The sequence below is a fragment of the Vigna unguiculata genome, chromosome 5, assembly GCF_037176805.1.
Source record: "Vigna unguiculata cultivar grain cowpea cultivar isolate G323 ecotype 2 chromosome 5, ASM3717680v1, whole genome shotgun sequence".
In the NCBI taxonomy this organism is placed as follows: domain Eukaryota; kingdom Viridiplantae; phylum Streptophyta; class Magnoliopsida; order Fabales; family Fabaceae; genus Vigna; species Vigna unguiculata.
Genome location: NC_140796.1, coordinates 41,244,562 through 41,388,740, shown reverse-complemented (window position 1 = coordinate 41,388,740; position 144,179 = coordinate 41,244,562). Strand labels below are relative to the sequence as shown.

General features: G+C 31.5%; 6 protein-coding genes and 1 long non-coding RNA gene across 17 annotated transcripts in view; 4 read left to right on the top strand and 3 right to left on the bottom strand.

Moving 5' to 3' along the window:
- The window catches only part of LOC114183963 (putative leucine-rich repeat receptor-like serine/threonine-protein kinase At3g14840), a 37,923-nt gene extending 37,299 nt beyond the window's left edge, over window positions 1-624 (top strand). For all 3 annotated transcript variants that reach the window (XM_028071176.2, XM_028071175.2, XM_028071174.2), the window contains 2 exons: window positions 1-46; window positions 160-624. The exon at window positions 1-46 is cut by the window's left edge and continues 105 nt beyond it. In XM_028071176.2, coding sequence (XP_027926977.1) covers window positions 1-46; window positions 160-519 — 406 coding nt within the window. In that variant the 3' untranslated portion in view covers window positions 520-624. The remainder of the gene's footprint in view (window positions 47-159) is intronic.
- An 11,220-nt stretch (window positions 625-11,844) lies between these two features.
- On the bottom strand, window positions 11,845-12,396 carry LOC146886443 (uncharacterized). Its single transcript, XM_085673447.1, has one exon. The coding sequence runs from the start codon at window positions 12,394-12,396 to the stop codon at window positions 11,845-11,847; it is 552 nt and encodes a 183-aa protein (XP_085529573.1).
- A 14,806-nt stretch (window positions 12,397-27,202) lies between these two features.
- On the top strand, window positions 27,203-36,380 carry LOC114183962 (putative leucine-rich repeat receptor-like serine/threonine-protein kinase At3g14840). The gene is made up of 24 exons (XM_028071173.2): window positions 27,203-27,533; window positions 27,678-27,852; window positions 29,829-29,900; window positions 29,990-30,061; window positions 30,337-30,408; window positions 30,519-30,590; window positions 30,704-30,775; window positions 30,884-30,955; window positions 31,066-31,137; window positions 31,231-31,302; window positions 31,400-31,471; window positions 31,684-31,755; window positions 32,165-32,227; window positions 32,443-32,505; window positions 32,584-32,619; window positions 32,738-32,778; window positions 33,041-33,417; window positions 33,660-33,855; window positions 33,953-34,099; window positions 34,365-34,483; window positions 34,588-34,798; window positions 34,909-35,146; window positions 35,472-35,622; window positions 35,826-36,380. Exons 1-24 carry the CDS (start codon window positions 27,434-27,436, stop codon window positions 36,180-36,182), a joined length of 2,994 nt encoding a protein of 997 aa, XP_027926974.1. The 5' UTR covers window positions 27,203-27,433; the 3' UTR covers window positions 36,183-36,380.
- Window positions 36,381-64,853: 28,473 nt separating this feature from the next.
- LOC114184253 (putative leucine-rich repeat receptor-like serine/threonine-protein kinase At3g14840) lies at window positions 64,854-80,776 on the top strand. 2 transcript variants are annotated; one of them, XM_028071538.2, is made up of 24 exons: window positions 64,854-64,982; window positions 65,063-65,213; window positions 72,023-72,094; window positions 72,198-72,266; window positions 72,496-72,567; window positions 72,642-72,713; window positions 72,947-73,018; window positions 73,122-73,193; window positions 73,294-73,365; window positions 73,598-73,669; window positions 73,818-73,889; window positions 74,410-74,481; window positions 75,680-75,745; window positions 76,399-76,464; window positions 76,549-76,581; window positions 76,697-76,740; window positions 77,085-77,473; window positions 77,776-77,983; window positions 78,062-78,307; window positions 78,575-78,693; window positions 78,794-79,004; window positions 79,104-79,341; window positions 79,643-79,793; window positions 80,149-80,776. In XM_028071538.2, the coding sequence occupies exons 1-24, from the start codon at window positions 64,883-64,885 to the stop codon at window positions 80,515-80,517; spliced, it is 3,108 nt and encodes a 1,035-aa protein (XP_027927339.1). In that variant the 5' UTR covers window positions 64,854-64,882; the 3' UTR covers window positions 80,518-80,776. The 2 variants fall into 2 exon arrangements, with proteins under 2 accessions (XP_027927339.1, XP_085530105.1); XM_085673979.1 differs by having other exon boundaries at window positions 77,776-77,971; window positions 80,149-80,517.
- A 2,373-nt stretch (window positions 80,777-83,149) lies between these two features.
- Window positions 83,150-90,471, bottom strand: LOC114185268 (protein TIC 20-IV, chloroplastic-like). Of its 3 annotated transcripts, none has more exons than XM_028072897.2 (4): window positions 90,364-90,471; window positions 88,903-89,003; window positions 84,232-84,302; window positions 83,150-83,938 (listed from the first exon to the last, which is right to left on the bottom strand). In XM_028072897.2, the coding sequence occupies exons 2-4, from the start codon at window positions 88,977-88,979 to the stop codon at window positions 83,280-83,282; spliced, it is 807 nt and encodes a 268-aa protein (XP_027928698.1). In that variant the 5' UTR covers window positions 88,980-89,003; window positions 90,364-90,471; the 3' UTR covers window positions 83,150-83,279. The 3 variants fall into 3 exon arrangements, with proteins under 3 accessions (XP_027928698.1, XP_027928697.1, XP_027928699.1); XM_028072896.2 differs by having other exon boundaries at window positions 90,317-90,428; XM_028072898.2 differs by lacking the exon at window positions 90,364-90,471 and adding an exon at window positions 89,862-90,300.
- A 5,310-nt stretch (window positions 90,472-95,781) lies between these two features.
- LOC114183155 (hexokinase-1-like) lies at window positions 95,782-98,578 on the bottom strand. 3 transcript variants are annotated; one of them, XM_028070066.2, is made up of 6 exons: window positions 98,319-98,578; window positions 98,057-98,156; window positions 97,458-97,921; window positions 96,779-96,929; window positions 96,519-96,701; window positions 95,782-96,179 (listed from the first exon to the last, which is right to left on the bottom strand). In XM_028070066.2, exons 3-6 carry the CDS (start codon window positions 97,646-97,648, stop codon window positions 96,120-96,122), a joined length of 585 nt encoding a protein of 194 aa, XP_027925867.1. In that variant the 5' UTR covers window positions 97,649-97,921; window positions 98,057-98,156; window positions 98,319-98,578; the 3' UTR covers window positions 95,782-96,119. The 3 variants fall into 3 exon arrangements, with proteins under 3 accessions (XP_027925867.1, XP_027925869.1, XP_027925870.1); XM_028070068.2 differs by lacking the exon at window positions 98,057-98,156 and having other exon boundaries at window positions 98,319-98,571; XM_028070069.2 differs by lacking the exon at window positions 98,057-98,156 and having other exon boundaries at window positions 97,458-97,789; window positions 98,319-98,571.
- Window positions 98,579-112,672: 14,094 nt separating this feature from the next.
- Window positions 112,673-117,241, top strand: LOC114182997 (uncharacterized). 4 transcript variants are annotated; one of them, XR_003604278.2, is made up of 6 exons: window positions 112,673-113,373; window positions 113,762-113,953; window positions 114,271-114,442; window positions 115,695-115,768; window positions 115,946-116,457; window positions 117,021-117,241. It is a non-coding gene; the product is annotated as an uncharacterized LOC114182997 (long non-coding RNA). The 4 variants fall into 4 exon arrangements; XR_014994859.1 differs by having other exon boundaries at window positions 112,673-113,168; window positions 115,946-117,241; XR_014994857.1 differs by having other exon boundaries at window positions 112,675-113,373; window positions 115,946-117,241.
- The last annotated feature ends 26,938 nt before the right edge of the window (window positions 117,242-144,179 follow it).

Below are 144,179 nucleotides of genomic sequence, written 5' to 3'. Positions count from 1 at the left end.
TACCATTCATCGACAAAAAGAAGAATCGTTCTCAATTCTTGATTGGGTAAGTACTCTCAAGTTCTTCATTGGGTAGAAAAAATATGTTTCACTAGTTGGTTCTTTTGAAGTTTGATTTATTTGGAATGAAATTCGTCTTTATACTATTTTGTTTTACAGGCACATATGTTGAAAGAGAAATGTGATCTAATGGAGCTAGTGGATAGAAGATTGGGTTCAGACTTTAACAAAGAAGAGGTATTGGTGATGATAAAAGTGGCTCTATTATGCACTCAAGTGACTACAACACTGAGGCCAACAATGTCATCAGTAGTAAGCATATTGGAAGGAAAAAGTGTTGCTGAGGAAGTGGTTACAGAAGCAAGTGAGCTATTGGATGAGAAAAAGATGGATGCAATGAGAACATTTTACAATCAGCTACATATAGAAGTGCCATGGACTGCTTCATCTACATCTGCGTCAGATCTCTATCCCACACATCTTGATTCATCTTTTTTGGACAAGAGAAATCATCTCTAAAGAAAAATTCCTACCACGTCATGACAGTCTCTAAATTTGCAACATCAACAAAACATTTTCATATTGTAATGTCTTTTCCTAATAAAACCAGTTATCATTCTACTATCTAGCTTCTGTTCATTTTAACTCAAATAATTTTAATTTGTGGCTACAACATAAATACTTTTAATAATAATATTTTTGTATGGAGCATTATTAGGAAATGTTTAAAATTTATTTTAAGAATGAGTAAGTGTTTTATAATCATGAGTTTAATTATTTTATTGTAAGGAAGCCATCATGTTGAACAATTTTTTTTTCATTTCAAAGTTGTATTTTGCATTATTTTGTACAATTTAGTTTATCGTCTTATTCAAGTAGTGTATGGAAATCATTTTCTTGTTAGTTTAGTAATTGATGACTATGCATATGAAATCAATGGTTTTTTTTTTAATTATGTTATTGAAGTTTGTGCATAGAAAACATGACTTTTTTTCCATTTATTTTTTTAACCGTTTATGTAATTAGTACTTTCTCTTAATAAATTATGAAAGTTGTATATAGAAAGTGTAACACCCCATTTAATTAATAACCCTAATTAAAGAGGCGTCACACAGAATAATATAGTAGCGCAGTCCTGGAGTATAAACACTACTCCTTACAATATACAAGGCACATTATGATGCCAAAACAAGACAAGATACAAGGTTCAACAGTAATCATAAGAGATTTTAAAAGGTAAGCCAATACATGGGCCATAGCCCTAAAGAAAGCCCAAATAGTAGAATCCAGCCTAGTTAAGCTACGCATCAGAACCTCCATCACCCTGATGACCAGGGTGTTTCTCACCTCTGCTCACATCAACAAGTTGATGATCATCACAAAAAGAGAAAACCACACACATAACAATCAAACAAGCAAAGGGGTACGCTGGAGCCAAAAAGAGATTTATCATACAATCAAATACACTTTCACAGTCAATTATACATACATTGTCCAAGCATGTTCTGACCTTCGAATAAATACACTAAGACTCGAGACACGACTCATCCAGATACATATAATTAGTTGGATTCAGCAGATGCTTGCACTTGTGGTGGATTTTCCTGCTCTCCCCCGAGCTAAGTGTTACAATATCTCAACCCACACACACAAGGTTAACCCTTAATGGGTTTCAAGCCTCCTGCTACTTTCACCACAAGAGTTAGTCCGCTATATGTGAGACTAACTGACTCCTTAGAGTGTCAGGATGCAATCTTACCTTGAATCCTTATTAAATTATATAGATGGGGCACCACCATGAACTCCTACTAATAGGGGTTATGGAATTATGCCCCGACCAACTGATGCACCACCATGAAGTCTCACCTATAGGCTCATGGAATTACGTCCTAACCACATACAAATCAGATTTCTAATAATCACATCAAGTCTTTTATCATGCCATAACCATGCCACTTTGATAACCAACCATCTCGTTCAAGTCACATGCCAAGATCATACCAAACCTATCATTCACAACCCATGAATCATATCATTCATGCATAATCATTCTTCTCATGCTTTTAACATAACAATTCAAATAAAACAAGTGCCAACCATCCAGGAACAGAGAAGCAACAAAATAGCAAAGCACCCTCGTCCAACTCCTCGCTCAAGCTGAAATGCCTCGCTCAGGAGAGAGGGTCTCTCGCTCAGGCGAGCTCTATTCGCCTAGGCAAGGGCTCAAGCAGAGGGGAATAGTGGTTTACGCGTTCTCTTGCTTAGGCGAGACCTCTTCGCCTGAGCGAGATAGACTCTCGCTCAAAACAGGAGTCTGTCGCCTGAGCGACAGCTCGTGCAACCAACATGGATGAGTTGCTGCAGATCTCGCCTAGGCAAGATACACTCACTTGGGCGAGAAAACCAGAATCCTCCACTGTTCATGCAGGGCAACAATAATATTCCATCAGGGCAAAACAAAAATTTCATTCAAAACATCACACACACCATACATACATCAGAAACACGAAATAGGCCCAAAAATGGTACATAATCGATTTAAACTAAGTAACCCTAGCTTTCCTTACTTGTAAATAAGCAAGCAAGGGACCTGGACGCTTAACCCCATGAACACAGCAGCTTCGAGAGTAGTTTTAAGAGCTGCAGATAGTGACACTGAAAGGAAATGAGGTCACTACTTTGAACCCCCACTAGGAACTACGAAAACCAACCGAAGGAGAAAAGGTATGAGTTAAGGGACGACTTACGTGGAGTGAAATGTGCTAGTGCAAACTTACGTGGACCAAACCCTAGCAGAGCAAATGGCTGGAAAAATCTAAGAAAGGGTGAGGTTGTTTTTCTGAAATGTGAAAGGAAAGGAATTGTTAGCTGGTTTTGGGGCTTTGGGGTGCCCAATGGGCCAGCCCTTAGGCCCATTAGATTTTGGGGCAGCCCTTGAGTATTGGGCTGAAAAGTAAGAGGATCTTACAAAAAGTACTACTTTTGTATTTTTTTTCTTTTTTTATGTTATTTTGTTATGGTTTTATAAAGATTGACTTTTTCAATAATTTTAAATATTTGTTTGTTTTATAATGTTAATAAAGAGTGGACTTTTTTTATTGCATCAAAGAAGAAATAATGATAGTTCAATATTCATCTACTTGGCTGTGAAAAGTAAAGTTGAAGAAGATTGAATGATGCCATTATTAAGTACATTAAATTGTCTCATGGATTAGCTCATCACATTCACACGATGTAAGGCCCACTTATTTTCCACCCTAAACGTTTAAGGGCCTAACCTATTCTATTGGACCCAAGGCCAGCCCATAGGGTGCCCAAAACCCTTTTCCAGACCTAAACCTCTCCTTCTGTCCCCATTTCGCAAGACAACCCCTTTCTCCTCACACACTCTTCTCTCTTTTCAGAGCTCTGCTAGGGTTTGGCCTCATTCTTCATCGTGCTAGTTGAACTCCATTTCTATTCCATGTAAGTTGGTCCTCTCCCCACATCTTCTCTTCTCTAGCTTTACTTTTGTGTTCCAACTAGGTTCATCGTAGTAACATGTTCTTGGTCCTGGTGTTAGTATTTATAGCTCACAAAGCTATTCCCAGAGCTGTGGTGCTCACTGTTGGGTGTTTATCGTTGTCTACTAGCCTCTGTTATGGTAAGGGAAGGGTTTCACTGTTTTAAGTTATTTTTGCATGCTTGGTCTATTTTATGTCATGGATGCTTGATTCATGTTGTGTGTTGTGTGAAAATACATTGCTTGTGCTATTGATGTGATTCAAATCTGGTTCTGCAAGAGTGAGAGCTGGTGGATTCTGTTGAACTCGCCCAGGCGAGCTGGGTGGTCGCCCAAAACAAAAGCTTTCGCTTAAGCGAGGAGCTCTCGCCTGAGTGAGAACAGAAGTAGCTCACCCCTTCTCTGTTTTGAAAGCTCGCCCAAGCAAAGGCCACTCGCATGAGCGAGAGTAGTCTCGCTTGAACGAGATGGGCTAGGTTGAGCGAGACCTCGACGTGCCCTTTGTTAGTAGTTTCACCCAAGCGTGAGCTAGTAGCTTGAGCGAGGAGTTCCTCTCGCTTGAGCGAGAGCTCTTTAGCCTGAGCGAGATTTACAGAGTTTATTGTATTTGTGTGTGTTTCACATGATTGGATGATTTGTACTTTAAACAGTTCAAGTATGATGGCATGTATGCTCTATATGATATATTGGGATTTGAATTGATGAGATTGGTATGAATGAATCATGAAACATAATGGGGCGGTTGGTTGGACATTTGTATGAGTTTGTTATGCATGATAAATCTATGGTTGGTTGATGAGACATGGTTATGGTACTAGTTAGACGTAATTCCATGAATCTCTTGGTGGTGCCTCATGTGATGGACATAATTCCATGAACCTCTTAGTACGGTTTCATGGTGGTGCCATAGTGTATATAATTAGGTAAGGATTCAAGTAAGGATTGCATCTTAAAACTCTAAAGAGTTAGTTAGTCTCACGTAGAGCGGACTAACTCAAAGGGTGAGAGTAGCAAGAGGCCCTAGTCTTTGGTAGAATAATGACCTTAGATGTTTGAAGGCTAACCTTGTGTGTGGTAGGGTAAAACCCATTGACAATGGCTCTATAGAGTAGTAGAGGCCACCACAAGTGCAAGCATCTAGTGAAGCCGACCGATTATATGTATCAGAATAATTGAGTCTTAGAGTCTTGCTTTTTTGCTATCACATGATTGTTTGTCTATCTTGTTGCATGTTTATGATTTGTTTTAAGTATATGTATGCCATAACATGTTAAAATGATTTGTACTCTAGCTTACCCTTTATGTTTGCTTGTGTGTTTTGGGTTTGGTTTTTCCTTTTTGCAATGATCATCAATTTATTGATGTGAGCAGATGTGAAAATCCCTAGTGGTCACCAAGGTGATGAAAACTCTGCAGTGTAGTCAGGCTATGGTTGGATCTCATTCTTTCAAGTACCCTCTGTAGGCACTGTTGCCTATGTATTTTGGTCAATTGTCAAACTATTATATTCTGTTTGTTAATGGCATCATGGTGTGCCTTAGTTTTCTTTTTGGTATATTTGGATGACTGTAAAATCCTTATACTTTAAGTCTTGTGCCCTTTTGATATTATAAATTATGAGATGTTTTATTTAATTAGATTTATCTATTAAATAGGACGTTACACACGACATGTCATATGTCATGTTAGTAATTTTTTATGTTATTTTATTGAAGTTATAAAATAATGAATGTTTTAAATACATTTTTTTATTATCTATTAATATTTATAAACTCTTGATTGTGTAAAAGAATTCTAATAAGCTAACCAAACAAATATTATAAAATATAATATTTTATTATTTATATCAATAATATCTTGATTATGATGTTCACTAAAAGAATATGAATATATTTTTTTACTTATTTTGAAGTGATTAATTTATTTTGTTATGGATATGATTATAAGTCGATCTTCTTGACTCTTTACCTTCCATGTGAGGGTCGAAGTTAAATATGGTCATATAGGTAGATTAGTAATTTTTATTTTCAACTAATCGTAATTGAATTTTATAAGTTTTTTAAATGTTTGATAGCTTGTATACTTGGTGAACAAATGTCATTAGTTGTAAATTAATAAGTGATGATCTGTTGACACCAGATAAAATAAAATCTCACTAGACAAAGTAGTTTTGATGATAACAAAATAAATATAATCAAATGCTACATGATACAATGTTTAAATATACTGACAACAGAAGGAATTATGAGTTTTTGACAAGGAAGTGTTTTACTGTATATGATTGCAGCTAAAGTCTAGTGATTTTTATCAAACGAAATAGAATTTAACTGACGAAGCAATACGATTTTGGAAGTCATGTTAAAACCATTATTCAAGGTAATAAAACACTATGGTAACCAGATGAATCCAAGTGTTTATCAAATCATTTATTATAAAATTGCTCAATATTTTATTTAGTCTAATGTGTGTTCGTACTGTTTGAGCATGCTCTTGAATTGATTAGACCATGTCACAATACATTGTGATTACATTAATCTTAAAGAAAGGTAGAAGCAAAGTGCATCATTGTCACGACTACGAAAAATAACATAAATATTTACAAACAAGAGAAACAAAGTGAATCATTGTCAATTCTACTGAGTGAAAAATTAGAAATTGGATTGTGTGCTTGTAATATTCTTCACATTGTAAGTTTACATGTGAGTTTAAATTGTCCTTTACTTCTTTGAGAGTGTTTTCTCATTTTACTTGAGGGTTCATAATCTCTTTGGAATATCAAGAAGGATTCCTCAAGATGTTAAACTTGGGTCTAGAGAGACTATACTCGTGTAAATCGGAGAGTTTGATACTTGTGGTGTTTGCAGACATTGTAGTTGTTGTAATCATTTAAATTGATTAGTCGGACTTCTTAAGTAGTGTGTTTGAAAGAAAATTGGACGTAGCCAAAGAATTTGGGATGAACCAATATAAAAATTCTTCTTAATGCTTGATATGTTTAATGTTATTTATTTCAAATTACTAAATGCTAAAAGAGAGTAGGCTCTATTCAACCCCCTCCTTTCTAAAGCTATTTACACTAACACAATGGACGATGACATTAGGACAAGGTAGTCGACAAGCTTGAAACTTCCCACAATCACAACACTAATAATTTCATTTAACTATGTAATACTTTGATTGTCGACCAATTTGATAGGTGGTTGTCTCTTTTATAGTACAAAAAATCCATTAAAAATTATGACCAATCTAATGCTTCAAGAAAGAACACTATTAGTGTTCAACTTAACAAGCAAGAATGAAGAATGATTAAATCACACACGAGTCAATAAATTATCATCTTCACCTAGCATGCAAAAATGTTATTTAAGTAAAAAAAAACCTCATCCTCTACACATTAGCCAAGAGCGGTTATTGGTTAACAATACTCAATTATTAGCCATGAGTGAATGTTGTTCAAAGAATACTCATGTTTAAGCCAAAAGTGACTTGTCAAAGAATACTTGCCTAAACTAGAAGTGATTTGTAGAAAGAATACTTGAACGGGGTCAATCAAGAGTGGTTAAGAGTTAAAAGAATCATGTGTTAAGCCTAGAGTGACTTGTTGAAAGAATACTTGTTTGAGCTAGAAATGGCTTGGGAAAGAATACTTGATTTAGGAGTGGCTTGTATAAAGAATACTCAAAGGGTTACCCAATTAGGTTGTTGAAAGAATACTTTTTTATTTAATCTAGGAGTGACTTCGGATTATATAATGTTTAGATTTCTCACATTGTTGAACTAAGATATGCACATTATCAATTGCATTATTTGCTTTAATAACATTTATGATAATATAATAAATTCCATATATTTATGTCATTGCAATAATTATTTTCAAGTTTATGATGACTTTTCCAATATGTCTAGGATTGTATAAGTATTTGAAAAAAGAGAAATTCCATTAAAGCTTATTAAAACGTTACATACGAATATATCTGTAGGTAAATTACATGTAATTATGTATAGATTTGCTTGTACATAATTACATATATGGATAATTACATATGAATTTACCTATAGATTTCTAAAATTTATAGGTAATTGACTTCTATCTATCAATTTTGTGCATTACCTACAACTTGTAGGTAATAAAACTTTTTCTTGTATTATTTGTCATCAATAAGATTATGTGGCCATTACATTTGTTTTCTTGTCTCTAACTACTTGATCAACTAGTGTCATCCCTCTTGAATTTCATTCAATTTACTAGTAAACTCAATTTTGGAGAGGAAATGAACAAGTTGACTGAGAAGTTACTCAAAGTTTTTGTTTAAATCATTTAAATTTATTTTTTAGAAGGACAAAGTTTATTGGTTTTAATACTTTTATATTACAACTTTATTTGAATTGTACTTTAAAATTATTACTTTTATATAGTTTTATATTTCAAAAGACTGGTTTACAAATAATTTTATTTAAGATTTTAAAAGAAACAATTCATAAGTTTAAAAAATATTCAAATATATTCACATGAATACCAAGTGTTGTTACGAGGTCAAATTATACTTTGCAAAGTCTCCTAAAAAGCTTCAGAGGGTTCACGAACTCAGTCTCAAACAATACTCGTCCTACAACATCACATACAAGGGGTAGGTACCTGCAAAAGACACTTTGAAGACAAAGTCAGTTCAAGATATCAGAGAATAAATGTCAATGAATACGTAATCAATGTACTTCGTAAATTGTGCCTTTTATACTATGGTTCATAGGCCTTACCTAATTGGGCTTTGCCTGAAATGACCTAATTACTTGATAATCATATTAAGATGATTAACCTTGGATTTAGCTATTATGAGTGATATTATGCTGAACCAGTCTATTGGTGTAGTTCGAGTACATGTAGTCCTAGAAGGATGACATGTACTCAATCAGGTCGCACACCTTATAGGGTATCTTGGTCATGTACGAGATACCAGCCCTCTAGTCTTAACATGTCTAATGTTGAAGACATTGAGAAAGCGATCACACATAGTCGGATAATGGTCACACATAGTCAGCCAGTGGTCACACATACTCGAACATTGACTTCTCAGTCATTAGAGCTTTCGCAAAGAACACTTATATCTTTGGTCGTATGGTCCTATAAGTATAGTAGTCCTCTAGCCTCGAGGAGCTAAAGTGACAAAGAGGTTTGAGATATTTGGGTATGTGTAGAGCCTTGATTGATGGGACGTGAGCAGGTTATTGTTAGAGGTTTGTTAGAATCGAGGTGGCCTTTAGGGGTTGAAGAGTATGATGATTGGATTTTTTGTTGAAGGCACATAATTGTTGGTATGGGATGGGTTGGGAAGGTGAAATGTTACGGTCCATTCTATAAGTAGTGTTTTATTTTGTCACATTCTTTACATAGTTCTTTGAGTTTTCTTCTATTGTTGATCTTTCTTTCTCTTTCTTTCTTTCTCTCTCTCTTTCTACAAACTTCGTATCAGAAACACAAAGGGTCCAATACTTTAAGGTATGTCGTTTAGTGTTTCCAATGTGAGTGCTACTAGAGGGCGGGTAATAGCTGGTCTTTGTGGTTATCGAACGATTCTTTATCTAGATCGCTGAGGGTGACCATGGATGTTACCAAAGAGTGTAGGGAGGATCCTCCCAAAGTACATGCTGAGAATTCCCTTCATAGGAGGACTTAGTATGATCGGGTTCATGAGAAGGTTCAACTAGCAACCTCCAAGTTCAGGTGGTCATGGCTGCTGACATCTTGGCTTAACAGTATTTATGTTTTTGACTAGGAGTGAGTCCCAATATAATGTCTCTTAAGAGAGTTAGCAGCATAGATAGGGCATGTCATGGTCGCAAAGGGGATGATGATGATTTTTTCTATGTATATATGGCATTTTTTGTTCAATTGCATGTTCGACTTCCATTCAACTATTTCACCATGGATGTTCGTTTTCTATTGAACGTTGCTCCTACTTAGCTTCGTCTAAACAGTTAAGGTGGTTTACAAGCTTTCTGACTTGTTTGAAAAGCTTTGTATTTGTCTCCCGCCCTTGAAATATTTCTTTATTTTTACATTACTCATCCAAAAGATCTAGTTAAGTGGTTGTCTTTGATAGGGAGGTCGAACTTGTGCCTTTAATATGAGTACCATCAATCCTTCAAGAGGCTTAAGGACGGGTTCTTCAAGGTAGTTATGACCTCAGCTGGAAGGTCGCATTTTTTTTGTGATGTTTGTAAACTAAAATTTTCATTTTATTGGACAAAAAATTTGCATAGGTACAAAGAAATCTCTAAGAGTTTGCTATCTATAAAGAGTAGACAGATAGTGGTAATGTTGGAACATCTTCCCAAGAATATCCCAACACAGAAGATAGTGCATTGCTATCTTTCTCCTAAGCTGGCTAATGATATACACAATGAGTTTATCTTTTTCTATGATTTATGTAATTTGGCTAATTTGAAAATTTTATATTTTTGTAGGTTACATGGCTCAACATTTTTCCAAGGTGAGTGCAGATGAGGATGAATTCGTCAAACCGAGTAGGAAAATGGCCGAAGTTGCCCAGAAGGAGGTGTAGTACAATGTTCCCAACCTAACTCTAGATGTGGTGGATACTCATCAGTTTGAGAATGTTGTCAAGAGGGTTTCCCATTCTAAACAAGGGGAAATGTAGGGCTAGAAAGAAAATTAGATTTTTGGCTAAGGGTGGAATATCGGGTTCCTATTCTATGCCTCAGAGCTTGGTGACCTCAATTTGTATAAGAAAAAGCATAGACCTCAACCGAACTGAGCAAGAGTTAGAACTTATTGATGCGATGGTGCCAAGTATTGCCATGCAAGCTTTACCTGAATTCCAAGCACGGTCCATGGTAATGAGCCAACGGGTAGCTAATTTGCTACAAAAGAAGCTGGCTAACAAGGGCAAGAAGAAGGTTGTGGAGGAGCTTGCCATTTTGAAGAAGAAAGTGGATGCTGACCAAGCCGAATAGGTCGCCGAGAAGAAATTTCTTTAGGAGGAGGTTAAGAAATTCAAAGGTTAGAAGGTGCTTTGATTGGATTCCGAAAAGAAGCTGAAGGAGGGGAAAAGAGAGAAGGAGAAAATTGAGGAAGCCGCTAATTCAAAGTTGATGGCTCTAGGGGAGGTCGAAGCCGAGATCGCCACTCTTCGACAATATGTTATATCTAAAAATATTAAATGGTTTCCAAAAGGCGCTAAGGCAAACTACATTTCTATACAAAGAGGTGTCGATTACTAATGCTCGTTTTAGTGTGAATCTGGATATATATGATGGTCGCATGCTTGATGTTAAGGAGATAGTGGCCACTAAGGATGCTAAGTGTGTGACAAAGAATGTTGAAGATGAACATGCTAATGAAGGGACAATTAGGATCAATCCTTTCGTAACTACCAGTTAGACTATTGATGAGGAAATGGAAAATGCTGAGGATGTTGCAAAATAGTAGTGTTAGCTAACGTTTATATTTTAGTTTGTAGTACAACCCTTTTTGTATCTCAATCAAATATATTAAGGCCCTTTCGTATGGATATGTTAACCTTAATGGAAGGTTACTCTTTTGACGTTAAGACTTGTGTTTTTCATCTTGTTGTTTTTCTTGTTTGCTTGCTTAAGTAACCGGCTCGACTAGTACCACTTAGATTAGTGGCAGGGAACTATATCGTGGGTTCGACCAGTACCACTTAGATTAATGGCTAGGAACTATATTGTAGGTTTGATCAGTATCATTTATAGATTAGTGGCTGGTAACTATACCGTGGGCTCGACAAGTACAACTTAAATTAGTGGTTGGGAACTACGTCATTGGTTCGACCAATACGACTTAGATTAGTAGTTTGGAATTGCATCATGAGTTCGACCAGTACCACTAAGATTAGTGACTAGAAATTATATCGTTGGTTCGACTAGTACTACTTAGATTAGTGGCTGGAAACTTAATGTGAAATGAGAGTAAAAAGTAATAGAATTTATGGTAACCCTTTCTTTATTGAAGATTTTGGTGCCTCGTTGAAACCTTTCTGGCCGGCCAAAACCCTCCTTAGTGAAAGAGACCAGATAAGGAAATAGTACACCAAGTTTACAATGTTACAAGTCGCTGAATTGAAAGAAACATTTAACTAAAATGAAACTTAAAGTGAGATACATTCCAAGTTTTGGGGATGGGTTCGCCAGACTATGTTTACCTTGTGAAATGATATTGGGTGTAACTTGGAGTTGTATTTCCTATATGCCCTTTGCATAGTTGTCTTCTCCTGTATGCGAGCTTTTTCTCTTCTTTCAACTAACAGGTTTAGATTAGTATTGAGGCAGTATTCGTTAAGCTCTTCACTGTAGTGCGCTCGTCATAAGGTCGTCTCTCTGATTTCCACTGGTATCATGGCATTAGTGCCATATACTAGGTTGAAAGGATTTCTTTCATAGAGGATTCGGGAGCGCATCTGTATGCCCACAGAACTTTTAATAGTTATTTTCCATTTACCCTTAGTTTTGTCTAATCTTTTCTCCAGTTCAACTAAAATGACCTTGTTGACAATCTCTGCTTGCCCATTGGACCAAGGGTGCTCGATTGAGCCTGTCTTACGCTTGATTCTAAGACCTTTGTAGAAGTCAACCAGACCCTTATCAATGCATTGCCTCCCATTGTCAATAATAATGGTATTGGGGATTCTATACTGACAAGCAATGTTCTTCCATAAGAATCGTTGTATTGGCTGAGCTATGATAGTGGCTAGGGTCTTATGACCTAACCTTTTCCTGGTGCAAAAGGTCTTATGATATCCATCCCCCATTTTAAGCAAACATGTGATGCGCCTGCTCTTGATTATTATGGATGATATACCTTGCTTTTGACATGGGACACAACTCCTTGTGTACTCAGCGCAATCCTCTTCCATTATCGTCCAAAACTATCTATCTAGAAGTATCCAAGCCGCAATAGTCTTTGCACTAGAATGATATCTATTGATTCTTCAATTTATCTCTTATATAACGTAGGCGACCTGAATGGAGGTGATACATCTTAACAAGGACTGACTATAGCCCCTTTGAAATGTTCTCCATTTAGCAATGTATAGCATGCTGCCTTTCGTACCCATCCTTTCTCATGTCTTTCTGGTATGTTATTTTTAATGTAATGAATGAACAGCTCCTTCCAGGTGCCTTCTATTATGACCTTCATGCAACTATCTGGTTTATCAGTGGAAGGTGACACTAACACCTGCTACAGCAATGACTTATATCTTCCTTTTGGCTTTGGTGTTTGCCAGCTTGGATAAGATATCGGCCCGTACATCACCACTTCTCAGGACATGATCAAGTTTAACTTCTAAAAAGCTATCTATCATATAACGAACTATATGATAGTATTGCAACAACAAAGTGTCCTTCACTTGATATTCTCCTGTTAAGTGGCTTACAATTAATCTGGATAAGGTGAGGCCAACTATGATGACCTCGTACTCAGTGTGATTATTTAATGCTTTAAAACTAAAGTCGAGGGACTTCTCTATGACTACGTCATTCGGTCCTTCCAAGATTATAGCGGCCCCTACACCCTTTGGATTCAAGAACCAATCAACGTACAAGGTCCACCACTTTTTTTCTACACAATGGTTTCCTTGCATATCAATGGCAAAATTAGCCAAGCATTGCGCTTTTATCGGCCCTCGTGGTTTGTACTAGATACTGAATTTTGATAGTTCGACGAAACAGGAAGACGTTCGGCCTTCCAGGTTTGGCTTTTGCAGGATTTAACTATGGGATAGTCTAATTTGTTATAATTGAATGCTTTGAAAGTAAGGTTTGAATCGTTTTGTTGTAGTCACGGATGATAATGCAACTTTTTCAACCATTTGGTACCTGGTTTCTACATCTTATAACGTCCAATACCGACCTGTGAAATAGAGCGTCTGACTTCTTCAACAATTTGATCATGGGCTTGGTTTTGTTTGCTTGCCTTGGAAAAAATCGTGATATTGTCATTAGTCTCCCAATTAGCCATTGTACCTCTTTCACATTCTTATGACTTCTCATCTCAATTACTACTTGACAGTTTTTCAGTTTAGCCTCAATACCCCTATGTGTTAACATGAATCTACAAAATTTGTAGCCATCTACCCCAAATACATTTTTCTAGGTTTGACTGCATATCATACGATCTCAAAGCTAAAAGACATTGCACCAGTCTTGAAAATGTTGGGCTAGGGTCGGGACTTAACAACCATATCATCAACATATACTTCTACGTTATTTCCAATTAAGTGGATAAATGCCATGTCCATTGATTCTGGTATGTTACTTTTGCATTTTTTAGGCCAAAAGGCATGATCTCAAAGAATTAGTTGGAATCTTCCCCAATGAAAGTGGTTTTCACCTTGTCATCCTCAACCATGGGGATTTGATTGTATCCTGAATACTGACTGCACAATCTACTAATCGGTCAATGTTTGGTAGCTGGTATGTGTCCTTGCACTAGTGCAGAAATTGATTTTTACCTTGCCTTATATGCCTCGGTTGTCCAGGAACCGAAGCATATAATGGCGCGGTGGCATTTTTGCAATTTCAGACAACTTTTATGCCTCGGTTCAGCTTAACCCGAAGCAAAAGAGATGTATATGCTTCGGTTCGCCAAAAACCGGTGCCAAAGGAGGCTCATATGCTTCGGTTACACAGACCCGAAGCCAAAAACCCACTAGTCGTTACCTCTTTGGCCTCGGGTGGGTCTGAATCGGTGCCAAATAGGGCTATATGCCTCAGTTCAATTAATAACCGAGGCCATATGGTTTAATTAGGGCACCAAATTCGCGAGCCCCCTTTCTCTTCTTCTTCCCCGCGCCCCTCTCTGCAACAGTACCCTTTCTCTTCTCCCTCTGGCATGGTTGTTCCAGGCGCAGTGGTGATGGTTGGATGCGCTGCTGCCTGTGCTTCTTCTTCTGTGATGTGGCTGTGCGACGGAGATGGTGGAGCTGCGGTGGCTAGTGCAGGTTCCATGGCTCGTTGACGCTGCTGTTGCAGGTTGTGTGTCGCGGCGCAATGAAGCTTTGCGTGAGCGTTAATGGTGCATATCAGTGTTGGAGCGTTGCGAAGAATGCATCTTGCTCTCGTTGCTGCAATGGAGGCGTTGGTCGCAGTTTCAGATCTGCCAGATATGCGGAGCGTTGATGATGGTTCGAATCTGGCTCGCGTGCAGGCAGTGGATCTGTGTTGATGGTGAACGTTGCAGGTGCTGCCTTGGTGGTTGCAGGTCCAGACAATGCTGTTGCTATTGCGGAACGCTAGCTGTTGTTGCGGTGCCGGAACTCGCGGTCACGGTGGAAGAAGATGGTGGTGGCTGCTGCTTTTCGCTGGCGAGGTTACAGAACACTATGGCTCCGGTTCATTTAGAACCGAGGCATAAAAGGAATTTTATGGCTTCGGGTAACGACCGAGGCCAAAAGGGGTGTCTTTAGGCCTCGTCCCAATATGCCTCGGTTCCAGACCCGAGGCAAAATGAGAAAAACAACCGGGGCAAAAAGCCCTTACTGCACTAGTGTTGGGACATGCCTTGTCGAGGTCCGTGCAATCTACGTACATGCGCCATTTTCCACTCGCATTTTTAACCAACACGACATTGGCGAGCAATGTTATGTTCCTTGCTTCCTTCACAAATCTGACCTATAGCAATTTGCCAGCCTCAACCTGGCCGTTTGTCTTCTTTCTTCTCATAACTTCCTCTTTTTTTGAAAGGCCAGCTTGGCTCATTTGAAAACAAATAGATGATGTGATGCTATCCTTGGCTCGATTTTTGGAATATCGGTTGTCGTCCATGCAAATAGGTCAGCGTCAATGGTTAAGGTTTGTCCAATGACCTTTTCTCTTTCTTTGTCAACAATGGACCCAATCTTCAAGTTTCGTCTTTCTTCTGGTAAAGGAAAGGTCATAGTTTCTCCAACAACTTCCATACGTGCATCATTGTTTACCCATGGGTCAAGATCCTTTCCACCTATGACTGTGCCACTTACTCGAACCTTTTCAATATTGTTGGCTTTTAGGGGAGGGAAAGGCAACTTCAGGCTGAGTATATATCATTCCTTTATTGCCTTTTGGTCTTCATGCATTGTGATTATGTCCCTTGAGACTCGCGGGACCTTCATGACAAGGTGAGAAGTGAACACTACGGCCCCCAACAAATTTAACAATGGCCCAGCAAAACATTATAAGACGTGTGTGCATCAATTACTAGATACCGGATGAGGAGTGGTCTTTATTATACTTTCTTCTCCAAAAGTGGTGTGAAGGTCGATATACACCCTAGTCGATACTCTCTCTTAAGAGAAGCCTTATACTGGTTCACGTAAGGGATCATAGCATCTTCTAGTAGCTGGAGCTTTTTGTACGTTTTTTTATTCGAGTATATCTATTGGACTACCTTGGTCGACCAATACCATTTTCACTATGAAATTCTCCATCTCTCCTGTAATGACCATGGGGTCATCCGGATCTGGGTTGACTCATTAGAAGTTGGAGTTAGTAAAGGTAATTGGGGGAATTCTCTTTCTATTTCCTCGTGACATCATGTGTATTGACTACACGACTCTTAAGTGCTTCTTCCTTGTCGAGGATGAGGAGCCTCCTCTAGTGAATCTTCCAGATATGGTACTAATCACCCCTCGACGGTATGTTATCTTGGCGATCTTGTTGCATGTCATCTTGTCGTGGTGGTCTCTCTCTTCTTTAGTATTTGTCCTCGTCCCTCCTTTTGTATTTCTTATTATCATATTTGAGGTACCCATGTTTTGGTGCTCCTTCATCTTCTCGCTTAACAAATCGTCAGAGGTGCCCAACCCTAATTAGTTTTTCTACTTTGTCTTTGAAGGTCTTGCATTAGTCAGTCGTGTGGTCATTATTATGATGATATTTGCAATACTTGATCATATCAACATTAGGAGGGCTTTGGAAATTTCGTGGTAGTAGGATGAGGCCGGCTTGCAAAGCCTAATCTAATGCGTGATTTGGGAGCATTGAGGGGTGCATAGTTCATATATTGCACATGTTCACGTTCTCGTGGTCGAACATTACTTCTAGGAATAGGTGCTTTGTTGAATTCTTTCTTTTCTAACGAGGCAATATCAGTTTTGACATTAGCCTTGTACTTCCTTATGTCCTCTACTCACATGAACTTGGCAGCCTATTGTCTCAGCTCATTCATATTGGGGGCGGGGGTCATGTATAGTTCATCATTAAATGACCCTACCATATAATGAAATATGATTTAAGGTTCCAATTCTTCACCTTGAGGGCAGCTTTGCCAAATTTGTCAATAAAGGCTTGCTTTTACCTTATGTTGAGGAGGGAGAGGGAAGTAACATCATGTTGACGGTCTATCTCAAAATGATTCGTGAATGACAAGGTCAATGTATCAAAAGAAATCAATGGAAAGTGGTGGCAGGTTGATGCCTTACACAGAACGATCAGTTGAGTAAAGGCTGATTTGGTTAGTGTATACGACCACATATTCATCCAAACCAGAGATATCGTCATAACAGACTATAAAAGCCTTCAATTGCTTAAGGAGGGTGTTTCAGTGGTGTTATCAGTGAAGGGATGTTTGTGACTGCTCCTTGACGCTGAGGAATTGTTGGTCACACCCTTGCTCCTTGGGGTTGGGTTGCACTCGCTTTCTTACTATGTTTCATTAGTGGGCATTCCTCTAAACAGGGTTCTCGGCCCTACATGCACAGTATCATCAACTCCCTTTCCCTTGGCGTGCTTTTCAGTCTCGATTCTCCTTTACAACCTTACGTTTTCTTCTCTTAAGGCCTTCATCTCTTAAGCATTTGTTTTCTATAGTCAGCGAACTTTTGCTACATATTTGTATGTGCTTCCAGTATAGTGGCCAGATCGGTAGAGGGTATGATTCCTTTTGCTTCTACTATGCTACTTCTAGTATGCACCATGCATATTTCTTGCCTTTAAATCTTCAAATCTTTGAAGTTTCCTCTTTACAAAATATATGTCAGCCTCACGGTGGATGCCAATTGTTCTTATGAGGTCAAAGTATGCTCTATAAAGTCTCTTAAAAAGCTTTAGAGGGTTCACGAACTCGATCTCATGGGGTACTCATCTCCAATATCACAGACAGGGCGGAGGTTGTTACATGTTGGCAAGTGTATCACATCGCACAAGTAATACAGTGTACAAGTCCTGATATCGTATCCTCCATGGTCTAATATGGTTTAAATTAAGTGGTTAGTTACTGATAAATGATGACAATAACAAATCATTTTAGGTTCATCTAAAAAAATAAAAATAAATTTAGAAGTAAATTGTAAAGACTAAAAGGAATTGGCATAATGAAAATAAAGAACTTGATTGAGAAAAATTTCAGATAAAAGCTTCATTGGGATTGGGTTTCATGATCCAATTCAAAGCAAAAACACCAAACAATATTCTTCTAACTCCTACTCTAGCATTCACACCTTACGTAACAAGCCTTAATGTCCTAGTAGAAAATGTAAACTTTAATAAGAACCTTAATGTCTTAGACCTTTCCTTATTAAGAGTTTGCATTAATGATCAAAATTCTGATGTTATTAATGACCACTGATGTACTCTATGTCTAGTGTAAGACCCATGGAATTTAATTAAATAAATAAATAATTAATTAATAAATGCGGATAGTAGGAGCCTTTATGGCATTTAATTCTGACTTGTATGATGTGGAAAAGTACTTGCTCAAGTGGTTGAGAGTACCTAATTATGTGAGAGGACTTGGGTTCAAGTCCTATATATGCCAATTGTGTGGTTTTTGATTTGTTATTATTTTTGATAATATGCTTGATCATGTGAGTGATAATATAATCATAAAATTATATTAGTCATCATGAAACATGAATTGGTTAAATGGTTGTGCATTGATTTGACATTGGTATGGTATGAGTTCGAACCTTAGAGAGACCAAATTAAGATTTCTTTTTGCCAATTTCATATTTGGCATGAATGTGAAAAGTTAGAGAAAACCCTAGTTGAATGGGCAAACAAGGGAGGCTGAAAAACAGTCCATAATGAACCATGCATTGAGAGAGTCAAAGGAAGATCATTGGTGATCAAGGGGGAACTCACAACAATTCCAAATAAGCTAAGGAAACCAGGTTATGGGAGTTTTATGTGCTTATTTTGAGGTTTAAGCATGAATTGTATGATTAATTTATTGTAATTATGCATGAACCCTTCTGCATTGATCAATTTCGTAGTTTCTAGAATTTTCCAGAAACTGCTTGGCGGGCTATGCATTGCCGTCAGGCGACGCTTGTGATTTCACGTGTTTTCTGGCTTTCTTTGAGGAACCGCCTGGCGGTGAAACCCTGTACCGCAAGGCGACGCAAGCCTGCACCTAGTTCTTTCTAGGTTTTGTTGAACTGCCTGGCGGTGACGAACACCCGCCAGGCGACCCAAGCCTTTTTGTTTCGATTTTGATGTTCCGTGTGATCTGGGTTGATTCTGATCGAAGGGAAAACTAAGTTTATTTGTTAAAGGATGTTTTAATGTCAAATGGCATTTGATTACACGTCATGGAGAGCGTAATTTAATGGAACAGTGGAGGGATGCTCTTAGGGTTGGAAAAATTGGGATTGTTGTCCTAAGGAAAATTGGTAGGTTAATTGTACTGGAAAATGTCAATAGTGTAAGTGGATTGTGAATCCTTATGATGTTAAGTGATTTCGAGCGAGAATCAGATGAAAACCACAAAGACGTGAGGTTGGGAGTTGTTGGGGCTTCGAGGGTGCTAGAAAATTCTGGGAAATTCCCAGAATGCTATGCACCGCCTGGTGGTACGTACTGGCTAGAAGGTGCATAGGAGGTGTTGGGGTATTTGGAAACTAAAGTAATACTAAGTTAGTATTAGGAAACATGATTGAACAGAGACCTAGGGTGATTGATGTATGGGTTAAACTAGGGAGAATTGGAATGGGTTAGTGATGCTGAAAGAATTAACTATAATGAGATTGTGGCTAAGGTATAGATTATCCCAGTAGTGGTATAGGTTCCTATAAGCATAATTAGCCAAGTTGAGGGTTGACTTAAAGTATTTTAGACTAATTGATAATTAGATGAACATAGAGCATGTTTAATATTAAAGGAGGGAAAATATTGTGGTGCTGTTTTGGAGGAATTACTTAGAGTTCTATTATTAAATGATAAGTGTAAATGCTTTGGGTTAAGGCAGCAATGAGAAATGGTAGTAAGTTCAGGTGGGATTGTGTCTTTGGCCTAAAGTGGAGTACATGGTTGTTCTTTAGTTAATTTGGAAGGGTGTGAATGATGCAGAGAGTGAATTTGGCATTGAGTTAATTGTGATAGTAAGGTATAAGAAAAGCAAGTTCGGAAATCTAGATTGAAACTAGTAGGATCGGTAACCATGTAATGGACCATGGAAGAATCAAGGAGGATTGAAGTCAAGTATGAAAGGTCTAAACTAGTACAACTCGAGATACTAGTATAGTGCTTGGCGATAGGGGTTGGACTGCCAGGAGATAGTGAGCATAATAGTGGGTTCCTGGAACACGTGCACATGGCGGCGAGGGAGGTCCCGCTAGGCGGTGTTTGCAAGTGTTGGTGGTTCTGAGGCGCTACGTGCTAGGCAGTACGTGTCCCTCGCCAGGCAGTTTGGAAGTGGCAGTGTCTGGTGCTACATGACCTGTGCCAGGCGATTTTTGCTCAGCAGCACCGGGTTGCTGGCATTGTGTGTGTAATCTATAAGGCTTCTATGACATCTTAAAGGTCGGCTTGTTGGTGTTCATTGAGTTGTGGCTTGGAACGTATCCCTTGAGTTGAGCTCGAGATAGGGGTTAAGCATGTGGCATTCCTTAAGTTGTGGCTCGGAATGCATCCCTCAAGTTGAGCTCAGGATGGTGGATGAAGACGAAGAACTCTTGAGTTGAGCTTGGGTTGGCGAGTGTTGTCAGTGTGAGTGTATTGGTTGTGGTCAATACGGATAGGTCCAGATAGATTGCCCTCCTTAGTAGTTAGTTGACGAGTTTGGTAGTCTTGGGACGTTGCGAACTATGTTCATATTTGGGAACTTCACCTGGCGTTACGGTGTGTGATCCGTAGCATGGTTTCCCGCACATGCTCTATCGGTTGTGGTCCATAGGTATGGCAGCAAGATACCTTGAGGTACTCCCTAGAAGACGTAGATCATGGTTAACATGGTTGTGGCCATGTGTTATGAAATCAAAGATGAAACTCCCTTGGTGTGATTATGTTGTATATATAATTATATTGTATATATGTTATTTCTATTAGCTCACCCTATATGCTTGTGTTTGGCGATAATCGTGTACGCGGTACACAGGAGCAGATGATGTTGCAAGTGGATCCGGTGAGGCTTAGCATCGGAGCGGGGGGAAACTCATGGAAAAACAAGTTTATGGAGTTTTTATCATTTATGGTTTTGAATAAAGTTGTAAAACTGTTATGAGACTGCTTTGGTATTTTATTGAATTTTGAGACATTTGAATTTAGAGCTATCTTTATTATGTAATAAATAGTTTTAAATTTCCCGTGTTTTTGGGAATGATGCTTTAATAAATGAAGCTGGCGTAATATTTCTTTACTTATTATTTAAAATTCGTAATATCATGAGGGATGTTACATCTAGATGCACAATCAATTAGTTGTCTATTCTAGGTTCTAATATCGTGTCCAATGATTAGATACCCACAAATATGCAATCAATATTTATCATGCAATTAAAGCAAGAATAAAACACAAGAGTGATGAAAAAGAATTATATTGATTTGTGGAATTCATAGAGAATTAAGAATACATTACACTCAACCTCCGTTAATGAGGGAGTTAACTACTCCTAGACATACTGAATACAAGACTGATGTTGAAATTAAATGCCTCCAACCTTCAAAATTCCCTTCTAACTTCAAGTGTAGAGATATCAAGCTTCTTTCTCTCCAAGTGTATGTTTTTTACCTACGTCAAACTCTCAATTTATAGACTTTCGTAATTAGACTGGGCTTAAAATTTAGATTTGATTTGGTACTTGAATAAATTATAAGAGATAATTCTTTATATATATCTTTTAATCTTTTATATTTGATATTGTTGATAATCTTTGACTAGTCAATATTCCACTCATTTTATTGATAATCTTTCCAAATCTCTGAGATTTCCCTGTATTTGCATAATATAATCCACACATTTATCGTTTCCACTTTTATTTAATAAAACATGAAATATTTAATAAAATCCAAAAATAAAATAAAAATAAGATATAAAAATAAATAAAATAAAAACATGATAACATCAATTATCAGAGGTGTCTACAAAAGACACTTTGATGCTAAAGTCAATCCAAGATTCAAAGAATAAATGTTAATAAATATATAATCAATATACTTCGTAAAATGTGTCTTTTATACTATGATTCATGGGTCTTACCTAGTTAGACTTTGGTTTAGATGATCTAATTACTTGATAATCAGATTAAAATGATTAACCTTAGATTTAACTATTCTACTGAACCGGTCCATTGGTATAGTTCGAGTACATATCATCTAAAAAGTCAACATGTATTCCGCCCGACGTTCACACCAAGCAAGTAAATGAAAAAAATATTTTTTATATGAAATAAGTAATTGTCCACATTCATTCCTATAACATACTCGAATGAATGAAATAAAGTAATTGCTCGCCTTAATGTTTTACATGAACTTGTTTATCCAAGAATTAACACTTAAAATTTAAATTACTATTATGAAATAAAGTGGATAACAAAGAGAATAATAGATAATAGAGAAGAGAAGGAAACAATAGAGAATAAAGAATGAGAGAATAGGGAGCAACTCATCTGTGTATTATTATTGATCGCAAGAGTCATATTTATATATACAACGTGTAATCCATAAAGGAAACAAATCAACTTAGTTAATATAAATATTTACATAAAGAGTAATGAATCATATGAGTATCAATCATATGAGTAAATATATCAAATCAATGGACAAACCCTTTGGGATAAAAAAAAAACTAGTGAAGAAAAAAGAGTACAATATTCTGTATCCTTTAATACAATATAGTTCATCACATATTCTATTTTTCCCCCTCATGTAAACTTACATCATTAAGGTGACAGAGTCCGAACTTCTAAATCATTTGCTCACAAGTTTTTCTTGGAAAAAACTTCATAAATAGACATGCCATATTTTCACGTGAATGAATTTTTGGATATCTATATCATCCTTTCAATTGAACAATGCACTATTGTCTTCATATATGGTTGTTGATTCCATCTTTGTCGGGGATAGTCACAAGTTTCTTGCACATGTTGAATTATAGACCTTAACCAAACATATTCACAACTTTCCTCATAATTATGTATGATTAGACGATGTTGCTACTATGGTTTGTTTCATATACCTTCATGAAATCATTGTGCTACCTCATGTGAACAAACATCTTGTTTATGATCAACCATTGTGACATTGTGAGAATATGTAAAATAACATGCATATACATAACCCATTGGTCTAAATCTGAATCATTTGGATGGAATAAGCTCATATTCGTAGTATCCTTAAAGTAACGAAGTATATGTTTTACTCCAAACCATTTTCTTCTTGTAGTTGAAGAACTATATCTTGCATAACAAATTTACAGCAAATGCAATATTAGATCGAGTATAATTAGCAAGATACATTAGTGTTTCTATGACACTAAGATATGGTGCTTCTAGACCAAGAAGATCTTCATCATCTTCTTGAGGTCTAAAAAGAGTCTTTATCAACATCTAACGACCTCACAACTATTGGAGTGCATAATGGACATGACTTGTCCATTTAGAACATTTTAAGCACCTTAATTATATAAGTCTCTTAACGTATAAAAACATCTTTATTTAAATACTCAATTTCTAATTTCAAATAAGACTTTGCCCTTCAAAGATCATTCATCTCAAATTATTTCTTTGAGTAATCAACTGCCTTTGTGAGCTCATTAAGAGTTCCAATGATGTTTATGTCATCTACATAAACAATAATTATGGCAAATTAATTTTTGGATCTTTTCATATAAATACAAGAACAAATAGGATCATTTCTATAGCCTTCTTATAATAAGTACTCTATAAGACAATTATGCCACAAACGTCCTGATTGCTTTAATCAATAAAAGAGCATGTTCAATTTTATTGAATAACCCTCTTTAGAATTTGTCTTGTTGGGCAAATAAAATCCTCCAGGGATTTTCATATAAATATGATTCTCAAAAGAACCGTACAAATAAGTTGTAATATCATCCATTAGATGTAAATGCAAACCTTGTTGTACAACTAGGATAATCGAATATTGCAATATTTTTTGCATCCAATACTAGTGGATATGTTTTTTTCACAAATCAATACAAGGTTTTGTGAACAACCTTGAGCAACCAATTGTGCTTTGTATCTAACAATTTCATCATTCTTAATTTGATTTTTGCGCAAAAATCCATACGTACCCAACGAGTTTCATAACTTCAGGTGTGCGAACTATATGTCCAAAAACCTTTCGTTTAGCAAACAAATATAATTATGCTTATTTGCATATTTTCATTTTGGCCAATCTTTTCTTTGTTGACAATCTTCAATGATCATTGCTTATTGATCTTTATTGTCATTCATAGCATTCATCGCTATGTTATAAGTAAAAGTTTTGTCAATGTTAACTTCATTTTGGTTCCATATTATATGATTCATGATATAATTTATTGAGATCTCATCATTTTCAACAATTTCAGGTATCTGAGGTTCTTTTGGAACCGAACCATTAATTAAGTCAAATGAATCTTTTGAGATTTCAACCTTTTCAATTAGGTCATTTTTCATTTTAGCTCCCTTTCTCATTCAAGAGTTTTTTTATCTTTGGAACCAATAGGCCTACCACGCTTCAAACATGTCTTTGGAATTAACAAGCCTACCATGCTTCATGCATTTTAATTGTACTAATATATGTGTAGTACAAATCATCCAACTGATCATGTAAAACAAGGCATTCATTTTGATTCGTAAACTTCTGGTTTACCATGACATGCATTTCAACTGTACTAATATACGTGTAGTACAAACCATAAAAGAATGTTGATAATTTCTCTAATATACATTTTTTTTCAACTCAATCGTAGAGATATAAAAATATTTCATATCTTTTTCATTGTTTGTCTCAATATAATATTCATTTAGACAAATATCCATGAAACTTAATAAGTTTCTATTCAACTTCTTGGTAGAAGTATAATAGCTCTTCTAAAGCCTTCAAATATATTTGTAGTACCATAAATAATATTAACATTGATGTCTCGCACTATCAAACAAGAGAAAAATTTATTACTCTTGAGAATTGTATAAGTTGTTGCATTATCAATAAGACAAAACCTTTGGTACTGGTGTCAACATTCGTTCTTCATATAAACGTAAATATCAGTATGAATTTTTTTTTAACACTCTCATAACCAATGAGGTGATCAATGCTTCCATTTGATTTAGCAAAGAAAATAATAGTATCAAGATGAGTAACATCCATATGACCATAATTAGAATCACCATCTTCATAACCAAAATGTGTTTCTATGTTCTTCTCATTATTTGTAAGATGCTACAACTCAAATGGCCTTTACCACCGTAATGATAATATATACTTTCATCTTTTTTTGTCAATATTTTCACATTTTCCTTTTCCCTTTTTCACATTATTGTGCCACTTCTGGTGACAAAATGTGTCTTTGAAATTTCATTTATAACCATGTCCATAATCAATATTACGATCACGATCATGAAAATATAAATCAAATGTTGTTGCATTCACTATTGGGAATGGAGTAGAACCAATTGGATAGGTTTCATGAGTTTCTATCAAAAGCCCATTACTTTGTTCAGCCATACAAAGGCATGAAATAAATTCATAATATTAATTGCTACATTCACTTCTGGGAATGAAGCAGTTTAAGCGGATCTCATGATTTTTCATCAAAAGCTTTATTCCTTTGTCCAGCCAGCCATACATAGGCATGAAATAAATTCATAATATTTGTGAAATCTCTTTTCACAATGTTTTTGTTGCATGAGCAAATTAGTTGTTTAGATGTTTTATTTTTTTATTTAATGGTATCCCAATATCCATTGCATCTAAATGTATTTCAACATTTAAAATCCAATATAAGGAATTTTTCCTTGTAATATCAAGGGTCACAAATCCAAAATTTGTAATGTTTCGCGTGTTTAGAACTAGTAATAAAATAATAATATTAATAATAATCATCATCAAAATAATAATAATAATAATCACTGTCATAATAAAAATAAAAATAATAAGACAGTGATGAAAATTGATGAAGTCAAACAATTCTTATCACAAGAAGAAGAATATAAGGTAAAATTATAAATTGAGAAATGATTAGAAAGAGTCTAGATTGAGACACGCAAAACATTATAGTTAGAGAGACAAATCTTCCACTAATCCTCAATTGGTTGAAGCATGGTGATAACGTGTTATGAAATAAAGTGGATAATAGAGAGAATAATAGATAATAGAGAAGAGAAGGAAATAGTAGAGAATAGAGAATAGAGAATGAGAGAATCGGGAGCAACTCATTTGTGTATTATTATCTATCGGAATAGTCATATTTATATATATACATGTAATCCATAAAGGAAACAAATCAACTTAGTCAATACAAATATTTACATAAAGAGTAATGAATCATATGAGTATCAATCATATCATATAAGTAAATGTATCAAATCAATCAACAATCATTAATTTATAACAATTACATTCTTGAAATATAAATTATTTTTATTGGTATATAGAAGTGAGTTAATGAAACATGAATAACAAGATTTAAACATTGCAATGACGCTGTAATAGGTTTATTCCTCATAACTTCTGTATTTGATATGATTGAGGAATTTATTAGTAACAACTAGTGAAAGAAGTTTCATGTGCCATATCCGATAAGAAAATAAGGACATTGAAACTACTTTAAGAAAGAAAAAAAAAAGGAGGAGAAAAATAAGAGGGACCCATACATTGTAGGTTAGCAGCCAAAGAAAAATCAAAACTAGGGAAAACCAAAACCAATGAACTTGCCAAAGCTCAATTATGCATCGCACATTGTAACTCGTTCCAACTCTTTAAACCAGAAAGATTTTATATCACTACTTGTTTTAGCTTTCAATGAAAATACTTATATCGCATTCATTCAAACTGTCAGAAACAGATCAATCAATTTACATTAAGAATTTTAAAATTACAGAAGGAATTATTCGTGATAGATTGACTAATATATATATATATATATATATATAAGTAAAATTATAATGAAAATATTAAACTTATGGATAAAACAACTTGTGTCACCTCTTGATAGCATACATTAATTCACAACCGTGTTTTCTGCATAAACTGACAAATCCGATGCCCTCTTTTTCATTTAGAATTTGGAAAATTGTACGAAAGGTTGACAAAGCCAACTGTTTCATGCTGTCAACAACTACTCTGAGATTTGTCTATAAAAGAACAGTGTTCAGTGGTCTTCGATTCTTGTATATTTTTCAGTAATGTTTATCTCCTCTTATAATAATATCTGAAACTAAAATCATTGCTATTTGATAACATTATATTCATTAAATTACACAAATGAACCACCACTGAGGAGTTGACTTTGTCTTTATCAGCACAGACACAGTTTAGTCACTATTTTTAATATACAACACCCTTAATATTTTTAACAACGTGTGAGATTGTCTCATTCAATTTCTCACCAAACCAGTTCAAGTCTTGGTCTGCGTTCCTGTTTCTCGATATCTTTCTCCTCCACTGTTATCACGTTATTATATACACTCCTCATATATGTTCCTGAATCCCTTCTCAAAAACTCTAAGGCATCAAATCAGAAAGAGTAACCATGAGGGTGAGTTACCCTCGTTTCTTCTTATTCCTTCTGCTACTTGCTGTGTTCTGCTTTGCCTCCTTAGCTTCTGGAGCCACTCTTCCCCAAGATGAAGGTATGTGTTTAGTAAGAACCACTCCTCATAGTGAATCTTTTAGTTTATCTGTGTGAAGTTCATAGTAATGGACATGGTTTCATATAAGAAATTGGTATCAGATGAGAAATGATAAATGGGTTAATTATGATTTTGTTATGACAGTGGAAGCTCTGAAAGATATAGGTAAGACACTTGGGAAGAAGAACTGGGATTTCAACGTTGATCCATGCAGTGGAGAACGAAATTGGACATCTGCAGTACAAGTAAAAGGGAGTGAAAATGAATTAAGATGCAATTGCTCTTATAACAATGACACCGTTTGTCATGTCACCAACATGTAAATTTCTTACTCATATTCTCTGTGTTCTTCTTAGTATTCAAGGTTATGATAGGGTAATTATGATCAAGAAGTTTGGTTAAGCATGTGTTGTTCATCACATTACTTTCTAGAACCAGAAAAAGATCTTTTAACACTTACTTTTTCTCACTTACAACTTTGTTTGATAATAAAATGTTACATTAAGATATTTAATTAAATTATTTGATCAAAATTAATAAAAACAATGGTAAATTAGTTTTATAAGATAAAATGGATCTCAACCTACCACAACCCTTAAAAAGATAAGGAAAATTATCATTTGACAAACAAAATTTTCACAAAGTTAACAAAGTTTCTAAAAACAGAATTAAAGTTGATTAATTTTTTATTTTTTAATTAAAATAAAATAATAAATAATATTTTTTTACTTAAATAAGAAAGTTTGTCAAAACTTTTGTCAAAAATACTTTGTTAACATATCATAACTCAAAAGATAAAGACACCCTACCTTCATTCAATGCTTCAATCATTCACTGATTTCCAGAAAAGTTAAAGAAGTTGTTTTCATTTTAATATTTTTTCTCTTCCTTATCTTTTCCCATCTTTCCTATCCTTATCATTGTTTTTAATATTTAGACAAAAAATGTTCATTAACTTTTAGACTTTAAATTTGAAGATAACATAGCTTTTTTAATTACATATTTTATTTAATTAATGTGGTGAAAAAAAATTAATCATAAAAATAGATACTGTAATTACACATAATAAGATAATTGAAAGCTATAATAAATGATTCACTTAAAATTATATTAAAAAAAATATGTATATATATATATATATATATATATATAATTACATCTTCTGAATGTTATTATTATAATTAAATTTTTTCTTTTTATATCAACAAAATTAAAGATATAATTAGAGAGGAAAATTATAGAATCTTGTAATTTAAAAAAGAACAAAATTTATTATAAAAATAGGGTATGTAGATAAAAATTGTGATTTTTAGATTGGGATAGATAATCAATCATGTTTTTGACAGATATAATACTTATGTGGAAAAGGTTTGTGCAAAAAGATTAACTAAAAATATCAGAAGAAAAATCTAGGATGAAAAAAAAAATTAACTCAGTTAAATGCTGTAGTTTGAAGTGATCTCTAAACTAGCCAAAAGATCAAAGACTGTAACACCGTGTGCTATAAATGTAGTGTAAACAAAATAAAGGTCCACATTTATGGGTTCAGTCAACTTTGAGGTGCTCAATTATTCTGCAGTATATAATGTCCTGCTTCATGACAAAAAGTAAATGACTCATTGATTTTTCACCTTTGACTTTTTTAAACCCACCACCTTCATTCTGCAACATGTTGTTTGTATTTTTTGCAACTTGTCTGTCACATGTGAGGGTGCTACCAAGTTGTATTTCTCTATTATCATAGCTTTTGAAACACTGAAAGCTAAGTCTTAACGTTTCTTAGTTTCCTTTTTTATCATAAAGATCATATTATTCAATGTGCACGAGCAAACAGTTATATTTGAAACTTAACATACAAGATCTTTTTGGTGAAGAAGTTTGACTAAAATGTTTAGCTTCTATCAGGATTTAAAATCTGATTTTATGAATAATCTCAGTTGAAGTTCAGTTAATCCAATTATAGAAATTTCTATTAAAACAGCAGATTTAATCTTAAACACAATTAAAAAAATTAAGATTAGATGTTTGAATTGTGATTGAAAATGTAATCATTATTGCTATCTAAGCAGTTCTGACTAGGGTTTTGAGATAAACTTCACTGTTATTTTAGTTTATGCACTGTACTATTAATATTTATAAATATATATTTAATTATATTTTAGATTTATGTTTAAAAATTTAAATTTTGAAGTGTTACAAAGAAATATTTGATTTAAAAAATGGAATGAATTAAAGATAGAATAATGGAGATAAGATTAAGAAGATTAACCATTTCGTTGATAAATAAATGTGTAGAATTTTGAAAGCACAAAATCTCCCAGGAACTCTCCCCAAAGATCTGTTCAGATTGCCTTTCCTACTAGAATTGTAAGTAATTCTTAACTTTACTCAAATTAAATTTGTTTTTTACCAACATCTATGAATTGTTTTGCATGATAACACATTCTTTGTTGCAGTGACATTAGTCGCAATTACGTGAACGGTACAATTCCCAAAGAATGGGGCACCACCAAACTTCTCAACAACATGTATGATTTTCCTGTCATCTTTTAGAGTTTAAAATCATCAATGTATATAATACATGACCCTCACATGATGGTAATATATTGTATATAACATCAACATAAATCTAACACCGAGACTTTTTAAATGCTGATAACCAGACAGAAATATCAATAGCAGTTAGTGAATTATACCTATGTTTTGTTCCATATTAGGTTACATCTTTTGTGAAACTAGGTATTTGTTATCTATACATTGCAACAAGAATCTATAATGGCAACATGTTTCTTGATCATAACAGTTCCCTCCTTGGAAATCGATTAACGGGTTCAATACCAAAAGAGATAGCAAACATATCCACTCTTCAAAGTTTGTGAGTTCCTCTTATCAAAGAAAAAATTTTCATTTCATACACATGAAATTATTATTAAATAAATTTAAAAATTCATATAATGGAACTGAACTTTATCTTGAGATGTGCAGGGTCTTGGAGGCCAATCAACTATCTGGAGAACTTCCTCCTGAGCTTGGAAATCTACCCCAAATTCAAAGACTGTGAGCACTTCAATTTATTTGTCATTTACAAAGGTCAATGTTAGAAATCTAGTTTGATTTCCATGGCTTAAATTCATAATTTGTTCTTGTTTGTTCTTATCAATTATTTGCAGGTTACTTTCCTCTAACAATTTTACTGGAGAGTTACCTGAAACATTGGCCAAGCTCACTACATTGCAGGATATGTAAGCTTAAATCTTTATTGTACTATTCAATGATGATGACTAATTTAAAAAATTGTTTTTGAACTTAATGTAACCCTTTCTCATTTTTTGATCCCTTTCATTATGCAGTCGAATTGGGGACAATCAGTTTTCTGGGAAGATACCTGATTTTATTCAAAGTTGGACAAGTCTCCAAAAACTGTATGAACACTCCTTCATTTCTATTTTATTAGTATGCTTTAATTATGTTTATTGATTGAATCAGTTTGTTTTATTTTCTGAAGTTATTAATGATTACTTTGCTTTGACAGAGTGATTCAAGGGAGTGGTTTCGATGGGCCTATTCCTTCTGCAATCTCACTTCTGAAAAACTTAACTGACTTGTATGCATGAATTTATTTATAGTGAGCAAAGTTTCAAAATCAGTGATAGTTTTAACTGTGTTTACTTAACTCTTTTTCTGATGTGAAATGCAGGAGAATTAGTGATCTGAATGGATCTGAACAATCATCTTTTCCACAACTTAATAACATGACGTTAAAATATTTGTGAGTTTAAATCTTTAACTCCTTCATGGAATAAAATTCGAAAAAAGTCAAGCAAGAGATTCTAATAACATAATGCTATCCATTTGTTGTTTCCCAGGATTTTGAGGAATTGCAACATCAATGGAACACTACCAACATATCTCGCGACAATGACAACCTTGAAAAACTTGTAAGCACATGTTTTTCCACTTTGTTTGCTTGCAATTACTGTTTACATCTGATATTGTTTAGTTTGTTTTGCAACTTGTATATCCTTTTTATTTCAGAATTACACTCCTTTGATCGTATGTTTCCCTCTAACCTATTAAGTTGCAGAAATCTTTTCTGTGACCATTTTCTTCTACTGCTTTCAAACTCATTCTTATTGTGTTTCCTTTTCAGAGACCTCAGCTTTAACAAATTGACTGGACCAATTCCGAGCGACTATGAAGCCCTGAGAAAAGTTGATTACATGTAATACCTCAGCTTTAACTCATTTTGTTTTATCATGTTAATATTTTTTACTAAGTAAATATTATTAGTATTATCGTTACCTTACAAACACCAAAAAATAATAAAATTGTTTATTTCAAGATATGATTTTGCTATTGAGAGGTGATGGTTTATTTGAATCATTCAACTTGATGATCAACTCAACACCAATCATGAGTTAAGTTATTCAATACAAAAAAGAATAAATCTCTTAAATTTAATTGGACGACATTGAAGTAAATTTTAAGTTTAATTCAGAGTATACTTTACAGAGAACAAGAACACAGGTAAATGGGTGTAATTAAGGATGCCTAGCTTATTTTACTTAATGTTGGATCATCAACAAATATTAGGTTGTGTATATTAATCCCTTCATATTTTTGTAACGTAGATATTTAACTGGAAATCTTCTCAATGGACAAGTACCTGCATGGACAGAGAAAGCTGACAATGTGTAAGTTCTCTTTCAAATGCTACATATAATAGTTCAGCTATTCGTAGTAAATTAATCTTTTTGGAACTCTTATTGCCTTGTACTTTGATTGTGCATCTTGTTTATTGGATTAATGGTTTTAATATTCTTAGGTTTCTTTAGAAGATTCCACATATTTCTTTTGGTTGGTATAATAATATCAAAAGTCTGATTCAAAATTTATAACATGTATGCAGAGATATTTCATACAACAACTTCACGACAAGCCAAGGGAATCCTACATGTCAAAATGGAAATGTGTAAGAATCTTGTAGTTATGTGCATTTTTGTTTGCAAATTTAAGAATCTAACTCATAGTCTTCTGTTATATGTCACAGGAACTTGTTTTCTAGCTCCAAAACGCACAATGACTCGTAAGTTTACCATTTTTGTTATAAGTAAATAGTTTTTGCATGTTATTTTTATAGGAATCTTACATTGACCGTGATGAGATTAAGCTAATGCATTTCACCCATTCAATCATTTTCTCAGAGGAACAGTTGCTTGCCTGGGAAACAATGTCTGTCAAAAAAGTAAGTTTCTTCAAAGAAACCTTTTACAAAAATTTTGAATCCTTTTATGAAGTAAAGGAAACCAAAACTACCATGCTTATGTACAAATTATTGTTTTGGAACTCGAAAAGTTAGCAATGTGAAACCACTTAACATTTTATGATACTACAAACAACAGATTTAGGTTTTCTTTGGAGCCATTTGCAAGTATTGTTATTAGAAACTGTTTGAATACCTTCTTTTCTTAATTTCATCATTGCTGACCTTGTCATGTTTGTTCTAGACTCATACTCCCTTCATATAAACTGTGGTGGAAAGATGATAACAGAAGGCAAAAGCACATATGATGATGATTTAGATAATGGAGGGCCAGCTAGATTTCACCGAAGTGGATCAAAAAGTTGGGCATTTATCACTACTGGTAACTTTATGGATAATGATGCTGGCGACTACTCTATCTGGCAAAATAAGTCAGCTATTTCAGTGGACAACGCTGATCTCTACATGGATGCACGAGTTTCTCCCACGTCTCTAACTTACTATGGATTTTGCTTGGGAAATGGAAACTACACAGTCAATCTACATTTTGCAGAAATCATGTTTATCAATGATTCAACATTTAACAGTTTAGGAAGACGAGTATTTGACATCTATATTCAGGTATAGATATGTATATGGCTAACACTTCTTTTACCTTTTTCATAAAGATCTTTCCTGTTCTAGATTTTATGTTCTGCATTAATATCTTAATAAGTGTATATTTTCCACTTTATAGTCTCTATGGAAACTTCATTAATCAAACCAATTACTACTTGCTACAATATTTTAACCAGTAAGAAGATTGAAATATTTAATGCTTTGTGTTCATCATGAACCATTAAGATTTGAATTAAATGTTGCAGGAAGAGCTGGTGCAGAAGGACTTCAATATTGTAGAAGAAGCAGGAGGGATTGGCAAAGCAATCATAAAACACTTCACTGCAGTTGTGAGTGGTAATACTTTGGAGATACGTTTGTATTGGGCTGGAAAAGGAACAACTAGTCTCCCATTTAGATCAGTATATGGTCCTCTTATATCAGCTATATCAGTTGAACCTAGTGAGTTGTTATTTGCTATATATGTTTATTATTATCATAAAATGTGGTCTTGATATTATCATCTAATCTAGATGTCTCTTGTATAATAATCAAACAGACTTTACACCACCCTCAGAAAATGGAAGTAGCATATCTGCAGGAGCTGTGGCTGGAATTGTGGTTGCAGTAGCAATAGTTATCATTCTTGTACTTGGTATTCTTTGGTGGAAAGGATGTCTAGGAAAGAAAAGTTCTTTAGAAAAAGGTAAGCAAAGAAACTCCTTTTATTGTCATGATTATCAGTCAAACATTTTTCTAAAGCACAGATTTATAGATGTGAAAAAACTGAAATTTTTCCATGTTCTGTAAGTTTGAGTATGTGCCTTGATTAGTGTATCTTATTATTGGACCATTAAGACTAGTGGCTTTCTTGCTAAGTACAAAGTAGCAGGCTTGCACTGAACAGAGTGTAAACATGAAAATTTGTCATTATAAAAGGTCTCTGATGTTTCTTCTACCTCAATTAACAGAGATAAGGAGTTTAGACCTGCGAACTGGTTTGTTTAGTTTAAGAGATATCAAAGCAGCAACAAACAACTTTGATGTTGCAAATAAGATTGGAGAAGGAGGATTTGGTCCTGTGTACAAGGTATTTTGCATTATATAAAATATTGTGTATATTATATAATTTAACATTTATTTTGGAATGTTTTTTTACATTGCAATAACTCTATCATTCATGGTAAAATGCAGGGATGTCTATCAGATGGAACACTTGTAGCAGTGAAGCAACTTTCTTCTAAATCAAAGCAAGGAAATCGTGAGTTTATAACAGAGATAGGCATGATTTCTGCTTTGCAACATCCTTGTCTTGTTAAACTTTATGGATGCTGTGTGGAGGGTGATCAACTACTATTGGTATATGAATATATGGAAAACAATAGCCTTGCTCGTGCTTTATTTGGTAATTCTTCCTACACAGTAAACTTTGGTTGTTGTTTTAGTGATATAGTTTAACTTATGCCTATGACAACATTGTACTGTGGTCTGATTTCTATCATTTTACCAATGAAGGACCTGAAGAACACCAAATAAGATTGGATTGGACAACAAGATACAAGATTTGTATTGGTATTGCTAGAGGTTTGGCTTACCTCCATGAAGAATCAAGATTGAAGGTTGTCCATAGAGACATCAAAACCACTAATGTGTTGCTTGATAAAGATCTCAACCCAAAGATATCAGACTTTGGTTTGGCCAAACTTGATGAGGAAGAAAATACTCATATTAGCACCCGAATAGCTGGAACATAGTAAGTTCCTAAATCTTTTGTGTAGGTTCTTATAGGGTATATTTTATATGCATAGGATTGGAGTCTAAAGAAACAAAACTACAGGGGTTGGAGATGATTTAATCAAATTCAAATTTTCAAATATGAGATGGAAAAATGATGTATGAACAAGCTGATTATATGAAAAGTTTAGTCTCAAATACAATCTAACATAACATGATCCATGTAACTAGCTAGTTCACCTGGTAGGAATAGAATTAGGTTGTTTTTGTTGTAGTAAAAGCAATTCATGAAGATTATGCAGGTTTCTCAAGTTTACGTATCTGACATCTTTTTTATTGTGCAGTGGATATATGGCTCCAGAATATGCCATGCATGGTTATTTGACTGATAAAGCAGACGTCTATAGTTTTGGAATTGTTGTGTTGGAAATCATAAATGGAAGGAGCAACACCATTCACCGTCCAAAAGAACAATCATTCTCCATTCTTGAATGGGTAAGTATTCTCAAGTTGTGTTCATTTCAACTGTCTTTGACAATATTAACCAGCTGCTATAGTAAGATTTAACTTAGAATAACATTGTTGAGTTTAGTGTAGCATGCTTCAATCTAACAATGATCAAATATAAAAAAAGTGAGGTATTAACCATACCCTTCTTTTGACTCACTTTGGAATCAAACTAATATTGTATTTTGCAGGCAAATCTGTTGAAAGAGAAAGGTGATCTAATGGACCTAGTTGATAGAAGATTGGGAACAAACTTCAACAAAGAGGAGGTGTTAGTGTTGATAAGGGTGGCTCTCTTATGCACCAATGTTACTACACAGCTTAGGCCAAGCATGTCTTCAGTGGTAAGCATGCTAGAAGGAAGAACTGTTGTTGAGGAAGTGTTTTCAGAGGCAAATGATGTGGAAGAGAAGAAGATGGAGAAAATGAGGCAATACTACCAAGAATTGAGTATCTCAACGGATGAGCCATGGACTTCATCATCCACTTCTGCAGCAGATCTTTATCCTGTAAATGTGGATTCTTCTTACTTGCAGAAGAGAGGTTAGAGACCTTCAACCAAATTTGTATAAATAATTTTGTTGTAATATAAACATTTTATTTCTCTCTTGATTTCCATTGGGGTTAAGTCTTCCCTCTTGATTGTAACATGTTTTCATTTGTAAGTGTAAGTTCTTTGATGGCATTGAAGTGTTTGGAGCCATTTATAGATAGAGTTATACAATAATGCGTTTTCCTTCTCAAAATCATATCAACCCGATTTCACCAATAATAATCTCATTATATTGAACAATAATTTTTCATTTGTCTTGTATTTTAAATTCTATAGACGTTGTTGTTACTTTGATACAAACAACCAATTTAAGAAAAATAGTGGTCGTACTGTACCTCCATGATTTCATCAAGCATTCGTATTCATTTTTTGAAAATTCTAATTTTACCTTTTAGGGGTTTTATTTTGAGTTCGACATTATACACTAGTTATAGAATACATAATCCAAAATATCAAATTGTGTAATTCAGAATTTTTTTTCTTTTGTATTTATATAATTCAAAATACAAAATGAAAATATATACTATAGATTACACCAATTCAGAATACAAAATAAATAAAAAAACATATTTCAAATTGCATAATATATAATACATTTTTAGGAGAGAGAAGGTGAAGAGTGGAGGAAAGGGGTGTAGTGAGAGAAGAGTGGTGCGTCATTGGAGGAAAAAAAGGAGGTACCTATGGATGAAGAAGAAAAGAAGAGATGGGTGTATCGGTGGAGGAGAAAAAAGATGGAGGGAAAAAGATAAGAACAAATGGGTATTTTAACAACTTTAAGATGCGCAAGTTGAAATTTATGGAAGCGCAGGAAGAAGCTGCCATAAGAGTGAAGAATCTACCGATGCCTTTACTTCAATACTTCTAAATCTTGCAATTATGATCATTAAGTCTTTATCTACCAAAGTAAGTGTTCCTGCAGAAGACAAACAAGATATGTCAAACACAAGTATTATTATCTTATCCTGATCCGCCATCTCCTCAGTAGACTTCTTCCCGGTTGATACATGTTTTTAGACCCGAGAGGGGTTATCTGCATAAGGGACTCCGAAGCTCAAGTCAGTGAAATCTCTAAGAAAGTCAAATATGAGGATTAGGAAAGTAATGAATGCGTACCTTTAATTCGTGTGGTCCATGCATATTTATAAATTATTAATTATGTCTGGCCACATCATGGGCTGAGCCCTTGTTTGGGCTGTAGGTGGGCCTGGGCCTTAGCCCAGGCCCTTAGTTTGATTATTGTGGGTTTCATGAATCTTAAAAGTGCTTTGATTTCGTTAAGTTTTTCAGAGTAGCCGGTCTAGACCGGCTACTCTTTTAGCGGCTTAGGCCGCTATTATTCTTCTGTAGGCTTAGGCTGGTTACTCTTTTAGTGGCTTAGGCCGGTTAGGCTTAGGTCGACTTAGGCTGGTTACTTTATTTGTTCCGCGTATATATGGTGATCGTTTATTATTATTATTTGGTTGGACCGGCTAGGTGCGGTACACCAGTCCCCTAGCCTTTGTCGATATATATATGGCGGTGAAAGATGATATGTGTTGACGTGTTCAACTATTCTATGAAAACATTATCCAAATAAACATTATTTTCTGATACATTTCCATAAGATTAAAAAAAAGACAAAAAAGAAATTACATAAAATCATTATCGGATGTTGACATCTGCAATATATCTCAATATATCTGATGTCAACATCGCATCACATAAAATTAATAAAAAAAAAGTTTTTCGAATGTCAATATCCACAACATGAAACAGCATACCGGATATCGACATCCATAATAAGAAAAACTTATACAAAAAAGAATTTCTGATGTCGACATCCGCAACTTCATACTGAATGTCGACATCCGTAATAAAAAAATAAAATAAATAAAAATTCTAGATATCAATATCCATAACCCAAAACTATAAATCAAATGTCGACATGTATAATATTACAAAGTTCAGAAATATTATTTGACATCCGACTTGAATTATATATTTTTTTTAAGAATATTGTTATTTAATTAAACAGTGATGATATTATTTTGTTTTACATTTTTTATACGCTACTTATATATTTCTTTGTTATTATTAAAAATTTTGTTTTCTTAACTCAGTTTTTAATTTATTTATAATTTTTTTTATTTGGTCACTAAAGTGGTTACGGATGTTCACTTTCGTAATTTTATTTTCTTAATAAATATTTATTTATTTTTAGATGGTGTATTTTTTGTTTCATTTTTTCTTTTAATTTCTTCTCTTTCTTTTTTAGTTTTTCCAATAATTATTTTATTATTTATTTATTTATTTATTCTAATTATTTGATAAATATATTAATAAGAATTTAAAAAATTAACTAAAAAAATATTAGATTTTTGTTAAAACAAATTTCTGAGAAAGAAGAGAGGTGGGGAGGGAGAAGAGAAAATTAATTGCGGATTTGAGAAAGTGAAAAAGAGGAGAGGCAGGTAGAGATGGCAAATAAATCTGTTCCCGCGGGTATTGTCCAAACCCGTCCCCGTTTTGACGAAAAATCCCCGCATTGACTGGATATGGGTATGGGTATGGGGAATCCCCGACTTTCTTAGTTGGGTATGGGGATGGGTATGGGGATGTACATATCCCCGCCATAATATCTGTCCCCGTCATATCTCCATTCTCGTTTAAATTATTAAAATATTCACAATTAATGAAGTAACCATATATATATATATATATATATATATATATATATATATATTCTATTTTTTATTTCTTTTAATTATTTGGTTTGTGATGAAACTCATTTGCATCTCTAATATATTTTTTATCTTATGATAACCTTTATGCAATTATATTAAAATGATGTATGTTAATTAAAAAAAATGATGTCTCACATTTGAATATTTCTATTATTTTTTAATATTTTTATTTATTATATATTTTTCTTTCACATGAGAATGTTTATACCCTCAATTTAAGGTAATATAACAAAAATTATTTACTTATTATTATTATTAATTTTTGTTTAATCTGAAGAACTCTTTTGTTTCATTAAAATAATAATTCGTTATTTTTCAACTATTGAGTATATATATTGATATTTGAAAAGTTTTCTTAGTTCTCTAAGATATTTTTCATCTTATCATACTTTAATTATACATTTGATTTCCTTTGTGCGATTTCTTTCAATAGTCTCTCAAATTATTTTTAAAACACACATTTGTTAGTTTTTTAATATTTTTATTTATTGTTTATTTTCATCATGTAAAAAAATATTTTGATATATTCTATCTAATTATTTTTTATTTTATAATTCATTATTAATCATACTGTAATTTTTTCACTTTAAATTATGTTTGAAGTGGTTAAAGTTATATATATATATATATATATATATATATATATATATATATATATATATATATATAATGATATTTAGGAATAGTATATAATAATTCACTACAAGAAAAACATGAAATAGTGATTGATTTAGTCATTAACCCATATCAGTAACTATTTTTCGTCATTGGTGGTAGTAATTGATTTATTGTCTGAATCAGTGATTAAATTAGTGACTGATTCAATGATCGAATCGGTACTTGATTTAGTGACCAATTTAATTACTAATTTATTTGTAATTTAATGACAAATTTTTTGGTCACTAATGATATTTCTATTTAATTTTAACCACTTCAAACATAATTTAATAATTAGTTCTCTAAGGTATTTTTCATCTTATCATACCTTAATTATACATTTGATTTCCTTTGTGCAATTTCTTTCAATAGTCTCTCAAATTATTTCTAAAACACACATTTGTTAGTTTTTTAATATTTTTATTTATTGTTTATTTTCATCATGTAAAATAATATTTCGATATATTCTATCTAATTATTTGTTATTTTATAACTCATTATTAATCATACTGTAATTTTTTTCACTTTAATTGTATAAATAAATTTTATTTACTACAATATAAAAATTTAATGTAATTGCTATGAATATTTATTTGTCACTATCCAACATATATTGAAGTTCAAAAGATACAAAATCTATGTCAAAATTTTATTATTATGTTTATTATTTGTTCTTTGTGTCATTTTGATCAAGTGATGTATTATAACTTTTATTAGTCTATAAAAAAGAGATTCATTAGAATTTAAAAGATTGAAGTAAACAAACATTTAAAATATATTTTAATTTGAATATTTGTTTTCCTTTTATATTTTTTTGAAATATTTTTTAATTTTATTAACTGAGTTTCATCAATGTTGTAGTTCGCAAATTTAATAAATGTTTTGGTTCTCATGAAATTTTATTTGGTATTCTAATCTAAAATGTAGACAATTATAATTTATTTCAAAGTATTTGATATGGAAGAAATAATCATCCTCCTAATATTGAATATTTGATAATATTATGTTTTCTTTACCGTAATTTTTTTTTCTTTTATAAAAATTAATATTGAAATAGTTAGAACACGGGTACGGGTATGGGTACGAGATTATACCCGTTACCCGTTAGGGATGGGGATGGGACAAAAGTTTGATACCCGTTGGGTTTGGGTATGGGGATGGGGATGAATTTTTTATGCGGGGATGGGTATGGGATAGCGAAACCCGTCCCTGCCCCGCCCCGTTGCCATCCCTAGAGGCAGGGAGGGAGAACAGGAACCAATTGCGGAGGTGGGAAAATGGGAAAATGGGAAAGAAGAGAAGAGAAGAGAAATGTTACGGATGTGAGGAGGCAATTAGGGTAAGAATTGGGAGTGTGACTGTGCAATAAATAAGAGTGAGAAATAGGAGAGAGAAATTTACTTATATTTTAACAGATTTAATAGAGGGTAATTTGGAAATTTTGAAATTTGTTGGAGGTACTGAAGAAAGTATTGGAGGTGTAGGGAGAAGTCCCCTCTACCAAATAGCAATGTACCATTTGTTCCACACCCTTCCTGCACTCCTTTTTTTTTCTACACCCTTTAAATTTTGGAATCCCACATTTGCCCATATGAAAAAGTGATTAAAATAAAGAGAAAAATAAATGGTATTCTTGTCCTTGCTTTTAGCAGTGCGTTCGTCCCTCCCCTCTTGACCTCACTTACTGCATTTTAGCTTCTTCATTACTCTTTGATGTTTTGTGTGCCGAAGGAAAACATAAAGAAAAATTGAAGACTTGGTGCGAGTTTGAGGTATTGCTTTCGGTCTCGGTTTTGTGGTTGTCATTCTTAGATCTAACAAAACAAACAAACAATCTAAAAGGAATACATGTTTTATTAGGATGTGAAATGGGTGGTAAGTATAAAAAATACAAACATGATTTGCAACCAAGTATAATTAGGACAAGGAAATGTAATTGTTCGTTTAAGTTGCAAGCCGAAACAATTGGGAAAGGAGAGGGTTAGCAATTGAAGGTAATATGTGATATGCGCAATCATGAGTTGTTGAATACTTTAGTTGATCACCCATATGCTAAAAGATTGAAGTTGCATGAGCATTTTGTACTTGTTGACAAAGTATGTGTCTAATGAAGCCTCCAAACATCTTGCTTACCCTCAAGGAAAACAATAATGTCACCACAATAAAACAATTGTATAATGCAATGTATGCTTATAAAAGATCTTTGAGAGGATGCAGAGCTAAAATCTAACAACTAATGATGTTGTTGGAGCATGGCAAATATGTTCACCAGAGTAGATGCATAGAGTCTTCAAATCATTGGTACAAAAATGACTTTTCACAATAAGATATTATTACATCACTTTTTATGGAAACAATGTAAAATATGACGAGGTGGTATTTTCATTATTATGAAATGATATTTTACATCAGTTATGTAGTGAAACGATGTAATGCATGATTAAATTTGTATTTTGAGTTTTTTTTAATCCCAAACATTATTACATCAAGTTGAATTTAGGACTGATTTAATAAGTATTTAAAATATATTTTAATTTTTATTTCTTTCAAATTAGGTTAACCTTTTTTCCCTATTGAATGGCTTTTCATTTGTATTACTCTTTGCAATCTTCATTTTTTGTTTGTCTATCTCTTTGTAGCTACTAGTTTTCACATCTGATCTAGTGTTGCTACCATGACCCATGTGTAGGGAAGAAGTTGAAAAAGAAGCTTCGGTTGTTGATCGTCGCTCTCGTGGTGACTTTCCACACTATAAGTATCTAAATGGAACAAAACCATAAATTTATCATTTATGGATGGTTAAGTTAAATTTTAATATTCTTCATTTTAATATATTTTTGTTTTCTTAATCATGTATAACATTGATGTAGATGATTCTAGTTCACAATTATGGGAATTGTGATCTTGTGACCCTTAAGAATTTTATGCTAACTTTGTTTGAAATTATAGGAATGTTTGGGAGATAAAGCAAAAGATAATTGTTGATATGGGCGTTGATAGAGCTTAAAGATTCACACAGATCAAGCCAACTTTGGAAAGCTGACTTCTTTGTATTTTTATATGTGGTAAACGGTATAAACCTTTTTGTTAGAACAACTTAAAATTTTATCCCTATTAAATTATGTATATAAATCTATACACCATCTACAAATGTGTTTATTCTCAAGTTTCTTTTAATTTAGAAACACTACTACTAGATTAACTTTATCAAGTAAGAAAGTAGGATTATGAATTTTATACCAATTGTTTGACTTTGTCTTTTGTTTTGACACAAAATAGTTGAAGTCTGGGATGTATAATTACGATCACGTGAGCGATTTTTTTAAAAACCACAATATATTACATTGGTTATTTCTTATAACCCATGTAATATGCACTTTGAACTTTTTTAGATTTTTAACTAAATACAAAATCGGTTGTGATAACCGATGTAATATTATACAACTTATTATATTGGCAAACTCTACATCAATTTTATAACCGATGTAATATGTCTTGTATAATCAATGTAAAAATTCCTTTTCGTAGTAGTGGATGTTGTAAGCGACCTATTTTGGCTATGCAATTAAGTTCTTCAATGCACTTAACATTGTTTTATTGATGGACAATGTAACACCCCAATTTTTACCCCATAAATATAAGACTAAAACTTTGCCCCAAACATCTCCTAACATTGACCACTCTCCATCTTCCTCCGCATCTTCCTCCGCATCTATTCCCGTATAAAAATGATCATCAGAGGTGGAAACCACCAATAGAATGTGTGAGCTAACGGAAAAAATAACAATAGTTTTCACCACATTATGAGTTTGAAAATACTTTTCAATAGAAATCATAAACTAAAAAAGAAAAATAAAACATCATACAAATACACATAAAACCTATTGTCTCATATAATAATACAACCACTAGCATCTCAGCCTTAGGAAACTAAGTTTTAACTCTAACACACAACTTACCAATGGTGTCACTTCTCATTATTCCCCTTGAGCCTCGACGAAGTACACAAGTGTCAATTTCCATTACTCCCCTCGAGAACCCCAACGAAGTACACAGATGTCACTTTCCATTACTTCCTTTGAGAACCTCGGCTTCACCTCCGATACAACTATGCAAAGTTACCCTTCACCACCTTTCACTGAGTTACCACACATAAACTTGCGAACACAATAAAACAAGAAACAAGGACACAAGAATGTAAGGTCTCACTACCTCTTACTTTTCACTTCTTCCTTCTTCCCCATAAAAACTCAACCTTTAAAGCTTTCTCCCTTCTTCTTTGACTTGTCCTCATTTCTATTAAAACTCTTCTCTTAAACTTTATCTTCTCATATATTTATAAGCCTAATATAGTTAAGGAAAATACAAGATTTTATTCACATTATTATTATCTAAAAATAATATATCACAATTATATCTGAATATCTCATAATATCTAACAATATCGCAATATATCTTTTAGTTTGTAACAATACAATAATATCAAAGAATATTAACTAATATCAAACAATATCTAATAACATATTTTAAATAAAATAAATCTATTAAATTATAACTATTTTATCTTTTACTTAAAATATTTAACCATATTTTTATATTTTCTAATTATTAAAATTTATTGCAACACATAGACAACACCTACAAGACCAACAAATCTAGTTTGTTGTTGCTTCATAATGTAGGTGTGACATCAACGAGGTTGAATTTCAGTGCAACATCAATGTTGCTATTAAGTGAAAGAGAGAAAAACTTCATCTAAGCTCTTGAAAGACTATAAGGGTTATTTTTTATATATGATGCATTGCCAAAAGTGATTGTTAATGATAGAGACCTGGTTTTGCACTGTATTTCTTGAAGCTTGTCATCTTCTTTGTCGATTCCACATAAATAAAAATGTCAAATCAAAAGTGCAAGATGTTAATGGGGTCTGGTGAGGCATGGGATGTTGTGGTGGATGTATGGGGCACTATAATGGATTATGCAGACTATAAGTCATTTGATTATTGTGTTTCTCACTTTCAAGAATTTTGTAGTTCATGGCCTTTATTCTTTGAGTATTTCAATAATATGTGGATCTTCCCTAGAAGGAAAAGCATGTGAAGTGTTGGATTGATCAAGTTATGCATTTATGCAACACAACGCTAAATCGGTATGTTTAATTTCTTTCATCACCAGTGCAATAAAGGCTTTCTGCCTCGGTTATTTTTCACATTTTGCCTCGGGTCTGGAACCGAAGCATATTGGGGCGAGGCCAAAAGGTACACATTTTGGTCTCGGTTGTTTTGAAACCGGTGCCATATACACCGTTTTCTGCCTCGGGTCAGTTACGACCGAGGCCATAAGTGATAAATATTTTACCCACCACAGGATTTCTATCGCACAGCTTCTGCACCAGAATCATCAATGTCACCTAACCGCGACGGCACCAGTGCCAGAAGATTGCGTGTGTGTCCCTTAAAGAATGAAAGTGACAGAAAGAAAAAATGCAGAGTTGGAAGGTGAAAATGGTGTGGTTATGGTGGAGTCCCCTGTAGCCAAATTCGCTATCCATGAAGTAGTAGCTACTGCTGCCTGTTCCACTGATGATCCTGGCCCCGATTCCATCAAAGACTTCAAACTGCAAAATCCCAAATTTCATTTTTCATAACTCGCTTTTTAAACTTTTTTTCGATTGTGAGAGGAGTGTGAAATAGTAGTAGTACCTTGGAGAAGAATAGGCACGCTGCCAGTGAATCAAACGCGCCGCTGCAGCAAAACTCCGGTTTCCCGAACGTTGAGAGGGTTCAAGATGCTGACGCAGGATTGCAGAAGGTTGTGGCGGTGGAGGAGGAGGTGGAGTACTCGGAGGCGATGGCGACGGTGCTGCGGAGGTCGCGGAGGAGGAGGGAGAGGTCGAGGGCGAAGGCGATGCGGTCGTCGTTGTTGCTGGAGATGCGGTTGACGCCGTTGTCGGTGACGAAAGAAAGCGAGAGAGAGAGAGAGACCGCGCGAGAGAGAGCGACAGAGAGAGGAACCCTATGGAGGCGCTGGCGCGGGGAGGAAGAAGGGTTCAGGAATTTCAAACCCTAAATAAACCCTATGGCTTCGGTTGTTAGAGGAACCGAAGCCATTAATCCCCTTTTGGCACCGGATCTCCTTGGACCGAGGCCTATACCCTGATTTCCAACCACTTTTTGGCTTCGGGTCCTACTGGACCGTGGCCTATACCCCTCTTTGGCACCGGTTTTGAGCGAACCGGGGCCTATACCCCTCTTTGGCTCCAGGTATTTAGAGAACCGAGGCCTAAAACTTGGCTCTAATTGCAAAAATGCCACCGCGCCATTATATGCTTCGGTTCCTGGCCAACCGAGGCATATAAGGCGAGGTAAAATGGGAATTCTGCACTAGTGCATGGGTGGTAGTGATATATTTGTAATGGTTGGTATTGTTATGAGTCTTTTGTAGTTTTTTTTTTTTGTGTACAGGGTTGAGTTTGTCCATTGGAATCTAAAGCAAGTACCGCAAAATAGTATGGGGAACTTGTGCTCATGTTGGGATGCAGTATGCAAGGTTATTATACTACAACATAATGAGATAAAAACATCATGTGAGCAAATTCTACATGTCATGAGTCACACTTTTAAGTTGAATATCTATAAAAGACCGGTGGGAAATATGTCTAAATATGTCATGCTTCAAATTGTAGAAGAGTTTGATCTTGTTAAACATGTGGAATTTGACTGTGAATGTTGTGATTGCATGAGTTTGATCATGTTAAACATGTGGAATTTGATAGTGGATGTTGTGACTGCGTGTTAAGGCATACACAAGGTTTACCATGTGGGATTTCAGAATTTAGGATGAAGAAAGAAAAAATGGGTACAAGAAGAAATAACATTATATTTTTTTTATGTGAACTTTTATAGGATTGGTTAAAAGACCAAATTGCTCCATATGTTATTGTTGTCGTACGTAATATCTAAAATTTTGTACAAATGCAAATTTAATTTATATTATTTATAAATTACATAAATATTTTATTGATTTAAATATATATATATATATATATATATTATTAAAAATAATAATAATATTAATATTAATAAAAAAGTATGGGATAAATCTACACTTGAGAAGGGCGTATCCCTCTCTTGTAACAATCAGAAAAGAATCTTTGGAGATAAATCTATAACAAAGTAATAGAATAAAACAAACAACCAAATAAAATCTAACTAAGGTAATCATTTTCTTGAGCTCTATAAATGGTGGCGTGAACGAATGTAAAATCAGGAAAAGGATATAGGCAAAAAAACCGAAAAGAACCACTAAAGCGAGTGCACAATAAACAGGGAAGAAAAACAAAATTTTGCAGAGTAAACAAAGCTATGCTAAGGTAAGGTTTTTTTTTCTTTTTTTCTGAAGTACAGTACACCCTAAACAAAATCACATAAAGAAAAAAATTGTGATTAAAGAAAATGTACATTGGGTATTCTAGTGAACTTTTTTTGGAACAGTTTTAAGTGGGAATAAAAAAGAATTGCATAGAAACACGAAAAAGAAGTTGCAAAACTAAGGTTTAAAGAGAATTAAATTTTGTAAGTTACCTAATAAAAGACGGATATTTTCATAATTAAAAAAAAGTATTGAAATGGATATTAGAAAAACATGAAATAAATATACACATATTTATTTTCATTTCAATATTTAATTTAAAAATAAAATATTATTCATATTCATATTCATATTTAATCAATATAAATTTTAGTCTAAATTAAAATGAATTAATATCATACTCTTAAAGACATTTTCATTTATCATTCCTGATTTCAAACATTTCATATAAAATTACGTATAAAGACAAAGATAGATATCAAAAACTATATTTGATAACTGTATAAATAAGTTACAGTATTCTTTTCAAGCATAGATATAACTTAGGAAAAAAACACTCATCTATTAGTTCACTTACTTATCAGTAATTCACTTCTTCCTCTCTTAAAATTTAATAATTTTTCTATTAGTACTTAATAGATTAATCAAACCGATTTTTTCATTATTAAATATTTCATAAAAGCTTTCTGAAAAATTTTCAGAAATATATATTTTTGAAATTTATCTTAGAAGTTTAAAAAAAAAATTATTGTAAACAAATATTATTTGTATAGATGGATTAATTATCCAAATACCATACATTAAAATATTATTAATGGATGAATTAAATTGACTTTTTGTTAACTGACTCTAACTATATTTGATTTTAAAGGATGGATGACTTCAAATTTTTGACTAATTTAAAGATAAAATATGACATTTATTTACATTAAAAATATTTAATTAATCTCTTAACAATTTATAAATGTAAATATTACTTTTTGATATTACATTAATAAAAGTAGTTATTTAAGAAAAACCAAATAATTAGTTATCTTATAAGGTTATCCTTACCCAATAGACAAGAGCAATACTCGAATATGATGTAAAATTGTATTTCTTAATAGTGAATTTTAAAGAAATATATGGAAAGCGATATTTAGAAGTAGACTTGATTAAAGTAATTTGAATATATTAACTTGTTAAAATTGATTTTAGTATGTGGTTGTGTTCTCTTCTTAACACATGATTAAAATCCTAAGGGTTGAGCTTTATGTGGCCAAGCTTTGTCTGATCGAGTTTTATGTGACCAAGTTATGCGTGAACGAGTTTTGTGTGTCTAAGCTCTGTGTGACCGAGTTCTATGACCAAGTTGTTAAAAAGTTGGATAATATATATATCTTATTTAATCGTACAAAGAGATAAGAAGGTAATTAATGCTTGAAGAATAATATATATATATATATATATATATATATATATATATATATATATATATATATTGTTGTAGGAGGGTTGAGGTAGTGAAATATTTCTACAAAAGAGTGGTAAGAGAAGAAGAAAGAGAGACAAAAAGAAAATAAAGAGAAAGAGGAAGTAATTTATCTACTATCAGTGAGCTACGTGAATGAAACATTTATCATTTTATTTTGTTATTTTATTTATTTACAGGTTAAATATATTTTTGGTCTTTTAGTTTTTAATAAATTTTGTAATTAGTCTATTTTGAAATTTTAGATTAATTTAGTCCTTTATTCTTCGAAATACGTGAATTTAATCCTTTTAATCAAATTTTGTTAAGTTTATTTGGCATTTCAAGCGCGTTTCATAGTAGTATTTGACTTAACATTAAAGAGCAAAAATGTGTCAAATAGTATAAACAACTCAAATATAATCCTGAAATGTGTACGAAAATATTATAAACCCCAAACTTAATTTCAAAAATTAACAATTTTGTCATCATATATAAAGGCATCAAGTGTATCATATTATACAAACTAAACTTAGTGAAGATTAAAAATCAAATAACTTGTCACACATAAGTTTTGGAACTAAATTTCAAGTTCAAAACAAAACCAAAGTCTAATGTTTTGTATAGAATTTAAAGTTCATTTAAAATATTTATATAAATATTTAATAAAAACGTTAGTTTTTGTAAGAATATCACCATAAGATTTATAAAAAAGTAAATTGAGTGTCAATTTAAGGATGGACACTATTACTTCATTTTTACAAAAAATTGAACTAAATTGAAACTAAAAACAAATATAGGAACAAAATTGAGTCATTTTAACACATGGCACTATTGTGAAGTGACACGTGTAAAAAATTAAAAAATTAAAAAATTAAAAAAAAATAGAAATTGACATGTGTTGTTAACTTTAACACCGGTCAAACTAACGGTAATGACTAAATTGAATTATTTTTAAGAAAAAGAAGACCAAATTGAGACAACAAAAAACTTAAAGACCAAACTGATATTACTTGACAAATAGAGGGACCAAAAAAGTAATTTAACAAAAAAAAAGTTATGCACTATATGTTTTTTCATAACCATTTCTTAGATGTGACTTGATTATCATATTTTTTTAGTAATTACATATCTCAATTTTTAATTAGATTTTGATAAATTATTTTTTAGTCATGATTTTTTTAAAATAGGTATATTGTTGAAAAATAAAATAATAGATTCATTTTTTTAAATGATAAAAGAGAAGATACCCTTAAAGATGAAAATAATACAAATTTACTTTTTTACCTATTTTCAAGCATGATTCTAATAATTCAATTATTGAATTAGATAACATTTTTTAAGATTAAGAGAATTATAAGCGGGAAATTTCATATTAATTCATTTGAATTATAGGCAAAAGGTTTTACATTAATTATTTGGAACTTATTATAAGAAAACATTTTCAAATATGATAATATCCAAGGAAAGAGATGAAATTAGAAAAACTTATTTAAAATGAGAGTCATATCAAATAAAATTTCAAAATTATGATATTTTAAGGAAAAACATACAAGGATTTTAATACTAAATTATATATACTTTTGTTATATTAGTAATAATAATTAAATATATAAAATTTAAGTATATTATTTTGATCCTTCAAACTTTTCGATCAAGATTTGTCACTACTATTGGTCATGGTGAAACTCATTTATTTCTACTAGTTACTACAAAACTATTCAAATATTTATAAAATATGATAAAATGGAATATGTGAATTTTAAAGAGTGTTGTATATTTTGATATATTATAATTTTATATGATATTTTGCATACTTCCTTGTCTTATTATTTGTGTATGAAAAACAGAATTTAAAAATCTCACATTAAATATGGACATATCAAGTGTTTCAAGCCCCTTGACAACATTACCCTCATTTCTCCTAGAACAACCTGACAAACTAATGTTGTTAATAATTATTTAACATTTAAAGTGAGAGGTTTCTCAACACATACATTTGTGATCGTCCCAAATGCCTGACTCATTTTGGAGGGACCAATAGTGATCTCTTTTTACATGCCACCAACTATCCATATAAATTCTTATCTTCAGCAACTATATAAATATTAGTAAAAGTATGATTAGATAAAGAAGAAATAGTAAATAAATAATATTTTTTATCCTCTCCAAGTATTAGAAAGATCTAAGATGTAAAAATATAGTATGTAAAAATGTGATGTAAAAATTGTAATATATACAAATATGTATAAATACATCTTTAAGATTATATTTTTGTTTCATTAAATTTTATGTATAACATGATTATCTCTTAAATAAAAATTAAAAATCAGGTATTTGAAAAGGAACGTCACAGCTTAGGAATTTATTGAAAAGAAATTAGGTAAATTTTTAATTTTTTTATAAAATCTGTAATTAAATGTTAATAAATTGTAAAACATAAAATTAAATATAATGAAAAGTAAAAAAAAATATTAAGATATATTTTTCTCTCATTCTTTTAAGTTAAGTATTTTCTTTCTTATTATTATTATGTGTTCTCTTTTGTTTCCAAAAAAAATAAAACTTAAAAATAAATTCACTACTTTTACTATTATTCTCACTTTTTTCATTTTATTTTCTAGGAAAAAAAATATATGTCTCCTATCCCACTTAATATAAAGTATTAGTTTCATAATATAGTATTTTTTTTATCTCATGAACCTTTTTTAAAATAATTCTTTTTACGAACATAAAATAAAAGTTGACTATTATGTACTTTTATATAACTACTTTTTAGTGGTAGCTTAATTATCATATATTGTCTTTTTAGTAATTATGTCTCCCCTTTCTAAGATTCAAAAGATTAGAGGTGAGAAAATTCATATAATTTTTTGGAACTTGATTTATAAATACATCCTCAAAATATAGAATATTCAATTAGTAGAAAAGTTTATTTAAAATGGGTCAATATCAAATACAGTTTCAAAACTTTTTTTAAAAAGAGATTTTAGTAATGAAGATTATAAAAACAAGGTTGCAAAATAAAATGCAAGATAAATTTTACATTCAAAAAATGGCTAAAAATTTTAGTTCCAATTCAATTATTGATGAGTTAAAAAATTTGAAGAAACGGACAGTAATATTTTAGATATATTTATTATTTATTTTATAGTTATAGTTATATTATATTATTTTTTTTCTCTTATTTTTTTTATTAATAACCGGTGACAGTCCATCTTACATTTTTAAGAGTGGAAGACATTTGAGTTAATGTTGTTCAAGAAAGTCAAAATGATGATTCTCATTGAATTTTAAGATAATCAAGAGGTTATGTAAATGTGTATTTTTAAGAGCTAAGAGGAGAAGAATATGATTCTATTAAGAGAATGAAATGAAAAAAATAAGAACATGGGCATAAGGTAACAAAAGGAATAAACATAAGAACACAAAGGCTTGAAGTGATAAAAACAAAAGATGGAAAGAAAGGGAGAGGAAGAAGGAGGAAATGTGACATGTCACTTAAGGGATGGTCCAATCCTGTCATTTAAACCTTGGTTCAAGATGAGACTAGGAAGCGCAAGAACACTCAAAGAGTATTCTCCTCGTTCACACGATGGCTAAATCAAATTGACTATAATATTCCAAAATGTTCAATCATTTACAAATGGTGGAGATATCTCCTTATATAGGCTTTGGAAGAACTCTTAGCAAATACACAAAGATGAAATCTAAAAGCTAGAGTCACATGAAAATTAGGGCTACCTAGGTTGACCTAGGCAACACCTTGCTCCTCAAGGGTGATGCCACACTCATTGACCCTCTAGAAGGTTAACCAAGCCTCCTTCCACTCCTTTACGTGCCCTTCTATAGGTTAGGTCAAGCCCAAGTGCTCCTTTTATCCACAAAAGTATGTATTTTTCAAACAAAGGATGTAAAAGGTACTCCTTATATTAAGGCATGTGTAGCATCCAAAAAATTTACAATGCAATACCTTTGATACACAATGTATTAGAATTATATTATATATATATATATATATATATATATATAGATAAAATAATAATAATAATTAATGAATTATTTAAAAAGTAGTTATTATTATTAAAAATAATAATAATAATAGTAATAATTTTATTTAAAAATAAAATAACAAAATAATAACAAAAATATGTTAGTTAAAATTATAAATGAATGTTCAACTATTATTATTATTATTATTATTATTATAGAATTTAGGTAAGTCATTATTTTGTTAATATTATTTGATACTACATTACCAATTTTATCTAATGGATCTCAAGGCCCATAAACCTTGTAAATATATCTAGTATTCCTTAGGAAAAATACAGTCTCATGCTCATCCTATCTTACTCTAATGATCGTATATTTGAGCGTCACAGAATCTTTTATAGGTGAATCTTTTTATGTGTTTCAACCCTCAAAAGTATCTCATCAAGGTTTATCAAAGCCATCAAGATTTTGTCACCTTTCCAAAAACTTACCTCTAGTCTCCGGTATATATATACATATATATATATATACATATACATATATATATATATATATGTATATATATACTATATATATATACTATATATATATATATATATGTATATGTATATATATATATATATATATTATATACTATGAAAAAAATAACAGGATAATGAATGACCTTATCTCCACGTACAAAGGAGATAAGGTGTAATTAATGCCTTTGTACTTGGTTTTGGAAACACAATACTATAAAAGGGAAGGAGAAGTTACCATTAGTATCGAGAGAGTGAAATTTTTTTATGGATAGAAGAAGAAGTAGCAATAGAAGAGAAAAAAAGAAAGAGTAAAATATATGATGTAAAATATAGGAAAAAGAAAGTATTGTAAAATATACGAGGTTTTAATGTTATAATATATAGACATATATATAATTAAGTTCTTAAAACTACATCTATGTTTTATGAAAATTTAACTATGATATAATAATAATGTTTAAATTAATCAAGTTTAAAGGACGTGACATTATGTCTTTCACCCACTACAAGATTTAATAGCTACAGTAACATTTGCTTAGTTACATCTATAGAAAATGTTACTACATGTATACTATAGTTATATTTTCTTAAAAATGTTACTATAAAATATATTACGAGGAATAATGTAACATATTTTTAAGATGTCACTGTAGATCCTTACACAATTTTTAGTAACATTTCTTTATCATAATTATTACAAATGTTACTAAATATCAATCTTATTAATTATAATAACGTTTTTCATATAAATATTATTATAAATTATATTAACTTATATTTTAAATTAAAATTATTATAAATTATTAATTTATATTAATAATTATATAATGATATTTTTCAATAAATATTATTATTAATAAAAATAATTTATTATATTAATTTTTAATAAATGTTATTAAACATTAAAAAATAAAACTTTTAAAAATCATATTATTAATATTATTTATAATACAATATAAAAATTATATTAAAAAATGTTACTTACAAAATAATTTCGTATGTAAGTCATTATAATACAATTTTTTCATTAAAATATAATTGCTTTCATTTAATAGTTTAACACTCAAACTAAATTGGGGTTTAACTTGGTCTTGTTCGTCTTCATATTGTTCGACTGACCAGAAACGCTCACGTCCCAACGTCATCAATCCTTTATCTCTGAAGTTCGTTCCAACGGCAGCAATCCTTCATCACTGAAGTTCGTCTCAACGATAATAATGTGGCTGGGGTTCGTCGGCAACAAATCGTTCATCTAAGGTTCGTGCAGTTCACTAAGGCGTCCTTCGTCTGAGGTTCGTGCAGTTCTTCCTTCATCTGAGGTTCATCTCTATCTTGATCAACGTCGGCTGAGGTTTGTCTAACTCACCCTCTTTGTCTCGACCCCTCTCTACTGTGACAAATGTCAAGCTAGTGAATTTGAATGAAAATTGTGCGATTTTGTGAACGAGGTAAGTGATTGATTTAGGGTTTTACTTTTTCGATAGTTTAGGTTCCAATCTTAATATAAATACAACTGAGTTTGAGTTTAGCTCTAGTTGAAGGAGTACGAGTGGCCATTGTTGAAGGCCAACATGTACATCGAACGACAACCACACTATTGTTGCACATGAACTGTTTGATGAGATGTTGAATAGGGACCTGCTCCACGTGGAAACGTATTACGAACTCCCAAGTGGTTGTCTCAAACCAGGAGAGAATGGTAACTTCTCGCTTCTATTTTATGAACTTGATACTTTGAAAATAGAAGCTTCTAATTATGCTTATTATTTACTTATTTTAGGGTTATTTTGTTTACAAAAATTGAGGGCTTGAAAAGAAAGTTGACTAGCGAGCTTGGTGCTAATTCACCAACTCTTGTGCTTGACTAACAAGTATTATTACTTACCTTTTATGTACACCAGAGATTCATGTTAAAGTTTCCATTCTTTGACAATCCCCGTGTTGTTACTCATTTGCATTTATTCTTTGAAAAATGTTGATGTCAAACTTTGAAACCATAATATATCCATAATTCCCTCCTCAAATGACAAAACCCAACGTAATTATATTTTTTAATCCATATATTACCAATCCAAAGGTTCCTTTCATGATTCTTGCTATGTTTATGTAGGAAGGGGAATTGAGCAACATTCTTTTACAAATGATGGAGAGAATCTAAATGGAGAATTATGAATATAATGGTATATAATATTTTTTATGGGTTCTTAATATTCTAATAAATATATTTCATAAATGATAAAGTCCTTGTTTATCAGTTGTTGTCATTTAATATAATTACATATAGTGTTGGTTCAGTCTTTATTATATTTCTTGGTTCTATGTAATATCTCTTTCCGATGTTAAATTTTATGCATGTTTTAGATTAATGCTAACAAATTCATATGTGAATAAACAATTGATAGTTGTTTGGGCAAGGGTGAGAATGACACATCTCTAAATAATCAAATGTTTGGGCAAGGGATTGGGACAATATACACTACCTGATCTAGTCCCGTGAGAGATTTTATCCTTTCATCCTCAACAAACTCAACAAGTATACTACCTGATCTCATTTTTGTGTCACATTCTATTTATTTTTTCTTTTATATTAAAGTTTTAATTCTAAACATTGTATGTCTTAAATTTTTATGCAGTTTGGTTATGGAGCATCACACTTAGTGCCAATCTTGTTTGCTATAAGGGTCACAATTTCCCTGTCCAAATTTAATATGATGTTATGCAAAAATGGAGGTCATGACATGCTTATGCTAGGGCAAGTAAGTGGATTCAAGATCATGGTGGTGTAACACATAAACCTTCATGGGGGAAAACTTGACTTTCGATAGTCTTATTTTTTACATAAATATAAATACACAAACTAACAAAGCTAGAATGTATGTACTAATACAAATGGGTCTTATTACTTTTGAAGATACTTGGTGTATTTGATTGGTGTGCAAGTAACCCAATGCCCCTAGAGTTTTGGATCCTTCCTTCCTTTCTTCCTATGTATCCAGATAGAGTTAATTTTATTTTCTCACTCTTTAGTACATATTTTTGTTGAATTATTAACTTTCATTCTTAATTATTTCACCTAAAGAGGTTTCTTGGTCCAATTACACCACTCATTTTACAATTGAGAGAATAACAATTTACTCAGCCCTATGAAAAAGTACATGCCTATGTCTTGACTAAGAATTTGTAATTTTGTATTCTATGAATCTCAGGAAGATGTAATATGGGATAGTTTATATATATGTGATGTATTTGGTGGTAAAGTCTAAGACAGAGGATTCTGTGAAATCTCCCATTCCCTTAACAATCAAAAGGAGTATCTGCTAACATGGTTTTATGGTATTGATTGTTGGATGATCCTCATACTGTTGTCACTAAATAGCGTTATTCATGTCACTTCATGTGCTGGACGCCTACTAAATATCATTTTCTTGATTTCTTTGTTACATTGATATCATAAGCCTATTTTGAATTTTATTTTCGGCCAAGAACTTCCTGTGTTAAGACTCTTGTGTCAACCTCATGGATTCCCTTCAAACCCATGTAGCACTTTTGACGCCATTACCATCTAGGTTGTGTCATCTTCAATATTGCATAATATAGTTGATTTTTCTACTGTGTTATTAAAATAAAATAGTTGATTTTGTGGCTTTCTTTTTGGATGACAACATTACAATAAAGAAGCATGCAATGTAAATGTTGGTGTGCAATATTTTAATATTAATTATGTGTTTTTTGGTTACATTTGTTGAAATGTTACAAAATAGTTATAGTAACAGTTTTATAATGTTGCCTTTATAAAAAAAAATATCACTAAAATTGTTTAGTAACAAATTGAAAATGTCTCTATTTAAAAAAAAATATTACTAAAGATATGTAATAACATTTTTATAATGTTACTTTTCTATAAAAAAAATGTTACTAAAAAGATTTAGTAACATTTTTAAAATGTTACATTTTCATTAATTAAAATGTTACATTTTTCATAAATTTTGGGGTAGATGTCTACCCCCAAAAGGGTATCTCCATCAAACCATGGAGGTTCCAAAAGCAAACCTACAAACACAAACAAAACATGAGTCTAAACATCAAAGAAATATTAAGTAAAGAAAAGGAAATGAATAAGGATGAGGTCTCCCTCCTAGTCATGCTTCTAGTAATTCTCCTAGGAAGAACTTCTTCATCCTTATGAAGAGTCATGGACTCATTAGCAACTATGATAATATATATATATATATATATATATATATATATATATATATATATATATATATATATATTGAATGAATTATTTTGGCTTTCCTAGAAATATCAGTAAAATTTGCCACTAATGTAACCTTACTTTTATTATCAGAAGAACTAATCTACATAGGTTTAAGTACTTTACGCAATGTTCGTTTCATGCAATTGCACTATTTAAGTGAATTTGCGAGCACAAATTTCATGCATAGAGCTTGTTCCTTTCTTGCGATATGCAATGAAATAAGAGCGCAAATTTGGGGGATAGAGGGTTTAATCCATCCACCCAAAACTGAGGTAATTTGCGTATATTTCGTATAACATTACGAAATTGCCCCTCATTCGTGGATGCTTTGGAGTTGGACATTCCCACCGTGGTGTGTAAATCATTCGAAGGTGAGTGCTGGTTTTACTTCTAAAATTTGGGAAACAGTAGTGGAGTGTGTGTGAATTGAATGCACTGGTGGAAAGAAAGTAGCGTGGGCTTTTGAGTGCAGCGAAATGACACTGTGATGGGTCGTCGGGGACGAAGATGAAGGAAGTGCTAGGGTGTGGTGGGGGAGGAAGATGAAGGAGGTGGTGGGCTGTGGTGGCGGACGAAGATGAAGGAGGTGGTGAGGTGTGGTAGGGGACGAAGCTCGTACATGTGGCGGAAGAATGGTGGTGCATTCGCGGAAGAATGGTGGTGCATTCAAGGGTATATGCACGGGTTACATAACCAGTACGGTGCATTGTGTGTGTGGCATCAGTTACCTAATCGGTGTGCAAAGAGGAGAGTGACACCGATTATGTAACCGGTGTCGTGTGTGTGTTATTTTTTTTTTAACTTTTTTTGTAAAACTTTGTTTAAAATTTAATTATATAAATTTTTATAAAAATTTAATTGTATAAATTTTTTTACATTCATAAGAATTTAAATTTTTTTATTTTAAAATTTCATATAATTTTAATATTTTTTTAATTCGTATTAATTATTTGTAATTATTTTTATAACATCAAATTACAAAATCATTCTATTTTTCCATCAAGGGTACTTTGGTAAATTTCTATTTCTATTTATTTTTACAATTTATTTTATCTATCACATCAATCAAATCTTTCACTAACTCTCATAAAACTTATCTCCAAATCCACTCACTTTACTCTCTAAATCCACTAAAAAAAACACACAAATTCATCTATTCGAATCCACACAAATCCATCTTCATACTCTTCCTCAAATCCATTACCCCAAAGGAACACACCCTTAGAGTTGTGATGACTACATTTGTTAGGATCAATTATTCCATTTGAGGTATTGCTTGCTTTGAAACTTGAAGTTTCATCATGATTTTGTTCTTAAAGAGATATTTAGAAATTTAAATAAGGAAGATGTATTTAACTTACGCTTGATTTGAAACTCCTAAACGATGTGAGACTCTTGTGCATCCCAAAACAAGTCTCCAGTCAAGATCTACGAGGTTTATCTTTGAAACCACTTTTTCAATTCTCTTAGAAAACAAATGTTTCTCTTTGTAAATTTATTTTCATTCTACACAAACTAGGTAAATGTTCTGACTTCAAATCCATTAAAATAATATTATTAGGATAATTATCGCATCAAAGGATTCTTGGTGTTCATTTATAACTCCGTCACAGTTCTCTAAAAATCATCTTAGACTATTAAAGAAAAAAATGTGTATTTAATTTATTTTTAGTCTCGATATGAAACTATTGAATAAAAAAATAATAATATATCATCCAAAATAATTAACAGTAAATTTAGTTACTCTACTTTAGTTGTTGTTGTTTTTTTTCTCTTGGTTTCTAATATATATGAAGTAACAAACAAAAAATACTTCTTAAGATTGTAACTTTTCTTTTTCTTTTATTTTATTTGCATTTGTTTCCTTTCCTTACATTCTAAAAACAAAAAAAGAAATGAATATTATAACACAATTAAAAGTTTCACACACGTCCCTCTCTTTATTGTCTTGACTAAGTCGCCGGGACCCTATATAAAATAATTTAATGCTCGAAATTATAATATTCTCAATTTTAATTAGAATTATAAGATGAAAAATATCATCAGTGCTTTTTATTATTAAAGAGAAATTCTGTTGCTTGGTTACACTCTTCTGGACTCTCGTTAATTTTCATGGGAATCCAGCGTTCCATTTGACAAACAGTAATAGCCTTTACAAATTCGTAGTTGAGTTATGACTTTCAATTTTTAAGGAGGAGAAACCTAAGAGAGAAAAAAACAAATAATATAAGGCTGTTTTTCGCTATTTTCAACCCTTTCTGTTTTTTTTTTTTTGTTTTGGAAAATTTCCTTGTCCAAAATCAAAGGGGAAAAATGGATATTTCACATTATTGCATTTTAAATCTGTTGACCAATTTCCATGTCTTTTATAAGTGATTGGCCTTAGTTTCTTCTTGGTTTAATTAATCGTAATGTACCCGGTTTGGTACTAGTGTGTCAAATTGGTACCCGCTTTTAAAAAAGTGTCAATTGCATCCCAACTTTTGAAAATTGCTTCAATTAGGTCCCTTTCAGACAGAGTTGACTAACGTCGTTAGTCAACGTGCCACGTGTCAATCTGTGGTTTTTTTGATTTTTTTTAAAAAAAAAATTAATTTTTTTTTTAAAAATTAAAAATGCCACGTGTCAAGTCCCTGTGTGTGACACGTGGCATTGTCAGTGCCACGTGACATTGTAATGCCACGTGTCAATGTCACTATTAGATGTCATTGTGTTGATTTCGATTTAGTCCCCACATATGTCTTTTTGTTTCAATTTAGTACCTAAGTATGTGTATCTGATTCAATTTTGTCCCAATTTTTTTTTAATAATTAAAATATTTTTGTAATCCATTTTTTGTAAGATTAAAAATAATTAAGTCTAAATATTTTTACAAAATTAAGTACTAATATTTATAATGTTTCTCTCAATTTCAGACCAAATTTATTATTTGTATGAATGTTATGATATTTTTTTATTATTAAAAATGACTTAATAAAATGACTTTTACCACTAAATTTTAATATAAATATCAAATACTTAATTTTTTTAAAACTTTTATACTTAATTACTTTTAATTTTATTAAAAAATATTTTAATTATTAAAAATTATTAGGTCAAAATTGAATCAAATACATATAAGTAGGTACTAAATTGAAACGAAAAAACATAAATGGAAACTAAATCGAAATCATCACAATGACATCTGATAGTGACACGTGGCATTTTAAATGTTTTAAAAAAAATTAAAAAAAATTAAAAAATTAAAAAAAAATTAATTTTTTTTTTAAAAAATAAAAAAACCACAGATTGACACGTGGCACGTTAACTAACGGCGTTAGTCAACTCTGTCTGAAAGGGATCTAATTGAAGTAATTTTCAAAAATTGATATGCAATTGACACTTTTTTAAAAGTAGATACCAATTTAACACACTAGTACAAAACTGGGTACCTTAAGATTAATTAAACCTTTCTTCTTCTTTTGAAAAACGCAAAAAGTAAAAGGAATCTCTTTTGGATAAAACAAATAATGAAGGGGTCCACAAAGAATAACTGGTCTTGACATTTTTAAAGCCAGGCTGCGTAATTGTTTATCGTGATAAACGTAGGGGTCGCATGTGGGTCCAGTCCGTTTAGGTTTTTATTGTATTCATGTAAATTGTGAGTTGGATTGACGCTTCCTGTTCTAAAAATATGAGCTTTACAATTTGGTCTGTTCCGCATAAACTTTAACGTACGGGTTGGTCCATTTTGTTTTTAATTTTTTATGATAAAATTTTTTTATGTTTAATAAATTGAAAATTTTTAATAAATTTTAAAAATTAAGCAAAAATTTCAAAGAGTTGAATGATAGATGGATAATCCAATATTTTTATCATATTTATATTCGTATCTTGACATGTACAATAAATTCTTCAAATTTTAGCACATTCATGAATATATAACATTTATTTTTTTCACTCGTACAAAAAATTAAAATGTTTATGCACAAGTCAAAGTAACCAACATACAAATGCAAGTCTTTTTTTTTTTTTTATGCAGCCATAGGTCCACCTATCATGCCCCGCCTCTAGCCAGTACAGATTATGCGGATCCAATTTTTGCTGGCCAGATGACTCAATATCTTAGCTTACTCCACGTTTTATTAGTGGATTTGTAGATTAACCCGTCAAGCCAAACTCATATTATTACTCCTTGCTACACAATGAGTAGACTCAAATAATTGAACAAAATACGGCTGAATTTTTATTTTAGTGTTAATAATATGAGGATTATTATTTGTTTAAAATATTACATTAATCTTTAATTTTACATAGAAATATCATTTAATTTAATTGTTATTGTTAACTAAAAGTTAATATGTTTCACAATAATTTGAAATTGACAAACTAAAGTAAATTATTTATAGAATTAGATATTAGCAGTATTAACAATGCACTCATATTTAATCAAATTCATTATGATTAATTAGGTTGACAAATTAGTCGGGGTACTGGTGAAACTGCCCTTCATTTTTCTCATTTTAAACTCTCTTTTAAACAATTAGTTGCATAGTAGTGTGAGTGAACAAGGCATAAGGCCTGTGTCATGTCTTCATTATCTCAAGTTACTTTGCAAAATGTCATTAGCGTTAATCATTTCGAGATACTGTTGTTAAATTTTGAATTTCGTTATAATTTCTTGGAGTTGAAAAGTAAGTATATTTAAATTATTTTTGACAAGTGTAAAATTATTAGACTTATCAAAACAACTATCATGTTATAGAATTTGGTTGACAATTTTAAAAATAATTTATTTATATGTGAGATATATCGAACAAAACAGAAGAAGGAAAAAAGAAAACATATTTATTGATCGAAGAAAAGAGATTAAACAACAACATCACACCAAGCATTTTTTCAGCACTCCCAAATTAAAAAGAAAAAAATTATCAAATGGCCTTTTAACTTTGATTGGTAGATAAGTAAAAAAATTAATTACCTTCTCTATTTAATACTTTACCATCTCTTGCACCCTATGATGCACCGATACTTCAATTTGGGTCATGTATCTGTATCCGACACGTATCATGTCCGATACTTTAGGATACTTTAACGATACTTATCAATGAAATCTCTAATTTATAAAGTAGTAGTACATTACAATAAAATCTTTGAACAGTGACCAATTTTAGTAACAAAAATAATTAGTTACTATGTAGTGACCAAATTGACAACTAAAATAGTTTCAAAAAATTATAATTGGTCTCTAAATTGATAACTAAAATAGTTTCAATGATGAATTGGTTTTTAAATTGATCACTAACATTAACTACAAAGTTTTGACTACCAAAACAATTGGTCTCTAATTAGAAAATTTGGATTTACACATTAACAATCATATATTTATTACGTTTGTAAGAATTATTGTATATTTTTTATTATTCATATATCACGTATCTATCACGTATCGTATTCTATTATTTAAAAAATAAACTTACGACGTATCAATTATGTGTCGTATCCGATATCGTATTTATGCATCATAACTTGCACCCCTCACGCTTTTAACTTGGCCGCTATATAAAGGGTCCAAACTGATATAGGCCCAAATCATGAAGCACAAAAAGATATTTCAAACAAAACATAAATTACTTAATATTAAAATATTTTAAATTTAATTTATATCTATATAAAAATAATTTTCTCTTTTGTCTATATATTTTATAATTTTAATTTTATCCTTCATACTATATTGTTAACTAATTTTTAATAGTAACCGTTAATATTTTTTTTAAATCGTCATGAACTTTATTTTTTGTTCTCTTTTTTGTTTTTTCATATTTATAAGTCCTATGCTAAAATTCAAGTAATGATTATTATTTCTAATCTTTTTTTTTTTTAAATTTAAAAAATGCAGGCACAAGGTGCTATCACACCTGTGATTCTGCTGGTCTAAATAATAAGAATTTGGAATTCTTTATATTTCAAAATTTATGTGTTTTTTTTTTTTTTTGTTTTTTTTGTTTTTTAAGATTGAGTTTGGTTGGGAGATTTAAGAGACATCTTTGAATTACTACTTTTCACCTAGGGTTTCTTTTATAGATGCTAATAAAATTTATTTTTTATTTAAATCATTAGAATATTTTTATTGTTATAGATTATTATTATTTCTTGCTCAATATTTTAATTAAGATATTTTTTGTCAACATTAAATAATTTTTAATGGATGTGAACTAAAAATTTTCTATTCATAACTATCATAATTACTTTTTATCAATGTCTACAATAATTGTTTTGTTAGATCTCAACACACATTTTCTTTTTTTTTTTTTTCAATAGTTTGATAGAATTCTTTTTTTCAGATGTTGACTGAAAATTTTCAGCCATGATTTTTGCCCATGTGGATTAGAAAACTTTTCGACTCACATCAATTAAAAAGTCTACAAAAACAAACCAATTATCAATGTCATAAAATTTGTCTATATTAATTTTAGTTTAACTAATTGTAAGACGACATCAATAAAGAAAAATCTTCGTCAATATAAATTAGAAATAACTGTTCAATATTTAAATATATATATATATATATATTTTTTTTTTTTCATTTGGTTTTATTTGAACTTCTTTGTTCAGAAATTCAAATTTAATAAATTTGAAGTGACTTATCAAAAACAATATTTACATATAAACCCATTCAAAATGAGATGAATTTAACTTTAATTTATGTGAATTTCTTAAAATTGTAAAATTTATATCTAAAAAATACCTTAATTTGTTAATTTTATTGGTATCATATCATTATAATTTTTTTAGTGTTACTTATTAAAAAAAACAAATTACTTAATAAATAAATATTTAAACTGAGATATGACACAAAATTTCATAATCATCAATTATTTAAGATAGAGATGGATATATGTTTGTACTTCGGAAACAATATTAATGAATAGAGAATAAACCCCTGTAATTCCTAATCAAATCAAAATCAAATCCATTTTGACTATAAAAGAAAATTATCAAGCACACATCGAAAGCTTGTAAGACAAAATATTTAAAATTAAATATACTGGAATCTGGATTTTTTTGCTGGTTTTTATGTATTGTTTCGTTATTATACCTTCTAAATACACTTATGAATAATTTTGATGTTTTAAAATATATTAAATTTTTTTTAAAGTATCAACAATGATCAACATGGAATAACAAAAAAAAATCTGGTAAGAAAATCTGAACCTGCACAAATTGATTTCACACACAAATATAAATTAGAAGAATCTTACACACATTATCAAACATAAATGGTTTGTATAAAAACAATAATACTATGATTTTTATTTTTTAACTTTCATTCTTTCTTTTTTGACGTGAGTTAATTAGGTCATTTTTATAAAAAAAAATTAATAATACATACTAAACCCCGTTGGAAAATAAAGATGGAGTTCATATTATTTTTCCTTGTATAAATGTATTTCTATAATCATATATATCATCAAATTTGATAACTTATTGTGCCTCCTTATTTATTTTGTACTCTGATTTAAGTGTGTGAAATTGAAGAATATAGAAGGATCAAACGTTGAACAAAATGAAAGACTTAGCTGGAAATAACAATGGGAAGGTTGACTGAGTCTGTGTTTGGTGATCTTAATTGAGACGTTGCAGAGACTTGAAAGTCTTCCCTGAACCCTTCTTCACGCCTTCCTCCTTTAATGTCCAATTCCTCATCATTCTTCTCTTCACTTTGAACTTTCCATTACAATGCCAACCATCACTTCCTCACACTTCTTCCTCATCCTTTCGCTCCTTCCATTTTGCTTCACATGGCTTGCTTTTGGAGACACACTGTCAGAGAATGAAGGTACCAAAAATGCATGCAAATGTATCTCTTCTTGTGGTCACATTGGTTATAGAACTTCAATTTATGTGTTTATGTTATAGTGTGGGTGCTGAAAGATATAGCTAAAACACTTGGAAAGAAGGATTGGGACTTCAATGTAAATCCATGCCACTGGAACAACCAGACAGAAAGTAATATGATTCTTTGCAATTGCAAAATAACCAATCGCAGCTCCTGCCATATTCAGAAAATGTATGTCCCATTCTCTTCCCTGTCTTTAATTTTCAGAGTTTTTCGATCTTAAGTTAGTTTGCATTTATCATATCTTCAAAAAATTTATGCTGCCCAGTCTTTTCCTTATTGATATCCATTTAAAAAATATTGGTCGAATTTTTAAATTTACAGAGATATACGTAGATATTGACAAATATTTAAAAAAAATATATTTTATAAATTGTTAAAATAAAATTAAAAAATATAAAATAAAATATATATTTTATTTTACTTTTAATTAAATATAATTTAATTAAATATGAATTAAATTTTAATTTTAATTTTTTATGGATAATAAATATCTATAAATATAAATAATGTAATATTCACTCACATCTCACTGATTTATAAATAAATATTAAAATATATTTTACTCGCGAGTATCATTTATCTACGAGTACCATTTATCTTGGCTTTTATTTGTGAATCTTCGAGTAGATAAGTATTTTTGTCATCTAATCACACACCATGGAAGAGAGTTTTTATGCTTTTAAAGAAATTAAAATTTTTCGTTTCAAAGACATTTTAGTAGATTAACATACGAATGTGTCTATTAATTATTTGGAACTGATGTGGAATTTTTTAGAATGTTCACTCCTGTTTTAGATTGTTTTCAATGAAGGATATATGCAAAGGTTTTATTTTATATATTTAAGATATTATTTTTGTAAGTGTTTCTTATCAGCTTCTTATAAAATTCATTCATGTGAGACATTGTATAAAACTCTTAGTTTAAAAAAAAAAATTCAATGAAAATAACTTGTATATTAAGACCACCAAAAATTATTAAATATGACAATGTGATAACATTTAAGAAATATGATATCAAATATATTTTTTATTTACATGTTGTGTTTAATGATATTAAATTAAAAATTATTTTTTTATTACAAGAAAAATGTCTTATTAATTAACAACTAATTTTAGTAACAAAAAGATGTTAGTTGACCAATTTATAAAATAAAAAAAATTATTGATTACTAAAATTGTCACTATTATGAATAAAAAGTTATAATTGATCATTAAATTGACCACTAATTAGAGACTAATTTAAGAATCAATCCTTTTGGTAATAAAAATCTCGATAGATCATGTTTAACCAATTTACTTTGGTAGTTAAAACTTTGATTGCTAAATTTTAGAAACTAATGTAGAGATCAATTATAATTTTTTATTGATCATAGTGATTATGTTAGTAACCAATACTTTTTTATTTTGTAAATTGGTATCTAAATTGGTCACGATAGTGATCAACAACTTTTGATCTTTAAAATTATTTGTTAATGAGACATTTTTTTTTGTAGTAATTATAATGTTTTATTATTTTATATTACTTTATAATCATTTGTTTGTGATAATTATAATAATATTAAGTTATAATAAATAATATTTTAATTGTGAATTTTATAAGATGTTTGTTAGACACAAGTCGACCTTGATAAAATGGTGTGCAAGTCTTGCATTGTTTTCTAAATAAAAAATATAAACTCAAGACATATACATTTACATTCTATAATGTACCAAAATGAATTATTTTAATATTTTTTAAACTCAAATTGTGCTTATCCTAGTCAATATGAAGTTAGTTAACAATATTTTATCTTGTGTACGAGTATAAGTTTTCTATTTCACCATTTATAAGTATTTCGTGGGACAAATATAGACAAACACCAAAATATGAAACGATATAAATATGTTGTATTATAAAATTTAATGAGGAAGAGATTAAGGACTTGTATGGTAATATTCTTATACCAACTTTTGTCCAATTCTTCTTGCTTTTGAAATCGCGCGCTTGAGCATGCTTGCACCCATGTGAGTGAGGAGGTATCGTAGAGAAAATGCATTATAGGTTTAACCACAACAATGTGATTGTGTCTATAAAGGTGTGAAAGGCACACTCATATACACAAAAAGTAGCTTCAAAGATTTGATCAAGGGTTATGAAGTGTCTCTATATGTGTAGGAGACACACGATTTTTTTTATTTGAGAGTCCATCAAAATTGTAAAAATTGGTCGATTGATTTTTTTTTTTTGTAAAATAGGGTCAAGTCATCATGAGTATGGACGATATTTCAGTTGAAATCGTCTTGTATCATTTCGTTTTTTTTTTTAAAACAAAGTCGTTAGAAGTCAAGTCAGTTTCAGCATATGGAAAAAGTAAAATTGTTAAGACTCATGACGACTTCACCTCAGTTGTTTTTAATATAATTTATTTAAAAAAGTAAAGTCGTCATGAGTCCTGACGACTTTACTTTTTCCATACACTGACTTGACTCCTAACAACTTTGCTTTTTTAACAAAAAAAAAAAGAAACCGACACGATAGAAGACGAGTTTGCTTGTAATGTCGTCCACACCTGTGACGACTTGATTCTATTTTACAAAAAAAAAAATCAATCGACCCATTTTTACAATTTTGACTCCAAAAAATTCTAAAATAAAAAAAAAATTGTACAACAAATTTAACTAAAAGGTTGTGGTTATGTCCATATATGTGTGAAAGACACACTCATAAAAAATTATACAAGAGAATTTAATTGTAAGGTTGAGATTGTGTTTATATGGGTGCTAAACAGGCTCACAATAAAAAATTGCACAAAAGATTCAACAACAAAGATGTGACTAGAAGTTTGACCACATTTGTGTCTATTGACCATAAATTTACATCCTTATGAGTGTGAGAGATGTGCTTTTATAAAAACAAAAATCATACTAGAGGTTCGACCATATACTTGTGGTTGTATTCATAAAGCTTTGAGAAGTCACTCACTGTAACACCCCATTTAATTAATCAACATAATTAAAGGAAGCGTCACACTAAAATAATATAGCACAACAGTCCAAGAGTTTAAGCTTAACTCCTTACAATTATCCAAGACACATCACGATGCCAAAACTAAACCAGATACAAAGTTCATCGGTAATCAAAATAGAAAATTAAAAGATAGACTAGTACATGGGCCATAACCCCAAAAAGAAAGCCCAAAGCAGTAAAATCCAGCCTAGATGGCTAAGCAGCGGAACCATCACCTCCCTGTTGACCACGGGCGTTCCTCGCATCTGCTCACATCAACAAGTTGATGATCATCGCAAAAGAGAGAATCACACATATAAATCATACAACAAACAAACAGAAGGGTAAACTAACGCCAAAAGTGGTTTTATCATGCAATCAGATATACTTTCTCAATCAAACATACATACATCATCCAAGCATGTTATGACCTTCAAATCAATACACTAAGACTCGACTCGACTCATCCGGATACGTATAATTTAGTCGGATTCAGCGGATGCTTGCACTTGTGGTAGATATCTCTGCTCACCCTTGAGCTAAGTGTTACAAGTGTTACAATGTTTTAATCCCTCACACACAAGGTTAGCCCTTAATGAGTTTCAGGCCTCATGCTACTCTCACCACAAGAGTCAGTCTGCTCAAAGTGAGACTAACTGACTCCTTAGAGCGTCAGGATGCAACCTTACCTTGAATCCTTACCAAATTATATAGATGGGGCACCACCATGAACTCCCACTAACAGGGGTCATGGAATTACGTCCCGACCACTGAAGCACGACTCTGAGATCTCACCTAGAGATCTCAAGGAATTACGTACTTACCACATACCAGTCATATTCAAACAACCAAGTAATATATTTATCATGCATATACATCTTACGTCGACCTTTATAACCAACCTCTTTTATATTCCAGGTCAAACCCATACCAACTCCTCATACTCCATCCATAAAGATAGAATTTTAACTCATCTCATTACCATGCCACTTTCATAACCAACCATTTCATGTTCATTACATGCCAAGAATTATTCAAGTTCGTCATTCACAACTCATACACCCTCCCACTCATGAATATTTATTCCCCTCATGTCATTATATAATAATCCAATCAAATACAAGCCAAACACCCAAGAACAGGGAAAACACCAAACCAGAACGCACTCTCGCCCAGCTCTTTGCTCAGGCTGAAGGGTCTCGCTCAAGCAAGAGGGTCTCTCGCTCAGGCGAGCTCCCTTCACCTAGGCGAGAGCTCGACTCGCAGAAATAATGACCTTTGCACATTCTCGCTTAGGCAAGACTCCTCTCTCTTGAGCGAGACGCTCGCTCGCTCAAAACTGAGCCGGTTGCCTGAGCGACCACTCGCGTGAAAAGGTCTGTGTGAGTCTCTACTCATCTCGCCTAGGCGAGGCAAGCTCGCTTGGGCGAGATTATCAGATCTCGCCACTATTTCCCTGCAACAGTCACACATACCAATCCAAACCAACATACTAACATTCCATGCATTCACAACATCACACCAGCCATAGACTCATAAAACAACAACAGAACAATAGGAAAAATCAAAATACATGAGTAAGCCCTACCTTCCCTTACCTAGAATAAGCTAGTATAAGACCTCGACACCAACCACAGACACAACAGCTCTAGGAATAGGCTTAGAAGGCTGGAAAAACACAAAAATATACTAAGGGAAAAGTGGTATGAGTTGGAGAATAACTTACGCGGGCACGAATAAGCTTGAGCGGACTTGACGGAGGTTGGGGATCAAACCCTAGTAGAGGGTTGCGGCTGCTCTAGAGGGGATAGGAGAATTGTTTCTGCAAAGTGAGTGGAATGAAAGCGTTATGACAGATTAGGGTCTTTAGCTTCTTATGGGTCAACCTTAGGCCCAACTGAGTTGGGGTAGCCCTTTGAATTTAGGGTATAATAATAATAAGAAATTTAATGGGCCTTACACTCACAAAAACCGCGCTAGGAATTGGACCAAAGGAATGATCTTTTTGAATGAGTTATTGGAAATGATGGAACTTTTGAATTGGGTTTTTCATAGGAATGAACTCTAGGTAAGAGTGATATTTGAATATCAAATAATCGTTCACTTATGAATAAGATGAATAAGGGAGGTAAAATGAGCTAACTTAATTCTTTTTATTTGAAACAATCACATTATCATTTTAAATAAAATTTGGATCAAATTAATATTTTTCAAAATATTGGGACTATATGAAAAAATGTCAAAATACAGGGATAAAAAAAATCCTACCTAGTTTATATATATATATATATATATATATATATATATATATATATATATATATATATATATATATATATATATATAAAATTAAATCTAAATAATTAATTAAGAATTAAAAGAAGTATTATATATGTTTTTGTATTAAATCATTTAATTTAATTAATATTTAAAATTTATGTTGTACGTATTATTTATTTAGGTTACAATATTATATCATTTAAATAATAAATTAAAAAATTAGTATTAATCCAAATTTGTCACCTTATTCAATATCTACCAGTGAAAACAAATGCGTTATTTGCATGTGTGTCCACTCTACTTTTGTTCTAACAAAAAATTGTTTAATTATAAAATAGTTTATATAAGTTTTTATTATTAAATATTTTTTTACTATAAATAATTGTTTGAATTTAAAAAAAATATTTATTAAAAAATAAAATAGTAAAATAATTATTTTAATTTATAAAATAATTTAATTTAAATTAACGGTTGAAATGATAAAAGTAAAAATATAATTATTTTAACTTAAATAATGGTTACTTTAAAAAAAATTTAAAAAAATGTTCAAAACGAATCATCTATCAATATATAGGTATAAATACTTAAATTAGTAAGAAATAAAAAATAATAATATTATGGAATACAACAATATGAATATGAAACATATATACAACAATATGAATATGAAACATATTATGGGTTAAATATGTTTTTGGTCTTTTAACTTTAAGTAAATTTTGGAATTAGTTTATTTCAAAATTTTAGACCAATTTAGTCTTTCATCTTTCGAAATACGTGAATTTAGTACTTTTAATCAAATTTTATTAGGTTTATTTGATGTTTTGTACACATTTCAAAATTGTATCTTGTTTGACACATTTTTGCTTTAATGTTAAGTCAAATACTATTATAAAACGTGTTTGAAATGTCAAATAAACTTAACAAAATTTGATTAAAATGATTAAATCCACGTATTTCGAAAGATAACTAAATTGATCCAAAATTTTAAAATTAACTAATTTCAAAATTTACTGAAAGTAAATAGACAAAAAAAATATTTAACCCTAAATTTTATTATCTAAATGGCAACATAAAGATTAATAAGATAATAAAAATTATTTAAAAAATCATAACTTTTTGAAAATACGGTTTAGACGTGAAAATGACATACATGAGTACCTTTTTATTCTCTTTTTCGACAATAATTATTAATTCAGTTTCAAAAAGCATGAATAATAGTTATTTCTCGGTGTTTGGTTCAAATAGAACAGGAATTTCTTAAATAATTTTTCAGATACGTTAGACATCATGAAAATTTTATTAAAAAAAAGAAAAAATCATAAAAACAACATCAAATTCACAATAAAAAAATTTATCATTTAAAATCAAAGAAAAAGAAAACGAACAGAAAAACATGAGAACTACATCAAATTCACCATAAAAATAGGTAAAAGATAATGTTTCAGATTTTATGAATGGAAAAAATAATATTGGTGTAGAGATTCCATCAAAACTATTTGATAAAATTCTTTAACATATATTAATCATATTAAAACTGAGAAGGAGAAAAAGAAATATTTGCATGCACAAATTATTATTTGGGGATTTCTTTTGTTCCATCGCCTGTAGTTAGATATATTTAAATACTCTGTTTTTCATCAAATTCATGTGTATAATATGTATGTATATGCACACTTCTAACTATTTTTCATTTTTTTTTTTGTGACAGAGCTCTGAAATCACAGAGTCTTCAAGGTGTTCTCCCCCCACAACTGAACAAATTACCTTATCTCCAAGAAATGTATTTAATACTCTGAAGAATAGTGTGAAGTAGTGTGCATGCTAATGTTTCACTGTGAATCTGATTCGTTGCTTTCTTTTATTTTTACCTCACTTTGGTACAGTGAACTCAGTAGTAACTACATTAGTGGTTCAATCCCTAGAGAATGGGGCTCCTCCAACCTTCAAAAAATGTGTGCTTCTCTTCCCACTTATGAATTATTTCATTATGTCTTCAGCATATGATTGTTACATGAGGGTATTGTTTTATATGGTGTTGTGTAGCTTGTGTGTGAGAAAGACTATATAATTTAGCAATACACCCTTTAACATTTTTATCTCGAACATTATTGAAATTCATGAGTTTCATTCCTGAGTTACTATGTTTCATGTTACATGAATCTACTTTGTGTTTTTCTGTAGTTCACTTCTTGGAAACAGACTAACTGGTCCAATCCCAAAAGAGCTGGGAAACCTCACCAATCTTACACGCTTGTGAGTTTTTACTTTCCTCATTGATTGAGTTTCTGTGTATAACATTTCAATGTAACATAATTTCAAATGCACAGGATCCTTGACTTCAATCAATTATCTGGAAATCTTCCTTTAGAACTCGGAAATCTTGTCCTCATTCAAGAACTGTAAGCCCTACATTTTTAGTTCACACTGCTGTTTCATTTCATTCAATTTTGCTGTTTAGTCATCGAAAAGACTATGTGACTATGTCAGGAGGACAATGAAAGTGGATTTTTTCCTCTAATGTTGACATATTTGTGTTTGACATAAAAAGTGTTTCACCTGAGTTTTGTGTATAATAGCTGTTAAGTTTATGATAATGAAACATATCAATGCTGGTGATTTATTGTTACTACAGGCGTCTAAGTTCCAATAACTTCACTGGTCCATTGCCAGCAAATCTTTCGGTACTTACTGCAATGACGGATTTGTATGGTTCTTCTTTAAATTTTTGTGTAGTTACTTTGAATAGTGTTATAAATTTTGGTTTGGAACTGACAGTAACTTCGCATGATTGTTCTCACATGTGGCAGCCGAATTAGTGACAACCAGTTATCTGGCAACATACCTGATTGGCTTCGAAATTGGACAAGTCTTAGCAAACTGTACAAAACATTTTCTTTTTCTCTTTTTTTGTTATTGAAGTTTGATTTCATTTCAACTGTTGATCCTTAAATATAATAAAAATGTATTCTAATTTTGAAGATATATGCAAGGCTCTGGTTTGAAAGGACCAATTTTTTCTCCTGGAATTTCACTCCCACACTTAAACGACTTGTAAGCATGAACTTCTGCTATCAAGTTAGACTATTTATTTAACTTTTGTAAGTTTTATAGTCTCTATTTAAGAAAATTTTTGGGTGAAGTTTTTACATATGCATAAAATTTTCTTTTTTGGCCTCTACTACTAACACCAGACAACATTTTCTAATGGTGGAAAATCCGTACACAAGTTTACTAAATTTCTCTCTAACCGTTGTTTTTTCATCCTTTAAATATGATAATGCAGGAGGATTAGTGACTTGAATGGACCTGATTCAACTTTTCCACCACTTGAAAATATGAAAAATCTGAGTATTTTGTGAGTGAATTACTATAATTGTTTTATTCTAATTTTTTTTCTTGAAGTCAGAGCCTCACTGTAGGTACTGATTTGATAACGACTAAATCTAAAGAATGAGATATCGAAACTTTTTGTTGCAGAATTCATATATTTGCTTGTTTGACAGGATATTAAGGAGTTGCAATATCAATGACACATTTCCTCAGTATTTTGCAGACCTGCCGAAATTGAAAATGTTGTGAGTTCCAATTCACTTTATTCCCAAAGATATGTTGATTTTTATCATTTTCTAAGATCCTTACAATTTGAAAAGTCTAAACCAACTAATAAGAATCTTGGGTTTGTTTAGAGTTAACTTCTTCACAAATAATTTCTGAAGAGAAAAATAAAAAATGAAATTAGTTTTTTTTACTCTAAAATTAATTAATTTGAGTAAAAATCAGATTTTTAAAAAGTTGATAATTTTTTTCAAATTAGTTTGTGCATAAACTAATTCTAAGTGGAGGACTGATATTATTTAAATTCTTATTTTTCTCTCAAATCAGTGCATTTGGATTCTCCAAACAGATCCAACAAATGTTTTTGTTTCAGGTCTTCTGCATGTTGAACAGTGTCAAATTGCATGGCTCTGCATTTTATTCTCTCTGATGGATATAACATAGCATGCTTCTTGTGGTCCTCACATGTAGAAAATACATATTTTGATGTTTATTCTCAGCACTTTTTTTGACATACTCTGGATAAAATTTCTCTTTCAGAGACCTAAGCTATAACAAATTAAATGGACAAGTGCCAGGAAGCCTTCAACAATTCAGTGCAGCAGCCAACATGTAAGAATTTTTACATTTCCTATTAATTTTAGTCCAAAACAGGAATAGATATATTCTTTTGGTTGCTGAATAAAGTAAGATGATATTTAGATATTGTACTTTTGCTGCATACTTTGCAGAAGCTACTTTCAATTTATAGATAATCAAATGATCATTTGGTTTCAGTATTATACCCTCATTTTTCCTCTTTATCATATCTTCATATGTCTATTTGTATAACAAATTTAGGTTGCCTTTTAGTATTAGTTGTTCATTAACTAGTGAGTGCTTGAAGGGAAAGCTCAACTCAGACACATGTAAAATTGATATCTTGGAAGTGTAGGTAAACCAAGGAAAGTCTCTGATAAAATGGGGCATTTCTATGAATCATTTGGGAACCCTTTGGAAGATGGATAAGACTATGTAGCAGGTTCTTATCATACTGTATTTTATTAGATGAGGATCCTTTATAAAGTTCGCATTGCAATTTAGAAAATAAATTGCAAAAACTAGTAATGAGAAAATTATCTGTGAATACATGTATGTTGTTAACAGAAGATTAGTAAACGAGGATCCGATCTATTTTCTGTTGATCACTCTATTTTCTAATCCTTCCTCATTTTAAAGATTCAAATTTGATGTTTAACTTTTTTCAAACACAACATTCTTTAGTTGAATCACCCTTTTTAGACAGGAATCTTAATAAAAATGAGCTTGTAAAAGATTTATGCGGTAGTAGTGGCTTAATGTAAAAGAATTGGACTAATCCCTAAGCAATAATTGAGAAAACGAAAAGGTGACAAAAACAAATATGGTTCATAAATACAAGTTACTTTTTTTTATCATGTGAAATGAGCATACACATCGAAGTTTTTAAGCTTCTTAAAAGTTCTGATCTATTCATATGATAGTGTCTCTCCAAGCACAAAATAAGTTTTAGGTTATACATGGTTTCAAATGTGAATTAATGTCATAAATCTTTAGAGTGAACATCTCTAACTAAATTAAAATGAGTGCAATTGTGCTAGAATAAGTTATGTTAGGGGGAGGAATAATTCAAATTCATATTCTACTTAGGAAAGAAAAAGAATGCATGGTCGGGAATCATTACAGTACAGATGACTAGCTTATTTATCTTTTGATCAGCAACTGATGTGCTCCCAGCTTTGGTTCTTGTATCTTATTTTACTCTAAGTATTGATAAAATATTTTTCTTTAGATATTTAACAGGAAACTTCTTCACTGGATCGGTGCCTGAGTGGACAATGGACAATAACAGAAGTTTGTGAGTTCTAATTTGAACATTACACATATTTTTACATTCACTTACCTTCTTTTTCTCAAAGCCAAGTGACAAGACTTCATATATTTTTACTTGGAACTTTAAATTTACTTTTTACATTTTGTATCTCGTACAGACATTTAATCTGTGTATATTATTCTGCATTTAGAAAGACGTAGTAGAGTATCCTGCTATATTCAATAAATAATATTTTAGATGTCCATGTAATCATGAAAATCAACAAGGATAATCAAATAAGTTATGCTCAGGAATTTAGTTTCAGAATCACCTCTTCTACCATCTGAGTTTCCAAGACCTCCACAATGTTTATCTCCTATTATGGATTTGTTTAACCGATATTTCAAAACATCATTGTTATCGTAGCTTATCATTTCTCGTTTCATCATCAAATGTTAGTGTAATGTTTCATTTAGCATTATTTCCAAAAAATAATTAATATTTCTATATAGTTAGCAAAAATAAACTTATGATTTACTCTTGTAAATCATTTTATGACTTTTTTGGTCTAGCATTCAAGTTGAAAATTTCCTTCGGAAAGCAAAGCAAGAAGTATTTGATATCAAAAATAATTTTATTGACCTAATGAGATTGTTTCATCTTCTATGCTTCTGAATTACCCTGTTCAAATTGTGCAGAGATCTTTCATATAACAACTTCAGTTTTGGAAACCAAGAGCCTAAAACATGCTACCAGCAAAATGTGTATGAAAATTTATATTGATGTTCTCTTTTATTTTCTGTGCTCTTTTGTTTTCTGAGTGTTAACCATCTCTTTCTATGTCATAGGAACTTGTTTGCAAGCTTTTCAAGGAATAATTTGTGAGTTTTATATCTCATGTGCTAACTTTTATAACATGTAGATATAGGCTCTTTGACTTTTTATTTCTCTTGTGTAATTTATGTTGTGATTTTTATCCACTTTGTGCCCCCTCAGAGGACCAGTGTCTTGTAACAGCAGCAGTAGAACCTGTACTGAAAGTAAGTTAACAAAATGTGTAACTTCCGTAAACTAAATTGTCTTACTCAAATTGTAATTCTCTTTTGCCAACGTCTGGAACAACATAAGTTATCTTTCTTGTATGGATTCCTTATATTCTATTTGATTCCTTACCTTCTTCACCATCAACAACAGAAAAGAAAAGGGCACCCTGGGGCTATAAAGTTAATGTAATGTTCATGTCCAGGGAAAGCAGAAAAAGAAAAGATAAAAGTAGTGTGATGAAATATTATAATTTGAATGAATTTCCTTCCTTATCACTTTCATTTTGTGCTTGACTATTTTGTAATGGTTTTGATGATTGACCCTCTTTTTCTTGTTCCAGAAGTTAAATCTCTACATATAAATTGTGGTGGAAACCAGACTACTATTGGAGGTATAACATATGATGAAGATATATATCCTGCTGGACCAGCAGTATATAGACAAAGTGGAAACAATTGGGCATTGAGCAACACAGGTCTCTTCATGGACAATAATAATACTCATCAAGGACAGCTTCTACCCTATACCACAAAAAATGAAACTAGGCTTTACATGACTAATGCTGAATTATATAAGAATGCACGTGTTTCTCCTATGTCATTGACTTATTATGGATTTTGTTTAGCAAATGGAGTTTACACAGTAAAGCTTCACTTTGCTGAGATAATGTTCACTGATAATAGCACATTCAGGGACTTAGGGAGGCGTGTATTTGATGTATACATTCAGGTACTGCATTTTAACCAAATAGTCACTAGTTTGGTTAGGATCATCATTTAAAAGTTTAGAGAAGTTATATGAGAACATTTACAAAATTAGTTTATGCATAAATTAATTTTAGCTTATGGAGAAACTCATTTCATTCTTTCTTCTTATTTTTCTCTCCTAAAAATCTTTATATATGTTTAACCAAACAGAAGAGCATTAGTGCAATCAGTTCATTGACTTCATAAGCAGAATCAGTTGCCACAATAATTTTGAATAGAATTCATTAACAAAACTCATTTAGGCTTGTATTTGAAACGTTATAGGGAACGCGAGTGTTGAAAGATTTTAACATTGCAAATGAAGCAGAAGGAGTTGGAAAGGAACTCATAAAAGAATTTCTTGCTCGTGTGAGTGATAATGACCTGGAGATCCGCTTCTACTGGGGAGGCAAAGGGACAACCTCTATTCCATATAAATCAGTACATGGTCCTCTTATATCTGCCATTTCTGTCACGTATGGTGGGTTTTCACGTAAGTGTTATTTTTTATATGGTCACCTTTATGGTATTATCTGATTCATATGGCTCTATGTATCTAATAACCAAACAGATTCCACAGGTGGATCCAAAACAAAAGAAGACTCAGAAGGTGGCATGTCTGCAGGAGTTATTGCTGTAATTGCAGTTGCATTGGTGATTGTTGTCATCTTGGTTACAGTTTGCGTACTTTGTTGGAGTGGTTTCATTAGTGGTTGTTGTCATCCTGATTCTTGTTGGCATTCTTTGCTGGAGGGGTTAAGGACAAACTCAAGCTTCGTACGTCATTTTGGTGGAAATGAACATTTATTGATGCAAGGTAATCACAAAGTAACTACATTTGCTATCATGATTTCCATTCTTCAAATATTTACTTGAACCATTTGAGAATCATCAAGCACCACATTGATTTTTTATTCGAGATTTAACCATTCATTCTAGTTGCTTATCTTGCTAATTCTAAATAATAAAAATAAAGAACAATGAATGGACAATCTAATCAAAACAATGATATCCACATGTTTCCTCATTTTCTTAGTCTTTTCTTCCAAAAGCTTAATATGTATTTTTTTTCTTTTACTGGCAGATCTCAGGGACATAGAACTGCAAACTGGTGTATTTACCTTGCATGAAATCAAAGTTGCAACAAAGAACTTTGATATTTGCAATAAGATTGGAGAAGGAGGCTTCGGTCCTGTTTATAAGGTATTCCAATTATATAATTTTGTGTAATTTTATTTTTATTTATGGATATTAATGACCAAATCTGTGTTGAAATTCCACAAAAATGTATACCATGATTCAGGGCATTCTGCCAAACGGAAAACCAATAGCAGTTAAGCAACTTTCTTCTAAATCAGACCAAGGAACCCGAGAGTTTATAAATGAGATTGGCATGATCTCTGCTCTGCAACATCCTAATCTTGTTAAACTTTATGGTTGTTGTGCTGAGGGTGATCAATTGTTGTTAGTGTATGAATATATGGAAAACAATAGCCTAGCACGTGCTTTATTTGGTAAGTCTTTGCTCTGATATGCTCTTGTTTGGTTCTTTCAATCTTAAAAAGTATTCACGTCTAAATGATTTGCTGTCTGATTTTTGTCACTCTCAAAAGACTCAGAAGATAGCCATTTAAAATTGAATTGGGCAACAAGAAAAAAAATTTGTATTGGCATTGCTAGAGGTTTAGCTTTCCTGCATGAAGAATCAACACTGAAAGTTGTTCATAGAGACTTAAAGACCTCTAATGTGTTGCTTGATGAAGACCTAAACCCGAAGATATCTGATTTTGGTTTGGCTAGACTTCGTGTGGGGGAAAATACACACATAAGCACCAGAATTGCAGGGACTTGGTGAGTTAGTATATTATATTTTTTTTAGAAAAATGGGATATTAACTGTTAGTATAAAGTGGTTTTACACTGCCATTCAATCATAAATCACCATGACAAGTTTGTTGACTTTGATGATCATTACATTAGAACTTAGTATGATTTCTAATCGGTTAACAGTATAAAAAAATTTACACTGATAGTGTAAGTTCATTAGGCTCAAACTTTTTATCTAGATATTTTTTCAAAGGTGATTGTAGACTTAAAATCCTTATGAAAGCCAATCTAGAAAGGTTGCTTGAATTCGTATTTCAATTGTGCAGGGGATACATGGCTCCTGAGTATGCAATGCATGGTTATCTAACTGAAAAAGCAGATATTTTTAGTTTTGGAGTTGTTATCTCGGAAATTGTAAGTGGAAAGAGAAACACTATTCGGCAGTCAAAAGGGGAAGCTTTCTATCTTCTGGATTGGGTAACTTCTTTTGTCAACATTCTCCATTGTTGATATCTTTCTGAATATTCATAAAAAAATATACCTTTCTGTGGTGTGTTAATCTATGATTCAATTTTCGTGTTGTGCAACTCTAGCAGAAAAATATTGCATGCATTTCACCTTTCTATGATTTTACTAAAATGTTACTAATTCAAGTCATTCAAATGACACTATTATAATCTTTTGTGAAATTCTAGATGCAATCAAAGTGGCCAAATCCTGTGATTCAGAATCTTCACACTTAAAACAGTGTTACATACTTGCTACTCAGCATAGGTTGTGTTTCAACAATATAACACTCTCAAATCAAAACGTTTTTTCTGTTTTTCTTCAGGCACGTTTGTTGAATGAGAGAGGTAACATAATAGAGCTAGTTGATCCAAAGTTAAATTTAGATTTCAATGAAGATGAGGTAAGGTTGATTGTCAAAGTGGCTCTCCATTGCACCCATGTTAATTCAAGCTACAGACCCTGTATGTCTTCAGTGCTAAGCATGCTTGAAGGCAGAACAATGGTCCCAGAGTTTGATTCACAGTGTAGTGAAGTGATGGATGCGATGAAGCTGGAGGTAATGAGAGAGTTTTACAGTCAAATGGATGAAAATAAGACAAGTGACACAAGAAGTTTGAGCTTAAAAGGTGTTCCATGGACTGATTCTTCTTCAACATCTACAGACCTTAATTTGACTCAGCTTGATGCTTAAAACAAACTGAGAGAGTATGTGAATTGCATCCATTTGCTTGATTTGCTGAGATGGTTGGTCATATCATAGTTCAAAAACAAATGATTTAAGACATGGTAAAACCAACATTACTAGTCAGAACACACTAGATTGAGTGCAGGATTAAAGAAAAAGTAGACACAATCTTGGTTAACAAAACCCCATGCAATTCCGAAGTGATGTATGACTTGATGTATTATAGATATTGTGCTGTGTTTCATGATAAGTTTAACTATATTCATTTGTTTTTTTGTAGTTAAACAAAATTTACTTTTTGATTCTTATATTTATAGATTATCTTTTCTAACTTTTACATATATGTTCTTTTTAAGCTCATTTAGTATCTACAAATTTATGTGATAGAAAAATAGTATCTATAAATATTGAAATAAGCAAGATGATATTATGTAGAGAGTAGAATTAATAAACTTTAGTATCTTGTAATAGTTTCGTTTTTTAACGTTATCTTAGTCTAGCTTTTACAATTTAAGTGCTTTCACCTTTTTATTATTTGTAAATTTTCTTCTTCTTTTTTTCTTTTTTACATAAAAAGATTTAAAAGCTTAATTAGTGATTTAGTCTTCTAATTTGTTATTTTGATTCATTTTGGACCTTTTACCATTTTTGGATTTAATTTAGTCCTCCAATGTTTCTAAAAAGTTCAATTTGGTTCCTTTATTATTTTTTATTCAATTCAGTCCTCATTTTTTTTAAATGATCCAATTTTTTTCTTTTCAATTTGAGATCAAATTAGTAATTAAACTTAATTACAACTTATATATACATATTAAAATGGTTTTTTATATCATTCCACCTAGGAATATCAAAAAAATTCGTATTCGTGAATATTTGCGGATAAAACCCGCAACAAGTAAGAAATGAATATTATAAATGGATATCCGCGGATAACGGGTACGAGTATTTTTTTATACCCGCATATTAACGTGGCGGGTATCATAGTATCTGTACCCGTAAATATTCGTACCTGCTATATTTTAATTTAAATTAAAAAAAAATAAAAAAACATCACTAAAACATTAACACATTAAAATTAAATGGGTTATTTTTTATCAATTGGTTTTAAAAAATCTTCAATTTCTTTTTAAATTGTTATTCAACACTATTTAAATGAATTATTTGCATTTTGTTTGAAATTTATAAATATTATGGATTGTATTTTTGTTTGAATTTATGATTAAAATATATTATTAGATATTAAATTTTTCTTTTGTAAATACCCGCGGGTACCCGTGGATATTAAAAAAAATTTGTGAGTATCCACGTAACGATACGCGCACATATATAGGTACGGATACGAGACAGATATTTATCTAATGGGTAGGATATGCCCTACCTGCCTCATTGACATCTCTAATTCTATCTAAATACTCAAATTATTTAATTTTTTACGGTCATCCTAAATATTCAAATATTTTACATTTAAGTGGAGTGATTTGATGTATATATTTTAAAAACTTATTTTAACATGCATTACAAATTGTAATTAAACTTAATTATTAATTTAATCTCAAATGGAAGATGACAAAATTTGATTGTTAACAAAAAAAAAAGGAAGTAAATTGAATAAAAAATAATAAGCAAATCAAATTAAACCTTTAAAAAAATTGGAGGACTAAATTAAACTCAATATTATAAAGAGATCAAAATGAACCGAAACAACAAATTAAAGAACTAAAAGCCTAATTTTTAATTACAAATCTTATTCAAACAGGGTTTTATTTATCCTATTATTAACATTATATATCTAAAAATATTTTAATTTTAATTAGCATACAAATCAATATAATAAAAATATACATTTACTAGTGTGAATGTTAGTTCATTTTGTTTTAAACCTGGCTAAAAATTCTTCTTTAATGTATTATCAAATTCAATTCAATAGTAAGATACATAAGAAAAAAAATCACAACTATTTCACAATGTTTTATTAAATTAAATTTAATAAATATAAAAGTATGATACAAACATAATCCTATTTTCTATTCTATAATTTCTACGAAACATTAATAATACAATAAGATGACTTCACAGTTGTTAACTAATTCTTCAACTTGTATTTTTTTTTTCTTATCTTCAGCTTACTTTTCAACATGGTTAAAAAAAATTCTTGCTTTGCACCTACTTATAATATTTTCATACATCAACATTGGGCAAAACATTTTACATTCAATTTTAGTAAAAATAAAAACACTTTTAACACGTAATTTTAATTCATGATCCTCTAAAAATTCTGCCAAACATTAATAATATAATAAGATGACTTCAGAGTTTTTAACTAATTCTTCAAGTTGTACTTTTTTATTTTCATTTTCAGCTTACTTTTCAACATGATATATAAAAAACAAATCTTGCTTTTCAACTATCAACTACTTATATGATATTTTCACACATTAACATTGTGCAAAACATTTTACATTCAATTTTTGAAAAAAAAAAAACAGTTTTAACAAGTAATTTTAACTCAAAGGAACCTAGAACCCTAGTAAAATCTAGAAGCAAGAGCCAATAACCCAACTATCAGACATATACCAACCTTTCAAGTTTAATCTAGGACAGGAAAGACGAAAGGAAAAGAAGACAAGCAGCAAGAATCTTAAACAAAAAAAGATTATCATTTACTTCTACTCAAGGCAACAATAAAAATCAACTACAAGAAATATAGAGAACCGTTGATTAAACTGCAAAACCACCTTGAAATTACATTTACTCTTGATCACAACCTCCTAAAAAGGCCGTTGTAATCCTCCTAAACCAAATAGAGAATGAATGAAAGCTGATTCACTAACCAAAGGGATGCTCACAAATGTTCCCAGAAGCGCACACCTTATGCACTTTATCATTATAAAAATAAATGCCAATGCAATACCAGCCCAGTAATATGACCCCAATGTGCCCCCTGGGAAGTGTATAAGTGGCATGAAGTTGCTTGCAATGTACACTATCTGTAGAGCAAGTTCCAGCAGCATTCCCGTCATTACATGGAATCTGAAGATAAGAGGCAAGTCCCTGTTTTTCACCACTCCTACAATAGCCAGATAGCAGTATAACATGGGAAACCAGATTGGTAATCGGTTGACACCTCCTGGGATATAGAAGATCAAACTCTGAAAGAATGGAAATTTTTGAATGATAGGTTCTAGATAAAACCCAGTTGCAGACATCTGCAATGCTATTAGGTAGGGAATACAGGATAAAGCTCTCCACCACCATTCTGGCTTCTCAGCATTTTCTGGGATTCGGAAACCAGACGAATGATATATATATGCTTGTCCACAGAACTTAGAATTGCCTCTTTGAGACATAGGAGGTTTGAGTGAGAGGCTAGCTTCTTTATCAGAAGATAGAGGAGATGAAACAGTAATGAGTTGGATAGCTGAATTACCTGATACAAACAATTTAGGGATTAAACAACTAGAAAGAATCTGTGAGCACTGGTACCAAATAATACATACCAATTGAGAAAAGTACAGCACTAATAAGCATTAAGCAAAAGGTTGTGAAGAGATTAGCTAAATCAACATACAAGTCTCAAATATCCCATCATTTCATTATTCTTATAGCAAATATTTTGCGATCTATTGTTTTATGAAAATCAAATTAATGAACTTTTTAAGTATAAAAATTAGATAGAAAATTAAAAAAAAAAAAAAATTGGGAAACAAGATGCTAACTTACGAAGAGCATTGCCTGCAAAGGCTGTCATGGTTTGATTATTTGTCCTGTTGATTATAATCGAATCTTTATTCCTGGTTTAAAACCAATAACAAAGAAAAGGTGAGTTTCAAATGCAAATAGATAAGCAAGTGGAAACATCATATAACATTAACAACCCATCAGTTGAGGCATGAGACAAACAAGTATACATTGACAAAAGTCACTCCAACATGAACATTTACTACACAAAAACTTGATTTTCAAATTCCCCGTTATTATAAGGTCTTTATTTATAGAAGCTCTCAAAACCATGCTACTCACTATGTATTTTAGGAAGTTTATTATTTTATCGTTGTTGTAATTTTATTATTTATTAAAGGTGTGTCTTGCTGTTAAAATTAAGATTGTGGATAACAATCCCATAATTACAGTGATTTGAGTCCTTAGAATAGGCTCTATATATTTCCTAAAATACACAGCGGGCTAATGTATGATGAATATCACCCTAAGAGGCTTCAGCATGGCCATTGACCAGGCCCATTTTTCTTTCTATGTTCTTAAATAATAAATAAATGTATAATAGGAGTGGTGGTGTATTTGGTAATGTTCATTGGGGCTTGTATTCTGGCCCATGCTTTCTAATGTGGTCCACGAAGCTGCATCCACTAGGAGTGGTGGTGTATTACATTTACTCTTGTTTCGAGTTTTCTGCTGCATTTTCTTCGATTCACACCGAAGAAGATTGGAGGTTGAATGAGGATTTTCCACCGTTCAAAGCACTATTCCGATGAGTATACGCGAAGTGCTTGTCATCAATGTATTAATAGGAATGCAGCCTTCGTTACTGCACCCTCTTGAACATATTGCAACCTTTGTTGCTGCGTTACTTTATTCATATTGCTGACTATATTGCTGCATAATTCACCTATATGGCTGAGATCATGAATTCTAGAATGGAAAATAGAGACAGATTCCAAACAGCTAGAGAATTGCAGAATGTTCAGCCCACATGTACGAGCTCTCTAACATATTCTAGCAAGTTTCCATTTTCTTTGGGTCATAATGCTTCAGATACTCCTTTTTATCACTATTAAATACTAGATTCTCGAGCCACTGACCATATCACCCACTACCCAAATACTTTTTCACATATTTTTCATGCCCTAACAACAAGAAATTTTCCTCAGCAAATGGGAGTCTAATAACAAAAGGACAAGGAGAGGTCCAAATAAGCCAATCCTGAACCTCAAAAAGTGTCCTTCATGTCCCTTAATTGCCCACTATTGTGACTGTTGTACAAACACTCATAAGATCTTGTTAGATATATTAGATATCTTATCTTCTATTTTTAGTTTCTTGTTATTATTATGTATTGTATATCGAGCTTAGCCCATGTTTCCTTTACTATAAATACATTACCCTACGTCACCGCCGCAGGAGCTGCCACCGCCATCACTGTCATTGGAGCACCAATTTTGGCCAGTGACCACACTGTTCTGATCGTCTCGACTAGGCGACCTAACACCGTTGGTTTCGCCATTTTCGAAGGTCTAACGATTCACACACGCTGTTCAAACGTCATAGCCGTCGTCCGATTCTGCAGCACGTGGCAGCACGTGCACCATCATCTCCGGCACCGATCAACACCGCTGCACTCACCTCAGCCTCCTCTTTCCATATATGGGCTTAGTGTTTCCATTGGAGCATTTTCAATTTTTAGGGTTTCTCTCTCTCCTCCATGGCGTCATCTGCTACTGCTTCTTTCGCTTTTGTCGCTTCTACTTCCAATATGTTTGACACTTGCCCATTGATAAGTTAGATGGCAAGAATTATACAACGAGGGAGTCTGACGTTAAACTTTGGCTTGAGAATCAAGGGTATCTTGATCATCTTACTCTCAAAGTGACTGATGTTGCTCCTGATCATGTCAACCTTCCAATGATACACTTGTTTTTGCCAATGATTCTTCTGTTTTGGCATCTCAATGTGATGATCGCAACCGCTCACGCAAGCCAGAAAAATGGCGTCACAAGTGTGAGCATTGTGGTCAGCTCGACCACAACATTGATCGGTGTTACGCCTTAAATGGCTGCCTTCCTCGATCTATTGTTGTTGCTTAGACTGATCCTCCATCACAATCATCTACTACGGATCCTCCTTTATCTGTTTCCGCCACTGACAAATCTACTATCATCAATGAATTTCTTAAATGGAGTGAGGATCGTAAGTTGTCTAGTTCCACGACTTTTGTTGCCCACACAGGTACATCTTTTGCTGGTCTGACTAGATCTTCATCTATTGGTCCTTGGGTGTTAGACTCAGGCGCCTTACTAGTAACAAATCTTTATTTTCCTCTTTTTCCTCTCCAAATAATTTACCTTTTGTTATAATGGCTAATAGGTCTACTGTAGCTCATGGTGTTGGGATTGCCAATTTTTTTCCTTTTCTATCCATTGATAATGTTGTTTATGTCCCTGGATCTCCTTTTAACTTTTTATCCATTAGTCGTCTAATTCGTTCTCTTGATTGTGTTATTTCCTTTACCCAATCATCTATTTGTTTACAGAACCAGAGTTCGAGATAGGTGATTGGCACCGGATATGAGTCCCATGGTCTTTATCATCTTCGTCGTTCTTCCCATGTTGGCGTAGTTATGGAGTCTCCACATCTTCATGCTGAGTTAGATCATCCTAGTCTTGCCAAATTGCAGTAGCTTGTCCCTGCCTTGTCCAAGTTGTCCAAGTTGGTGTGTGAGTTGTGTCAATTAGGATCAAAGAGTCCCATGGAAGTCCTATCCATACATAGATTCAACAAATAAACTCCAACCTAGAATATTTGGGTGTGTATCCTTTGTGTATGTTCATAGTAATGGAATGAGAAAATTGAATGAGTCTTTTTGTGTTAACACACCTCAACAGAATGAGATTGCTGAAAGGAAAAATGGGCACTACTAGAACAAACTAGAGCTCTACTTTTTAATATCATGTTCCTAAGAAATTTTGGGGAAATCCTTCTTGCTACCACTTATCTCATTAATAGATTGCCCTCTAAAATCTTAGGACCAAAGAGTCCCATGGAAGTCCTATCCATACATAGATTCTACATATAAACTCCAACCTAGAATATTTGGGTGTGTATCCTTTGTGCATGTTCATAGTAATGGAAGTTGAAAATTGAATCCTAGGGCTATCAAATGAGTTTTTCTAGGATACTCAACCACACAACAGGGAATTAATGCTATTACCTACCACCCAGAATATTGTGTCAAGAGATTTCACCTTCAATTAACAAGAGAGATACTTCACACAACCTCATCTTAAAGGGGGAGAATGTTAAGAGAGAAAGATGTGCCTCAAGTTTCCAAATATAACATTTGAACCTGCACCTAAACCTCCAGAATTATAGAAATTATAGTATTTGGGGATGACAAAAGGGAGCAGCAAATGTTAAGTCAATGCTTTGTCACAGAATTTGAGATTAAGACATTCAGAGGATTTAAATATGAAATTGAGGTGGCTCATTCCAAAAAAGGAATCTTCATATCTCAACAAAAGCATGTTTTTTACTTACAGAAAAACGGGAAACAACCTACATATGAGCTAATACTCCAATTAACCCAAACATAAATTTGACAAGTGCAGAGGATATTGCAGTGGACAAAGAAATGTACCAAAACCATGTTTGTAACTTATTTACTTATTGCTTTTGTTGTGGGTCCTGTAAGCCAATTTATAAACCAACCACAGAAGGCTTTGCTCCTAGAATTGTTCAGTATTTGAAATAAACTCCTAGAAAAGGGATTTAACGAAACAATAGTGTAAGTGAATGTACACTATGCGGGATCTGTTGTGGATAGGATATCAACTGTTGGATATTGCACCTTCCTTGGTGGAAACCTAGTGACTTTAAGGATCAAAACATAAAATATAGTAGTGAGGTCAAGTGCTAAAGCAGAATTTCGAGCAATGGCCAAAGGGACACGTGAACTTCTATGGTTAACAATTATAGTGGAATACCAGAAGATAAAGTGGGACACGAACCTATGAGGTTATATTGTGACAATAAACATATTGAGATGTATAGACATTTTATCAAGGAAAAGCTACACTATGATATGATTAGCACCCCATATATGTCCACTCAATATCAATTTGCAAACATACTCACCAAAGGGCTGAATTGCATTAACTTGAAAGATTAATAAGCATGATTTCCAGACTTAATTTTATGAAATTTAAATCAACCCTTGTTAGAAGACCTATTTCCAATAACCCTTAATATTTTTGACAATGAAAAGAAGGTTACATAAAAAACTGATGGGGATTGGTCAATCGCCAAATTCAATTCAATTGCTTGTCTATTACATGAAAACCACTAGTGTTACATCACTCAGCATACAAGGATACTATATTCCGTTAAAGTATCAAACTAATGACATATAGGTCTTCTTAAACCACAGAATTACAAACATGGGTTTCCTCATCATACAAATTATAAAACATGTGCAAAACATGACGAGGAAAGGCTCCACTTACTTGAAATCATTGTGGAGAGAAAATGATTTATAAGTTAAGAGCAATAACAACCATAAATTAATAATGATGATGAATGCAAATATAAATATATAATGACAGCATATGCCTCAGATGAGTAAAAATCATGTAGTGAATTGTAATTGGTGAGATACAATACCTTCCTAAACCAAGAGATGTAGCAGAGGGAGGAATACGGGGAAGAGAAGAGTGGGTTAATGCCAATTGAGGTGCCATCTTCTCTCTTCTTTGTCACAGGGACTATCAAATGAAGAGAACAAAGTCATAGACATACACCAATGCTTGCAGCATGACATGATAAAAACACCAAAAGATTAACAGCTATATCTTTCAGTTTAATATGTGTGAATTATACTTTAGACACCAAATACATTTCAGGAAAATATCCCAAGTTGAATCTGACACTTATAATGAATCAAAGTATTTTTACACAGCTTAGATCATGAACTGTATGACCCCAAAATGCAGAAAAACAGAATTTAAACCAAATAAATACAAAAAACACAGAAAAGAAACACCTCTCTAATAAAAAACTTAGAAAAAGAAAAGCAAAATATAATCACCACCCCAAGATTCAGAAAAGGGGCAGAGAAAGAGGTCACAGCAAATTAAACCACGCCCCTGTAAACATCAGAATGCTAGAATACCAGCTGATTAACTATGTAAATTTTATAGACAAAGACGGCTTGGCTGCAAGGGTTTTATGGCAATCAACACCACATAGAGAGAATCACTAATGTAGGACATGCACTTCAGTGAAAATAACCAGATCCGTCGGCAATGGTTTTTCACAGCTGCAAGCAAAACTAAACACCAGAAAATTTTTCTTTGCAGGTGCTGCATGCTAAACTAAACCCCTGAAAATTTTCAAGCCCTACCCGCATACTTTAAGAGACAATAAAAAACAGAGACTGTTAAAATCTATCATATGTTTCCATTCCAGATATTAAATTTGAAGAGAAATCATAGCATGCACATGATAATTAATATGGTTTCTTTTCAGCTAACATCCACGCAAAAATTTAGACTGAGCATCGCAATCATCACTTACCACCACAGCACAAAACTAGCCATCAAATTGAAAAATTAAAAACGTACTAATATAAGAAATTGCAGAACCAGAGGTAGCAATTGACATCAACTTTTATCGTCACCCCATTCAAAATCCTCGTCAAGGAGAAAACTTTATGCACGCAAAGTTATGCACTTCACATTTAATAACTTTTCTGAACCTTACCTAGCGGAATAAGGCTTACCAATAACAATAAAAGAAAAAAAATTGTGATTGGGAACAGTACACAATCACAAATATCAATACACCAGAATCAAACACTAACTAGAGAAATTTAAAAAACCCTAACAACATAACGGAAAATTTTCCGATACTTAGTCGAAAATTCTTATATTAGCAAAAGGATAAACATTCTCTGATCAATAACAGAAAAAATGACTCAACGAATGAAAAGGAGTCATCTCCACAAAATGAACTTAAGTAAAAATGAATAAAACACCAAAAACAAATTCTGAAAACCGCAAATAGAAGAGAAAATTACCAACGAGGAAAGGGAGAGAGAGAGGGGGAGGAAGAGAGAGAGAGCACCTTATTGTATTTACTTTTGCTTTAGACTTCTAGTTATTGCGTTATTACCTATGTGCCTCATCTTCGATCTTTTATTTGGAGTTACACTTTCATATATTTTCAGCATTAATTAATTTTTAAACTGATTATTAAAAAAAAATTAAGAATCATATTATGATATTCTCTTTATACAAACATCTATCACTAAAATATAAAATCTCTTCATTAAAAATTGCAACTTTTGATATACTTTATTTCTTTTTAAATAAAATTCTCCATTCGAATATAATTTCAAACAAATCCATGATACAAGATAGTTTTGTTCGTCATCTATAATCAATAAGAAGTTTTAAGTCTGATTGAAAAATCTTTATATTTAGAAATCATTTATTTTAATTATTATGTATACTGCTGCTTTAATTCTTAAAAAACAAATTTTAATTTCTCTTACTCTTTATACTAAAAAAAATCGTTCTAATGGAGATTTATTTTTCCATTGCTAGGATTAAAACCTCTGTCAATGTTAGAGTTTCTCCAGGTAAATTATTACTTGCTTGGCAATGTGTTTTGGAAGTTTTTTCCAAGACGCTTGTATTGTACAAATTATAGCTTCAAACAATAAAAGCATGAATAAAGACTAAAAATATGATGTTTAACTTTTAAGAATTAAAATATAAAATGTATCACATAATATCTGAAAAACATTAAGTTAGTATATATAAATAGTTCATAATTATTTAAAGATATTATAAAATTGTTATATATATATATATATTCCTTAAAATCTATTTACTTCCTTTATTTTTACTATTTATAATTTCACGTGCTCCTTGCACCAAATCACAGTCATAATAAAATTACTAAGGATATTATTCAAATATTCCTATTTAAATCTTTGACAGTTTTTTTTTTGTCATTTCACAATTTTATTTTTCGTTAATATCCTTATTGTAAAAAATTCAGATTTGATTTTGCTATCATTTAAGCTTTCTTTAGTTAATTTACCATCTTACCCCTCCTTTTACTCTTCAAATAATTCAACATTTTTTTACTTTTTGGTCTTTCTCTTTACAAATTAATAAGCATAATTGAGATGACGTGACAGACTTTTCAAATTTCAATTCCAAATTACAAAAACATTTTTGAAGCTTCTTCAGCTAAAACATGTTTCATTTCTCTGTAATCTTTTTTGTCTTAATTTGTAAGGTTAGGTTTTTTTCTTCTTCTTTATCCAAAGCATTATTCTTCTTCATCATCAAAGGTTCTTCCTTTACATCTTTTTCATCAAAGGTTAGGTTTTCTTGATTTGGTTTTCATATCTTCTAATGGAAAGAAGTATTTTTTCTTTTGTATGTGTGTAATAATAACATCCAAATTAATTCTTCTTCTACTTTGTTTAGAGATATACTCGGTCTTGTTGTTCTTAGTTTTTGGTTTAGTGTATGTATTTTTAGATTTTATGTATTTTTAATTTTTGGATTGAGTTTCTTCCTCTTTGTTATAACATATACCTATCCTTACCAATCCTTAGTTTTTGTTTGGGTTGAGTTTCTTTTGTGTCTGTGCAGGTAAGCATCAAGGGTTATATTTGTTATTTTTTTTTTTGGATTTGTAATGTCACGGTTGGTTCAATTTGTATAGTTTTACTTATTTAATCATCATGTATTTTATGTTTTTGTTCTGAACTTAGGGGTTTGTTATATTTCGTTCAAAAAAGCTTTGGTTTGTGCTTGGTATGGATTTTGTGGATGAAAGTTTGAAACTTGTATGCAAGTTTTAACCAAGTTGACAGAGTGTCAGATTGTAATTGGAGTTTGTCACGATCCTGCACAGAAAAAAAATTACTTTTTACATTTTCCATGTTTATTTTGTTCTTATTTTGTTTATTTCTGTTATTTTTTTTTGTTTATCTTGAAAGCTTTGATGGCTTTTCGATTATGGTTTCTGGATTAGTTGTGATTTATGGTTGAAATGCTAAATAAATGTTAGTTTTTTGTATTTTGGTTTGTTACATTCGAGGTAGGGCTTCTCTATTTTTTGTTTTGTGGTCTTTTGGTATATATTTCATAGTTTAGGGTTTGTTAATGTTAACTTTAAAGGGTTTAGAGATGAAGAATTGAAATTAATAGGTTAGATGTTCCTTAACATCATTTCTTTAACCTTTCAATTATTTATGCTTAGTGGTTGTATGTTTGATGAAAGTTTTTTTTATTGGTTCTTACGGTATGAGTTGAATATTGAAAACCAAAAACAAGTTAGATAATTTTTTATTATGTTTGCTACTGTGTCATTATTTGTTGGGATTTGCTGGAATTTTGTTTTAAGTTGTGGCAAGAACCATGCATCATTAAACTATTTTTGATTGAGAAATTGTTTTCCTTGTTTACGAATCATTTGGTTTTAGTTTTTCATTAAAAAATATGTCTATTTATTTTTTTCTAATTATCAACTATATGTGTTTTATTATAACTTTTTATTCTTACACTATTTTGCATTTGGATGATTCTAGACTTTTTAAAATAGGTTTATTTTATTTTAAATATATGTTAATGAAATAAATCAAATAGTTACATTGTTGTTATTGTTACCTTTATTATGACTTTTTTGGTGACATTATATTAATTAAATTCATATCATTCAAAGACATAATAATATTCCTATTATTAAGGGATATAACAAGGTTGTTATTATTTAGGGGTATAATCATATTCATATTATTCAAGAATATAATTAGACTCCAATGACTTGGGGATATTGATAATCTACTAAATATAAAATAATAGAGTTTGTATTCCATACCAAGCCTTAAAGATGGTTAACATTTTGTATTTGGAAAACTATTATTACGAGTTGGATATTGTAATATGTTTACAGGTTGTTTAAGTTTTTTTTTTTTTGTTTAAATTGTTTTTTCTAACTACCTTTGACCACATTTTTCATTTTATTTTAGTTTGTTGTTCTCTTATTATATTCATAATATTTAGGTAATTTGTTATGTTTCTTCATTCTTTATGTTTACCATTTAACTTTTTTTTTTCTATGTGCCTCTAAGTAGCTAGGGAGCCTACAAGATAGGGTAAGATGTTTGCATTTCTGAAACTAATATTACATATTGGATGTTCTTATGCGTTTATGATTTTTTTAAGTTTTTCATTTAAATTTGTTTTTTCTAATTACCTTTGAGTCATAAATTGTGTTTGAGAGTTAATTGCATTTTTAAATTACTTTTGTTGTAGTCACTTATCTTTTTATTATATTTTGTTATAAAATAAAGCTGATAATAAAGGAGAGAATAAAATATAATAGAAGGAAGAATAAACAATGAGAGAATAGGGAGCAACTCTTCTATGTATTATTAATGATAGGAGAATGTGCCTCGTTAAAACCTTACTAGGAACAACCCTTTGAGATAAAAAAACCTAGTGAAGGAAAAAGAGTACAACATTTTTTATTCTTTAATACAATATTGTTCATCACATATTCTATTTCTCCCTCTCATGTAAATTTACATAATTAAGGTGACAGAGTCCAAACTTGTGAATCATTTGCTTAAAAGTTCTTCTTGGCAAAACCTTTATAAATAGACCTGCCATATTTTCACATGAATGAATTTTTGGATATCTATATTATCCTTTCAATTGAACAATATACTATGTCTTCATATATGGTTGTTGATTTCCATCTTTGTCGGGGATAACCACAAGTTTCTTGCACATGATGAATTATAGACCTTAACCAAACATATTCACAACTTTCCTCAATATTCTATATGATTAGACGATGTTGCTACTATGGTTTGTTTCATATACATCATGAAACCATTGCGCTACCACATGTGAACAAACATCTTGTTTGTGATCAACCATTGAGACATTGTGAGAATATGTAAAATAACATGCATATACATAACCCATTAGGTCTGATTTTGAATCATTTGGATGGAATAAGCTCATATTCATAGTACCCTTAAGGTAACGAAATATATGTTTTACTCCAAACCATTTTCTTCTTGTAGTTGAAGAACTATATATTGCTTAACAAATTTATAGCAAATGCAATATCATATTGAGTATAATTAGCAAGATACATTAGTGTTTCTATGACACTAAGATATGGTGTTTCTGGACCAAGAAGATCTTCATCATTTTCTTGAGGTCTAAGAAGAGCATTTATCAACATCTAACGACCTCAAAACTATTAGAGTGCATAAAGAATGTGACTTGTCCATTTAGAACATTTTACGCACCTTAATTATATAAGCCTCTTGATGTATAAAAACATCTTTGTTTAAATACTCAATTTGTAATCTCAAAAAAAAATGTCTTTTCAAGATCCTTCATCTCAAATCCTTTTTTTAAGCAATCAATTGCCTTTGTAAGCTCATTAGGAGTTCTAACGATGTTTATGTCATTTTCATAAACAATAATTATGGAAAATTCATTTTTGGATCTTTATATAAATACAAGAACACATATGATCATTTCTATATTCTTCTTTTAATAAGTACTCAATAAGACGGTTTATGTCACACACATCCTGATTGCTTTAATCAATAAAAGGGCTTGTTCAATTTTATTGAATAACCCTCTTTAGAATTTGCCTTGTTGGGCAAATAAAATCCTTAAGAGATTTTTCATATAAATATGATTCTCAAGAGAACCTTACAAATAAGTTGTAACATCATCCATTAGATGTAAATGCAAACTTTGTTGTACAACTAGGGTAATCAAATATTGCAATGTTGTTGCATCCAATACTAGAGAATATGTCTTTTCACAAATCAATATAAGGTTTTGTGAAAAACCTTGAGCAACCACACTACAAAAAAAATATTATTTAATGGAGGTTATTTTTTCAATCTGTGGGGGTTTTCACCCTCTGCAAATTAATTTGTGGAGGTTTTCTAAACCTCCAAAATTAGAGTCGTCACAAACTATTTGCGGAGGTTTTGGACGACCCCTGGTATCCGAGTTATATTGTAGAGGTTGTTTTGTAGAGGGTTTTAACCTCTTCTATTTCCAAGTTATATTGTGGAGGTTGTTGTTTTAACCTCTTCTATTGGTGACTATTTTTTTGTGGAGATTTGAAACCTCCTTTATTTACAATTACACACATGCATTTATAATTTATTAATTTAATAAAATTATTTTTATAATAAAAAATAAATAAAATATATAAATTTGAAAAGTACACAAAAATGAACTAAAATTAATTTTATTGATGATTTGATAAAGTGTTAACAATTACAATATAAATATTAAAAAAGAAAATACTTCATGAAAAAAATATACACAAAAATCATATATATATATATATATATATATATATATATATATATATATATATATATATATATATATATATATATTTTTTTAAATTCCTTTTAAAAACATATAGTGTTTAACTAAGTGGTAAAGCATTTGCTTACTCCTTAAGGTCTTGAGATCAAACCCAATTGGCCATTTTTTATTTAGCACCATAATTAAATATTCACATTATGAAAAAAAAAATAACAGTTAACTCTCATGATCCCATAAATCCCACGTACATTCAAAAATGACTAAAGAAAGGCCAATAAAGTCAAATGAACCAAATTAGTAACCTGGCTTGCGTCGCAGTAAACTTTGGTAACCGTGATTCAACATTTTCAATGCCTAATCAATAGTCTATCTCAGCCAATAAAAATCAAGACTGAAATTTCTGCATGACTTGTGAATATTGCTTTGTCACTAATATATGTCAAAGTAAACTTGTACCAGATAATAGCTAAATAAGATTTAGTAAACTTCCATTTTCTCGAAGGCTTTGGTTAATTCACCCACCACATCTTCTCCAACCTACAAACATCACAAACAGAATCAATACAATAGTAACTGTCAGAAGCCTGCTCAATTAAAGAGTAGCAGAGAGGTGCAGAGAAAACTCGAAGGGATTCTTCATTGGAAAAGAGTTTGTATGATAAATTTGGAAACCATCAAAGGTCAGCATAATAATTCCAAAGTTAAAACACTATAACGCAAAAGCAATAGTGTATATGCTGACAGAGAAGAATACTCATGAATGTATCTGGATTATGCACCACAGTCATGCTCAGAACAAATGAGATACAATAAGAAAGAATAGCAATAAAAGGAAGATAGAATTGAATATAACAAAATCAAGGTAACGAGAATTACCGCATCCTCAATATTGAAACCCTTGGTCCACTTTATTAGAGTCCCAGATGAAATTGATGTTTGTCTCACTGGAAAAGAGAAGGTAAAACCCAGTTCCCTTTGTTTACCAGGGGCAGGGTGAAACTCTTCAGGCTCAGAACTAACAAACTTTGCAAGTTTATCAGCGATGAAATCAAACAGTTCCTGCAATCCCATGATAATTAATATATTAGAGAGAGTGGTTAGGCTCATTACTCTGACAGAATTTTTAACAGACTTACATGTGAGGAACTAGTCATCAAATGAGGAGGAATGGAAACTTCTTCAGACTCTAGGTTCACAACACCTTTCTCTTTCCCACCTAATTGCACACGAAGTGTTCTGAAGTTTGTGCCACCAAGGTCTAACGCATAAAAGAGTCCTTTCTCATCTCTGTAAACAATGCAACAGAGTAAAGAATGAATCAGAAAAGGAAGAAACCTTCAAGAGTTACAAATTCATATGACAAAATTCTTTTTCATCCATCAAAAAACACAGAAAAGCTCAGTCATTCAAACCCCCTCTTTTACCATATTTCCTTTAGAATGCCTAGAACACACACCACAAAAAGAAAAATGGAACCAATTTCTCCCATAATGTCACAGAATTACCTTATTTTCTTCTCCTATATAATGTTTAGGGAGAATTTCATCTTATCAGAGCAACAAAAGCACTCCAATTTAGCATGTCTGAGAGATAATTTTACCTTAATTTATGTCACCTCATTATTTTCTTCTCATACATACAAGAGCTAAATCAGAAGAAGTTTATCCAAACAATATGAAAAACCAAACAAGAACACACTAAGCCATCACCACCATGAACAACAACAGCAAAAAAACAGCCATGAAAACAGAGTGTAATCAAAGCAGAAAAAGTCAAATCCTGAGAAAAGGGGTTGTGGGATTGAAGAGAACAAACCCAGAAGGGAGATTATCGACGAAGGTAATCAACATCTTGAGCTTGCTGCCACCTTCAGAAGCAAGACCCGCGTGCATCTCAACGTCCATGGCATCAGCCACCTGTCTCAGCTTCGCAATTGGGGTCCCACACTGCTTCTCAAACTCCTTCACCATGGCCACCGCGAGACCCCACTTTCCGGAGCTCCTCATTCGGCGGCGCACCACCAACTCATGAAGGTGCAACTCACCGGAAAAATGACACAGTGGGCCATCAAGTGCGTGGTTAGAGGCGTGCCAGCAAGGACGCTACATTTGTCTGTTGCTCTGATCATAGTCTTCCAACAAAGTCTCCTTCAAACCAATTATGAATTGAAAGGATTGGACGGCCAAAAAGATAAGAAATCACAACATCATTAGGCCCCACCAGCCACCCCCACTCACCCTCAATTTCTGATTTTCTTTTATCATCCATCTTTACACTCACTGCATATAAATAATCCCCACACAACACATCATCATCACCACACAAGTTGGAGTAAAAGAGTGTGAGAGATAGAGTGAGCAAAAAAATGGAGGGAAAGGAGCAAGATGTTTCACTGGGAGCGAACAAATTCTCACCCATTGTTTCGAAACCATAACACCTCCAGAGTTTTCCCTTCCCTCCTCTTACTCCCACTCGCACTTGAGAGCTTCGTTTCAGAAAAGTCATACCGTGAAACTAATTACAAAAATCAATGTGGAAGCGGGAGAATGAGAATAGAATAAACCTTAACCCTAGAAATCTGCATCACACAAACGAGGCCGAAGAGGGACACTAAAACGTTCTCCCTATCATCGATTCCAACAGAAACGAAAATAGTGTGCAAGGCATTAAACTCACCAGGTGCATCTGAACTGTGGAGATCTTCGCATCATACATATTCGAGGAACAAGAAGAAAAAAATGAAAATATGAGGGGATTGAAGCGTGTCCTACGGTATAGTTGCGGAAGAATTAGGGTGAGAAATGACGGTGGTGAGGCCAAATTCAATAGTGGAGAGTTCTGATGCATTGGCCGTGGAGTATCGAAAATTAGGGTTCAGAACAAGGGAAGAGGAATGAATGAAAAAAATTGAAGGAAATAAAAAAGTATTTTAGAGATTTTGAAATAAGTCTAAAATGTTTTCAGAATAAACCTTTAAAACTTAATGAAAGTTAGAAAAACCTCCCTTAATTAAATTTATTCGTGGAGGTCCAACAAACCTCTGCTAAATAACCTCCTCTATTAACTGATTTTTTTGTAGTGCCAATGGTATTTTGTATTTAACAATTTCACCATTCTTTATTTGATTTTTGTGCAAAAATCCATATGTACCCGATGGGTTTCACACCTTTAGGTGTGCGAACCATAGGTCCAAAAACCTTTTGTTTAACAAGCAAAACTAATTATGCTTATTTGCATATTTTCATTTTGGCCAATCATGTCTTTGTCGACAATCTTCAATGATCATTGTTTATTGATCACCATTGTCATTCATATCATTCGTCGCTATATTATATGTAAAAGTTTCATCAATGTTGACTTAATTTTGGTTCCATATTATATGATTCATGACATAATTTATTGAGATCTCATCATTTTCAACAATTTCAGGTACTTGAGGTTCTTCTGGAACCGAATCATTAATTATGTCAAAAGATTCTTTTGGGATTTCAACCTTTTTGGCTAGGTCATCTTGCATTTTAGCTTCCTTTCTCATTCAAGAGTTTTTATCGTTGGAACCAATAGGCCTACCACGCTTCAAACGTGTCTTTAGAACTAACAAACCTACTATGTTTCAGGTGTGTTATGAATTAATATCAAATATACTCGAAGCATTAACAATTGGTATATATATGATTTGATTACCCTTTCTATCAATAAGAATATTTGGTAATTGATTAACTAATTTTGTAAATGAATTATCCTTTGAACTTCTAGTTCACATTCTTTTGTATGAGGATCAAGATTAGATAATGATAATTCATTCCAACCAATATTCTTTTCCAATTGTTTTCTTTCTCCCCCTAATGTTGGAAAAACTTATTCATCAAAGTGATAGTAAAAAAGTCAAATTGTAAATAAGTCTCTTGTTGGTATATCCAACATATATTCTCAATCGTCTCTAAGGACTCGCCAAGTCCTTTTTTATGGAGAAATTGAAACATATACACCACACTAAAAAATTCTTACATGAGAATATTAGGTCAATGACCAAAAACCAACTGCATAATAGAGTATTTGTGATAACTTATTGGCTTGATACAAATCAATAATGCAACATGCAAAATTGCATATCTCTAAGTATCCATTGGAAGATTAGCTCTCGTAAGTAATGGTCTTGCAACCAATTTTAGACGTTTTAGTATGACTTATCAAGTCTATTTTGAGTATCAACATGTGCTATTGGATCCTCAACTTCAATTCCAATTGATATACAATATTCATGAAAAACATGAGATGTAATTTCACAAGTATTATCAAAACAGTTTTCTAAATCGGATGATTTAGGAAGTGAGCTCTTAATTGTACTAATAACTTTGCAATTACTTGATTGCGAGTTGATAATAAACAAATATGTGATCATCTAGTTGATGCATCAATTAAAACCATGAAATATATAAATGTTCCACATAGTAGGTGTATTGGACCACAAATATCACCATGTATTCGTTCTAAAAATGAGATTGACTCATTTTTAATTTTTCTGGTGATGGTCTAATTATCAACTTTTGTGAACATATAGTACATGAGAACTCATTGGTCTGAAGAAGTTTCTTGACTCTTAAGTGGGTGTTAGCATGAGTTTTTCAACCTTTTTTTCGCATCATAATAGATCCAAGATGACCCAAATGATCATACCAAACAAGGAATTCATTTTGATTCGTAAACTTCTGGTTTACCATGACATGCATTTTAATTGTACTAATATATGCGTAGTACAAATCATCCAACTGATCATGTCAAACAAGACATTCATTTTGATTCGTAAACTTCTGGTTTACCATGACATGCATTTCAATTGTACTAATATACGTGTAGTACAAACCATAAGATAATGTTGATAATTTCTCCAATATACATTTTTTTTTCAACTCAATCGTAGAGATATAAAAATATTTCATATCTTTTTCATTGTTTGTCTCAATATAATATCCATTTAAACAAATATCCTTGAAACTTAATAAGTTTCTATTCAACTTCTTAGTAGAAGTATAATAGCTCTTCCAGAGCCTTCAAATATATTTGTAGTACTATAAATAATACTAACATTGATGTCTCGCATTACCAAACAAGAGAAAATTTTATTACTCTTGAGAATTGTATAAGTTATTACACTATTAATAAGACACATATCCTTTGGTACTGGTGCAAACCTTCATTTTTCATATAAACGTAAATATCAATATGAGATTTTTTTAACACTCTCATAACTAATGAGGTGATCAATGCTTCCATTTGCTTTAACAAAGAAAATAATAATATCAAGATGAGTAGCATCCATATGACCATAATCAGAATCACCATCTTCATAAGCAAAATGTGTTTCTATGTTATTCTCATTATTTGTAAGATGCTTTGGTGTACAATAAGTACAACTCAAATGGCCTTTACCACTGTAATGATAATATATACTTTCATCTTTTTGTCAATATTTTCACATTTTCCTTTTCCCTTTTTCACATTATTGTGCCACTTCTGGTGACAAAATGTGTCTTTGAAATTTATTTTATAACCATGTCCATAATCAATATCACGATCACGATCATGAAAATATATATCAAATGTTGTTGCATTCACTTTTGGGAATGGAGCAGAACCAATTGGACAGGTTCATGATTTTCTATCAAAAGCTCATTGCTTTGTTTAGCCATACAAAGGCATGAAATAAATTCATAATATTTATTGTTGCATTCACTTCATAGGAATGGAGCAAATTAGGCGAATCTCATGATTTTTCATCAAAAGTTTTATTGCTTTGTCTATCCAGCCATATATAGGCATGAAATAAATTCATAATATTTGTGAAATCTCTTTTCACAATATTTTTGTTGCATGACCAAATTAGTTTCTTAGATGTTTTATTTCTTTCTTTAATGGTATCCTAAGATCCATTGCATCTAAATGTATTTCAACATTTAAAATCCAATATAAGGAATTCTTCCTTGTAATATCAAGATGACAAATTCAAAATTTGTAAGTTTTGACATGTTTAAAATTAGTAATAATACTAGTAATAATCATCATAAACAAATAATAATAATCACTGTCATAATAAATAAAAATAATAAGACGGATATGAGAATTGATAAAGTCAAACAATTCTTATCAGAAGAAAAAGGATTAGAAGAAGCCTGGATTGAGACACGTAGAACATTATCGTTAGAGAGAAAAAACTTTCACTAGTCTTCAGAGTCCTCAATTGGGTGGAGCATCGTGTTGATAACGTGCTATAAATAAAGCTAATAATAAAGGAGAGAAGAAAATATAATAGAAGGAAGAATAAACAATGAGAGAATAGGGAGCAACTCTTCTGTATATTATTATTGATAGGAATGGTCCTATTTATAGATACAACATGTAATCCATAAAGGAAACAAATCAACTTAGTTAATACAAATATTTATATAAAAAGTAATGAATCATATGAGTAAATGTATCAAATCAATGGACAATCATTAATTCATAACATATTTATAGTTTTTGGGTATATTGTTATGTTTCTTGATTATTATTATCATTATTTTTTAACTTTTGTTTTCTCTAGGGACCTTTGAGCAATAACAAGACGTGGAATTTGTGTTCCATTGTAAGGTAAGATATGTGTATCTCACCAACAAATATAGGGTAAGATGTTTGCATTTCGAAAATCAATATTACATATTGGATATTCTTATGTGTTTATGATTTTTTTTTTTAAGTTTTTCGTTTAAATTTGTTTTTTCTAATTGCCTTTGAGTCATAAATTGTATTTGAGAGTTAATTGCATTTTTAAATTACTTTTGTTGTAGTCATTTATATTTTTGTTATATTTGTAGTTGTTGGGTATATTGTTATGTTTCTTGATTATTTTTTTTTTTTAACTTTTGTTTTCTCTAAGGATCTTTGAGCAATAACAAGACGTGGGAATTGTGTTCCATTGTAAGGTAAGATATTTGTATTTCACCCACAAATATTATGAGTTGAAAATGGCAATACTATGTATTTTTGTGTGTGTATGAAATGATTATCAATTCTTTAAGATTTTAGTTGAGATTTGTACGCATTTTTGTTTATTTGTCTTAAATGTTTCTAGATTTTTTTAGGTGCCTCTAAGCATTAATGAAGATAACATTTGTCTTCAATATTTTTTGTTTATTTGTCTTAAATGTTTCTAGATTCTTTAAAATTTTATGTTTAACTTTTTTATTATTAGGTATGTCTAAGCACAAGGGATAAAGCTTGTATTTAATTTCAAGTTTTAGAGATCGATAACCTTCATGATATAATAATTTTTTTGTATGTTGACATGATTATGGGTTGAATATTATAATATGTCCTTTAATTGTTTTGCTTAATTTATTTTTTCTAACTATCTATGAGAAGTTAATTGTGTTTTTAAATACTTTGATTGTGTTGATGAGACTCTTACAATCACAAGTTTAGAAAAAATGTAGTGATTGTTTGACTTAAGCTAGGATAAAATATGCAACAAGTAATCCGAGATCTATGTTATTATCCATTGTATGGTATGACATACTTGATTTTTGCAATGGGGTTATATGATTATCATGTCATTTAGTTAGTAATGCTTATAGAAACATGTTTCACCATATTTAGCTTATGAGATTCTTCTTCCCTGTTGAGGATGCACGAGACCCATCATTCATGCTTATTATTTAATGCATGTATATTGCACTTGTCTTTGAAATGATATTATGTATATGTATACTACTACATTACTTACATGTATTCCCTTTTTATCCCTTATTTTAATAGTAACAATCCTAACTGTTTACCTTTTGATGACAAAAATATGGTAGTTTTCTATCAGAAAATGTATATTCATATGTTGCTACAAAAGTCTAACAAACACCTCACTGAGTTCTTATGCTAAACTTTTGACGGCTGATAATATGACTATGCCTTTTCTATTCCACATAGGACAACAAAACAAACTTTTTCCTCCATTGGTATAACTTTAGCTATTTATATATAATTGTGCAAATACCTTCCCGTTTTAAGGCACCAAATGATAAAATAGATTTAGGTTTACGTACATAACTATCATGTTTGTTTACTTTATTATTAATTTCTCTAATTCATCTTCCCTTTGTTATTTATTTTTATTGTCTTTTTCTATTTATTAATAATACGAAATTTATTAAAATTGTGCTTATTTTATTGTTAGACCAAAATTCATGAATTTTGCAGAGGACAAATATGTTAATAATAAGTTGTTGAAGGATGTTGTAGCTAATTTTGCAGGGATTTATCTCACACATATTAATAATATTAGTAATACATGTCATGCCTCCTAAGTAGGATGACAAAATAAAGTAAGTTGTGTTCTTATGATATGTGTTTGTTGTAAGACTCGGGAAAATTAAATAAATAAAGAAATATTTATTTAATTTAAACGCAATTAAAGGAATCTTTATAGTAATTAATGCGAAGAATTCTGATACGGAGTAGTACTAGCTCAAGTGGTTGAAAATACTTGAATGTATTGAGAGGAATTGGGTTCGAGTCCTATGTATGCCATTAGTGAGTCCTATGTATGAACATGAATTGCTTGAATGCTTGTGTAATTGTTTGGTAATTGTGTGTTTGAACCTTGACTTAGGCAAAATAGGTTTCTTTTTGCCTAACTCCTTTTTAGCATGAATGAAAAGAGTCAGAAACCCTAGCCGCCTTGAGGAGCAGATGGAAGGGCTGGGAAACGTAATGGTAATAGCTCTTGAATGACAATTAAACTCATTTTAATTAATTTTAAGAGAGCATGAGGGAGTTTTTTCGGGAGAGGATCAAAGTGAAGGTAATTCCTTTGCTGAAGAAATAATCCTCAAAGCACATTGGAGCAGGGAATCTAGGTAAGGGGAGCTAACTAGTCTAATCTTTTAAAATGGCCAATTTTTAAGTTTTGTGGGATTTAATTACGAAATAAAGGATATATTTATATTATGCTTCAGAATTTTCTATTGTAATGGTGATTTCGTATGATGATTTTTTATTAGATATTAAGCCTGTGATTGATGAATTTTAGTAATGCGAAATTTATTATAACATGAATGTGTTGTTCGAAATTAGGTTTTGCTCATGGCTTGGGACATTAGAGGGACCCACGACATGCTTTGATTTCTTTTCTTTTTGTTTCATAATGCAAACAAGCAATCCACTTTAACTTGTTTTAATATTATTTGATGCACATATTTCCTTTTTTATGGGACTTTTGTACATTGTAGAGTGGTGCAGTGCACTCCTTAAGTGCTTACGTTTTGCGTTTGTGATACGTTTTGCATGGCTTATTGTGTTTGTCCTAGTTTGGGATATGCTTGATATTGTGATGAGCGGGTAGGTTCATGACTGATGATGAACACATGATAATATGAGCAGGGAGGTTCATATTATGATGCTCTCGTGTAAGGATACGAGCGAGGAGGTTCGTATGTTCCGTGGTCAAACTTGAGGGTTGTTGCAAGCGAAGAGGTTCGTAGCTGTTGGATCACGTGTGTTCGACTATGGGCGGGGAGGTCCGTAGAGTTGGACTACGAGCGGGGAGGTTCGTAGAGTTGGACCACGGGCGGGTAGGTTCGTGGAAGCATTGTAATCCCTAAGACCAGCTTGAGTATGTACCTTGTATAGTGCAGTGTGCTTTTCTTAATTTTTGTTTTGATATTATGATGTGAGACTTGGACTAAGAGATACTAATTATGTCATAAGCGGGTAGGTTCATGGCTGGTGGTGAACACATGATGATATGAGCGGGGAGGTTCATATCTTGATGCTCTCGTGTGTGGATACGAGCGGGGAGGTTCGTATGTTCCATGCTCACACTTGAGAGCTGTTGCGAGCGAGGAGGTTCGTAGCTGGTAGATCATGTGTGTTGGACTACGAGCGGGAAGGTCCGTAGAGTTGGACTACGAGCGAGGAGGTTCGTAGAGGTAGGACCATCAGCGGGCAGGTTCGTGGAAGCATCATATATCCTGAGTCCATGGTCAATTATTTGTGTGACTTGCAAGTTTAAAAACCTTGGGGTAATAAGGTCTTGGTAAAGAATTATCTAGAATAAAATAGTTGGGTGTATCTTGATTTTATTAATTTATATGTTAACTATTTATGAGCTCACCATTTCTGTGTGTGGCGATGATCATGTGACTTTTCACATGGGAGCATATGACGTTCCAGGTGATGTTGGTGAGGCATAGACCCGGAAAGGGTGTAACACCCTAGATGGATATTACTTGATAAAATAAATTTTTTATTGAAATTCAAGATAGTAAATAAGATTCCTAAACGCGGGAAAATTTAAAACTTTATCATTGTAGTTATATTACGATGTGACATCATTATTATAAGCTCATAGTCGAGAAAAGCTTCATAAAGTTTATTACAATGTCTGAAATTAAAATATAAAGTAAATCATCCCCTAGTCTTCCCCGCTCAATCCCTATGCATCAGCACGCTCACCTGGATTCATATATGCTCCCACGTGACAAGTCACGTGATCATCGCCAAAAACAAACATAAAGGGTGAGTTGAGAAAGAAAAATAATAGAATCAATGAAATAATAAGAATTAACCCTCACCCAATCTATCTTATCCAATTTTAGTTTATTAACTCTATTATAACATCATACCCCAATCTCATAACCTTTATGAGAAAGATCCATTCACAACCTTGGTCCTTAGGGATTATCATGCTTCCACGAACCTACCCATTTGTGGTCCAGCTCTACAGACCTCTCCGTCAGTAGACCAACTTTACGAACCTGCCTGCTTATAGTCCAACATGCGTGAACACCTATTATGAACCTCCCCGCTTATAGCAGCCTCAAGTGTGAGCACGAAATATACGAACCTCCTCACTCGTATCCCCACACAAGAGTACAACAGATACAAAACTCCCCGCCCGTATCAATCACGCATCTCAAATCTCCGTTACGAACCTTCCTGCTCGTAACTAATCCAGCATATCCCTGATCAAGCCATCAAACCCATCCATGAAAATCCATTTGCAATGGACCTCTGCCTCTACACTATCACTTGCCGCGGTATAAGCGCCGCCAAGCACCAGACACTTCCAAACCCAGCGATTTATGACTATCACATACATCTTATTTTAATTTAAAGTATATTCACTTATCCAATTACGTGAATCTCACTTCTTATCAAAAGGTAGCACTCCTAACTACCAATTATATTATTTTACTTTTCTCATATATACATAAATTCAATATGTAAATTATTCCATTATCAAAACATCACAAGAAAATAAAAACCTAAATACCCAACTACATGTGACAAATACTTAATAAAACATGCCTTTGTAAATTTTCTTATGCTACCACATAAAAAATTTACTAAACACTAATCCTAAACATCAAAACCACAATTTCATATTAATCCCCTTAATTGTATATTTATGAGTAGAGATGTCAATGTGAGCCGGAACCCGTGAGCCAACCCGGCTCACCACGGGTTCGAGCCGGGTCGGGTTGGAAATTTTTTTTTTTGTGATAATGGGTCAAAATGGGTTGAGCTCACTTAACCCACGGGTTATGCGGGTTCGAGTCGGGTTATGGTGAGCTGACCCACCAACCCACCTATATTTAAAAAAACCTAATTTAATAAAATTAATTATTTAAAATTAATATTTTTCACAATCTGAACAAAATTTAGACAATCCCTAATTCATTTCATTTTCACGCAGGCGCAATTCCCTTTCTCTATTCCTTTCCCTTTCCCTGTCGCGATGGTGCCATAGGTGGTGGTTGTCGGTGGTTCTTTGGCGGCGGTGGTCGACGTTGGGTGGCGGCCGTTCGGTGGTGGTCGAGCTGAGGAAAAATGCAATCCCCAACCAACCTAGTCCTCTTCTCATTTTCAATTTCAACCCACACAGCGCAGTTCCCTTCCCTCTCAGTCGTGTCCGTCGCGGTGGTGCCCACAGGTGGTGGTCGTCGGTCGTTCTTTGGCGGCGGTGGTCGACGTTGGTTGCGGTCGTTCGGTGGTGGTCGTGTCGAGAGAAAACGCAATCCCTAGCCTAATCCTCTTCTCATTTTCATTTTCGACCAACTCGCATTTCCCTTCCCTCTCACTCGTGTTCGTGGCGGTGGTGCCCAGAGGTGGTGGTCGTCGGTCGTTCTTTGGCGACGGTGGTCGACGTTGGTACCGACCGTTCGGTGGTGGTCGAGCCGACGCTTCTTTTGCTCGTGCTGCTCCTGTGCCTAGCCACTTTCAGGTTTCTTTATTTCCCTTTCTCTGTTTTCTTCTATCCTGATAATATGTTCTGCTCCTGTGCAACATTAGTGACCACTGTAAATGTGTTCAAGTTTTTAAATTGTAGAAAGATCTAAATTGGCCACTGTAATATTCATTCTAAACTTGTATTTATATGTGTAATTATGTATGATTCTGTTTCTACTAAGGGAGTTTTGCAGACTATTAGTCTCATATCTATGATTCTGTTTCTGTGATATTGGTATGATGCTGTGAGAGTGATGCATATTTATGGCAGAAGCTTTTACTAATATTTGTTTGTGGTGCATATCATCCATCTCATAAATCACCAATTTTTTTATATGCATTATTCAGCAATAGATAATAAAAAAAGAGAAGAAAAAATATTACAAATATGATTTTTTTTTAAAAAAAAATCTTTTTTTTTTTAATTTTTATACGGGTTAGTGAGCCAACCCACTTAACCCACCAACCCGTGGTGGGTTGAGCCGGGTTGGAAAATTTCTGACTCACCAGAAAGTGAGCCGGGTTGAGCTCAGCAATTTCCAACCCGACTCGTGGTGAGCCAACCCGTGTGAGCCGGGTTGGCTCACTTTGACATGTCTATTTATGAGACAAAAATATAACGTTAAATATGTGTTAATATAAAGATAACCCAACTATAATTATAAAATTAACAAATCAACTTTTAAAACCATCCCAAAAAAACTACAAAAAAGGGAGTGGTTGCACTCTAAATCACGTAATGTGATTTGTCCCAAAACAAAGAAGACTACTTCTAAAAGGGAGTGGGACCCGTAGCTAAATAAACAATTCTCCAATAAGGAGTGGGACCCATGGTTTAAGAAACCATACCATGCACCTACGTAAGATTCACACACCAAACCACCAAAAGCTTAAAGTAAGTAAAAAGAATTGCTAGGTGGGCCCATGGTTATGCCATCACTTAAATAGCCTAAGAAATGTAACAATTAAAAGTCAAAGGCCAATTCTTCACCACCAACCATTGCAGTAACGTGAAAGAGGAAAGAAAAAGCAAAGTTTTCTCTCTTGGACCCATATGGAATATTTTATGAATTTTCTAATAGAAGGAGAAAAAAAAACCACACGGCCCCACCCTAAAACAACATCCATCAATTCCTTTTTCTTCTTTTGGAGAATTCAACATTTTGAATGAAAGTCCAAATCAAAAAAACCCCTGCACCATACCACAACAAATTCATCTAAACGTAAACCACCCCTCATTCTCTTGAAATTTTACATGTTTTTACACTAGTAACGAGAACGAGAAAATGAGTCCCAAAAGGACTACACAAAGCAACAAAAAATCACGTATAACACGATATTGTCATCATCACACAAGGCATATAAAAGGTATGGCATTCAATGATAATGGCAGTTCACAGATCAAATAAACCAACAACAAAACGTAACCACACTTATCTAGTTTTATATTTTAAACAACCAAAATCAAGAGTAACAAAAATAAATAACTAGATTCAACTCCCCTTACCTGGTTTCCTTGCTCTTAGTGCACTCTCAATGATCCTTTCTCGTCCCCTACGCTTCAACACTTGTTCCCACTCTAACACTCTTTTCCAGCACTCTCTTTCTCTCCTTAATTTGAAATTTTGTTTCTCTCTCTCTTGCTACCACACTCACGCACCTTTGTGTTCCACTCAATCTCTCCTTTTCCCAAAATTCTCTAGTTCAAATTAATAAAAAATCATTAAACGAAATTAATTAACACTATAAGCATCAATGGCCATTTAAATAGTGTTTTTACTGCCTTGAACTGATCCCAAGTTGCCATTCTGGTTTCCCCAGAGAATCTCTAGAGTTTCTATATTTTCCTTTTATATATAAAAAATACCAAAATGTTAAAAAGAGCAACTCTCACCAACCAAGGTTGGAACTCACATCCCAACACTCATTATACATAAGTATAACCATCAAGCTATCATATAATTCACATTTAATTCACACATACATACCATGTTAAGTCTTACTTTCGCATTCAAAATATATTTGTAAAAGAAAACATAATTAAATAGACATACCACAACACACACATGACTCAAACCCAAGCCCTCTCCATATAACTAAGTACTCTCAACTACTTGAGCTAGCACTATTCCTTGTCTAAGCATTATCAAGGAACTCCTTTAGGGTATTTCCAACTCACCATTACTTATACTTTATTGATTATTATTTATATGAATTTCCTGTGTCTTACAGAGGGGCTAGCATGGGAAAGCTTTTTATGGAAGTTTACTATCATTTTAATTTCAGATTTTTTGTAAATCGCATTTTTTACTAGAATATGAACTAGATTATGGATTATTGGAACACTATGGTTTAGTTGGATGAGTTTAATAAATGTTTTTAATTTCTCGTGTTTTGGGAAAGACATTTAAATAAATGTGACTTTATGATTTCTTTTATTTTATATTATTTAAAATTAGTAATATTCGACCGGGATGTTACACTTGTGGTGATATAAGCTTTTGGTAATTTATCAAATTGCATTAAAGCTTTGCAATACGTCCTGCACCTGACATTGCATTATATCATGCACCTAGCAATATTGCATACTTGTAAGTATTCTTATACATGTTTCAAAGAATACATGATTCCTACGAATTAACATGTGGCTGGAGGAAGAAGTAGAGGAGTTTCTTTGAAACCTTTAAAATTATAAAATGTAAGACGCTTGAAAGATTTTATCATATGTAAGACGCTTGAACCAAGACCATTCAAACACTTCATATGATGGTGAAATAGTAGCTATAAACTTAGTTTGTTAATAATTTTTCATAAAACTCACTTAGATTCTTTAGAAGAAAAAAGTATTAACTCATCAAATTTTGGAATGACCCATGCACCACTTTCCAAAACATATCTGAGTGAAACAAAAACATTGAAATCCCTTTCTAACTTATGAGTCTAGAGAGCATCACTAATCTTAAACTAGAAAACTTGGTTTCTACATTTCATGTACATATGTTACAATTTGTGTGAACAAATATGCAGCAATTTCCTAATCTTTGAAGTCTAACACATTATTTTTTCCTTGATGAAAATTGTAATTTTTATGCTAACACCTTATCAACAAGTTAAACCAATCTTTATTCTTTTGTTCACTCATATCATAGTGTGTTGTTTAGCATTTACCAAAGAAATTGTAGTTATGGGTCCTCATATCTTTTGCTTCGATTTTACAGGTAACAAAAATGATGGTAAATGCTTTTACATTGTTTTTGCATTTTCGGATGCAATAGCCAAGAACTTCGAAACTAGTTGGAAGTTTAAGGTGTTTTCCTAATTTTATCTTTATTTCTGAACTCTAAGCTTTGTAAATTTCTATTTAATAGCCAAAATGAGTTATAATTTTCATATATACATTAGTATAGTGAAGGATGGTGGTATCTATAGTCTGCATTCACTTATTGTTCCAGCGAAAAATGCAGTTGTAATGTGCTTTGGACTTTAGGATGTCTTAAGAAGATATGAGTCTATCTAATACTTTGTGTGTGTTCTTGATATTAGAGAAGGAACTGAATCAAGTTCAAGAGATATTTAGGCAAGCATCAAATGACAATTAGGGTATTTCATGACTAGATCAACCAGAAGTATGAAAGCAAGAACTGTTGCAGGAAGATCTTCCTTTTCTCTATGTAATCTTGATTAACTGACAGTCTATACATGTTTTTAATGTTGTATATTTTTATTGACACGTTATATTTTTCCAAAAGAATGAATGATGACTTTATAAAAAAAATAATGATCAAGATTAAAATTTATTTAATGGGTTGCATTACCACTTATAGAAGTTATGTGTATTATTTTAGTTTTGTACAATTTATTTTTATTTAATTTTTTAAAAAATAATGTAATTAATTATTTAATTTTTATATTATCAAATTATTTATTTAAATATTATATATATATATATATATAATTATATATAATTATAACACTTAAATATAATTATTTAAATAAATTATTCATTTAAATATAATAATAAGTATACTAATTTCTTTAAAACAAATTTAGACAAAAGAGTATAAGAGATTTAAATATAATATTAATTATAAACAATTACGATATTTGAAGAATTCAATATAAAAATATTATAAAATTAATAAAATCAATTTATAATATATATATATATATATATATATATATATATATATATATATATATAACAGTAACATTAATGTAATCAAATTTTATTATTTATATTAATAGTAATAATATCATAATAAACATTTATAAATAATTATATATATTTAAACACTTTCATTATTAATCTATTATTATTATTATTATTATTATTATTATTAATATTGTTATGTAGAGATCATAGTTCATTGTCTACATTATTATATTATTTAGTTTTATTATTATTATTTTTAATATTACTATTATTATTGTTATTCCGCTATTATTATTATTATTGGTATTATTTTGAATTATTATTATTATTTATAATAGTAATATTATTATTATTATTACTATTTTTATTTTTATTATTTTATTGTTGTTATTTTTGTTATTTTTACTACAAGAAATGTTAATTTTAACGAGAGTTTATTACTAGAGCTTACGTTAACCTCCAATAATAACTACACGTAGTAGAGGTTTATAAAACCTCTTGTAAATGTCTAGGGTTATTTTAGAAACCCTATTAATGGTCAGAATTTTTATTGTACCTCTGGTAAGTGTTGAAAACCATACAGTAAAATTCATTTCCTTTCTTCTTTTGCACAATCCCTCCTTACTCGTTTTCAAATAGACTAGATTTCTGAACACACTCAACACAAAATGCCCTCCCTTTGTTATTTTCGTTCCCCTCTCACCACAATATCTTTTCATTTAGGTCTTCTGCTCAACACATCATTCATCAGTCTTGCGTTGGTGCGTATCGATCATTGCCTCTTTGATTTTGCAGCAGAGAGAGTGTGAGAATGCAGGAGGTAGTGCGCATATGTTGTCCTCCAATGGATCTGTTTCACTCAGAGTCGATGTAATTGGTTCAACTCATCATCCCAATCGAAAGAGTTGCTTAGTTTGGCTTGAGAAAAGGAAAAAAGAAGAAGGAAAGTAGGGTTTTGGCGGAGGATAAGTAGAAGTTTGGGAATACCAATTGCTCCATGAGGCATCAGGTCACATGGTGACGATTGAGCTCAAGAGTGGCGAACTCTACCATGGAAGCATGATCAAGTGCGAGGACAACTGGAACTAGAGAGCCTCACCTACATCGCCAAGGTTCCATTTCCCATCTTCCTCAAATCGCCAATTCCTCACCCTTTCTAACCTATTTCTTTTGTAAATGGATCTAATAAGGACAAACTCCAGTTTTCTCTGCATTTCGATTTGCAATCTCATGTATAAGGGAAGAAAAAGGAACGATAATAGGTTGAATTAGCATCACTTATTGGCTTCGCTGAACCTATGGAAGTTATAATAGTAGGTATGTCATCTGATATATGTTGCTTTTCTCAATAGAATTTGATTTTCTTTTTAAAGAATTAAAGAACTTGAAAGCAAGAACTAGAGTAATGTGGTATTATAACAATGATGAGCCATGGCATGCTTCAAATTTGGTGTGAAGTAAGATATGCACTACATAGTAGTCACAGTTTCGATTAGTTTTTTAGCATATTCTTGAGGTAAGCCTACTTGCTTTGGGCAGAAAATGTAGAGTACAAGTCAAGGGAGAGTAATTTACTACCACAAAATTTCAATTAGTTGAGACACTTTACATTTTGATGAACTTCTATTGTTTTCTTTCTTAATGTGTATAGTAACAGGAATTTGGTTTGCCTTGTAACTTGTTGCAATTTTCTGGAATATTGTAGGTATTCAAACATCCAGTGATGCAAACACTTTTCCATCTCTGCTAAAATACCTGAATTCACCAACAAGAACAAAATAGTGGTCCTCCAACATTCTATAAAATTTGAAAAGGAGATTGAGTGTGGTGGAGGTTACATCAAACTTCTATATGGATTTGTTAATCAAAAGAAGTTTGGTGGGGATACACCTTATATGTATGTTCCTTATTTCATGTTTTCTACTTTGTTTTTATTCTTGGTTTATGTCAAATGAACAAATAGTAAATCTGCAATCTAAATAAGTTAATTTAATGGTGCCTAGCTCATTACACAATCATACAAGCTATTGAGATATAAAACATGTCTGCTAATGAGTGGACCTTTTTACATAGAAGAAATTAGTATTTCATACTTTAATATTTTGATAATATTTTGTTTTTGTTTATTTTTATACTTAAAACCTTTTGCTATAGTTTTCAAAATATAGCATTGTTGAAGCTAGATTGACAGTGATATCAAATTTGCATATTCAGGTTTAAGATGACATCATTGCTTTTATTGGATCGGGATTGAATTAAAACAATCTAATCCTTCATGAAGAAGCATATCATTGTACAGTCTAAACAGTTTGGTGAACTGAAAGATCAAGTAACAGTGGAGCAGATTTTACAGGTTGTTTTTATGGATTCAGAGCCTAGTAGCCCTGTAAGTGCTGAAATATAAGTTTTTCACTTCTATTTTGTGGCTATATTCTCTTACTACATTAATACTTAAAAGTACAATTAAATGTTAATAAACTATTCCAAACGCATTTTCTGAGTCTGGTTTATCTAAAAAGGGGAGGAAACGAAAGGGACGCGTTGTTTTGTTTGAGTAAGGGGGAAATGAGTAAATTTATTGTTTTATGGTGTCAAAGGAGTTCTTTCCCAATAACAATAAATTTGAGTGATTCCACTATTAAATATGTATTAGTTGGTAAAAGTACACTAGATTTTTTTTGGCAAGCCAATCAGTAAGGGAGAAGTTCCTAGAAAGTATTTAATGTACTTATTTGAGATTGGATATATGATGTGATTATAACCTATTGAATGATGAACATAAAGATCCCTCTTTTTGTACCAATTTAATTAAATGTATATATATATATATATATATATATATATATATATATTCAAACTCAGATTGAACAGAAATGAAACTCTAAATAGTTTATTCTTTGTCAATATACAATCTTTCAATGTGGTTGCCATTGCCTTGCTTTTCTTGTTTGTAAACTTTCACAACAAGAATTTAAGTAGCTTCTGGACGTTATTAACAAGATAACTAATGATCGATGGATGATTCTTTCAGCTTGGAATCCATCTAATCTTAAATTGATAGCACTTCCCCCTTACCACATGTTTGCGCAGGTCTGCAGATATATTTGGGTTTATCTTAGAATAAATATCTCTTTCTCTCGTTTACCTTTCATGAATTGATATTGGAATATACAATTGGTGGACTTGTTATATTTTTTAAGAGTTGTTTTTCTGCTTTTCCAAAGAGCTCTATTAGAGAATCATTTTTTCCATTAGGCAACATTAACGATGGTATATCTTAACCTCTTTTTATCTTGTTCAGATGGTCATGGTAAAAGGGAAGCATTTATAATATATAAAACATTAATTTGAACTTCTTTGGGTCTATACTATGATGAAGCGTTGATGATTTTTCTTGTTTAAATTAAAGAAAAGTGCAAAGAAATAATAGTAAAACTGATGTCCGATTAGATGCTCTCAGTAAAGGGCTTCACAATTATTTTTATTGTATTTTGTATGTTTAGAATATCATTTAGAGGTTTTTCTCCCTTTGGATGATTAGAAGAATAATACAAAAGGAGGTTGATTAGTTGGTTATAATTCCACTGTGATAATAAGTTTTATGTTTTTGGTAATCCAAATTTGTTTTGTGGATGTAGCAAACCGGTGGACCAAAAGCAAACTAATGGTGAATCCAACAACCACCAAATTACCGTAACAACCAAAGCATCGTGTAATCACCCTGCTAATTGGATTGGACTCTCTAACATACACATTTTTTTTAAGTCTGCACATGTTAATTGACCTCAAATTTGTATTGATTCTTTGTACTTACACACACACACACGCTCTTACACTCATCTCTACGTGACAATTTTAGATTAAAGTTTATTAAAATTTGATATTGCAGCCCTAATACCTCACATGTTGGACTTGGATAAACCTGTAGTTTTTTCATGCGAAGAGATTTTTGCCTCAACCAATGGTTTCCCTGATTCAAATCTACTTGGGCTCTACTTGGGCACAAAGCACATGGTTCTGTTTAGTATGCTCTCCATTGTGACCAGGTTTGGGGTCGTACACTTTTAGTTGTGTTGTAGAAAAAAGCAAGTGCTTCACCATAAGGAAGTTGCTATTAAAAGAATTACAGCTGCTAAAACTAAAGAATTTATGCCAGAGATAAAAGTTTTGTGCAAGGTTCATCATGCTAATATGGTAATGCTTTCTTATTATTCGCAATAGATTAGTTTTCAGAATAAATTCCTTGCAGTAATTCAAGAGCTTGAGTCCAATTTCTTATTAATTTTGTCAAGGTAGAATTAATTGATTAGCTATGCGGCTAGTCATGATGATTTTTCCTTATTTATAAATATGCTCAGAAGGGTTCACTCAGCAGCCATTTGCATGATACTCAAAATAAGGGTAAGATCGCGCCAGCTGCTAATTTACTTTAAAGCATCTTGATTTTTACTACAGAAATACTTGAATATAATCAGTAGTACTGATAAAAGCTTCCTATTCAATGATGAGAAGGTTTGAATTGGAATTTTGTCGTCTTGCCTGAACATAATGAATATATGGTTCAAGACCATTTTTTTTTATTTTGTCTTGCCTGAACTCTCAATTAAGATTTTCTAATTCTAAGCTTTAGTCATTTTGAACAGAAACTTGAATATGGATAGCTTGTCAACCTGTTTTTGGAAACGAAGAAAACTCTGGCAAAGTATCTTTCTGTGATATAATTATGTGTTATGTGTATCGAGAGTGGTGTCACGAAAGCACGACATATAGCATGATCATGATCTACTTTTATTGAATATTTTAAATTTGATTTATAATAATTTAATCTAATTGGATGCTGTAAAGAATGAGACATAAAAATATTGAGTGATTACTTTCAAAATTAAGATTGGTTTCCTTCGTGTGCAGTAGAGCTAGTGGATTAATATATTTGATATGATGGCCTTTTATGTTGTTGTTTGAAGGATTCTCATTGGAAGAAGTAATAGACCATACCAAGCAGGATTTCCATGTGTTCCTCGATTTAACAAGGTTAGAAGCACCAATACAAGTATTTAACAGGGTTAGAAGCACAAATTCAAATCAGTGATGGTTGCATCATAAATTTGTTAAAACATTTTGTTTGGTTCTTAATGTAAACTAACAGATGACTATAATGTATAATTTCCTTTCATGTTTTTTACTACTTGTCACTTGGTTTCAATTATTTAGGTTAGTGTACAAATATTTGGTGTACAATAACATTGTGTGCCTTATCCAAAACAACGAGCCAATATGCATACTATGTGCAAAGAATATTGTAGAAAAAAGAAAAAAATATCAGGACAATTTTGAACTTGTTTGATATTAAAATTTTAGAATTTGTTCTTTGTTCCTTTTATAAACATTATATTTACAAATAAATATAAAAAATCTAAAACTTTTGCCTTTTATAATTTTTCTTTTATTTCAAGATTTATGTATTATTAGAAAATGCAAAGCAAACAAATATGCAGTAGTAGATGTTTTTAAAAACCCTACTAGGCAATAGCAAAGGTTTTAAAAAATCTAAGGCAGTAGCGGGGGTTTTGAAAACCCCAGACAGTAGTTGTGGTTTTGAAAACCCCAAGTAAGTTGAACTTTTCCAGGGGTTGTTAAAAATCCCTGATAATCTGTTAGTCACGTTGGTTCTTCTAGGAGAATTGCAAACCCATGGTAAAGCCATTGGTGGGGGTTAAAACTTCCATAAATGTCAAATATAACCCCCACTAAAAATAATTATTTTTGTAGTGTTTGTACATGTAATGTATAATATGTCTATATTTTATTTTAACAATAATTTGTATATATGTCATACTGTACCATCTTGTATTTTATATATATATATATATATATATATATATATATATATATATATATATATATATATATATATATAAAGAAAAAAATTCTAATTGTGTTGTGTTGTCAGGGCAAAGAATTTATCATCACCTAAAATGCACCACATTTGTAATCCATATTTGTTAATCACCAATTTAATTGTAGAAGGTACAATTAGACAAAGCTTCAATTCAAGTATACTAATATAATTTATTAGTTTGATTAATTTCTCTAAATACATTCACATTAATAGGGCATGCTCAATGTTATCATCTCTGGAATGGTAGCAATGTCAAAATAACAATGATTTGGACAATAATTTACAATAGAAAATAATATGTAGAGTTTAAAATATATAACTAAATCAAAAAAAGGAAAATATGGTTGTAAAGATTTATGATAAAAACATCAAACACGCAAAGGAAAAACTAGAAATAATAACTTTATAGGTTTAGATGATCCTTGTTGTGAGCAACAGTTTTCAAAATATCAAGCATATGACTTCAACCAAAAAAGAAAAAAAGAAGAAGAGGGGAGAACATCAATACCAATGTTTCCAATTCAACATAGGGTACACAAAAAAGGAAAATAAAACAATGATGTAATGAGAAAATATAATCAAAGATAACTAGTAAGCTTTGTGAATAGCTTAATGTATCTGCATTGTTATCCTATTGTATGCATGTCGTAGCACAATTATTGTTTTCTAATTTCATTTATTTAAAAAATTAGCATGATTAATGTATCTATGTATAGTTTTCTCTTCCAATTAACCAAAAATAGGCATGTATAAAAAACAATTCCAAGATCATGAAAATAAAGATGAATCAATAACATGAAAATGAGTAATTTTAACAACATAAATGCCAGAAGAAATAAAAATAGCATCTTGGATGGCATTTTTTTGTAGCCTAACACATATAAGAGCCAAGATTTCAAATCTTTGAAAATCTAAATATAAGGATACTATGAAAACAAAATAACTCTTACTATCATATAATATAGGGAAAACAAAGGAATCTACAATGATATGCAAGAATTTTTTTCAACTTCAAATCTAACTGTCAATTGAACCAACATCTCACTCAAGTAGCATTAGGATGCAACTTCTATTCACCCATTACTAATACTAGTGGGTTTGTGACTCGTGTCATTTTTCTGGAAAATATAGAAAATGAATTCCTAGTACAAGTAGTTTTAATTTAGGAACAATTGGATGCTTGAGTCATTGAATGGATCATGATTAACACTACTCTTTGTAAACCGTTAACTTTATGAATAATTTGTTTTTCATAAATTACAAATTTTAAACCAGAAACATATGTTTTGCAAATTCTATGAAATTTTAAACACAATGCACGACATATGAGATGTAACAAAGGTGGTATTAATCCATTTAATAAAAAATTATGGAAGACTTCTAACTTGTTAAATAAAATAAATAAATAGCAAATCATGTTATTTGTGATCAAGATAAATCATATCCAACCATATTATTATTGTTCAATAATTCAAAGAATCTCAAACTCAACTTTGCATTCATAATTCCAAAATTTTACTATGCAAAATCTGTTTCTAATATTTGAAGAGACCACCATTCAAAAACTTATGTGTGACTTATAAAATTCCGATTTCAGCAAATAAAGATGGAAAAGGAAAAATAAGGCAAACTATGTGAGTCGAGATGAACAAATTTAAAAGCAGAAAATTTGAGATGAAGTTGCAAAGAGGAGCACCTAAATAGAAGTAGGAATCACATGTAGGAATCACACTTTGATTGTGATGGCACGATTAGTGTTGTTACTTGACGATGACAAAATAAGAAGTGAGTTAGGGTAAGAGTAAACAAAATTGAAAGAAGGAAACGAAATCGAAATCAGTGACGTAGTGAAATGAAATCGAATGCAGTGATACAAGGAAATAAAATCGAAATCGAAAGTAAAGAGATGAAATCGAAAGAGAAAGACCGATGAAAGGAGGGAGATGAAATTGGAAGTGGGAAAAGGTCTTTGTTACTTGAGAACACAATGGAGGCACAAAAGAGAACAAGAAGAATAATGACAAAATCAAAATTGGAAGCTAGGGTAAACACACTCACGACCAAAAAGAGATAGAAAGTCAATCTAATTAAGAATTTTAAAAATAATAAAAAATAGGGAAAATGTGAAAGTTTGTCCAAATTTTACGAGGGTTCTTAAAAAAACCCTACCACTTAACCAGGGTTTATAAAACCTCATATCTCTACTATTTACTAGAGGTTATTACAACCTCAACTAATAAACCCCTACTATAATAAAATATTTTTGTAGTGATTTAACAAATAATTATATTGTAAAGAGAAAAATTGGAATTATTAAATGTGAACACAAAAGAGGGAATTCTCTATATATAGTTATAGATATGCAAAATAAATTTATATTTACTAAATATAAAGTGAAATGAATGGAAAAAATAATCGTTAATCAATAGGAAAAAAAGAATAAGAGAAGATAAACAATTATATTGAAAACGGTAACAGTAAATGTTATTTTTAAAAAAATAATTATACTGTAAAAAGTAAAATTGGAATTATGAAATATGAACACAAAAGAGGGAATACTCTTTATATATAGTTAAGTTATAGGTAGATTATTATTATTATTAATATATATACACAATTCTACTATTACCACTACTTATTATTATTATTATTATTATTATTATTAATATTAATATTATTATTAATAAAGTTATTATTAGTTGTATTATTATTCTTCATTATTGTTATTTAAATTATTATTATTGTTTATATTATTAGTATTAATGAATATTTATTATTATTATTATTATTATTATTATTATTATTATTGCAGTTATGTTACTATTATTATTATTTTGCATTATTATTTTTATTATTAAAAATATTATTATTTTGTACGATATTTATAATGCATAATATTCTTACATCTTATTTTGTCAATAATTATACGCATTTTATGTTATTCTAACTTACTTATTGAGGATTGCATGTGACACAATCATGCAATATATATATATATATATATATATATATATATATATATATATATATATATATATATATACTAGAAAATAAATATTAAAAATAATATTATTTATTTTTTAATTATTTTTTATAAGAAAATTATTATAATTTTTTACTACCAATTTTTTAAAATACTATATTTATAATTATAATACTTAAATATAATTATATAATTAAATTACTTATTTAATTATAATATAATTACATTAATATTTTTAATACAAATTAAAAATAAAAAATACCTTCACCACACAAAAATAACTAACTAAATATTATAAACAACTAAAATATCTTAATACTTTAAATTCTACCCTTCAATCAATGTCATGTTTTCATCAAATCACAAATAAATCAAAAAATATTGTAAATGACTGCCAAGGTCAATCCAAAATATATGATCTACAACATCTATTTCATTCCAAAATATATGATCTACAACATATATTTCATTTAATTTAAACTAACAATATTAAAAGGATACTACTTATTTATAATTAAATAATTATAATTATAAAAAACAAAGACTCGTGCGTATGATCAAAATCTAGCTTATATATAAAATGGATTAATGTTTAAATCAAACATATAGTTCAATGAATATTAAAAAATAAAATGTATCTTATAATATCCCAAAAACATTAAGTTAGTATAAACATAAAATGTTCATAATAATTTAAAAATATTATAAACTTATTATATATATATATATATATATATATATATATATATTCCTTAAAAATCTATTTACTTGGTTTACTTTTACTATTTATAATTTCACGTGCTCTCGCATCAAATCACAATCATAATAAAATTATAAAATCAAATTATTTGTAAAACTAAAAAAACCAAACTACTAAAGATATTAGTCAAATACCCATATCTAAATCTTTGACAATTGTCTTTTATTTTTCATCATTTCACAATTTCATTTTCTGTTAATACCCTCGTTGTAAAAGCTTGAGATTTGGTTTTTTTGTCATTTAAGCTTTCTTTAGTTAATTTATTATCTTATCCTTCACTTTACTCTTCGAAGAATTCAACATATATTGTTTTTCGACATTTCTCTTTACAAATTAATAAGTGTGAACACTGTAGCGTAGTTGAGACAACATGACAGACTTTTCAAATTTTATTTTCAAATTGCAAAACATTTCTGAAGCTTCCCTAAGCTAAAAATTGTTTCATTTCTCTATATGTCAAACCCTCTGCTATCCCTCTGATTCCCAATCTTCTTAGGTGTAAAGTTTTGATTGTTGAAAGGTAACAAATTTTGAATTTGATACATTAATGGTTGGAGGTTTATGATTTGAAGGAAAAAGGGATTTTTTTTTTCAACAAGGTAATACAAGTTTTGGAGGATCTTAATAATGCATTGTATTTTCAAGCAATGTGCTAGAAAGAGAAAGTTAGCATGAATTGTTAGATGGGAATAAAAATACATATTTTGAATATTTTAGTTATTGTTAAGTGGAGTCAATTTCGTATTGATAACTTTAAAAGGGGTCTCCAAATTTTGAATATTCAAGTTGAAAATAAGGTTTATTTGCTTAGGTTGGGTTGGGAGTTTTTTTTTTTTTTTTTTTTTTTTAATTATGTCTTGGGCTTTCTTGATGAGGTAAATTTTTTAAACCTATATTTAAGAAGATTGTTTTGTACTAGTCATCTTCTGTTTGGCCGGACATTAATGACTGACATGATATTATATTAGATAATCTTGATTGAACTTTTGAATTAATTTTTGGAACTAACAAATTGTGTTAGTAGTAATATCTTACAATTCAATGGATCATATTAACATCTTTTTTACGAATCTTCATTTGACTTATCAATTTGTTAGATTATGACTCTATAATTTCTATCTTATTTTGTGTTCTTCTCTGATTGTCTTTGTTTGTGCGTATAGAAGAATCAAATTCAGAAAGATCATACTCTTTGTTAGAAAGGATCATATCATACTTGACCTATAAAATCTAAAAGAATTCATTTTTACTGAATTGCTTGATATCCTTAATTAGTCCTTAGATGATTATGACCTATTGATTCAAAATGTTTCTAGGAATTTCTTTATTACTTTATTCTTTCTATTAACCGAGGGTAGTTGATTTGGGTAAATTTCATCCCTTATGCCAAAACTTTGGTTTCTTTTGGAAATCATTACATAATAAAACGTCTTCTGATAACGAGATTCAATATAGAGGTTTCTCTGTGTTCTTTGTGTACTCTATATAAGCAATAAGAAGAGAACACATTTTACATTTTTTTTTAATGTCATACTACATGGTATATTTGGGCTTAGATGCAACAAGTTTTTTTGTGGTACACATTTTTGTTCTCCTATTGATTTTATATTGTTTATTAAAGTTCATGGTAGTTTGGTTGCAATTACTTAATCTATATTTAATCTATATGGATGTTGCAATGAGAAGTTATTCTAGTTTTAATATATATATATATATATATATATATATATATATATATATATATATGTATGTATGTATTGGCCGTCATGAACCAATGACTGAACTAGCTGTTATCTCATAAGTACCCGGATTAGACTGCTAACTTAGAAGAAAATCGTCATCTGAGTACTTGTCGAAATTAAAACAAATACTATACGACAAATTCATAAGTACCCATCAACTCTAACTTTGAATAAAATGAGCACTCTAGGGCCAAGCATGGAACCTGAAGCTTGGGCCCATATGAGCCCAATGGAGGCCATATGAGCCCACATAGGCCCAACACAAGACTCAACCCATAACTTAAAACCAACATAATTTAACGCCTATACATAAGAGTGGACCTCAGCAATTAAAGGTACACAAATCATTAGTGCTAAAGATTAAGATTTGACCTTAAAGATTAGTATTTGACCTTAAGAGCTTTAGCTGACTTAATCGTTGGAGTCCTTTCACAGGTAACGTCCAATATGTTCCACCAAGCGTCAAGATGCGAAGACATATCGAATAAGGCCGAAGAGTAACCATCTAAGAGATTCAAATATTGGGGTAAGATAAGATTTGAGTCACACAATAATCTATTATTATTTTTGTAGGAACAATAAATATATATATATATATATATATATATATATATATATATATATATATATATATATGGTGTCGGTCATAAAACTATAAAGGAATATGCTAGGATATATGATAACTCTTTTAAAAAGGCTTTGCATATTGTTACCATTAATTTTTCTAATTTTGAAGTTCTTTGATATTCAAACTAGACATAGGAAAGAAACTAGGACTCTTCAAGTTATTTAGAAGATGTCTATTGTAGGATGGATCAAAATTAATACATATGGGATTATTAGACCTTGGTCAAGGTCGTTTATGGTAGAATTTATTAAAAGTTTCTCTTCTTATTTGTGTATTCAAAATGCTTTATATGCTAATATTACGGGGTTATTATAGGGGTGATTAGAATGTAATTCTACTTTGATTTAAGCTTTTTCAATCTCCTTAAATTGTTTCATGGCTACTTCGAAAGAGATGGTGAAAATGCATGAAGAGTTTAAAATAATTCACATTTTTTACAAAGGAAATTCTTTGTGCAAATAAACTTGTAAATTAGGGGATTGATAAAAGACACAAGTTTCAATGATTTGATTCTCTTCCTCAGGTTATTAGACTATAATTTTTTTCATATTCAACTCCCTTATTATTATTATTATGTCATTTCTGTTTTGTAATTTTTTAAATATGAGTTTGATTTGATCTATCCTCTGATGCTCTTGTTGATGTCATAGTTCAAAATCATGTATAACATGATTTTTAAAAAAAAAACTATGTAACATAAATGTATTGTCTAAACATTATGGACTAAATTATTGTCTAAAATTATTACCTATAAACAATGTTCATCACTACATACTTCATGATTGAAAATTTATTATAAGATTATTGTTTAAAACTTAGATCATGCTTAATTAAACTTCAAACAATATTTATTAATTTTTTTCTAAAGTTAAAAAATGATATATATATATATATATATATATATATATATATATATATATATATATATATATATGAAAGATAATATCTAAATCCAAATTTAGGAATATCAAAATTAACTCACATGTGGATCCTTCTACGCACACTATAGGTTTTAATTATATGAATAACACATTTTTTCAAAGTCGAGGACTTGAGTGTTTTAATTATATGAATAACACACACACTTTTTTCAAAGTTGGGGACTTGGTTCCCAGACATATGAATTCTGAATACCATTTCAATTAATCATGGAGTACAAATCAGTTGGAATTCGGTTTTCTGATAATTGAATTCTAAGCTGCTATTTTTTTTTTTTTAGTTTTGGTTTAATTTGGCTTTTTTACTTTTCTTTTTTGGTATTTAAAATAGAAAAAAAAAGTAAAAAGTTTGTTTCTTTATTTGTTTAATTTTCATTTGTTTATAAGAGAAGTAAAAAAAAAAAATGATATATAAGAATTGTAATAAGTTACCTTCACAAGGTCGACGGAGGAAATATTTGATTCATAATTTTGACCTTAAAAAGAAATCGTGACAGATTCGTAATTTTTAATTATAATATGCTATTTCTGTAATAATTTTCGAAAAGTGTGCTAAAGTGAAAAACAAATCGATTAATTCCTTATAACGTGGTTTAAAAAAAAAATTACACATATAGCTGTTCATAATATATACGAAAGTAACATGATTTTAAAAAAATAGGTCAGAATTCAATTTTCAACAAAATAGGTCAGAATTCAATTTTCAACAAAATAGGTCAGAATTTAGTTTTCGACGAATCGAATTCGAATTCTGACCTTCATTTATGTTGACGGTGTCTTGAAAATCAATCGGAATTCAATTTCCGAAAATCAAATTTTGAACTGGGTTTTCATTTGTTTTTAGTTTTTTTAGGGAAATGAAAGAAAAAATTAAGTTTAGTTCAGAATTCAGCGTTTGTGGTATGGTTGGTCTGAAAAGAAATTGGAATTCGGTTTCTTGGGAATCGATTTCTGATCTTGGTTTATTTATTTATTTCTTTAGTTATTCATTGTTTTTTGGAATGGAAGGAAAGAAAAGATTAAAAAGTTGGTTTTTTTTATTTGTTTAGTTTGAGTTTTTTATAAGAGAAGTTTAAAAAAATAAATACAAGATATATAAAAGTTAATTTAGTGATGGTTAATGTAGTAATTGACAATGCATTAATTGATGTAATTTTTTGAAACAAATAAATATTGAACAATTTACAATTATATTTTAAGATAAATAAATTATCTTATTATTTGATATGCAATATATAGATTATTAAAAAAAGTTTATTAAATAATGGATTGAAAATTTGTTATACAATATTATTTTACAAATAAAGGAAAAAAATATTCACATGATTTATTAAACAATAGTATAAATGAAAAATGTATAAGTATATTCAGTAGAATTCAAATATGAAAGAAATGAAAAATATATAAGTATATTCAATAGAATTCAAATATGAAAGAAATAAATTATTATACAAGTATATTCAATCGGAAAATTATATTTTGACTTCTATTTTTTTGACTCTCATCCTTTAATAAAAGATGAGAGTCAAAAAATGGGAGTCATAGTATCATTATCCTATTCAGTAGAATTCAAATATAAAAGAAATAAAAATGATATGTATAAATATATTTAATAGAATTGAAATATTAAAGAAATGGAAAATGTATAAGTATATTCAATAAAATTCAAATATGAAAGAAATAAACGATATGCATAAGTATATTCAATAGGAAAATTATATTTTGACTCTCATCCTTTAGTAAAAATATGAGAGTCGAAAAATGGGGGTCATAGTATCATTGTCTTATTCAATAGAATTTAATTATGAAAGAAATAAAAAAGATATGTATAAGTTTATTTAATAGAATTGAAATATTAAAGAAATAAAAAAATGTATAAATATATTTAATAAAATTTGAATATGAAAGAAGATAAAAATAAAAATATTGAAATTTAAAAAAGAATTATGAAATGTAGTAAAGAATGGTAGTAAAAATTATGAAAATAGAATTTAAGTGTTAAGAAATAAGTAGTGTTTTATTATTAAAATAGAAAAGTAGTTTTATTTATTAATATTAAAAGTTAATTATAATTTATTTGTGTTTGGTTTAGGTGAAATAAAAGAATGTGATATGTTAGGAGAAAAGTGTTGTATGATTATGATAATGTGGATTTTTACCATTATCTTACTTATCTTTTGTTCACAAAATCAACTTCTCTTGAGCTTTTAACCCACTTAATCCTCACTTTTACTTTTTTTTGTGAATAATTACATTTTGGGTTACATTGATCTAATTATACCACTAATCCCCATTTTTTTTTTGTGAAATTCAGTGATATGAAGCTTTTGCCGCAGACCAAAGAAGCTCTCAACCATAGAAGAAAGAAGAAAAACCATTTTGGAAGATTCAAAGCCATGCAGCAAGCGCTAAGTGTCAGAAAAGCCAACGCTAAGAACTATTCTTCTCGCATTTTTGGGTGCTAAGCGCCATTTGGTTCGCAAATTTGGGCGCTAAGCGCTAGTTGGTCATTGCTAAGCGCCAGTTGGGCATCGCTAAGCGCCATTTGATTCACAATTTTGGACGCTAAGCACTAGTTGGCTTGCGCTAAGCGTTGTTTGGCTCGTAAGTTGGTCGGCATTGAGCGGTGCAGGGGTTGCACTAAGCGACGTCTGTGCTGATGTGGCAAAATTTAACCTATTTCTTTTTTACTCTCGAAGGGAAGGTATCTTTGGACGTGGGAGGCGTGAGAAAACTCATTTTGGAGAGCTTGGAGGTGTGCTAAGGTTTGTGGGAACGATTCCTTCTTCCTCTTTGTATCTCCTTTCTCTTCTATTTCTTCCATTTATAAGCTTGAGCTCTCAATGATAATGGATAGCTAAACCCATTTTTGTTGGTGTTAGATGTAGCCACGAAACTCTTGTGTAAATGCAAATGTTTTGATTATATATATGCCTCTTTCATTAATTACTAGTATTCTTGTTTCTTCACTTAATGCTTGCATTGATTTGGCCATCCATTGCATGATATTTGGTTCATTGGGTGTGGAAATATCTTTTGAAACCTTGATTTGGAACAAGAAAACTCAATGGAGCTTGTATCTAGAAATGGGGCTTGACCCATTGGTTGTCTTAAACCCTAATGCATAAAGCAAATTTGCCTATTAAGAGTTCAAGGGATTGACTCTTAATAAGGAAATTAGGTTCAATCCATTAAGGTATTAGGATTTGAGTAGAATTGTGGGTTGACATTAGCATATTAATGTAAAGGATGTAAAATTGTAGTTGCATGAGAGCATAGTTGGTGAATTCTAACCCCGACAATATCAATTCATATAATTTGTAATCTTTTCCATTCACTAAGTGCCTTTAACTTCCAAAGATCAATTTTAATCATTTATGCAAAATTTAATTTCTTACATGAAACTCAAAATATGGATTCATTCTTTAGTCAAAATTAGTTATTAATTATGCAATTATTTAGTATACATGAGTCTCTTGGGAAACGATATCCCGGTCTTACCAGTTACTACTTGCGCAACTTGGTACACTTGCCAAAGTCTTAAAAGATTTAATATGAGAAAGTATGATTTAATACAATGAAAGCTAAAATTCATTGAATACAATTAAAGATACAAGATAAAATTAGTGGTGGATGTCGATCCTTAAAGTCCAAGGTTGTTAGGACAATGATTTCTTGTGTGTCCTGCTATTCTGCAGTATAAACACTTTCGTTGTTGTCGTCCTTCCCTGATATCCATCTCAGTCCTTATTCTAGGTTATTTAGGTTGACCTCTTTCGCTCCTTTTTGTGGCCGGATGAGGCTAAAGTTGTGGCCCTTAGTATGGTGGCAAATATTCTTCATGCCTTAAGTCGCCAAACAAATGGTCATATACTTTCCTCACGACATCAAGCCTATAATGGGGACTGATGTACATGTTGAAGTCGCGATGTGCATGCTTGCAAGCTGCTAAGACATGAGAGCAGGTAGATGGATTTTTTGGAACTTCCAACAATCACACCACCGTTCATCTAATCTAACAGTAAATTTTCCTGGAGGAAGTACTTCTCTCGAGTTTACCATCTCCTCCACTATGAATCTTGTTGTATTTCAATCAAATTCAACCACCTTATGAGTGTTTGATTTTGAGTCAGCATCTTGTAGGACTTTTGTCACATATTCAATGTTGGTGGAAGAGATAGGTAAATTCCTTGTCTTCTTCAGGACAACGTTGATTGCTTATGCTAAATTTGTTGTTAAGTGACCCCATCTTTTGCCTTGATCATACGCACGTAAGCATCCACTGCTCTTTGGAAATCTGGTTAATCCATGTTGTTGCTTCTGGATTGTCTTCCCTTGTTATGTTGTAGTAATAGTTGGATCGTGGCTCAACCATTGCGTATGCTACAAATTAAATTTTAAAAAAATTACTTATTAATAATGAGGATGAATAAGGAAGATCAAATAATAAGGAATACAATTATATACATGTAAGAACTTACCCATGTTGACAAGGTCCTTTTTCAGGGTTGTATTCTTCAATCTTTTTTCATGAAATTTTGTGCAATGTGTCAAAAGCAATACACATGCACGCAATTTCCTTCAGTCCAACCTCATGTGGGTTTATTGAATGTTGCACTAATAGAGTTGTGGTGGTCTGACATTAACCACAAATTTTCTTGAGGCGTAACATGCCTCCTTTTTAGGAAAAAAAAACCATATTTTTGTTGTTTCACCCTCTACTATAGCAAAAGCAATGGGGAATATGTTGTTTCTCCCATCTTATGCTATAACCACTAGAAGGGCAGTGGCGGAACTTGAACACAAATTTTAGGGGGGCCAAATTATATTTGTTATATATAAATTATTTTATTTAATTAAAAATTTTCAATTTTTTAGATATTTTTTTATTCAAAACAAACACTCATGCAATAGAATTTAAACAATATGACAATAAATATATATATATATATATATATATATATATATATATATATATATATATATATATATATATATATATATATATATATATGAAAGAGTAACATAAAGTTTATCATCAACAATAATATATTAAAAAATAGTTACCTTATATGTATTACTTATTTGAAGACGCTTTCCCTGGCCACGTTCTAAAGCATTTTCAAATTCTTTTTATGTAACTTTAGGAACCTTAGAGAGTTATTTTTCGTTTTCTTCAATTTTTGGATTCTCATCAAATTTCTCAATTTTAGATGACGTAGATGCATTTGTTTTCATCTTCATCACAAGTCTTCCTCTTAAAAAAAGAATAAATTCTTTTACTCTTTGCTATAATTTTTCTAATATAAATTTGTCACCTCTCACCTATTTACAAAAAGAAAAAATTATGAATATCTCAAATTAAATCTTAAAAGTAAAACTTAATATTTTAAGAAAACTAATAAATGATTAGCTTCCCTTACCTTATAGTAGAGTACTAATCTTGCTCTCTCTTACACAACTTCAAAGCCTAAAATAACTTTAGCTACATAAATAAGAGTTTGATAAACAATTAGAGCATGATTTTATGTTTCTAAGAGATTGAGATATGCCTAGAGCGTAGAAAAGTCTCATACAAGAAGAAAATATATTGCTTCGAAAAAAAAATGATAAAAAATAAACTTACTCAAAAGAAGAAATTGTTCGGCCCAAAATGTTTCTTAACTCCTCAATCTTGCCCTAGTACAATTTGATTTTGAAAATAATAAAGAATTAATGGTAAACATTTTGATGGAAATAAGAGAAGAAAAAGAGATGGAGACATAAAAAAGATAGAAGCCAAATGACAAAGTATAAAAAAATATAATAAAGAGAAAAAACGTGATTTTTAAATTTTAAAAAAACTTTTTCAAACTAAATTAATATAAATAAAATAATAATATATAAATATATTTTTTCAAAATATATAAAAATAAAATAAAATAAAAATCATTGAAATTAATATAAATATAGTAAAAATATATAAATATTATTTTTTAAATATGTAAAAAATAAAGTAAAAAAAAAAAAAATCAATGGGGGAGCCATGGCTCCCCTCTGTCATGTCTATGTTCCGCCAATGTAGAAGGGTGTCCTATATCTTCCGTATAGGAAGGTTTCGTCCACTTGCACTACTGGTTTGCAATATGCAAATCCATCAATGCAGGGCCTGAAGGTCCAGAAAGCTCTTCCAAAGTGTTGTTGATTTTGTAAGACCTCATCCCCATTTGTAATTGGACGTGTTTTAAGTTTCTATACAAACCCAGAAAGATAAGTTTGCATGACTTGTAAGAGACACGACAATTTGTTGGAGGATTGTTCATTGTTTTTGTAAACATCTTCAATTGCTTGTTCTGTAAATTTCAATTATACATTCTGTAGTTCAAAGATATAATGCAAAATACATAAACCACTAACAAACAAATTAATTTAGTAATTGTTAATGTAGTAATTGATGTAATTTTTTGGAAGAATTAAATATCGAAAAATATATAATTATATTATGAAATAAATTAAATCTGCTGACTATTTAACATACAATGTATACATTATTAAAATTTATATTTAAAAAATAAAAGTGATTGATTGAAAATAAGTTGTTAAACGAAAAAAAATTGATTGTAAAATTATATTGTCAAATAAATTGATTTGATGATTATTTTGTTGTTGTTGAAACTTTATAAATTACACAATGATGATTTGTAGTTTAAATGTGATGTTAAAATTTGTTGTGTGAAGTTTTAAATAATTATATTTTATTTAAATAATTATTTTTAGTTTGATTTATTATACAATTAAACATTTTTTTCCTTCAATAAATATTTATTTCTTTATTTTAAAAATATACTTTTAACAATATATACAATTCATATTAAATAATAAAAAACATAATTTATTTAAAAATATAATTATACATTTTAAAATATTTAATTATTTCAAAAAATTACATCAATTACTACTTTTCAAAATATTTTTTTCCTTCCCTTTTAATTTAATTTAAACAAATACAAATTTCATTTTTTTCCTTCTAATTTTAATAAAAACGAAAAACTAAAAAAAAGAAAATTAAAAATCCAGCTCAAAATTCGGTTCGGAACCGAATTCTGGCTGATATCAAAACCATTTTCAATTGAAGGTTAGGATTTGGTTCCCGGAACCTAATTCTGACTTGTTTTTCAAAATCGTCCTACTTTCGTATATATCACAAATCGTAAGCTATTGTGTAATTTCTTTGGGAAATCATGCTATAAGGAAAAAATAAATAAAAAACAATCAATTTTCCTCTGTAAAATTTGTGAAGATAACTTATTACAATTCTTATATATATTTTTTATTTTTATTTTTTCACTTCTATTATAAAATAATGAAAATTAAACAATTAAAAATAAAACAACCTTTTATTTTTTTTCTTCTATTTTAAATACAAAAAGCGGAAAGTTAAAAAAATAAAAGTAAAAAAACCAAATTAAACAAAAACTAAAAAAAAATTAGCTGCTCGAAATTTGGTTTTGCTAATTTGTACTCCACGACGAATTAAAATGGTGTTCAGAATTCGTATGCCTGGGAACTGAATTCTCAACTTAAAAAAAATGTGTTATTCATGTAATTAAAACCTACAGTGTGCTATCTAGGAAATATCAAAAGCAAACAATACTATTGAAGAAAAAAAATCAAGTAGAAATTCAATGTATCAACATAAAGGAAAGTGCAGATTGAATCAAACATCATTTTCAACACAAAGCCAGTTACGAAACACATACTTTCACAAAACACTAATAAAAAAGACCCTTGAAACTGATTTTGGTTTGGTCTCTCTGTCTACTACGATAAATTTGTTTATTTGAGAGGAAAATTAGGGAAGAAAAATTTTGCTTGCTAATTTATTGCTAATCAGCGAAGGATTAGTGATAAACTAATAATATTAGTTAAGTTATAGTTAATTAGTGAGAGATTAGATACAACATAATATGGTAGCTAAGTGGTAGCTAATTGGCTAGGGATTAGACACAACATAATATGGTAGTTAAGTTGTAGTTAAATAGTTAAAGATTAGACACACCATAAAATATTGTTGCTAAGTTTTAGCTAATTAGTTAAGGATTATATACAATATAATATAGTAATTAAGTTGTAGCTAATTAGGTAGGAATTAGACACAAAATAATAAGATAGCTAAATTATAACTGATTAGTTAGAGATTAAGTACAAATGTAACTAATTCTAATTAGTTATGATTTTAGTTAGGAAATGATTTTGGCGCTAATTCATTACTAAGAAATAAAATTTCTGGTTAAAGAAAAATAATATACAAACTATTCAATAAAAATAATTTATTAAAGAAATTTTTAAAAACTATCGATGTATTATAAATTATCAAAATATATTTTATTATTATATAAATTAATCTTTTATTTGTAAATTATATTATCTTTTTTTTTAAATGATATCTAACATTTAACTAATACAATATTTTTTCATTTAAATATTATTATAAAAAGTATTTAAACAATTCTTATTAATTATATTTTAAATGAAATAATTAATTATATTTTTAATTATTTATTATCTTTTCCGTTGGTTTTTAATATTTTACATGTTAATTTATTTTATATAAAAAGATTATTAATTAATTTATATTGTTATTGTAACATCCCATTTAATAGTCTAACGATCAAACAAAATATTGCATATTTGAGTGTTCAAAGCATAGAACCCAAAATATAAACAATATATTACAATCATCTCATAGAAACTAGATAAACAACTATACAATTTATATACGAAACTTGCACTAGAGTTTCCAAAAGAGAAAACACAAGTCTAAACCAAAATACTAGAATTTCTAAAGGAACTCTACTTTGTAGCATTTCCTCCTCTTCCTTGCATGAGGCTAGCTATAAGATCTTCAATTGCTCACACCAATCAGGTGATCATGGCAAGGAAAACAGACACCAAAAATAAAAGAGACAAAAGAAGGGTAAACTAATCATTTAAAAAAAAGGGACATAAATCAATTATATAGTTAACAACATACATCTGGCACAAAAAATCAATTAGTTTCACTCAATTTTATGATCTAAGACTCAATTAATCTGGATTCATCGATTGAGGTTGGATCCAAGTAGTTGTGCACTTGTAGGGGCATCTCATGCTCTATAGAACGACATATACAAAGTAAAATTGTATCACATAAAAGGTTAGTCTATTAACACCCATGGTCAAAGAAAAACCCTAGGCTAGGACCTCCTGCACCTCTCACCACATACCACATTCCTCTTTATTTGAGAGCTTGAATGGTTATTAGAGGGTCAGGATAACTACCAAGACAATCCCCACTTCAATGCATACATTACTACAATACATAGCTAATTCTCCTTGAATTAGTACTAGCATAGATATATTCAGTTATCAATCATTATCCCAATTAACTTCTATAACCACAAAATACCATTCAAATCACTCAAGAATGCAAGTGTCAAGTTTGGACTTACTCGCCTAGCGAGTAGCTTCCCTTACCTAAGATAATATACAAACAGTTCACAAAGAATTCCAATACACCTCACAACCCTACAAAGACCCCAAATCTCCCTAAGAACAACAAGAACATGATCATAGTGCATCAATAGAACCACTAATTGGTGGAAAAACATAATGAGAACTCAGAAGGCACATGCGGTCTAAAATCATTCGCATGCAAAGAGATTTAGATAGAACCAAAGAAAAGAGTAGAAAATCAACTTACTCTGTTTAAGGAATTGATCAAATAGAAATAGAGAGCATGCCTTAGGGATTCCCTTAGCGATTGCTGATCGTTGAATAAATGATTACAAGATTCAGAAACTTAGAGAGAAGGCAAAGAGAATTTTAGAAAAACATTTTAGAGAGATAGAGTGTTTATAACTAATGAAACTTATTTATTAGATTTCTTTTTATGTTTAAGAGTTTTAATAATAAAACAATTGAGTTCCATTATTTTAAACACTTACTCATTCTAATCTACTAGTTTTTAGGTCCTCACATTCTCCATGATAACAAAATTTTTGACCTCGAAAATTAGACTTACCAGGAAATAGATAAGGATATGACTTCATCATATCCTCCTCCAACTCCCAGGTGGAATCACCTATCCTCCTATCCCGGACAACCTTGACTAAGATGATGGTCTTTCCTCTAAGTTGTTTTGTTTGACGGCCCTCTAAACCAACTGGTTGCACTCCTACCAAATACAAGCACAAATGTAGGCACAAATGCAAGCACACGTAAAAATGCAAAAATTTTTACAACAACAAATGCATAGACAAATGCAAACACAAATGGAGTTTTTCAGGACTCAAATATTTCTTGCATTAAAGATATCACCACCATCGTCAGTCAAGAAATACGGCGAGAACAAAATATGAAGATGATGATGTTTTATTTGGTTTTTAATCATGTATTTTAATCATGTATGTTGACAATTGTGAAGACTACTTTTATTATGTTCATCACTTTTATTATTTTGAATATGGTAACATTTGATATGTTTCATATAAAATTTTAGCAAGATTTATTACTTAATGTTATATTTATGTTAAACGCATTTCATAAGGTACAAATAAAAGCATGGAATATTTTGGACTTATGCAATTTGCTACGATTTTGCTAGAGATTTGCGAAAGATTAGCTAGGGATTACCTAGGGATAAGTTTGCTAGGATTAACTATGGATTAACTAAAACTAGTTTGTTGAAATTAAGCAGCAGAATGATTTGTTAATGGACAAAAACCAAGAGAGAGGGTGAATTGAGTTCTTAATAAAAATTATACTTTTACAATTTTTCCCTTTTAATATCAAAATTAAATTAAAATCTTTCCTTTGTTTTAATAACCACAATAAAATAAAGATAGTAGGGAAGAAAAAATTGTTTTGCTACAACTAGTTTACTAGAGATTAGTTAGGGATTAGTGACAAAGTGATTCTCTAACTATTTAGCTACCTAAATTTTAGCTATGATTTAGTGTCATCACTATTTTATTGCTAATCTCTTGCTGAATCGTTTTGCAAGAAATCAACCAAAGATTAGTTAGGGATTAACTAGATTATTCTCTCGTTGATACATAAATTTCTTGTAGTGTTCGTGCTAAATTTTTAACATTGATTGGCATAATGTAGTCCACCACACTTAAAACATCTTCAATTAAATATATAAACCTGCTGTGGGAAAAAAAAGTATGTCATGTTGATAGTGAAATGTAAAGTATTATTATTATTTGTTTTCTGGGATGCCCTCCACTTTTACGTCCACCTAATTTTAAGTTATAAAAATAGTGTTTAAAATCGTTTATTCTATTTTATTTTCTTAAATTACCTACAAGAGTTATCCAATCATTCACTGCCTGGTAGCCAAAAACAATTTCCAAGGCTTTTTACTATTTACACTTTCCAAAATGATTCCTATTTACACTCCCCTTTCCTTTGTATCGATTGTCATTACCAAAGCTATCCTTTTGAATAAAATTACAAGAATTAATTATGAATAATTTATAAAAGAAAAAAATATATTTAAGTTCACCGTATATTATTACTACTCACTCCATCTCATATTAGTAATTTTTAAAACAATACACACATTTTAAGGAAAAATAATCCCTTAACACAATATCACTATATGTTATTATAATAAAATGAAATTATTTAAATACCTTTATTAAAAGAATTAAGTTGTAGCTATGAGTTCGTTTTAATATGTGAGAAAATAAAAAAGTAGCTATTGATTTATCAATTTTTTGAAGTGGATAATATATTAAAACAAATTAAAATGATATATAAGATTACGTCTCATATTTAAATTTTATGAATGAAAAAAAGAATATATTTCTCAAAACTATGAACTAACTTTTTTTATAAATATATATCATCAATAAATTGAATTGATATTTTAAAACAATGGTTATAAATAACGAAACTAAGTTAAAAAGGGTGTGTCAGATATACAAAGAGTAAAACTATGTTGTGACCTAATTAATTAAGAAAGTACCGGATAGAAATAAACAAGTCAACTAAATTATTCTTTAAGAAATATGGCTTGATGATTAACTGTTTTCTGTGAAAGAATTTATTTCAGTGATAACTTTGAAAATTGATTACAAAATGGAAAACTTGCCGACATGAGAATCGCTACGAGAGAACGTGAAACCTAAGTGCATTAAAGTGCTGACTCCTACTCATCCTGCCATACTTTAAACGGAGGGTCTTCGGTTTCACATCACATCGAGAATTCATATTAGCTATCATTTATTGTTCGACTCCAACACGATATAAAATGAAAGATAAAAGATAGAGTGATCAATTGCACTCTAAATGGATGCAAGAGTTAGCGGAGAAAAAATAAATAAAAATTAAAAATAATTTTATTATTATAAACGTCGACTAAACTGATACTAAACAGAGAAAATAAATAAAAAATAAAAATATTAATGAATGAATGGGTCAAACCCACTATAATAGACACAATTTTTTATATTAATATAAGCATTAATTTAACTGACACTAAGAAGAAGATCAAGACCACTTAAAATATATGTAAAATAATTTTTTATTTGGTATAAATATGGATCTGGTTGACTCAAAACATGGAAAATAAAAATAAAAAATAAAAAATTAATGATAGAGTGAGTTCAGTCTACAAAGATGCAAATCCACGTTAAATAGAGAAAATAAATAAATAAAATAAAAACATTAATGAAAGAGTGGGTTAAACCCTTGAGAATATATTTAAATACAAGGAAAAACAAACCAAATACACAAGTTTTAAGCATTGTCTAATGTAGGATAAATTATACCAGCTTCAAGTAGTTTTTATCACTTCTTTCTAACCATTTATTTCATGGTAGGATTAAGACGTATTTAAGGCTAAGCCACAAGTTTGAACTCATCCTTTATCAAAATTTTGTGCATCAAGTAGCATGGATTAATACCCTTTAAATCCGACAAGGTTAATTTTATTGCTTCTCTATTAGCTCTTCCACTAATCTTCATTCTTCCTCCTTTGTGAGGGAGTTGTTAAGGATCACATATTTACCACCATTTTCTTCAAGAAAAAACATATTTAAGATGTGATGAAAGTTTCTTGGACTCTAATTACTATTGTTGTTCCTCTGTTATGTTTGTAGTTCGGATCTTTCAAGGAATTTTTAATAGCCTCTTCATCTTTGTTAATCCACACCCTTCAAGTTGATTTGTAAGAGTTTTCTCTAGGGGCTAATCATTGCAACCTGTCAATACCCAATTTTGTCCGGGTAACAATGATAAAATAAAATAATTAATCAATTAAAGTTCAATTGAGAAGAATAAATAAATAAATAATTAAGAAAAGAAAAGAAAAAATATGTTTTGGTTTGAGAAAAATAATTATCTATTTATTTTATTATTATTATTATTTTATTTTAGTTATTTATTTGTTTATTTGGGCTTATTATTTTATTACATTATTTTTCTTTCTATTATTACAGCTCCTTTTTTTTGTTTTACGTCTCTCATTCTAGTTTAATAAAAAAAAATAAAAAAAAGAAACAAAAAAAAGAAAAAAAAAGAGAGAAGGGAAAGGGGAAAGAAATAGGTAACGTAAAGCCTCTCTTTTGTCAGACCCAAGCATGCTATGCTATCATGGTTTTGTATTGGGAAAGGTCTGTGGCATGGTCATGATGGCTGAAGGAGCAGGAAGCAACATCTGCTCTCAGTCTGGTCCCAAATTTCAAAATTGGAAGGTGCAGAGGGTTACATAATAAAAAGGGGAAGATTCATGAGAGGAGGGGTCTTTTTTTGAATTACTACAGAGAGGGGAGAGGGCACTAGAAATCAGTGAGGGAGAGAAGGAGTCAAATTTGGGAAACGGAAACAAAGCTATTAGTGCATTAAGTTTTATTTTCACGGTAAGTGTTCTTAACTCCTCTTTAGTTTATGTTACCGTGACTTGATGTTGTTGTTGATGTTCATGGGTGTATGAATTAGAGCTTATGTTAATTTGATATTGATGTTCATGAATGTATGGATGGTTTGAAATGAGCATGGTTATTCCTTTTGTTTATTCTCATTGCAACTGGTACAGTAAAGAACAGAGCACAATTTCTTTTATTTTATTTTTATTTTATCTGTTAAGATATGTTCTTGTTTGGATGTTACTGTTGTCCGAGTGAGTGCTGAAAAATAACCTCATCCTCAATCTCAATCTCTCTCACCACCATCATCTTTCCCTCATCACCTTCACCTGCAAGACTGCCAAGCCAGAACCCAAACACACTTCACCATCATCTTCAAGTCACACCTGAAAATAAAACATAGACCCAAAAGCAGTATTCACACAGTCATCAACACAAACTCTCCCATCATCACCCTCATCATAAACTCGTCCGCCATTAACGAACCTTCGTCACCAACCAGCATATTCAATTTTGGACTCTTATACTGCACTACAAACACAAGACTCCTCCATCGTCATTTTCACATCCACCTGCATAAAAAACCAAAATAAAGAAAAAACAGATACCAAACTCAGCACGCACACACATAAGTTTTATCCCACAAGTCTTCATCCTAGTTTGGCACCACTTGAGACTCTTCGCACACTTTCACCTTCACCATCGCAACATTCCCACTCCCACGGCATACCCCTTTTGTAGAGCCACCATCTCAACATCACATCACCATTTCGACACAAGCAACAAACCAGAATCACATTCATCATCATCACTGTCACGCACTCAAATATACCATAACAACCCAATACAAATCAGAAGCAGAGGGCCGCCGGCGATTCGAAGCTCTGAACGGGAGTATGGTCGCTTGTGGTCGCGTGAACGGAGGAGTGTGGTCGCGTGATGGTTGCGGAGGGGGATAGTCGAACATCGGGAAGCTTGGCATCACCGGTGGCACGTCTCGTCGCGGCAGCAGCGGCGTTCACGGTGGCGGCCACAGACGTTGCGTCGTCGGAGTTCGAGCAGAGGAGTGTGGTCGCGCTCAGTGGCGAACCCAACGGCGGCGGCTCGCGCGAGAAGGAAAAGGAGCAACGCCGTCGGCTCCAAGCGTCGCCGGTGAGGGCAAGCGGCGACGACGATGTGGCTGCCGTGTCTCGTTTTATATTTCTCGGGAAGTGGAGGAGACGTCGGTGCAGGAGCATTTCGCGAGAGAGGGGAGTGAAGGGTGACGGCGTCGCCGGTGAAGCCTCCGGCGGAGGTCGTTGGTGGCGGCTAAGGCGAACGCGCGTCCAGGCCTGGGGCTGTGTTGGTGGTGTCGAGAAGAAGAGATGCCATGGTGAGGGGAAGAAGCTTGGCTTCTGTTAGGGTTTTTTTTCTAAAAAATAAAAAAGGGGCAGTAGGCCTTGAACCCTTTTACCACGCGCACCCCCTCTTTTACCTCAACCACACCCTCCTCCTTTCTTTTCGTGCACCCCCATTTTTAATTCTTACACCTCTGTTTTGCGTTTCCTTAGCACATTCCTTTATTTACTGCACGCACCCCACCTGTTACTTCACGCACCTCTCACATGTGATACTCCTGCACCCCATGCCTTTGTCTTTTGTTTTTGGGTTTGTTGTTGTATTTGCTTTGTGCACCCCACCAATTACTCGTGCACCCTTACTTTTTTTGTTTTCCACTTTTATCCATCTTAAATATTTTCATCCTTTTATAAATTTACTTATTTATTTATTTATTTTTATTTATTTTATTTAAAAAAAAAGAAAACAATTATATTTGAACATTATAAAAATTAAAATATAGAAAAAATCAAAAAATGGTTCTCTTTCATTTTTATTGTGTCTGTCCGACTGCCCGCGTCGTGTGACACTTTCTTCCAAATAATTTAAAAAAATACTAAAATAATTTTCTTTCCCTTTTAGTGTCTGCCCGATCGCTCGCATCGTATGACACATGTTTTCAAATAATTCAAAAACACCAAAAAATATATAAAATTTCAAAATACAAAAACATCAACGTTTTTAAACAAAATATCTTTTTAAGAACTACGTAACCCTGATTTCTCATTTTTAATGAGAATACGTAGGACCAAGGTCAATCCTTGTCGGGCCCAAAAAACAAAAAAAATTATTTTTGTTTCTTTTTAGTTTTTTTTGTCTTATTATTTTTTGGGAAAAGTTAATATTTTGAAAACCACATCAACTTTGCATTTTTTAATTAAAGGTACCGCCCTTGGGCGGGCGCGATAGGGTGCTAACACCTTCCCTACGTGTAACCGACTCCCGAATCCAAAATATGGTTTTTCGCAGACTTGTCTTATCTTTATGGTTTTCCATAGTTTTCCAGAATAACTATGGTGGCGACTCCTAAATCTTTTTTAAACCCGTTTCTTTTTTTGATTCGCCTTCTCGTCGCGATTCTGGTTGCGACAGCTGGCGACTCCATTGGGGAAGCTAGAGAGTCAAGCTATTTAATTAGATATGCGGACTGAATGTGGTTTTCCTTTTTTCTTTCTTTTTATTTATTTATTTTCTTTTATTTCTTTTTTTCCCCTTTCTTTTATTTCATTATTGTTTTTATTTTTATTTTTGTCTCTTTTTTTATTTGTATATTCTTGTCTCTATTTTAATTTATTTATATCTATCTCTTGGAATGATTGTGTGTAAATTGTTTCGCATATTTTGTTATATATCTGCCTGGGAAGTTTTCTGGTTGTTTTGCAGGTGGGGGTTATGGTATGCATCATCCTCCCTCCACACACACACACTTTGTGCATATCATGAGCGGGGCCCTATACCCGGGTCTGTGTAACTTAGAGTTAGAGGGGATTGTGTAGCAGTGCCACAGTGGATGAACTTCCCAAGTGGTCATTGTGAGAACCCCAGCTAGAGTTTGTTTACTTCGTTGGTACTCCCACATCTTGTTGTCTACCAACTGTTGTGGGAAATGCCTAGAAGTAGGCCATAGCTCTAGTGACCTTGATCCTTAAGTATTAGGGAACTATCCTGGTAGCGCATATATTTTACCTTAGGACCATTAGGCATCGAACCTCTGATAAGGCACAAGGGGAGACATGTGCATTACCTTAATTCTCATCTTATTTTTCTCGCTTTATTTGAATTAGCAATGAAGTCATGTGTCTGTACTTTCTTTCACGGCATCGTCATACATGCATTGTGATTATTTGTTCATGCATAACATGTACTTTGTCATGCCATGCCATAACATTTCTTGTGATTCTAGGTCAGAAATTTTAAGGCTGTGATTGAGTTTGAAAAAAAAAAAGAAACACAAGAAATTAACATGGGATTTCAAGTCGGAGGGAATTTAGGGTCGGATGCCTTAAAGAAGAAGTTACCTATCAAGGTTATAGATAGCAATCTGAATGGTTTAAGGGAAATAGTGCAACAAATGAAGACTATACAGAAGAACGCTTTCAAGAAGCGGTATGGGAACTTATTGAGGTTGTTGAATGTGGAAGTCCAAGCGTCGGCAGTCACCGCTTTGGCCCAATATTATGATCCGTCGCTCAGATGTTTCACCTTCCAGGATTTTCAGTTGGCACCAGTAGTAGAAGAGTTCGAGCAGATTTTGGGTTTGTCGGTGGAAGATAAAGTCCCTTACAGATATTCTGAGCAACGAGCATCTATCTCTACGTTGGCAGGAATCTTGAAGGTACACCCTGCTGAGCTAGAGAGTAAAATGGCCTCCAAGGGCAACTCGAAGGGGATCCCCCAAGGGTATTTAGAAGGGCACTTGCGTCGTTTGGCTGAGAAAGAGATAGGGGAGACGTTCATGGATGTGTTGGCTCTCACACTATATGGAGTCGTGCTCTTCCCTAACATGGAGAATTTTGTTGATCAAGCGGCCATCGATGTGTTTGTTGCTTACAAGATTCATTCGGAAAGTCCAGTCACTGCGGTTCTAGCTGATGTGTACGGGGGTTTGAATTTGTGCTACGCACTCAAGAGGAAGATGTTATGCTGTGTACCTATATTGTATGTATGGTTTATATCCCGAGTCCGCTTGGGTACAGTAAATGCTGAATGTCAGATTGGGGAATTGCCACATGGCGGCGTTGAAATTCGAGGGGCGAAAGAATGGGCCCAATTCTGTGCAGGTTTGGATGGGGGAAAGATTAGATGGTGTGTCCCTAGGCTGCCCAAGTCGCATGTCATTTCTTGTGGGGATTTCCCTAACGTCCCTCTGATAGGTACCAGAAGTTGTGTGAATTATAACCCTGTTCTGGCGCAACGGCAGTTTGGGTGTCCAATTAAGAGCTCTCCAACTCCAGAATCTTTGGTCGCCATATGGACTTATTATGAAGAAGGAATTTCTCAAGATCTAATTCGAAGAGTTAGGAGTGCCTGGGGTGAGGTTTTGCGTGCAGAAAAAGACCCAAGGCCATGGGTAATGGACGGGAAAATACCTTACCGACGATGGATTCTGGAAAGGGTTAATATGATCAAGTTACCTTTTAAATCGGACTCCCCTGCTCCGGAGCGATTGGAACCTGCTGAGTCTGAGGAGGTGAAAGGGCTAAAAGAAGAGATCGAGAAGATGAATTTAAAAAATGCCAAATTAATTAACGAGCTTCAAAGTCTCCGACATGAGTATGTGGATCTGAGGCGTGACAATGAGGAAATGACAAAAGCGTATGAAGGGATTCTTAGGCAACAAAGAGAAGAACGAGATCATGCTTTCAGAGTGAAACAGGATTTGGCCGCAGCAAGCACCGCATTAAAATCAAAGGACCGAGAGAGAGATGCAGCAGCAACATCTAAGCGCCAAAGGGATCAGTTGTGTGAAGAATTTAAGAGAGAGAAAATTGAAGCACTGAGACGGTTGCACAATGCTCAAATGAGAATTAGTGAGGTTGAACAACAAATGAGAGAGGTGGTGTCGACCTATGAGGTGAAGATGGACGAGGAGCGTTGGCATAGAGCTGAATTGGAAAAGGAACATCGAGAGGTGATCAGTCGGATGAATGAGTACACAGCCGAGCAGGAAATGACTATAGAACATTGGAAGAGATGTTTCTCACAGCTAGCTGCCTTGGCGAATGGAGCAATTGAAGAAATCCCACGATTATTAGCTGAAGCAGAGGCTGCACTACCGATCTTCAATCCGCCAAGGGAGATTGAAGCTTTCTTTAATCATTGCAAGAAGTTGATGAGGGAGATGAAGAGCATGATAGTCAGGGGTAGGGAATAGGTTTTATTTCTTTTCTTGTTTAATGAA

What these genes read in the sequence shown, in the direction of transcription:
- LOC146886443 (XM_085673447.1), bottom strand. Translation starts at nt 12,396, where the DNA reads ATGGAAGAGGATTGCGCTGAGTACACAAGGAGTTGTGTCCCATGTCAA.
- LOC114185268 (XM_028072897.2), bottom strand. Translation starts at nt 88,979, where the DNA reads ATGGCACCTCAATTGGCATTAACCCACTCTTCTCTTCCCCGTATTCCT. An exon ending in ACATCTCTTGGTTTAGGAAG is followed by an intron (nt 84,303 to 88,902) that starts GTATTGTATCTC and finishes GTTTTAAACCAG; the next exon opens with GAATAAAGATTCGATTATAA. An exon ending in CTTTGCAGGCAATGCTCTTC is followed by an intron (nt 83,939 to 84,231) that starts GTAAGTTAGCAT and finishes TGTTTGTATCAG; the next exon opens with GTAATTCAGCTATCCAACTC.
- LOC114183962 (XM_028071173.2), top strand. Translation starts at nt 27,434, where the DNA reads ATGAGGGTGAGTTACCCTCGTTTCTTCTTATTCCTTCTGCTACTTGCT. An exon ending in CTGAAAAACTTAACTGACTT is followed by an intron (nt 31,138 to 31,230) that starts GTATGCATGAAT and finishes TGTGAAATGCAG; the next exon opens with GAGAATTAGTGATCTGAATG. An exon ending in ATGACAACCTTGAAAAACTT is followed by an intron (nt 31,472 to 31,683) that starts GTAAGCACATGT and finishes TTTCCTTTTCAG; the next exon opens with AGACCTCAGCTTTAACAAAT.
- LOC114183155 (XM_028070066.2), bottom strand. Translation starts at nt 97,648, where the DNA reads ATGAGGAGCTCCGGAAAGTGGGGTCTCGCGGTGGCCATGGTGAAGGAG. An exon ending in GTCGATAATCTCCCTTCTGG is followed by an intron (nt 96,930 to 97,457) that starts GTTTGTTCTCTT and finishes CATTGTTTACAG; the next exon opens with AGATGAGAAAGGACTCTTTT. An exon ending in GTTTCAATATTGAGGATGCG is followed by an intron (nt 96,180 to 96,518) that starts GTAATTCTCGTT and finishes TGATGTTTGTAG; the next exon opens with GTTGGAGAAGATGTGGTGGG.
- LOC114184253 (XM_028071538.2), top strand. Translation starts at nt 64,883, where the DNA reads ATGCCAACCATCACTTCCTCACACTTCTTCCTCATCCTTTCGCTCCTT. An exon ending in TTACCTTATCTCCAAGAAAT is followed by an intron (nt 72,095 to 72,197) that starts GTATTTAATACT and finishes ACTTTGGTACAG; the next exon opens with TGAACTCAGTAGTAACTACA. An exon ending in CTTACTGCAATGACGGATTT is followed by an intron (nt 73,019 to 73,121) that starts GTATGGTTCTTC and finishes CACATGTGGCAG; the next exon opens with CCGAATTAGTGACAACCAGT.